Source organism: Martes martes (assembly GCF_963455335.1).
Source record: "Martes martes genome assembly, chromosome: 2".
In the NCBI taxonomy this organism is placed as follows: Eukaryota; Metazoa; Chordata; class Mammalia; order Carnivora; family Mustelidae; genus Martes; species Martes martes.
In genome coordinates, this window is record NC_137889.1 from 189,640,673 (window position 1) to 189,784,851 (window position 144,179).

Here is a 144,179-nt window from a genome sequence, read left to right on the forward strand (position 1 = left end):
TGAGATTAAGAGTCTCTTATGGTTTATCTCCCTCCTGATCCCATCTTGTTTCATTTTTTCCTTCCCTACCCCCTACAACTCCCTGCCCTGCCTATAAAATTCCTCATATCAGACAGATCATATGATAATTGTCTTTCTCTGATTGACTTATTTCCTTCAGCATAATACCCTCTAGTTCCATCCATGTCATTGTAAATAGCAAGCGTTCATTTCTTTTGATGGCTGCATAGTATTCCAGTGTGTGTGTGTGTGTGTGTGTGTGTGTGTGTGTGTGTATCACATACTCTTTATCCATTTATCTGTTAATGGACATCTAGATTCTTTCCATAGTTTGGCTATTGTGGACATTGCTGCTATAAACATTTGGGTGCATGTGCCCCTTTGGATCATTACATTTGTATCTTTAAGGTAAATACCCAGTAGTGCAATTGGTGGCTCATAGGGTAGCTCTATTTTCAACATTTTGAGGAACCTCCATACTGTTTTCCAGAGTGACTGCACCAATTTGCATTCCCACCAACAGTGTAGGAGGGTTCCCCTTTCTTTGCATCCTTGCCAACATCTGTGGTTTCCTGACTTGTTAAATTTAGCCATTCTGATGATGTGAGGTGGTATCTCATTGTGGTTTTGATTTGTATTTCCCTGATGCTGAGTGGTGCTGAGCAATTTTTCATGTGTCTGTTGGCCATCTGGATGTCTTCTTTGCAGAAATGTCTGTTCATGTCTTCTGTCCATTTCTTGATTGGATTATTTATTCTTTGGGTGTTGAGTTTGATAAGTTCTTTATAAATTTTGGGTATTAGTCCCTTATGGGATATGTCCTTTGGAAGTATCTTCTCCCATTCTATAGGTGGTCTTTTGGTTTTGTTGACTGTTTCCTTTGCTGTACAAAAGCTTTTGATCTTGATGAAGTCCCAGTAGATCACTGTTGCCCTTGCTTCCCTTGCCTTTGGCAATGTTTCTAGGAAGCAGTTGCTGCTGCTGAGGTAGAAGAGGTTGCTGCCTGTATTCTCCTCAACGATTTTGATGGATTCCTGTCTCACATTGAGGTGTTTCATCCATTTTGAGTCTATTTTTGTCTATAGTGTAAGGAAATGGTTCTTCTACATGTGGCTGTCCAATTTTCCCAACACCATTTGTTGAAGAGACTGTCTTTTTTCCATTGGACATTCTTTCCTGCTTTGTCAAAAATTAGTTGACCATAGAGTTGAGGGCCTATTTCTGGGCTCTCTATTCTGTTCCAATGATCTATGTGTCTGTTTTTGTGCTAGTACCATACTTTCTTGATGATTACAGCTTTGCAATAGAACTTGAAGTCTGGAATTGTGATGCCACCAACTTTGGCTTTCTTTTTCAACATTTCTTTGGCTATTTGGGGTCTTTCTGGTTCCATATAAATTTTAGAATTTTTTTTTCCATTTCTTTGAAAAAAATGATGACACTTTGATAGGGATTGCGTTAAATGTGTAGATTGCTTTAGGTAGCATAGACATTTTCACACTACTTTTTCTTCCAATCCATGAGCATGAAACGCTTTTTCATTTCTGTGTGCCTGCCTCAATTTCTTTCACAAGTACTTTATAGTTTTCAGAGTACAGATTCTTTGCCTCTTTGGTTAGGTTTATTCCTAGATATCTTATGGTTTTAGGTGCAATTGTAAATGGGATTTACTCCTTAGTTTCTCTTTCTTTTGTCTTGTTGTTGATGTATAGAACTGCAACTGATTTTTTTGCATTGATTTTATATCCTGACACCTTAGTGAGTTCCTATATGAGTTCTAGCAGCTTTGGGTGGAGTCTTTTGGGTTTTCCACATAAATTATCATATCATCTGCAAAGAGTAAGAATTTGATTCCTTCCTTGCCAATTCAGATGCCTTTTGTTTGTTTGTTGTTGTTGTTGTCTAATAGCTGAGGCTAGGACTTCTAATACTATGTTGAGTAGCAGTGGTAATAGTGGACATCCCTGCTGTGTTCCTGACCTTAGGGAAAAAAACTCTTAGTTTTTCTCAATTAAGAATGGTATTCACTGCTGGCTTTTCATAGATGGCTTTGATGGTATTGAGGTATGTACCTTCTATGCCTACACTGTGAAGAGTTTTGATCAAGAAAGGATGCTGTACTTTGTCAAATGGTTTTACAGCATCTACTGAGAGTATCATACGATTCTTGTTCTTTCTTTTATTAATGTATTGTGTCACATTGATTGATTTGTGGACGTTGAACCAAACTTGCAGCCCAGGAATAAATCCCACTTGGTCGTGGTGAATAATCCTTTTAATGTACTGTTGGATCCTATTGGCTGGTATTTTGGTGAGAATTTTTGCATCCATGTTCATCAAGTATGTTGTTCTATAAATCTCCTTTTTGATGGGGTCTTTTTCTGGTTTGGGGATCAATCTAATGTTGACCTCATAAAATGAGTTTGGGAGTTTTCCTTCCATTTCTATTTTTTGGAACAGTTTCAGGAGAATAGGTATTAATTCTTTAAATGTATGGTAGAATTCCCTTGGGAAGTCATCTGGCCCTGGGCTCTTGTTTGTTGGGAGATTTTTGAGGACTGCTTCAATCTCCTTACTGGTTATGGGTCTGTTCAGGTTTTCTATTTCTTCCTGGTTCAGTTTTGTGATCAAATTCTTTTTTAAAAATGAGAAAGAAAGCATATACACACAACATAAAAGTCAAGGGGAGAATAACTCTCAAAGCAAATAAAAATTTTGAAAACAGAGACTTATTTGCTCAATATTAGGGAAATAATTGTTAACCTCTATCAGGGTTAGAAAACTTTTTATAGGAAAGTCCACATAGTATTATGTTCAGCTACGTGAGTCAATTCTGTCTCAACTATTCAACACTGCACTTTTAGTGTGAAAGCAGGTACATAAAAGTCACAAAGAAATGAGTATCGCCAGATTTTTCCCTGAGAGGAGAAAAATATGTGTTTTGCTGATGCTATCCTAGATGATGTATAAAATTTCCAAAGAAAATATAATTTGTCAAAAATAAGTCTCACAAAGAAAAGAATTCTTGTTCAATGAATTTCCATTAAAGGCATAGAAAATATTTTATCTACCCTTACAACAGTGACGTAAACCTATATGTCTTCACAGATAAAATATCAAAATGTGAAAAGCCAGATCATAATGCCCCATGTACTTTGTGTGGAGCACATAAAAATAAGTATGATCAAAGTATTATTTCAATAAACATGTTGGACATTAAGTTATTGATTCAAATATTAACATATTAACAAAAATAATCTAAAAATAATTTAAAACTATATGTAAAAAAGTGGAGTTTAATCCCCAAATATGAGAATTATTAAATATAAGGACAGTCAGTAACATGTTTCACCATTAAATATATTTAAAGAAAAAAATCGTGTGGTTATCTTCAGTATGTTCAGCAAGAATTCAACAAATACTCTTGATTTTGTCACATCTACCTGCATACTTGTTTACCATCTACTTATATATCTAGCCACCTGTCATCTAGCATATTGTGCAGCTGTCTTGTAAGCCACCGCCTTCCTTGATAAGATAACGTTAACACCATTCTTGATAGAATAAAAAATAAGGCAAAAGTACTGTTCCTATTCAATACCATTGCAGCCATGCAACTAGAAAAGCAAAAGATAGCGTCACAAGAAATAGAAAAGAAGAAATAAAGACATTTTTATTTAAAAGTAATATACCTGGGCACCTGGGTGGCTCAGTTGGTTAAGCAACTGCCTTCAGCTCAGGTCATGATCCTGGAGTCCTGGGATTGAGTCCTGCATCAGGCTCCTGGCTCTGTGGGGGGTCTGCTTCTCCCTCTGACCTTCTCCCCTCTCATGCTCTTTCTCACTCTCTCTCTCTCAAATAAATAAATAAAATCTTAAAAAAATAAAAATAAAATACCTGAATTACCAAGAAACTTGGTGATAAAACTGTAATAAAGGGGATAAAATATTAAATAATCTAGCAGGATATAAAATTGGCATACAAAAATAGCCTTTTATATATAATTGAAATAATCATTTAAAAGGCATAATTGAGGAAAAAAAGTTACATTAGCAACAAAACAGAAAAAAAAAGTATTTAGAAATATACTTGGCACAAAGTATGAAAATCTATGTGGAAATCATTTCAAAATTATGGAAGTTATTGGTACAGATTTGCATAAAATTAAAGACATCTCTTCTAAGATATGGTCATTTGACATAGTGGGGATAGTTGAACAAGTAAAAATATGATTTTCTTGTTGCAGAAAAGAAATGTGGATTTTACTGGGAAGTGAAACAGCTTTACACAATGCTGATAAGAGGCTGATTTTGTAGGTGGTGACTGAGATGGGGTGAACCCGGTCATGAAAAATGAATTGTTTATTGTGGTAACAGGGCTAGGGAAGAGTCATCTGAAGGGACATCAAAGTCACTCTGAATGATATCAGGAATAGGAATGAAGAGAAATACAGTGAATCAGGTGTGCAAATCATCGGTACATGCAAGGGAGTATCACAGAATAAGGAGCTCTCCAGATGGGGATGACCCTGAGAGGGTGACATTATGCATTATAATTTGTGATCAGATTAGCTGCTCTTTCTTTAGTGTAAGACTTTATTTACTGCTTTAGGAAGGGACATATTTTTAATTACCATTGTTTGCTTTTATATTCTCCTTGTTGAAGGGAGTATGTTAAAATTTGTAGGCACTGATCTTTTTTATATTACCTAAAGAATAAAATTATATATTGAACCCAGAAGAACAATTTCCATAAGGATAGGAAGGAAGTCTTGTATGTAATTCAAAAATGGAAATAAGAAAATAAAAATTAGATGTTATATCCTTATCTGTTTTATGAAAAGATAAAAAAAGGATATTTTGGCTGTTTTTTAAAGAAGGAGCTGTTGTAATTTTAGGCCACAGGACTACAGGGGCCATCAAACCACAGAAGGATTTGCCTTTGAATTATGTACCTCAAGTTTTAATAGAGACATTGACATCATAATGTTTATCTTAAGAAGAACAATGGAAATTACGTTATGAAAAAAAATTAAGTAGTTGGACAAGTTCACTCTAAAAAACAAAAGCAAGAGGACTCTAGATATTTAGGGTGATGTTCTATTAAAAAAAAGGCATGATATCAACTCATTCAAAATAAATGGTTGGTACACAATGTTTAACCCTGGATAATAGCTCTTCAAGGAACAAGTGTTTTGTCTTTGGAGATAATTTTCCCTGGAAAAGATTGAGCTTCTCTTAATTTGATTGATGTAAGTGAAGACTCGAATTGCATTTCTTAAGAGACAGCATGGAATGTTCTCCTCTTTAAGAAAACAACTGTATTAGATGGTTTTTAGACTCTTTAAAACCCTAATAAATAATTCTACATATTATTTGATACAGTATAATGTGTTAGTATATCACTTGAATTAATAACTCACTTCATCTACTCAAAAAAGATTTTACTTACGATCTCATTAGTGTAATTAAAACAATAATTTCATTGATTTTTTTTGATGTTATCAATAGAAAAAATGTGAACTTTAAGTTTACTACCTAGAAATAATTCCAGCTAATCCTATTTAGCCAAAAAATATTAAAAAAATAAAAAGGCTTTACGTCTTGATGTCAAGGTTTAAAAATAAGCATTTGGTGCTCAGAAAATGAATTTCTTTGTCTTCAACTTCTGTGGGAGAAATTAGTCTGCTTTATAGGAAAACACATAAGTAGTGAATTTGAATTTCCATGAAGTTAACAAGAATGTTATAAGAAATAACTCTTAAAATAGGATTGGAGAGGAAGACATTACTTGTAGTACATATTTCAAAATCCATAAAATTATATGATACCATAAAAGCGGGAAAATAATTATGTGATAATCAGCCATCAAATTCAAGGTCACAATTTCCTGGGAAGGATGGATATTTATTAATATTCACACTCCTAATTTTAAAATGAATTATGCTTAAAGTTCACTTATATAAATAGTTTTAGCAAAAATATAGATTGTCAAATTTGCCTTGAATGAATTAGGAGATCACCTACATAAAGACAGACATAGATGATACATTTTTAAATAAACCACTACTAAAATTATGTCGAGGCATTATTCTATATACTTTAGAAGAATTTCCAAGTGAAGTATCAGTTTAAATTTTCTGAAAAGAAAGGATATGCAATAAATTACTTTACAAATGGATTTTAAAACAATGAACAAAACTACTTACATTGATGTTTTTCAAATGTTGTTTTATATCTATATTGCTTTCCAAGAGTACTTCATATTTATGCATGCATTATATTAGAATGAGGAAAGCTAAGGTCATTCTCAGGAACGATAGCTGAAATGTGAGAGGGAATAGCCTTACTCCTTGAAAATGAAAAAAAGACAAAGTATATAGACTAGCTATTTATAGTGATAGCAGCTTTATAATAAAAAATAGTATGTGTACATGTTGTGGTTTGATAATTTCTTAACAATTTATAGACTGAGTGAAAGTTTGTAAGTTGCAAATCAGTACCATCATTTTTTTTTTAATAAAGTAACAACTCTATGGTTAAGTTTGAGAAAAGTTTTGTTGTTTTTGATTGTTTCTTTTACTTTAGATAATATCTGAGATAGGCTGTTGAATTTGATGCAACAATGATATTTTTATAAGTTTTAGGACACCTGTCGGTTCGGTTCGTTATGCATCTGCCTCTGGCTCAGGTCAAGTTCCCAGGGTCCTGGGATCCAGTTTCGCATCGGGCTTCTTGCTCAGCCAGGAGCCTGCTTCTGCCCCTGCCTGCCACTCCCTCTGCTTGCTCTCTGTCTCTCTGTCTGTCACAACTCTGCAAAAAATCTTAAAATCTAAAAAAAAAAAAAAAAAGATATTTTTATAAGTTTTGTATGTTTTACATAGTGGTTTTGTTAATCTTATGTAATGAAGTTTTGTATGCTTTACATAGTGGTTTTGTTAATCTTATGTAATGAATTTTATAGTGGTTGTGGTAATATCCACATATTTTGGAAATAATTCTTTTCACTAGCAAATGAAGCACAAGAATGATGTGGGAACTAATTTCACAATTGAGTGAAAGTTACTTTAGTATTTTTGTGTATGTAATTTTATTCAAGATTTTTTTTTTTTATTTCATTGTTTAGAGAGAGAACATGCATATAAGTGGGGATGGGAGGGGCAAAGGGAGATAGAGAGAGAGAATCTTAAGCAGGCTCCACGCTGAGCATGGAGTTTGACTAGGGGCTAGATCTCACAGCCATGAGACCATGACCTGAACAGAAATCAAGAGTCAGACTCTTAACTGACTGAGCTAACCAAGCTTCCCTTAAGACTTTTAAATTAAATCCTATATGCTTTAAAAAAATGTATCCACATAGAGATGTACAAAAAGTTTCTTTGATCAAAAGGGAAGACAAATCAATTAATATTATTATTGATTTAACTTAAATTTTGTCAAACTTAAACACTAAATTTTGGTAAACCAAAATCTTTAGCTGAGATTAATATCATTCATGTTCTGAATATTACTAGTAATTGATTATTTCTGTTTTCTAAATGTCATTTTTGTTATATATGTAATGACAGTTATATGAATTTCTAAATCTATTCTCAGCATCTTATATGTCTAAAAGATATACAAACATCTTACAGTAATACATGCATAGATATTCATATAAGCTACTGAGAATAAATTTAGAATTTTATATAATATAGTACACTTTTTCTAGCATTTCTGATGCATTGCCTAAAAGTTATAAAATGGTATAATAGATTATATGTATTTTAAATTTTAAATTGAAAAACATAGTGTCATATTAACAAAAGAAAGACTGTGAGTGACATCAGCACAACGGTGGCATTTCCATGGGCTAGTCACCCCCTAGAAACATTAGTGTTAGCAACTATCTATTCACAAACATACCTTCACAAGAGCCAAGAATTCCAGGCTGTTCTTCACCCAGGTGCCTGCCGACCAGTGGCTTCAGGCAGCTCCTGTGTCATCAGGGTCCCAAAGGGTTCTCAGGAACCCTAGCCCCCATTATGCTTCCCAAGCATGTGCAGCCCCACCCTGATAAAGACACACTCCCCTTGGGAGAAGGACAGTAAAATAAAGGCCCAACATTACTGCAGACCCCAGAGTGTCCTGCCTTAGCACCAGATCCAATTATGCAGCTCTAGTTGGCTCCCGTTAACTCGGGCCCTTCCCATCCTAATCACCCAACACCTACCAGCTCCAGTGGCCCAAGATAACTCCAATGGCTTCACATAACATTCTTGGTGCCAAGTTCCTTGTGGGCTCTTGTGAAACCATACCCTGGTTAACCCCTGTGCCTGCCTACTATAGTGGCCCTGGTGATTTTCGTGGCAAGCAGCCTAAGGGCTCCTGGGAATTCAGGTCCATCCTACCCTGGCACTTGCCTACTCCAGTGATCTCAAGCACCTCCCACAGGCCCAGGTAGTTTCCACAGCCGAGCTCCCCGCGAGATCCTAGGACCCTTGTCCTCTGTCTCACGCAGGCATCTGCCTGCTCTAGCAGTTCCAGGCACCAGTCACAGCTCCAGGCAGCCGGCATGACAGGGCTCCCTGTCCGCTCCCAGGAACCAAGGACTCTGTCTCACCCTGGTGCCTGCCAACTCCAGCAGACTCAGGCACATGCTGTGACAGCAGGCTCTCGTCAGTCCCTGGAACCCAGGCCCCAGTTGCACTCAGGTGCCTGCCAACTCCAGCAACCCCAGTTTCCATAGCTGGAAAGTTTCCATAGCCGGGGTGGGGGGGGCGTTATCCGTTTGATGCTCTCAGAGGGCCTCTGCAAACCCAGTTTCTGGCCCACTTGTGTGCCAGCCAGCTCCATAGTTCCAGGTGACTCCACAGGCACAGGTGGCCCCTATAATTTCCGACAGCTTCGACAGCTCCGGACTCCCTGAGGAGTCCCATGGACTTAGGTCCACAATCCATTTCAGTGCCTGTCAGCACTGGATATCACCTCAGGCAGCTCTGACGAGCCCAGGCTTTTGTCCCCCAGCCCTCCCAGCGCTGGCCATCTCCCATGAAACCTGGTTTCTGGCAGATTCCCATGCACCCATGTTCCTGACTCATTTAACACCGGACAGCTCCCATTGGCCCAGGTGGCTCCCCAAGGCCTCTAGCAAACTCAGGCTCCTGGCACATCCCGGCACCAATTGGTCCCTGGAGCCCGGAGTGACTCTTATGATCGACCTCAGGTTCCCAATGAGTAGCCATAAACTAAGGCTCCAGCGGGGTCCAGTTTCAACCTCAGTACCACTGTCCCAGGCTTTTGACCCACTTCAGACTAGGCTGCCCAAGGATTCCAGGCAAGCCCATCCACAGACAAAACAGAATGGCCACCCACAAATGTCTGGACAGGCTGACTGGTGAAGGGTTTTGCCTGTTAAAGTCAGTATGTTAAGATTGGAAGAAATATCAATATCTTTAAGTGTGCAGATACAATGCAAGGCAACAAGAATAATAATAGGATTATTATATATACAAGATATATACATAAGAATATATATATATCATATATATGACATATATTATATATCATATATATGACATATAACATATTATAATTCTTGTATATATAGGAATACACACACACACACACACATATATACACACATACACACATACAGGAAATATGGCACCATCAAAGGAAACTAAAACTCTAATGACTGACCCAAAATAAATGGAGATCTATGAATTGTCTAACACAGATTTTAGAATAAGCTTCTAAAAGAAAATCAGTGAACTATAAGAACAACAGTGTTGGCAAACTGGAGAAAAAGGGTTTGTGGGGGTGCCTGGGTGGCTCAGTCATTAAGCATCTGCCTCCCTCTCAGGTCATGATCCCAGAGTCCTGGGATCGAGCCCTGCATCAGGCTCCCTGCTCATTGGAAGCCTGCTTCTCCCTCTCCCTCTCACCCTGCTTCTGTTCTCTCTGTTGCTGTGTCTTTCTCTGCTAAATAAATAAATAAAATCTTAAAAAGAAAAGAAAAAGTGTGCAAAATTATGGGGAATATTTTTTAAATCTTTTTAAATCTTAAATTTAAGTATTAAATGTCACCGCTGTACTCACACAAATTTTAATTATGTGAGTGGGTAGAAGTGTAAACTAACCTTACTTTAGCTATCATTTTGTTATATGTATATATATTTAATAATCACATTATACACCCAAACTTGTTATATGTTAATAATATTTTAGTGAAACCGAAAAAAAGACTGTCAAATTTAAAAGAAAACCTAATATCGTATATAATAATATTGTTTGAGGACAGACTACTTTTTAATGTATATCATGCATATGTATTATGTAATATGTAGTAACTTTAAATAACTGCATTTCTTTCTTTTGCTTTAGTTTAAAATCACAATAATGAAGATTATGAAAAGCTACATTTTATTATATGATTATAGTTAGTATAATGTTATAAGGTTTTGAATATATATTAATTCATTTAGTTTGTACAATATTTCTACTAGTTAGCCACTATTATTACTCACATTTTACAGATGAAGAAACTGACGTACAAAAAATAGGCATAATTTCCCTGTCACATACTTACTTAGTGGCAGAGCCAAGCTTAAAACTAGGCATTCTGGCTCCAAATCAGACATTTCGCCCCTTCGGTACAGTGTCTATTTGCTCATACAAGTTATGTTAGAATTTATAGTGATAGGATAATATGTTTAATTTTTTTTAATTTAAAACGTTTTTCTTTGTCTTCTAACAATGGAAGTAGTATCTGAAATAAATAATGCTTAAGTTCTAGTGCATTACTTCCGAGAATAGTTTATTTCAGATAATCCATATTATAACTGGCATCACCATAAACATAGAAATTTGAGCACAGTATTTTGCCAAATTCCTTTTCATTTAAAAAAAGTGAAAGTAAATTGAATTCAAAGTCATATGATATTAATCATATTAAATTTTAAACTAAATATCTGTCAACATATATTAAAGATTTTCTTTTAAAGAGTTTATTTATTTATTTGACAGATCACAAGTAGGCGGAGAGGCAGGCAGAGACAGAGAGAAGAGGAAGAAGCAAGCTCTCTGCGGAGCAGAGAGCCTGATGTGGGACTCGATCCCAGGACCCTGAGATCATGACCTGAGCCGAAGGCAGAGGCTTAATCCACTGAGCCACCCAGGTGCCCCCATATATTAAAGATTAAGAGGGGTGCCTGGGTGGCTCGGTTGGTTAAGTGTTCAGCTCCTGATTTCAGCTCCGGTCATGATCACAGGGTCCTGTGATGGAGACCTACATCAGGTCCTGCCCTGGGTGTGAAGTCTGCTTGTCTCTCTCCCTCCCTCCTGGTTGAGTGCTCTCTTTCTCTCTCAAATAAAAAAAAAATACTAATAAATTAATAAAAATATTTTTAAAAAGATGAACAATAAAATACATTTAGAATGCTTGTTCGTTAAGTATACATAATTTTCTATATGAATATTGCAGTAGATGATTTAAAGGAAATAGGAATTATTGACAAGTAACAATTAAACACATAATGTAGAGGGTTAAGCATAAATGGGTGATGGGTTAAATAATAACAGGAAATATATTGTATGTTCTGAGTAAGATGGAGGAGGAAAAAAATAGCAAATGCAGGATAAAATTTATAGAAGTAAAAAAATAATAATTTTGTTTCAGGTATCTGATTATTAAAAAATTAAAGATCTTTAGAGTTGTATAGGTTGTTAGAGGAAATTTACAGCATCTATATTTTGAATCAGCTAATTCCCAAAGATCCATAGCACCCAAAATATTCATAGCATCTTTCTCAAGTGGTGATTCCAAAAAAAGCTTTTACCAGCTGTATTTATGGGACATTCAGTGTATTTGAATGCAGCCTATTTCATCTTTGTTATTTCTAACTGCTAGATATTCTTCCTTGAATTGATATCTAAATAGCTTTCTTTAGTGATCAGGGATAAACGTATTCAGTACTAATCTTTCTTTTAAAGGACACTCTTAAACTGTCATAATAGATGTAGTTAAGAACAACATTGGATGTATTACAAAACATGTCTCCAAATAGCCTTGCCAAGGATATTTCTAACATGAAAGAACAAGAAGGGAAAAGTAGTTTCAACATGAAACTGTACACTTAATCGAGCTTAATGACAGAGAATGACAAATTGCAAAATGGCAGTGAGTAAAAGGTGAAATATCACCAGATTTCTGTATGTAGCATGTTTGGGTGCCACCCCACTTCAGTCCAACTGCAAGACTTTGAGAAAAGCAAATACAGACAGAAAATCTTTAGGAAAGACAGATGACAGAGACTAGTGAAGGGCCATGAACATGATTTGGAATAAGCACTGAGAAGATTAATCCACTATAAGACCAAACCACAGGAAATGTGTCCAGACAGATTGAGGTCTATAGTGAATGGAGTCAGAGGGTCAGCAACTTGAAAAGGCACAATTTTAAGCTACAGGTGTTACTTAAAGAGGCCAGTCAAATTTTAAAGGATTGTATGATTTAAAGACCAGTTGTTGCAACGCAGATTCTGTGGGACACAAATAAGCAAAAAGAAAGGGAAAAGTATTCTTTATCAACTAGTGGGAAGGAAAGGGGAAATTCTAAGGTGCTGAAGGACAAAAGTAGACTATCAGTTGGTGTTCTCACAACCTTCCACATTCCCATAACAAACTTAAAAAAAAAAAAATGCTGAAATAACAAGATTTTGCTATCCTGACAGAAGAGGGCACCATTCAACTAATAATCTTATGACATACCTCATTTAATGAAAATCAGTTAAGAGGAAAGTAAAACCCTCACATAGCTATTGTAGAAAATCTAGAAAAAAAATTCCAAATATGTCAACTGAGATGCAATACCTACTGAAAAACATCAATGAACAAGAAGAAAATGTAAGTCAACACTCCAAACAAAATTAAGTGTATTCATATTCAAATAAGCAGTGATTATATAGAAATGTGTTGAATAAAAAATTCAAAAACTAAAACCAAAAAATGACAAAAAATGAGTGACTCATGAAGAAAAGAGACTGAAATCAGAGAAATGTTAGAAAAACCCAAACTCTCAGAAATGAAAAATACATTTTAAAGGTCTCCAAGAGGATTCAATTCATAGGAAATTTAATAAAGGATTTTGAAGAAAGTAAGAAAAACAACCAAGAGAAGGAATGTGACAGAAAAATGTTAAAAAAAATAGAAATAAAAAGATCTAGAAAAAAATAAAATGGGTTTAAACTTCAGAATTCCTGAAGATAATAATTAAACAATGAAGAAATAAAACAAATTTTTAAAAAATGAAAAGCAAAACTACAATTGAAGAGACTTTCCAGAAACAGAAAGAAAAACAAAACAAAACAAAACACGAATCTAAGCATTTTAAAGTGGTTATTGAATATTTGAAAAATAATGAAGAAATATTAAATCCAAGTTTATCCTAGTGTAACTATTAGGTTTTAAAAACAAAACAAAATAAAATTATCAAGGCCTCCAGGAAAAAGTATCAAACAGCTTGCAAAAGCAATAGTTTCTGGGACGCCTGGGTGTCTCAATCAGTTAAGCCACTGCCTTCAGCTCAGGTCATGATCTCAGGGTCCTGGCATGGAGTCTGGCACTGAGCTGGGAGTCTGCTTCTTTCACTCCCTTTGCCTCTCCCCTGGCTTGTGGTTTCTCTCTCTTGCTCACTCTCTCTCTCAAATAAATAAATAACATATTAAAATCAAATCAAATCCAAAGCACTAATACCAATGTCAATGAGGCTACAAAGCAATAATAGCTCAGTCGTTGATGGCAGAAATGAAAACTAGTAGACACTTGGGAAGACAGTTTAGTATTTTCTTATAAAGCTAAATGTATTCTTTCCACATAATACAACTGAACTATAGTTGTTTGCCCAATTGGTTTAAAGATTAGTGTCTATACAGAAATCTACCTGTGAATGGGTATAGCCCCTTCATTAATATTCATCAAAAACTGAGAACAATGAAAATGTTCTTCAATAATAGTTACAGTTAGCATGTGAAAGTTTGAAATATGCTATATACATAGGTATAAAGTTTTGTCCCCAAGACATTAATTAGTATAAAGAGAGGAAAAAAAATAAAATGACAGTGGATAAATCCCAATAGACACAACTGTTAACTAGTTGGTTGAGGCTAACATTTTCTGTAATCAATAACAAGATATATTGACATCATTATGTGATGTACTGGGAAAGGCATAGCACTTCTGAGGTAGTCAAGGCAAAACTATGTAGCTTTATTCTAATCATGGGAAAATATCAGACCATCCCAAATCGAGGGACTTCAAAATAAAAACTGACCAATGATCATTAAAAGTATTAAGGTGATGAGGGGCGCCTGGGTGGCTCAGTCAATTAAACGTCTGCCTTCAGCTCAGGTCATGATCTCGAGGTCCTGGGATTGAGCCCTGAATCCAGCTCCTTGCTCAGCAGAGAGTCTGTTTCTCTTCCTCCCTGCGCCCTTCCCCCTCATTCCTCTCCCCAGTCCATGTTTGCTCTTTCTCTCCCAGGTCTCTCTCAAATAAATAAGTAAAATCTTTAAAGAAGAAAAAAAAAGTATTAAGATGATGAAAGATAAGGAAAGAATGCAGAAATATCACAAATGTAATATATAATCTTTGAGTCCTAGATCAGGAAATAAAAGATGATTATTGAGAAAATACTAATGGAGGTCAACAGTGTAAGTACAATATTGTGCCAATGTTAATTTCCAGGTTTTTGGTGATGTTATGGTTATGCACAATGACAATAGAGGAGTCTAGGTTAAGGGTATATGGAGATTCTGTGATATTTTTGAAACTTTTTGTAAGCCTAATATTAGTGCACAATTAAACGTTTGAAAATATATGATAGGTATATCTCCCTTCATTTTTCACTTCCACCAAGATAAAGAAATATCATCAGTCTCCACAGACATTTCCCATATTGCATGGGTTTATATTCCTTTCTTTCTCTGTTCAGTATCATATTAAAATGTCCCATTTGTTCCTATTTCTTTCAAACTGTGTTGAGAACACATTAACAGGCATTAAGAACATTTAAAAGACCAGTTTATAGTAGAGACACATTCAAAGCACCAGCTAAAAGCATGGTAATATTGTGTCAAAAACATCTCCCAAATCCCTTTCTATAGAAATAAAAATGTCATACAAACTAGCTTATAAAAACCACTTCTGTAAACTAATCAATAAAAACTAGGTAACAAGGTATTCTCATATGCAACAAACTAGAAATACTCACCAAGAGGGACAATATCTATATAATTGAAATCCACTTAGAAAGAAGCAATGGGGCACCTGGGTGGCTCAGTTGGTCAAGTGTCTGCGTTCACCTCAGGTCATGATCTCAGGGTCCTGGGATCAAGCCCCACATCAAGCTTCCTGCTCAGTGGAGAGCCTGCTTCCTCCTCTCTCTCTTTGCCTGAGTCTCTGCCTACTTGTGCTCTTTCTGTCAACTAAATAAAATGAAATCTTTATTTAAAAAAAAAAAAAAGAAACAATAGTATAATAAAGAAACATTAAATGACCTCTAGAACTACAAAAACAGAATCTATAACAAATCTTCATTATGCAAGTGAGTCTTAATTTAAAATGGAAATTTGGTAAGACTACCTAAGAACAAGGCAAACGGAGTTTTAAGTTCTGGTTTGTGCTGAGTAATAGATGTATGAGTTGTAGCAAGTAGGAAAATATCTGGGTATTGCTGTGCACCAGGCCCTAAAAATACTCAACCAGCTGGCCAAAACATCCTGCTGGACTCTAAAATGAGTAGACATTACTGAGAATATCAATAGATTTGAGCCAAATACAGTTAGTAGGTGGTAAAGGGAAAAGAATTTTCAGGTAGTAGAGAGGAGAACAGAGTGAAAAAACAAGAAAACAAAACAAACAAAACAACAACACTGAAGTCTAGCTCTAAAGACATGCCCATAATCAGAAAAGATGTGTAACCCATATATCAAAACAACTGAAAACGAAATTTTGAAAATAACAGAAGAAAATAAATCGAAATTAGCTTAAATGAGAAAAATTATTGAGCAAACACAAAAACTAAAAAAAGGATGATATCTGAACTTAGGAAAAAGAAAAACAAAAGAAAAATCACTTCATTAATAAGCATTAAAATTAAAATTGACACCAATATACAAATATATAAATGTATGCCATAGAAAGTGTTCCAAAGAAAACAAGATTTATGGTACAAAAGAAGAAACGAAACTCAAGAGAAATGAGAAAGGCATAAATTATGACATGTCAGATTGAGAAGTTTGGCAAAATCACACCGTGGAACTACAGAAACTACAAAATGGACACAATTCTGAAAAAGAGCCATTTTAAGAATCTGGAACTTGCTAAAAGGAATGCAACAAATTTGACGCTTCTTTTCTTGGAAAATTATTAAGCTTTGGTTAGGAAGAGTACAAGTCCGTGGCATTCCTGCTTGAGGCTTTTTTCATGTGCCCTTCTTGGCTTACTTCCAGTAGAAATTTTGTCAGGATGGAATAGGTCGTGAAGACTATCATCTCTGCCAAAGGAGGCTTACTTCATTTGGAGCAGAAAGCAATAAAAATGCCCAGCAGCTCCTGAAATTACCATCCTGGTTGGGAAAGCAATGAACTGGTAGACTGGTTACAGATTTAACATGTATTATAACACTTGGTAAACGTGATTGTGTTTCTCTGTATCAAGACAGGGAATACAATGAACAATGTGTGTTACATTTGAAAATCTAGACTCAGAAGTTTTAATGTCACTTACTCTCAATGTTCAATGGCTATAACTCAGTCACAAGGTTATCCTTGACTGCTTCAAACTTTGAGATATGTAGTGAAGCAAGATGCCCAGGAATGAAAAGCATTATTCAGCAATTTCTGACTTATTAAGATTATAATACTAAATTGGAATCCGTTTTTGGTTTTCGACTGCATACAACTTTCCAGTCCCAGCACTGCCACTTTCCTTCTGTCCCATATCTGAGAACAAATTCGTTAGAGAGCCAAGGGGCTCCCTGTTTTGCATTCTTAGAGAAACCAAGCCATGAAAGCACTCACCCGAGCTCTACACCTTAATCATCACAAAGTCAATCAAATTTCCTTTCCCTGTCTTGCAAGATAATCTTAGACAATCTTGTTCTTTCCCATAAGCCTCGTTATGTGAGCAATAAACTTTTTCATAACCTCTTGGTGCATGTATGGCTCTAACAGTCTCAACGAATCAAGTTTTGGGGGTGTGTCGGAGTACATTCCACCTCTGAGGGGTTACCACAGCACATGTGTGATGACTTACTATAAAGAACATGATAGGGAATTGGTAATAACTGGAAAAGAGGTAGTAAGGGAACGCTTGAAGCTTTAAAAATAGTTGTTTTTCCATTGAATAATAATTACGTGTTTGGAAATACTTTTACACCTTCAAATATACTTTCCCTGGAAGGAAAATCTTATTAACATAAAGTCTATCAATTAAGAGACAGTTGACTCTCTTTCAGGGCTGTCATATTTGCCTGGCAAATAGTGGGCCAGTCGTAACTAATATATGTAAAACATCTTCTTGCTAACTTTTCACACTTCGTTTTTAAGTATATTCCAATATGTTTGAGTTTGTCATTTGAAAACATTTAGCCTCAAGTCTCAGTATTTGTACAAAATTTTGAGTGTAAAATTTTAATAAAGAAGGCAGGCATCCAATGATGCAAACAAAGTGAAACACTAATAAACTCTGCGGATGATTAAATTGTTGAAAGAATCAATTTCACCGTCCTTCAGTTGTTTGAATCTGTGAGCTTATGTAGAAAAATAGCCTGTGTTTTTGTGCATATTGAAGTAATTACTTCTCTTGAATCAAAAGCTTCTTAAACAATTCTCCTAATCTTACTTCTTAAGTCACTCTTCAATAATGTGTGTTGCTTAGTTTTCACAGCTTCTGAGCACATAATATAATTAATTCAAATGAGTCTCCAAGCCAGCAAGATTTTTTTTTATTAATATGAAATTAAAGTCTGGAAATGATTGTTGCTGTGTGAATAATTGAGTCCCAGTTATTTTATTAAATCAGTATGCAGAATTTAAGGTATATAAGAAAATCTCTTCCTTTCCTTTTTTTCTTGTATTCCTTGCTATTTACCCATGTTTTATTTCTTCAATAAATGTGAATTGGTACTTACCATATACTTAAAAATATGCATAACAGGGGTACCTGGGTAGCACAGTCAGTTAAGCGTCTCACTCTTGATTTCAGTTCAGGTTGTGATCTCACGGTCATGAAATCAAGCCCTGCATGGGGTTCTGTGCTTAGTGTGGGGTCTGCTTGAGATTCTTCTCCCTTGCCCTCTGCTCCCCACCCACTAAAATAAATAAATAAATAAATAAACAAACAAACAAATAAATAAATACCTAAAACAAAGAAATCTTTAAAAAAAATAAATAATATATTCATAAAATAAATCTTTAAAACACTAAAATGTTTAAAAATTTAAAAAAAATATGCATAACATTTTATGATTGAATTTTCTAGTGTCTTCTAATACCAAAATGCATGTAGCTAAGAGAAATTATAGACCATTAATTTTAACCGTTGTGTTTACCTTACCAATGGTAGTTCTGTTCTTTCCCAGTATATTGAAAACAAAGATATAACTATGAATATGATTTTATGATTAAAATCATAAAAATAACCATACAAATGAAAATATATTGAATTAATGCTATATATTAATTAAATGTTAATTACTGAAAGAAATAGAAGATTTTAGGTTAAAACATGGAATATTGTCCCAAATCTATTTCTGCTTGGTCAGATGTTCCCATTGTAATGAGAAGTGTGAATGGAATTCAAATTTAAGAATGTTTGAAATATATCAAACATACAAAACCTATAAACATATAACAAAATATATATACAATTTATAAAGTAATACAGGCCAACAGACATCTAGGCCCATGGACTTCTCACTAGGATCACAATACTCTCTCTCTCCTCATTCCTTCACACCCAGAGGTTACACCAACCTTAAATTAGAAATTTATCATTTCCATGCATGACTGCATATTTTTATTACATATGTATATATAATTATAAACAATATGGTGGATTAATGGCCTAGTTAAAACTTATACATGGGGCACCTTCTACTGCATTATTTTATGAAGCTACTTTCTCTTGCTTACATTTGGATCCTCTTCAAATATTCATTCAAGGGCATGAATTTCTTTAATTGTGTAGTTCTGCTATCCTCAATATGTGTGTTTAAAGATAGCTGTGATAGTATAAGTCAGGTTAAAGGAAGGAGAGATTTGTGTACATATAAGATATTTCATTACACTTAAACAATGGAATATAACAGAAGTATTAAAACAGGTAAGGTGGATCTATATAGTGACATGGAATTTCCAAATACCATATTACACAAGAAAAGCAAGAATACTGAATATTCAGTATAATTTGCCATCATGTACAGAAGTGCCATTTATACTTAAAACATGTATGTATATATAGGATACATTGTATATATAGGATACACACACACACACACAAGTATATATAGGATTGTATATATAGGATACACACACACACGTATATATAGGATTGTATATACAGGATATACATATATACCTATATATACATGTATATATAGGATACATTGTCAATTTTGAACTTTATACAAATGATATTATCTGTGTGTTCTCTTAAAACATTTGATCAAAACTGTATTTGTTACATTTATCAATGTAGATATTAGAATGTCAGTGCATTTTTTATTGCAATTCAGTATTCCATTTGCACAAATCTGTCATGATTTATTTAGCCATTTTCTTATCAGTGGAAAATATTTTTCATTTGTTTTGCAGATTTTTTGTTGCTCTTCATTGTTGCAATGAGCTTTCTTTATATGTTTCCTCATGCACGTTTGTGAATTTCTCATATAGAAATGACATGAGGGGCACCTGGGTGGCTCAGTGAGTTAAAGCTTCTACCTTCAGCTCAGGTCATGATCCCAGGGTCCTGGGATCGAGACCCACATCAGGCTCTCTGCTCAACAGGGAGCCTGTTTCCCTGGCTCTCTCTCTGCCTGCCTCTCTGCCTACTTGTGATCTCTGTCTGTCAAATAAATAAATAAAATCTTAAAAAAAATGACATGAAATTGCTGAGTGTGTGCATCTTAAACTTTTTAAGTTATACTCAAATTACTCTCCCAGGAGTTGTATAAATGTTCATGTAGAAGAACTCACCTAAGTCACATTGTTAACATCATATCTCACTGAAATTTTATTTTTATTTCTTTCCTTGCTAGTCAGATTGAATACATTCATATGTTTATGGTACGCCAGGATTTCCTGTTCTTTTAATTGTCCTTAGGACAATTTAACTCTTAATTACAAGGTTTCAATAGGTGATGGATTGAGAAATAATATTTTCTAATGTTACAATACATACAATTTCAAGATGAAAAGGAGTAGAATGGCAGTAAAGTCAGCTAAATTTGTATTTACTATTTCAAAAGGTTAGCCGATACTCTTTTAAATTAATAAAATATCTGGTATGGTGAGAGCTGTGAATTGTGTAACAGTGACGAATCACAGACCTATACCCCTGAAACAAATAATACATTATGTGTTATTTTAAAAAATTAAAAAAAATAAAATAAGAGATCTGGTAATACTAATGTGTTATCTAAAGAAATGCAATTAACCATCACAAGTGGAAACTTATCAATTAAAAGAATTTTCCTCTTGAGAGTAGGACTGGTGTTTGATAAGGGAATTTTCTTTCAATAACTATACATATGCATACAAAACATATATGTACATATACAAACACTTGCAGAGTTATATATACATATTCAATATTTTCATAAGAATACACAGAAGATGGACAATTGCAACTAGTACTGGATCTAGAAAGAGGAAAGCTGAGGGAGTGGCAAGCAAGGCTATTTTTCGCAGTGTAACATTTTTTTTTCCTTTTCATTTTTTCCCTTGTAAATATATTATGCATTATAAAATAAATAAAATATAATTTAAAAAATCAAGCATACCAAACTATATTCAAATATCTTTTAAGTATTCCTGGAGGATAGTAGTTGTTAAAATAAATTTAACAAAATCTTTAGAGCAGAGAGAGAAAAAAGAAGTAATGCATAATATCTACATTTAATGAGTTATCAATTTCTGTATATTGAGAGTGCAGGGATTTGGTGACTTATAAAGAATATCCACACTGTTAATAGCTCTACAAAGACTCTCACATTTTCTAAAGAATATATTTTATATTTGTTGCATTGACAATGATGTCTTAAGGGAAAGAGCCCATTTATTAACTTCAAAACCCTATTTTGCAGGTTATAAAGTTTGAGGTCATTCATCTTTCTTAACATAGACTCTCCACTTATCACTGTATAGAACATGGTGACATTGGCAATTGAGGAATTACTACTAGTCTTTTTTATGTGTATTTTACATTTCATATTCATATCAGGAAAATCTAATTGTAGGATTTCATCTCCTTTCTTTCTTCCCTTCTGTCACCCTGTGATTTCCAGCCCTTCCTCAAATTTGCATACATTGACATTTTCAACATTTCAAAAATTAGACAGTTTTATTTTGCTAAGCTGGAATATGAAAGCATCTAGCAATTACATCTCATTGATATTCAATCCTAGTAAGTGTACTTCTCAAATAAGGGCTAGCATTTGTTATTTTCAGAACTGTCTCCTGGTGTGTTTTGTTGTGATATGTCCTTAATTTCCATATCTGTATCTAATATCTATATATTTTACAAAGTTGTGAAGTATTATGATACTGTGGGAACCATTTTTATGGCTTCCACACAATAGATGTAAAATTTAAATTAACAGATTTTTCTGACTTTCATATTGAATTCATTTAAGAAGGAAGACAATACTTTTTACATGTTGTTTAATAATAAGCTTTACATATTTGCAAGATTTTTGATATGTGTCTTATTACTTACTGGTTGCCACTTTAAAAAATGTCCAAATTTAGCAGCTTCCAACAATAGTCATTTGTTATCTCACAGTTTCTGTAGATCAGAAGTCCAGGAGCAGTTTAGTATTTCACAGGGCTAAAATCAGTTTGTCTGCCAGGCGGCTGTCTCATCCAGAAAATTGAGTAGGGAAGATCTTGGTTCAGGCTCTTTCAGGATCTTGGATGAATTAATTTCTCTGAGGTTGTATGAATGAAATCACCACTTTTATGCTGTTAGCTGATGAACCCTCTCAGCGGCTAGTAACCACCCTTAGGTCCTCACCACATGACCTCCCACCTCTCAAAGTATGGCAACTTGCTTTTATAAGGTCATCCAAAAGTTGCATATCATTGGATTAAATTTCTGATTTAAACAGAACTAGTAGTGAAATGATTAAAAGTAGATTTGTCATGAAATATTAGACAACAACATGATTGTACATGTTGAAATATTTTTAACACAGTAAAATGGCATGTATGTTGTGGATAGGGCAACTTTTTTATGTTTAAGCATCCGTCTAAAGGAAGGAATCACAACAATTTAAAAATCAAATCAAACTTAGATCTGAAAACCAGAGAGAAAGATGCTGATCTCTGTGGGAGATGGGTTGATTCCAAGTACTCACAACTGCCCATTGGGTAACCTTCACTTTGTTTTGACCAAACTCTACTCAGGCTCTGTCCTTCATCTTGGTCCCTGAACTCCATTCACCTCCAAGGATGTGCAAGAACTAAAAAAGTAGGCGGGCATCCTTATTAGCTTCTCCTGAGCATAGGCAGACCACAGGCATTCATTTTTCTTGTCAGAACCCCCTGATCATTTCAACAAATTTACTCAACCTCCTTTTGCTTACTATCTATCCCTTCCTATAAACGAAATGCCTCTTTCTGCTTGTTTTTGAGAAACCTGCTGATTTAACTTTGGATCATTTTCCCTACTGCAATAATCTTTCTAACCAACACATCCCTATCTAATTCCAGATTTGTTTTTATTTGGCCATGGATATTTTATTAAATGTGATCAGGGAAATATGTTCTGAAAAAGTAGTGATGATAAGCCTGTGAAACAACTTTCCACCAGAAGGAAAATGAGAGGCCATATACTGAACATTCTTCTTTTGGAGTCTAAGTTTTAGAAAAACCAAGAGAGTTTAGTAATTTGCTTAAACTGAGCAAATTAAGTAGTGTCATAGCTCTGTGAAACTCTCCTACCAATCTAGTGTACCTAGATTTGCCTAGAATTAACTGAAATTTGCCTAGAATCATTCTCACTAATTATTTATTTTCTTAAAGTTAGTACTAAAATATGAATATTTGTCATTTTATTTACTTTTGCTCATCCATATTTTCTATATAATATATTAATAATTCAAGGCTAAATTAAGTATGAATGGTAAAAAGAAGTAAAACTATATATGGGTGTATGTTTATATATTGAATGTATGTGTATATATGTATATGTCTACCTGTCTGTGCATCTATATTAAGAGAAAAATAAAGACATAATACATCCTACATCCTACATTTGGACCCCAAATCTCCCATCTAAAAATCTGAGAACAAAAAATGTCTCACAAAAAATTTTTATTTAATTACAGATTTATTAGGAAGTCTTATTTGACTCAAACTTAATGTATTTGTAGTCCATATTTAATGAATATTCACACACTTCCTTGAGGAAGCAGACAGTTGATGGAAGGAAGACATCCTAAATTCTGAAATGGTATCATACAATGTAAGATACATATACCTATTACTTTCATTTATAAAATCCAAAAACATTCTGGATTACAAATTATATGTACACTTAATGTTTTAGGCTTAGGCTTTGTAGATACAACATGTATATTGTACAGGCACATATAAAACTGTATTTATTTTCTTTTTAAAGAAGATAGAATACAGTGAGAGTACCTAATTGTTTCTATGATCTTGCTTCCCTAACGAGTAGGAACATTTTGTAGTTTGAAACAACTTTTGTATTTTGTAAAACTCATAGAATAAAATACCCTTAAAGAACTGAATGCCTAGAATTTTGTTTTTCCTTCTGAAAAATTCTGGTAGATGTTCATAGTAGTTAATGAGCTCTCAAAATATGAAGATTAAATAAAAGAAGCAATTCACCATAAGACTTGTTTGAAATTTTCACATTTTTTCCTTTTAATTTGTATAAGCGTTTAAACATCTGTTCATGTTCTACATTTTTTAGTGTTTCATTGTTTTTACTTGAATTTAATTGTTTTAAACATTATTTCTTGGTGCTGTCTCTCACTTGTTTTGAAAAACAGAACATGTTTCTGCAGATACATGCTCCTCAATAATATTCTTTTGTATTTTCTTTATCTATTAATATAATAATACTGATAAAACTATTTCAAAAATGTTCTTTATCTGTTCTCTTCCGAGAACTGTGGTCTCATAAAATCTCTAAATCCTTATTTTTTAATCATATGTAATTATTAGTCCGGTCACAGACACAGGTGACTGTGTCATCAGGCCTGTCTCACCAGAAATCTTATGTCTTCTCCAAGCATATCAGAGCACAACTTTTCCCAGAAGGATGACCCTTGAATCAGAATTTCCCATTTCTATTTTCTATCCCACATGTTCTTTTGCAATATAAACTTACCTAGTGAGTAGGTTTATTCCATCAAGAGGTGGCTATCTATGCCATTTTCTCATGAATCTGGCCATACCTCTGACTATAGTATGATAAAAATTAACATTTTATGACTGTCAAGATTAGGAAGTAAAAGGCCATGTAGCTTCAACCTGGTTATCTTTGGACATTCACTCTGGGAAAATCCATGTACTCAGTGATGCTTATGCTGGAAATGCCATGTACTAGGGTTCCAGTCAACGGGACTAGCTGAATTTCTAGACAACAGAAAGCCACATGAGCAAGCCATTATAATTGCCCAGCCTACTCAAGTGTTTAGATTATTTTAGTTCAAACTAACATCTAACTGAAACCATACCAGACATTCTAAATGAGAGCTGTGCAGCAGTGTCCTGCCCCAACTCCTAAACCACAGAGTTCAAGAGCATAATAGAACCGTCATTGCTTTATACCACGAAATTGGATTAATACAGTAGTCATAGCAATTTGGAAAAACATTTTAATACTAATAGTATTTATAATTATATGATTCATTAATAAGATTCAGTAAGCTTTTTAATTCAAGGAAAATCACAAATATGCATGATGATGAAAATATATGTATATGAGGTGGCAAGTAATTTTTATTTTTATGTATCAAAGTTTTCAGTGTACTTAATTTTACAAGTTTTTTTTTTCAATTGTTAACACTTATTGAAGTATCCTATTATACCAGTGCTTAATCAGTTTGTATTAATTTCCTTCAGATATCTACAAGAAATCTGTATTAAATGTTATTTTATGATGCAGAAATGCATATTTGAGAGGATAAATATCTTTTAGAAGTTAGGACACCTGGCAAATGACAGGTCTAACAAATCTTAACAACCTTTAATTCTCAAACTATGGTATATTCAGAAAAGAGAGACATCATAATGGTTTAATGTTGCAGTGGATATACTATATTGGATGTTTTACAAAATCACACAGCTTTCCCTTCTAAGTACGTTCTTTCATTTTTGCTCCTACTTCTCATTTGTGTATATATTTCATATTTTCTGCAAAGTGTATGCTTTCTTTATGTGCTTGTTTATTTTATACAAATGAATGGCTCTGGAATTTGTGCTGAACAGGTGGCATTAGCCAATCAGTTATGGTTGGAGATATTAAAGAGGTCCAGCTGTCAGACAGTGGGAGAAGTATGAAAATGTTGCCTGTGGTAAGATTACTTACTTATCTTTGCTGCATATTTAGAAACCAAGGGTTATTTAAATAATTTGTGTTCTGTGAGCCTTGACAAATGTGGCAATATATTGTGGTTCACATACTCAAGGGTACATTTGAAGACATTTGCAAAATGAAATTTATATCCTATTTTGAATATAATTTTCTTAGTATATATAATTTTGAAAAAAAATAAATGCAAGATATCTTGGTCGCATGAACGGAATAAACATCTCAGACGTAGACCATGTTAAATGTGAAAGGATATTACTTGTTATAAACATCCTAAAAGAACACTTTAGTAAGAATAATATTTCTATTTGCAGATCAGTCTGTGTAGTTGCAAACCACCTTAATATTGTCCTTACTGACTAGTTAAAAAAAATAAGCTGCTTAGAAAGTGGGTTGATTGGACACCTGGGTGGCTCAGTTGGTTAAGCGACTACCTTCGGCTCAGGTCCGTGATCCCAGGGTCCTGGGATGGAGCCTGACATTGGACTCCCTGCTCTGGTGGGGGGAGCCTGCTTCTCCCTCTCCCACTCCCCTTGCTTGTTTTCTCTCTCTGTGTCAAATAAATAAAATCTTAAAAAAAAAAAAAAAAAAAAAAGGAAAGAAAGGAAAAAAAAAAAAAAGAAAGAAAGAAAGAGGGTTGATTGTTTTGAAATGTGCCATAGAATCAGTTTTGCTTTGAGGTAGATTGTGATTTTGAAAATTTTCATTGTACTTGGTTCCTAGACAACAAAGCAAAAATCAAAATGCTTTATGCTGAAGACTTTTCTAACAGGTTCTCTTCTAGACACAACAGTAAAGTGCAACAGGAAATACATTTTAATGTATATTCCAAAAAGATGAAAATTTGCAATCAACAATTGCCCTATCTCCATTTTCTCTGGTGTTGCATAAAATTCTTAGAGGTTGATGCATTGACAAATCAAAAGGAGATTTTTTAACTCTATTTCACCTACTTATCACTTCTTTTGGTAATAGTTCCTTGATTCCACATTGCTGCAAAGACCACTTTTTTAACAAGTTTTTTTCTTTCTGATTTCCATTGTGCTTTTGTTCATGTAAGAAAGCATTATGCTATTCCAGTGCCACACTAGAGTGAGTAAAAATCTGGATCTATCTTGTGCTTTATATAGATGTGTCACATACTTAATTTGGGGGGGTAACCTAATCCTTCTTTACGATATTATTAGAGGAATGAAACACACATTCTCACTTGCTTTTATTTATTTCTTTTTTTATCTTTTATTTATTTTTTTCTTCTCTCTGTGTCCTCACATGATGAAATGGGCAAGCCAGCTCTCTGGGGCCTCTTTTATAAGGGCACTAATCCATTTTACGGAGATTCAGTTCTCACAAACCTATCACCACCCACAGACCCCACCTCCTAACACCATCACTTCAATGTATGAATTTGGTGAGGGATGCATGCATTTAGAAAATAGAAATGGAGATAGTCTATATCTTCATTGGAATGTCTCACCTGATTTTAAATATCATAAAATGGGAATTTGGTAACTCATCAGTAGACTTCTGATGTCCACGCTCTCAGTTTCCTTAAGTCCTACTCAACTCATAAGTCTGAATGAATTTTTTCCCCTATTACAGGCTAACCTTTTTCTATATATCAGCAATTAGCAATTAAGGTTTTACTTTTTTCTTTTCTTTTCTTTTAGAGGATTGAAAGTGAGATAAAGGGGAAGATGAAGAGGGAAAGAGAGGATCTTAAGCAGGCTCCATGCCCAATGCAGAGCTGGTTTGGGGCTCAATCTCACAACCCTGAGATCATGACCTGAGCTGAAATCAACGGTTGCACCCCTAGTTGACTGAGCCACCCAGGCACCCTAACAAGGTTTTAAATTAAACATACAACACTTTATAATAATACTATAAAATGAACTTTTAGGTACAAATCTAAGAAAACATATACTGATTCTATGTGTAGAAAACTATAAAATTCTGACACAAAAGACACCCAATGCCATCTAAAAAAATGAATGGTTATCTATGATTATGGAATGGAAAATACAATGTTGTGAAAATATCAATTCTTCCTAACTTGATCTACAAATTAAATATAATGTTATGGATATGTTATGTTATGGATATTGAAAAACTGATTTGAAGTTTATATTCAAAGGGAAAAGATCCAAAGGAACCAGCAAGACACTAGAGAGGAGCAAAGATAGAGGACTGGCACTACTGAAATTCAACATTTACCAATTAAAAATCTGCCACATTTCTTAACAGATTTCTCACCAAACAAGATAGACAGGTGGTAAATAAAGATGAATGATGTTCATCATCATTTGTCATCACGGAATTGCAAATTAAAACAATTGAGGCATCACTGCACACTACTTAGAATGGCTACAATGTCAAACACTGGTGAGAATGTAGAACAACAGGAATTCTCATTCATCGCCTGTGAAAACGAAAAATGCTGTGTGTACCTTGGAAGACAGTGTGTCGGTCCCTTAGAAGCTAAACAGTTTTACTATTTGATCCATCAATTGTACTCCTAGATATCTAGAACTATCTCAATTACTTATCCCAATTACTTATAATAAATCTGCTGGTTCTGTTCTTCTAGAAATTCTAATACAATGGGTTGTCACAAAAAATTTAACCACTTGCAGAATGTTATATCCTTACGTAGTATCTTCAGATCAAAGGGGAAAACATAAGTACTGTCTTATAAATCATGTCTTTCATTCACTTCTTCTTTTTTCATATTAGACATTTCTAAGTACTTCATGAGGCGTTAGTGATGCGTTTTTAACTCCCTCTAGTGAGTTTTCTTTATCTATTCCTTTTTAAAATTTAACTTACTATCACAGCAGTGATTTAAGAAGTATTTTTGATGCAAAGTATATTTTGATGCATTAAATATACCAGTTTATTCTTATCTGTTCTTTAAAAAATATGGACGTCGGTGTCCATGTTTAGAAAAACAAATATCATGTGTAATGTAATTTAGAGTGAGAATCTGATATTTTTATTGAAAATACGTGATCTCTTGACATTGATAAGATAATTTACATATCTAAAAAATGTTTTCATAAAATCATTCTGTAAAAATCTAAGTTAAACATATTATAAAAATAAATAGGAGTTATAATATTGTTCCACTTGGTACTGTGTAGCTTAAACCACTTAATTTAGATCAGGAGATTTACCACTAGCCTGAGAGGTTTTGAAATTGGCTTATTCATCAGCTTTATTTTCTGTCAAATTGCAATCATTACCTTTTCTTTCCCCCTGATGGTAATTCCAGAGGAATATTGACTGTCTTAGCTATTGAGTGTACAGAAAATTTCCCACTCTCTCACTGACTGGAAGATTTTTAAAGAATATGGATTCCTTGGGAAACATTCCATTACACACAGGATTTTATACAATTTCTTTATATACTCTCTGTCTCTGAGATCTTTTCACTTGTCATTTTATAGGCAGGTGAAGACTTTGTCCATTTTTCTCATTTATAGAGTGCTATATACCGCATTTGTTGGCAAGGTAGTCTTAACTTGAGAGCAGAGGGGATTAATATTTATTTATATTTCTTTTAAAAAAAAAAAGGTCTGATGCTAGCATCATCAGGACTCTAACTTAATCAAAAATGAAATTTTGGAAATCACAAGTAAAATAAACTAGGGAAGCCCAACTGGACCAAAGGTAAAGGGGAAAAAAAAAAGTTACAGCCAAAATTTTGATGCATGAATAGTCTGGTTAGAATATAGTAGGTATTGATAACTACTGAATGTGGCCTTTCCCTGGCACTGAGTCCTAGATACTTACTGTAGTACTTCCAGACTCTGTTGAGTCCAGAATCCTCCCAGATATCATATTGTGACTGAGTCATTCTGCTAATACTTAATGTTACAATTAGCAACTATTTATTAAAAATTTTTTTGATTAGTTAAAAAAGACAATTAGGATAATCCTTGCTCTGGGTCCCATTCAAAGCTTAGCAGGATTTAGAATTAGTTTAAAAATGTGTAAAAGCTAAATATCTCATTGTTGCACATGGTGCTTCTAGAATCCAGAAAGGTTTGTTTAACAAAGTGTAAAAACCAAATGGATAAAAATATATAGGACTTTCTGCCCTACATTTATTTGACATCTAACTTTTAATTCAACACACTAATGGTGTTTTATGATTAAGTGAAATATTGAACCAGTGGATATGGAAGAAGAATTGTACTAAATTATTTTATTTTTCTTTATTTTGGACACACTTTACAGCTGTGCAAGAATTTATCTATATCATAACATTATAATATTATAATAACACAACATTATAAAACTCTTGATTATAGAAAGTAGTTAATGTATATACACTGGTCATCAGAAATGTAACAAATTTTTTAAAACCTCTCTAACAAAGTGTGATGGTTAGTTTTATATATCAACTTGGCAAGGCTATAGTAGTATCCAATTACTCAGTCAAACATAAATCTAGGTTTGCTATAGAGGCATTTTGTAGATGTGGTTTACATTTACAATCAGTGGATTTTAAGTCAAGATTACCTTCAATAATGTGAGTGGACCTCATCCAAGTAGTTTAAAGGCCTTGAGGATAAAACACGAGGTTTCTATGGAGGACTCTATCTTTTATTGTTTTCTTTTGTCGTGTTCTTTCGTTAACAGATAGTTTGAAAATTTTTATAACAAAAGTGAGAAATGTGAAATTCTTCAATTCTGAACTATTGAGTTTTTAAAAAGTTTTTCAATATTTTAAATGTTATTATAGATACATAGTTGTGCACGTCTGTAAAATTAATTAAGAATTTCTTCAATGTGATAAAAATACATCAACTATTTTATGGTTGCTACAATAGAAATTCCATCTGCTTCAGCCGTGATCATTAATCCAAAAACTTCTGTGTGTATCTGCTTTAAAGTTTTATTTTTCTTTTATCTATTGTATCTGGCAAACCTGTTAAGAATGTGCCACTTTTTGAAGGACAAAGCATATTAGCCTATTACCCTTTGAGATGCACTGTTTTACACAAATATGGGAAGTGTGTTATAATGGTTATGAGCAATTTTTCTGGAGTGAGAACAAATTCAGTGTCCATCTAAAGCTTTTGGGAAATTTAATTAAGCTCTAACTAAACCTTGGTTGCCTCAAGTGTAATAGTGATAACAAGAGTGTTTACTACCCAGGTTAAACAGGTACCCTAGGGACTGAACAGGGTGAATTTACTGCCACCTAACGTTACTAAACTCTTAGTCCTGTTCAACCAATACATTAGCTGGAGTCATCTCAAAATATATGTCCAAATAAACACATCCAGGAAATCTTTCCATGCCACCATAGGATGCATTTATCTCCCAAATGTGAGAACTGATGAAGCTGAGAAGTTGGGGATGCTGAAATATCTTTACTAAATAACAAAGATGTTTGCTGGTCATCTCTAAAAATCTCATTTATTTGTACTTTCTTTGGATAGTATGTAAACAAAGCTTAACCTCACGGTAAAGGGTATGGATAATGAGTCTACAAATGAGACCCATGTATTTCATGTGTGTATTAGTCATATCAGGTTATTTTCATTATGTTTGTCATTCTTCATTGACCATGTAATCTCAGTTTATGGACATAAATATGATTTTTGTATTTCTGGGGCAAAATCAAAGGCCACAGCTTTCAATGGCCAAATAGAATAAGTAACTATGAAACTGTCTCAATTTTAATGTGCATAAAATGAAGTGCTTGTGGTCACTTTTGCATTTTCTATCTTCTACCCTTAAAATAATTAAAATGTATGAAAATAGAAAGGGCAATATTTTCTATGCATTTTATCTTAGATATATGCTAATTATTAAACACAAATCTAAATAATTAGAACTTAACCACAGAAAACTAACATATATAAATCTGAATGTTTAAAAAAAAGTCAATTCTGGGGCACCTGTGACATAATTCTGTGTCAGAGTCTTTTATTTAGATATCTTACATGAACATCCTCCCTCAACAATAGTTTGTGGTACTATCCAGTGATCCCAGGTAACTTGTCTACTTTCTATCATAGATTGAACTTTTCAGCTTTCCGTTTTCTAGTTGAGTACTTTGAGAAAGACTTCTATTATTTTATGGAAATTCGTGGAATGTAGAAAACTCAGAACTCCCTCAAAAATAGGTATCTTTAAAAAAGCACTTTTAGCACCTGATTTCTGACCTACTACAAAGTTATTGTAATTAAGTAGTGTGGCACTAGTTCATGGTTCAACACATAGCTTAATTGAACACTCCAGGATAGATCCATAGTTTTATTTATTTGATTTTTTATACTGGATAATATTTAATAAGATCTACCCTCTTAAAGAAATTTTGAGTGTACAGTATAGAATTGTTAACTCTAGGTATAATGTTGTACATCAGATCTCTAGAACTCATTTATCTTGCATAACTGAAACCTTATACCCATTGAATAGACATTCTCCACTTTCCTCTTTTCCTTAATACTCACTGGATTTTTGATAAAAGTACTAAATTAATTCAATTTGAAAGAGAATGTATTTTAAGCAAATCGTTTTGAGACCAATGGTTATCTATCAATAATAAAATGAACCTTGGGACTTTCTCATATTACACATAATATTTAATATGTGATGGATCAAAAACCTAAAGAGATAATATTATGAACCTCTTTAGGAGGCTATACTAGGAGAATATCTTCTTGACTTAATAATAGAAAAACTTTCTTAGAAATAATTCAGAAATTATAGCTCAATGGCAGGGAAGCTTTGTCAGTGACAGGCTAAAAAGTAAGGGAATTTCCTGCTCCACTGTGTTGAAGACAGAAGTGGCTTCCTATCTCCCTAGACCAGAAGGATTTTTTCTTTATTCTCTCAGCTGCCTATTGTTTTTTCCTAGGACAAGATTTTTTTTTTCTAGTTTGTTAACTTCTTTCTTCATTGGAAGTAGTTTTGCCTCTATCACAACAATGGGTCTTTGCCTGGACCCATTTTTTGCTGCTTTTCCCACAGTGGCTTGAAGCTTTTATTTCCTATAAAAGACAGATTTGGGGAGCGGACAGCCCTTTGCGTCCATGAGCCACACTGATCTCCATAACTACATAAAATCTTTATCAAGAGTATGGAGGCCTATGGAAGAGAGCTTGTCAGTGATTTCAGACTTTTCTTATTTGACGTTCCTATGGATACTAAACTAATTGACAGTTTACGTTCAGCAGCTGAAATATCTTAAAATTTTAAGCCGTTCCTACCTGCCTCTATGGTGGACTATGTTTTCTTTCAGTGATCTGCTAAAGGTGAAAGAAAGAGTTCAAGTCCTGTCTCACCTCTGTGGGGATTATCACCCTTTGGAATCCCATTGACTAGGTTAATTTACAAATTCACACCTGACTTACTCAAGGAATGTTATGATTTGCAGATTATGGAGCTTTTTCATATTGTTAGGGCTGGACCAACACTCCCTGTATCTTTACCTCATGATTAGAGTTGGAATTCTAATATTATTTAAAATTATGTTTTTGCAATGTTTTGTTTTGTTTCACTAAATGACTTTTGAAAAATTTACAGTGTAATATATATTATAAAATTCATGTTTTTTGTTGAAAGATTCTGTAAGTTTTAAAACACATAAAGTTGCACAACCACCAACATGAACAAAATAAAGAACAATTCAATTACCACCTCAAAATTTCCTCATGTCCATTTGTAACAAATCCTTCCATTTACTCTCAACCCTTAACAAGTATTTATCTGACTTTTGTCTTTAGATTTTTGACTTTTACAAAATGTCCTACAATGGTATCATATAGAATGTGGCCTTTTGAATCCATTTTTCACTCAGCATAATGCTCTGAAAAGTAACTCATCATATTTTTAGGCGCTTATTAGTCATTCATGTTAACCCATTTTAAGTTATATCATTTGTCTTACTAGTAATAAAAGGCAAGCTTATTCTTTACATAGTGTTAGATAAGCTATTTAAAAATGTTACTTGAAAATATTCAAAAAGTTGGGGCGCGTGGGTGGCTCAGTGGGTTAAGCCTCTACCTTAAGCTCAGAACATGATCTCAGGGTCCTGGGATCAAGCCCCGTATCGGGCTCTCTGCTCATCAGGGTGTCTGCTTCCCCATCTCCCTTCTCTCACCTGCCTCTCTGCCTACTCGTGATCTCTGTCTAGTAAATAAATAAAATCTTAAAAAATATATTCAAAAAGTTAAAAATAGAATCACCCTACAATCCAGAAGTTGCAGAAATGTACATTTACCCAAAAGATACAAAAATACTGATTCAAAGGCACTTGTACTCCAATGCTTACAGCAGCATTATCCACAGTGGCCAAATTATGGAAAGAGCTCAAACCCAAGTGTCCATCTACTGATGAATGGGTAAAGAAGATACATACATCTATAAACCACATAGAGAGAGGTAGATGATGGATAGATAGATAGATGATAGTTAGAATAAAATATTATTTAGACATCAAAAAATTGAAATCTTGACATTTGCTATGATGGGGCTAGAGCTAGAGTGTATTATGCTAAGTGATATAAGCCAGTCAGAGGAAAACAAATGCCACATGATTTCACTCATATATGGAATTTAAGAGACAAAACAGGTGAACATGAAGGAAGAAAAAGAAGAGAGAAAAAGATAGGCAAACTACAAAATAGACTCAAGGATAGAGAACAAACTGAGGGTTGCCAGAAAGGAGGTGGAAGGGAGATGGGTTGAATGGGTGACGGGGGTTAATGAGGACACTCATTGTGATGAGCCTTGGGTGTTCTATGTAAGTGATGAATTACTAAATTCTACTCCTGAAACTAATATTACACTATATTTTAACTAACTAGAATTTAAAGAAACACTTGAAACAAACAAACAAAAAAATTCTCCCAGTCTATGGCTTGTCTTTTAATTATTTTAATGATCATTTTAAAATTTCATTGTCTGTTGCCATTTGCAAATGCAATAATTTATTTAATTTCGAGTTCTGATTGTTTGTTGCTAGCATATAAAAATATAACTGTTATTTGTATAATGAACTTGTGTACTGTGACCTTGCTAAACGTGTTTCTTAAGGTAATTTTGCGGTGTTTGCTGTGATTTGTTACATGCGGGATCGTATCTTCTTGCCGTAAATACAGATTTACAATTTTCATTCCAAACTAGATGCCTTTAAATTATTTTGTTGTTCTTATTCTTCTTGCCTTAATGTGCTAGCTAATGTACTGTACACAGTACAATGTAGAATAGAATGGCAAAGTTAACATCCTTAACTTGTTCATTATATTTGAGAAAGCCTTCAGTCTTTCATCATTAAATACGATGTCAGCAGGGGAATTTGCATAGATGCACTTTATGAAGTGCAGAAATATCTCTTTTATTCCTAGTTCACTGGGGGTTTTTACAGTAAATAGATGTGTTATTTTCAAATGACTGATCAACATCTCTTTGTGTGATCATGTGGTTATTATTTATTCTGTTAATGCGGTATGTTACATTAATTATTTTCAGAAGTTAAACCAACCCAGCATTGGAGATCAATCTTAGTTGTTCAGAGTGTATAATACTACTGTCGTCAATGTAATTTGCCATATGTCATATTGTTGGCATAAACTACCTCATATTGCTTAATTCCTGTTATACAAAGGCTTTCTTTTCTTTTCTTATTTGAGTATAGTTGACTCACAGTATTAGATTAGTTTCAGGTGTACAACATAGTGATTGGACAACTCTATACATTATGTTGTACTCATGGTAAGAATAGCTCCCATCTGTCGCCATACAATACTATTAAAATACCATTGATTATATTCCCTTTGCTGTAACTTTATTCCCAGTGCTTATTTATTCCGTAACTGGAAGGCTGTATTTTCCAATCTCCTTCATCCATTTTGTCTATCCCTCCACTGTATTCCCTTCTGGCAACCATCAGTTTCTTCTCAGAATTTATAAGTCTGATTTTCCTTTTTATTTATTTATTAATTTGTTTTGTTCTTTAGGTTCCACATATAAGTGATCATATGGTATTTGTCATACACACACACACACACATATATGACATTTTCTGCAACCATTCATCTATGAATGGATATTTGAATTGCTTTCTTATCTTGGCTACTGAAAATAACATAGCAATAAACATAGATGTACATATCTTTTTGAATAGTGGTTTAATTTCCTTTAGGTAAATACCCAGTTGTGGGACTATTGGATCAGACGGTATTTCTATTTTTAATTTAATTTTTCAGAAACCCCCATATTGTTTTCCACAGTGGCTGTTCCATACAAAGATATTCTTATCAACCGGGGCATCCTGTGGGTTCAGAGGTTATCTCCCAGGAACTTGTCAAAACCCATTCCTGAAGAACTTTAGAATGTGCAGGGTTTAGGCAACCCAGAACTACTGAGCTAATGCTTTACTGCACAATTTTCAAGTAGTTCAGTAATAAAATATTTTTTAATAAAAAATAGTTACAACTCATGAGATTTAACTTAAAGCTCTGAAGGGGTATTAAATCAACTTTTTCAAAGCCAGTTTCTTACAAAATGTCAACTGTTGTTGCACTGTCATATAATAAAAGACCTAGTCATAAAATTCATATTCAGTGCCAGGAGAGAATAGTCTATAAACGATTTGAGCGATTTTAAAAAATATTTGACATACGTAAACATTTGTTTTTGTATTTATACATAAAACCAGTTTCTACATTCTAAAAAATTCAACATGCAGAATCTATACTTAATGTATTATTGGCAAGCTTTATCATCATATTATTTTCATTATAAAAAGAAGTAGCAAAAAACAAAACTATGTTCTTTGAAATTTATGTACCATGTACTGAATTGAATGGCATATTATAATTAAGAATGGGATCAAATATACATGTAATAAAGTGGTAAAAGAGTAACCATTCTTATATAAAGTTTTATAATGACATATTTATGATTTTTAGTAAATTAAGTCATAATATTAATAGTATATAAAGATGCATCATTTTTCATCATATAGTTCTTATCATTCACACATTTATGTCTCATAAAAATAACAGAAACATTGGTAATTTTGTCTACGTTGGATACTTACTCAAAATGAAGTTTATATTTATGTCATATGATAATTATTTTGTTAAATTTCTCATTTTTATAGTTAAATGAAATTCACTTACTTGAGAAAAATGTTTTCAATTTTTTAAAAGATTTTATTTATTTATTTGACAGAGAGAGATCATAAGTAGGCAGAGAGGCAGGCAGAGAGAGAGGGGGAAGCAGAGTCCCCACTGAGCAGAGATCCCAATGCAGCTTGATCCCAGGACCCTGAGACCATGACCTGAGCTGAAGGCAGAGGCTTAACCCAATAAGCCATCCAGGCACCCCAATGTTTTTCAATTTTATATGTTCAAGTAGCGGACAAGTTGAAATGCCATGACTTACTCAATAGTATAACATCAAACACTATGACAAAGTTATTTTCGGTATATATTCATGTATTTTAGTCTTTGTCCACAATAAAATTATGCATGCTTTCCTTTTAGCTATTCATGTTACATTCAATAGCTCTAATGCATAATAATTTATTTGCAATCTAAATGCCATCTTCTTCAAAGTAGGATTTTAGTTGACAATATGTAATTATTTAGAGCACTCTATTGAAGAACTAATATGTTTGAAGATTTCTAGGTGTGCAGACGAAATTTGTCTGTTTAGTTATGCCAATTTCACTAGTCTTCAAGGCTCTAGGATGGGAAAAAAGAAAAACAAAGCTTTTAGGTTACTCTTAATGATGGGACATTATATGGACACTCGAATATATTTCATGGTGGTCATTTTTTCAAATTGTATTATCAAGGACTGCGAAAGATTCAAAGTGTTTCCACATGGTTGGGGCATAGGATGTGACATGCTGTTGGGAAAAGTGGAAGTAAATGGAGCAAGGGAGATAAGAAGTAATGTATTTATGGAAGTCCTTATGAACTACATGACCTACTATGCTCTTTTTCCCCTGAGGGCATTGGGAATTCACAGAATATTATGATTGACAGGTAATATTTATGTATTGGTGGGAAGAGCTAATGTACTTTAAATAGGGGGTAACATATTTGCGTTGGATGAAAATGGTGGATATATATGGTGTTTGATAAATACGGACCTAAAAATTGGAGTGGGTAAATAGAAGATGATTTAATATTTTTTCCAACTGTAGACCCATGTAAACAAAACCCATTTGGCTGGTGACACACAATGTAAACTCCACGATAACTGGAATTTCATTTTCTATTGTTAAAGTAATTAAAGAGGCCATTAGACTGAGGTGGATTTAATGCTTTTGCCATCTATGTAAGCAAACAGAAATGTAAACCAGAATAAATTCCTCAAGGTTAAGAAATTAAAACTTAAGAACAACCAGTCACAAACAGCCAACTAGGCTTTTCCAAATTAAGCAATCAGTTAAGCTTTACTTCTGTCTGCTCTACAAGAATCTTTCCCTTAGATTCTGTTGGCTGAGTGCTCCTAACCATTTTCATTTTGGCACTGCCAGATTCAAGTTCATGTTTGCTCAAATAAATTCCTCAAAATTTTAATGTACGATTTATATTGTAATATTATTCTCTTTATTATCAGTCTCCATGGTACCTGACACACATGTGCACAATAAAATTTTGAATGAAGTAATGAAAATGGTGATCATTTGAAGTTGCAAGTTTTGGTTTTTAAGGAGATAGTGAGGAAAAGAGGTTAAAAGGAAGGTAGTCGATGTTAAAACACTTATTTAAATGTTAAATACACTTTAAAGAACACAAAGTAGAATATGCCAAATAAAGGAAAATGTTGATATGAATAGAAATAGCTTTGCAGGGGCACCTGGGTAGCTGAGTGGGATAAAGCCTCTGCCTTCAGCTCAGGTCATGATTTCAGGGTCCTGGGATCGAGCCCCACGTCGGGCTCTCTATTCTGCAGGGAGCCTGCTTCCCCTCTCTCTCTGCCTGCCTCTTTGCCTACTCGTGATCTCTGTCTCTCAAATAAATTAATAAAATCTTAAAAAAAAAAGAAATATCATTGCATCTTTAACATAGTGATTCTGATTTGCAAATGAACACATAACAAGTAATTGGAGAGCATAAAAATAAGGCCTGGAAAGCCATGGTCAGGTTAAGTAAATTAATTATGTTTAGAATATTTAACATAGAATGTTGGATTTGGTTATGAATATTTTTCAGAAATTCATAATTTCTGGTATACTATACTTAACACAGAATATCCCAAGGAAATCTTTTAAGTATTCATATCTTCTCTATTTCCATAGTTTATTTTTATCCATTTTCATTTTCAGTTACTTTTATTGCTAGTGCAGTAAATGTAACATCTGTAGAAATTTAAAATTGTTGGGAAGAACTGAACATTTCTCTCTGACCTAGAATGAGAGTCACATTTATAATTTTTAACATTTATTTCAGACCCTGAAGGAGTTATGTTAAAATATATAGAACTTATTTTTTTTATAAAAATGTTTAAAATATGACTATTTAATGGTAAGGTACTAATAGAAATTACATTTAAGGACATTAAAGTTCCAAAGATTAAGACAGGCTATGCTTTTGATACAATTGGACCACTTAGATGGATACTGCCATCAAAATTGATATCTTTATGATTTTTTTTTTTCATTTGTTCTCATTGGCAATTTTCCTCAAGATTCAAATCTCATGGTCATTTCATGTAAACTATTTGGTGATAGTCACATTTCTAGGTCATGTTTATCTTCAACTAAATTTACCATGTGCCAGTTTGTCTAGGGCAATCTCGGTTTATGCCTACCATCCAAAATTAATTGATTAACAGTGTCTCACTTTCATTTCCAAATCTCCTAATTTCAACTGTAACTTTATAAAATATATTGTCACCCAATCTTTTATTTTTATTATTTACTTAATTCTTTATTTATTTATTGTTATGTTCAGTTAGCTAACATATAGTATATCATTAGTTTTTGATGTTGTGTTCAACGATTCATTAGTTGTGTATAACATCCAATGCTTATCATACAGAGAATTTTCCCAAGATGCTCTAAGTCTGAGGTGGGGGATAGAGAGAGGAAGAGAGAAAGAGAGAAGAGAATGTGTAGATGAAGAAATTAATTTAAAATGGAGTAAGTTAGTAATGAAAGAGTACTTTACTGGATTACTGAATCAGAAATAATATCATTCCACTAAAATTAAATTAAAATACTGAGATTTTTATTATTATGAAATCACCAAGATAGCTACATAGTGACTGAGTTAGATCAACAAATCAGATATAAAATGGCAAATCCAATATTCTGCACAATGTCTCACTAAGCAATCTAGGTTCTACTGAAATTTAGATAATTGAAATTTTGATATAATGTTTTTATTCTATGTTTCTTTATTTATAAATGAGTTCCTGAACCACTGGATTCTGCACCCTGAAGTATCTTTTAATAAGAAAACACACACATATACAAACACATAAACAGTTATATAGCATAAACAGTTCATTTTCTTTAGTTATTATATATACTCTTTCTTCTTCTATGTCTTATTTATTGATCTTATTTATTACATTTTGTTTAACAAAGAATAAATAATAATATATAGCATATTATATATTATATATAATATATATATTATATATATAATATAAATAAATAATAAATAGCAATTAATGGTAATTACCATTAATTGCTATTATATGGTCTACTGGATATTTCTTTAGAAATGTATGATATGCTTTGTGTATTATGCATGGTTTATATCCCCAGCTAAGTTATGAGTTCCTGGAATTTGAGGTAATGTGGTTATTCAGATTTCTATCTCCTGAAATTTATGAGAACATACACTATTTAATAAGAATGCAAGAATGTGGGGTGCTTGGATGGGTCAGTTGGTTAAGCATCTGCCTTCGGCTCACTTCATGATCTCAGGGTCTTGGGATTGAGCCCTGAATCAGGCTGTCCACTCAGCAGTGAGTCTCTTTCTCCCTCTCATTCTGTGATCTCTCTTGCTTTATTTCTCTCTCTAATAAATAAATAAAATCTTTAAAAAATGCAAAAAAGTCCATTATCCTAGTAGCCATATTCACAGAAAGGTAATTATTTGATAAAGTAAGTCCAAGTACATGGACTTTTTATTTTTTTGGTTAAAAATTCTCTTTGTTCTTTAATAATTAATTATTTAAGATTTTTATAGTAGTCTTGTTTATTTGCAGGTGTTCCTAAGAAAGCTAATTCTTTCTTTTCCTGTTCCTGTAAAAACAGGGTCAATCTGTATGAAGAATTCTATAATTTTGTGTTTAAGGAGAATGATGTCTTATTTTGGATGTATTAAAATTCAATCACACACAAATATTTTAGCACATGATGTTTTTATTTGAGGTGTGAATATTTTAAAACCTGCCACATAGTAACATGGGACATTTGTAAGTTGGCTGGTATAGATCTAAGCTTTTTCATCTGTCAGATTTTTTATTCTTGCTAATTCTGGCACAGCTAAAGAAAATTAATAGGTTTATAATTCAGCCGAATGGAATCTAATGATCCAGAATTTACAATCAATAGTTTCATAAAAGTAATTCAGTCAAATTCATATATAATAAGAAATAAATGGTTTGGAGTTAATCAATTGAGTTCAAAATGAATTATTTCTACATTTATGTTCTTGTTACCTATTTAGACTTAGTGTTGCTTCTTGGTTACTTCCCACCCTAATGTACTATTAGTTATGCTGAAGGTCATGTATATTTTCCTACTGAAATAGGAAGAAGTTGGAAGGAAAGAAAGAGAAGAAAAAGAAGAGAGAAAAAAGTCTTTAAATTGATGAGAGGTCTAGTCATCAACGAGCTGGAAAAGAAAAAAAAAAAAACCACAGGGGGAAGAAAATTATTATTTATTTGTTATAATGGCTTTTATTATAATGACTGAAGAGGAGTAAAAGTAACTTCATAAAATCAGTGTGTTCCAAATGCCAACCATGAGGCATAAACATAAAATGTACAATGTGAGCCTCTCCAAGTCAGAGGCAAAGCATTCATTGCTCCTCCTCCTCCTCCTCCTCCTCCTCCTCCCTCCCTCCCCACTTTCCCCCTTCTCCTTCTTTTCCTAGTTCCTGATACTCAGAAATTATGTTACTAAGTGATCATCTCATTTAATTCCAAAAGCAATCTTACAAATTTGTAGCTGTTGCCTATCAAAAATAAAGTTGAGCTTAAAGAAAAAACAAAAACAAAAACAAAACTAATGTGTGTGATTTTTTTTTTTTTAAGATTGATTTATTTATTTTAGAGAGAGTGCGTATGTGTGAACAGGGACAGGTAGAAGGAGAGGCAGAGGAAGAGAATCTCAAGCAGATTCCCACCAGGTGCAGAGTTGGACAAGGGGCTCAGTCTCATAACTCTGAGATAATGACCTGAGCCGAAATCAAGAGTCACAGGCTTACTTGATGGCCACCCAGGCACCCCTCAGGACAGCTCTTTTTAAGCTATCCTAAAGAGGTCCTAACCATGGAAAAATCATTTTCTCTAACTCTTGATATGTCTTAGTTATTATTCAAAGCTTTTTCTACTTGCCTCATGCATCAACTTGATTTAAGGTTTTTGTTGTTGTTGTTTTTTATTTTTAATTTAGATTACTCTAGAGCTATATGGGAGAAGCAATCTTTCCAGGGATGTTTCGGCAATACCATATAGCACATCATTCTAGACAGTTGGCTAAAGCAACCTGGAACTTACCTTCCCCTTAAGAGACCTCTAAAGTCATCACATCCTGTGCACTTATTTTAAAGTCATGATGTATTTGAAATGTGTTTGTGCTTAGATTAATACAGTCCCTTTGCCATTTAGGCTAGTTTTAAATCAATTACTATGCAATTTGCTTATAGACTCTATTGCTCTGATAGCAATTTATATTATTTACCTAACTCTTAAAAGTTTTAGCAGTTCTATTCTCTAATTAACTTTCATTTTCCACCGACATCACTGGTTTCAAAATATAAATTTCATATTTTTTTTTTCTATTTCTCATTAGGGCCTACATAATAAGGCCACACTGTTTAACCCTTATCTATCACTATTAATACTTTTTAAAATTTCAATAGTAGTATGATAGTCAAAAAGGGTATAAGACTATTTCTAAAGAGTTAGAAAATGTCAGCAGCATATTGAATAAATAATGAAATCAAGAATATTTTAAAAAAATGAAAAAAAACAAAAAGAAAAGACAAATGAATGTCACTATATATTGAAAAGAAGAATATACGTAAATTTGTAAAGTAAATTTATTTCTAGATTGATATTCTTCAGAAATAATTGGAGTGTACAGAGATAGTCATGTGCAAATAAGGGAAGAAAGCATTGTTTGTAACAACTAAATCTTTGAAAGTAATCTAAGAGATTTACAACCAATAGGGAATTGAATTTGTATATTATAGAATACATATTCTATAGAGTAATATGCAATTTCAAAAAGAACAAGGCAGAGAAAAATGTACTGATAAGGGAAAGTTTTGGAAACATTGTTAATTGAAAAGTAAATTCGTGTGTGTGTGTGTGTGTGTATGTGTAGATAGATTGTAGATATTGATACAGATATGGATATAGATATAGATAGATATAGGTATAGATATAGTGTGTGTGTCTATCATATAATTAGCTACAGCTAAAGGTTTTATACATGGTTATTCAGGGAATTAGAATGAATTTTAACCTATTTTTTTCCCTAACTTGAAACTTTTTACAATAAAACGAAATGTGTAAACTAAGTATTACAATATTTAAATAATAATTACTAGTAATCTGGAAAATTAGGAAATACAAATGAATATAAAGCCGAAGTAATACTCACTCATAATCCCATTACCCAGAGATAAGACCTTGGTAACATTCTGGCATAATTCTTTATAGTATTCACTCGATAGATAGATGATAGGTACATATTTATATGTATGCATACGAATTTTACTATACAAACAGTCTCCAATTGAGGATGCTTCAACTATACAATGGTGTAACAAGTGATATCCTTTCAGTAAAGAGCGTGCTTTGAATTTGGAATTTCCATCTCTTCCTGGGCTAGCAATATGTAGCAGGATCCTCTCATGATTCTGGGCGGCAGCAGTGAGCTGAAGCAAGCTGAAGCTCCCAGTAGCCACTTGATCACCAAGGCAACCAACCAACACACTTGCAACCACTCTATACCCATACTGCCATTCTGGCTTTTACTTTCAGTACAGTATGCACTAAATTACATGAGACATTCAATGATTTTTTTTTTAAGATTTTATTTATTTATTTGACAGAGAGACAGCAAGAGAGGGAACACAAGCGGGGGGAGTGGAAGAGGGAGAGGCAGGCTTCCCAGCAGAGCAGGGAACAAGGTGTGGGTCTCCATTCCAGTACTCTGGGATCATGACCCGAGCTGAAGGCAAATGCTTTAACCACTGAGCCACCCAGGCGCCCCCATTCAATGATTTCTTATAAAATAGGTTTGTATTTGATGATTTCACCCAACTGTAGTCTGATGTAAGTGTTCTGAGCAAGTTTAAGGTAGGAAAGGTTGAACTATGATATTTAGCATTTTAGGTGTTTTAAATGCATTTTTTACATACCATATTTTAAACTTACAATGGGCTTAACAATGTAACCTCATCCTAACTTCAGGAAGACTTGTATCCAGATTTTGTTTTGTTGTTAGTTTGAATGCTATTGTTTTGTATATTTCCATAAGAATGATGCCAGGACAAGAACTTTTAATATTTATTTTTCCCTGATCTACTACAGAGTATGCGTGTCTAGTTCAAAGCCTATTTACTAACATTGTATAAATCTTAATTTGCTTAAACTTGTTATTGTTTTTATTATATTCATTTATTTGAAAAAGAGAGAGAGTGAGCACAAGCAAGAGAGCAGTAGACAGAGAAAGCAGCAGAGGGAGAGGGAGAAACACTGAGCAGAGAGCCCAACAGGGAACTTGATCCCAGGACACTGAGATCATGACCTGAGCTAAATACAGCCATTTAAACAGCTGGGCTACCCAGGTGTCCCTCAACTTGTTAATTCAGTGAAATTTATTTTCACTTTTTTTTTTTCTTTATTTATTTGACAGAGAGAGATCACAAGTAGGCAGAGAGGCAGGCAGAGTAATGAGGGGAAGCAGGCTCGTGGCTGAGCAGAGAACCCCATGTGGGGCTCGATCCCAGGACCCCGGGATCATGACCTGAGCTGAAGGCAGAGACTTTAACCCACTAAGCCACCCAGGCACCTCTATTTTCACTTTTAAAGAAAAATTTCATTTTAACTTTGAGTCATGTATCCAAATAACTGTTTTTCAGGGTATAACTTCTCCATCAAACTTCCCTCCTGATAACTGTCTTCTTTATTATTGAAATTATTGCTACTCTTACTTGGTCAGTTTTCATTTATTTTTCAACTGATACTGTTATATAATGAGTTTTTGTTGTTGTTGTTGTTCTGACAGAAAGGTGGAGAATAAAACCACTCTTATGAAACATAGTTGTAACTATAAAACAAAACCTTAACTTTTGATTTTATAAAACAGTGAAATTCAGAGATAACAAACAGATATTAGAATTTCTATACTCAAATCTTCTGGATAGAAAAGGCTGCAAAATTAAAAGTCCTATGAAAGATGATGTTTCATGAATAAAGGGTGGAGGTTTTGGGGGGTTGGGAGGAAATGAAACAAGATGGGATCTGGAGGGACACAAACCATAAGAGACTCAATCTCACAAAACAAACTGGGGGTTGCCGGGGGGTAGGGAGGTAGGGATAGGGTGGCTGGGTTATGGACATTGGGAGCGTATGTGCTATGATGAGTGTTGTGAAATGTGTAAGCCTGATGATTCACAGATACCTGTACCCCTGAGGCAAATAATATATTATATGTTAATTAAAAATTAAAAATAAAATAACATATTCAAAAAAATAAATAAATAAAAGATACTGAAAATATGCAGAAATACATGAGATCAAATGGGGATAAGGAATGATAAAAATTCTATCCTTGGTATATTTTAATTCAATGAAACCCCTTTTTCCTATTTCATTTTATCTTTTGTCTCACGCAAAACTAGAGAATCAAAAGAAATGTAGATGGAAGAAATTTAGAATACTCTTGAAGTCAAGTTAGACATGCAGACATCTGTTCATGTTTCTAAGCTCCTTAAACTTTATCAGCTGCTTGAAATATTGAAATGACTTTTTAAAACAGGAATGGATCCTTAAAGAATGCCATGTAAAAAGGAGAAAATTAAAATAAAAGGACACCATCATTTTATTAAGTATGTGCTTTACCTCATGTTACCTTTCTGAAATGAGTCCTTTGTTTAAAAGAACTTTATGCTTTGATCAGTGATACAGGGACAATGATTTAATTACTCAAGAGGACCAGGTCACTCTCTAGGGCTCTCATTAAGCACTAAGCACCTATTCAGGAGGGAATTCATTATGGTCCTTATCAGAATATTAGTGTAATTTTATATAGCAAGTCTATCACCTTTTAAATTATTTGTTAAGTACTTAAACTTGGTTTCCTCTTTTTAGGCTTTACCTTATTTTTTTTTCCATTTAGTATCCCTGAAAATGAATTTGAAAAATCTTTATGCTTATAATATGACATTTCAATATATAAAGATGCAATCATTAACAATACAGAATTTCTAAGTTATGTATTCTCTAAGTTATATCAAACCACACATATTCAGGGAATAGGTGAGATTCAACAATACTTCAAAAATATAGGGGCACCTGGGTGACTCAGAGGGTTAAGCCTCTGCCTTCAGCTCAGGTCATGATCTCAGGGTCCTGGGATCAAGCCCCGCATTGAGCCCTCTGCTCAGCAGGGAGCCTGCTTCCCCCTCTCTCTGCCTGCCTCTCTGTCTACTTGTGATCTCTGTCTGTCAAATAAATAAATCTTAAAAAAAAATACAGACTACTTAGCTAAGAAACTTAAATCTCTAGTCTTAAATAATCTGAAAATTTTAGTCTAAATAAAATAGGAAAATATATTGCCTCCATTGTCTATAATAAGTCAATTATAATTTTTGTTGTGTGAACCACTATCACAAATTTTACATACACAAATCTACATTATGCATATGGGCAACTATGACAAAAAATAACTTGTGTTCTACTTAAATAATCCAAAGAAAGATAATATATAGAGAGATAGATAATCAGATTTTATAGCTAAATAATCAGATGGATTGTTTAAAGTAGAACACAACACTTTCCTTTCTGTAGTTGCCCAAGTAATGGTTAAATCTTGATTTGAGCACATACACCCTACATTATTTCTTCTTCAAAAATACTTACATAAAAAAAAAAATCACACAAAAATCACAGTTTTAGTTGATGTCATTTTATAATTTTTAAGCTTTTCATTTAGGAAACATATTTATTCTGGAAGACAAGTGAATATTTGTATTTCATTAACTCTCTATGCAATATAACAATTTTTTTAATATACCAATTTTTAAATAATGAGAAAATCAAAACTCAGCTAAAAAGCAACACTATTATATGTTTTGAAAAAACTAGAATAGAAAAACAATTTTTAAATGAATAATTGCAGCATGCTTCTATTTTTGTTTAATACAGTTTACAAAAATGTGTTTTGTGGAACTCTGCTCTCTAAAATTCTTTAAAAGAGTGAATGAGAGAGGAACTTAAAAAGGAATAGAGGAAGGGAGGCAGACAGTGAGCTAATAAGAAAAGAAAGTTTTATTTTTTAAGTAATTTGAAAATGATGCATAATAGGTCTCTATTTTCAAACTCACAATAGACCTTTCCATTTTAAGAGCTCTAAATAATGTAAAACAACTGTGCTATTTTTAATACTACAATGGTTTTATATTGTTTAGCCATATTATTCCGAATTTACTTGGCTGAACTAAATCAAAATAAAAACGGATAATTCAACTTAAAAGCTGACCAAGAATGATGACTTGTATTAGATTTATGATTGTTTTCACTTCTGTTCATTTGAAGCCAGGAATAGCCATGCAAAACTTGGTTAACAAGGGAAGGTGAAATGGGAAGGCTGAGAACCTGAGATATGTAGCAGTGATTCTGAGACCAACTATGGGTGATGAGAAGACAGGTATAGAAGGGTGACTCACTGTATAGGTAGTGAGGAAACATTAGCTCAATTGTATTGTGCAATAACATGTGAAGTAGAAAGTACACTTAAATGATCTATGGGTTTGGGTAAAATGGCCTCAAAACAGAATGCTGATTGTTGAAATCTGTTGTTCCTGGGGGGGGGGGAAACAAAACAAAACCTGGTTATTTTGCAAGAGAATTTACACACACACACACACACACACACACATACACACACACACACACATCAGAAAATCTAGGTCAGATGAATTTGGAAAATGAAATGTTTTCTCAACAATCCAGAGATGTAGGGGTACCTGGGTGGTGCAGTCTTTTAAGCATCTGCCTTTGGGTTGATAATTTCAACATGGCTGTAATTAAGTCTAGCTGTAGGCATACAGGTCATAAAGAATTATTCTATCATAAATTTGGAGGGGGAAAAAACCCACTATATCTTCCTTACAGTATTACTGAATATTAGATGGATGTCAGTCTAATTCTTCCTTGTAGGTGATCGTCTTATTTTCTTATTTTTTATATATTTTTTTAATTTCTTTTCAGTGTAACAGTATTCATTGTTTTTGCACCACACCCAGTGCTCCATGCAATACTTGCCCTCCTTAATACCCACCACCTTGCTCCCCCAACCTCCCAACCCCTGCCCCTTCAAAACCCTCAGGTTGTTTTTCAGAGTCCATAGTCTCTCATGGTTCACCTCCCCTTCCAATTTCCCTCAACTCCCTTCTCCTCTCCATCTACCCTTGTCCTCCATGTTATTTGTTATGCTCCACAAATAAGTGAAACCATATGATAATTGACTCTCTCTGCTTGACTTATTTCACTCAGCATAATCTCTTCCAGTCCCATCCATGTTGCTACAAAAGTTGGGTGTTCATACTTTCTGATGGAGGCATAATACTCCATAGTTTATATGGACCACATCTTCCTTATCCATTCGTCCATTGAAGGGCATCTTGGTTCTTTCCACAGTTTGGCAACCGTGGCCATTGCTGCTATAAACATTGGGGTACAGATGGCCCTTCTTTTCACACATCTGTATCTTTGGGGTAAATACCCAGTAGTGCAATTGTAGGGTCATAGGGAAGCTCTATTTTTAATTTCTTGAGGAATCTCCACATTGTTCTCCAAAGTGGCTGCACCAACTTGCATTCCCACCAACAGTGTAAGAGGATTCCCCTTTCTCCACATCCTCTCCAACACACATTGTTTCCTGTCTTGCTAATTTTGGCCATTCTAACTGGTGTAAGGTGGTATCTCAATGTGGTTTTAATTTGAATCTCCCTGATGGCTAGTGATGATGAACATTTTTTCATGTGTCTGATAGCCATTTGTATGTCTTCATTGGAGAAGTGTCTGTTCATATCTTCTGCCAAGACAGCATGGTACTGGCATAAAAACAGACACATAGATCAGTGGAACAGAGTAGAGAGCCCAGATATGGACCCTCAACTCTATGGTCAAATAATCTTCGACAAAGCAGGAAAAAATATACAGTGGAAAAAAGACAGTATCTTCAATAAATGGTGCTGGGAAAATTGGACAGCTATATGTAGAAGAAAGAAACTCGACCATTCTCTTACACCATACACAAAAATAAACTTGAAATGGATAAAAGACATCAATGTGAGACAGGAATCCATCAGAATCCTAGAGGAGAACATAGGCAGTAACCTCTTTGACATTGGCCACAGCAACTTATTTCAAGACATGTCTCCAAAGGCAAAGGAAACAAAAGCGAAAATGAACTTTTGGGACTTCATCAAGATCAAAAGCTTCTGCACAGCAAAGGAAACAGTCAATAAAACAAAGAGGCAACCCACGGAATGGGAGAAGATATTTGCAAATGACAGTACAGACAAAAGGTTGATATCCAGGATCTATAAAGAACTTCTCAAACTCAACACACACAAAACAGATAATCAGATCATCTTATTTTCTAATATACGATAGTCATTTCTGTCTTACACCCTGAAGTTTCACTAACAGATTTAGATAGATGTGTAAGTTATGTTATTTGTATATTACCTCCCCACTTTTAAATCATGATCTGCATTTCTCATCTCTTTTTACCTGAAGACAATACTGTTTCTTCAGTTTTGAAAATAGTCAGGCTTTTTTTCCCCTATGTTGTCCTTCATCTTTTTCCCTCTATGGTCTCCTTGATGCTCCAATTAGAAAGGATTTGGGAAATTCTGGATATATCTTTACTTTCTTCCTATCTACCTCTTTTCCTATTCTATGTTCTCTGAGAATCATTCAACTGAACCTTCCATTTCACTAATATTGCTTCAGCTCTATAGAAACTACTATTAGAGACTATTGTATGCATTTTATTTTAATAATTAAATTTCATCTCATTTTTCAAGCTTCCGTTTTGTGATATAAATGTGTCTAAATATTGCTTTATAACAAATCACATGTGAACAATAAAAATTAGGATTTCAAACCTGGAAAAATCATTTAATGTATTAATGCTTTATTTTATTTTGCACATATAGATTCAGAAATCATTGGCACATTTAATTATAAGTTAATTATTTAATATTCATAATGTTTGCTTTTGGTAATTTTAATGACTAACACATTTAACTAGATCATTCATCTTAATGTTTTATTCAAAAAAGTTGCAATTAAGTTTTCCATTTTTGACAGGCTTCAGCAATTTAAATATCAGATTCATGTTAATTCCTAAGACTCACTAGATTTTTATGTAATTTCTTTCTATGACATTCATTACTACTTATAATAGAATGAAAACAACAATAACAATTATGCACAAATATACAAACACTTTAAGGTAGTCAAGAAACTATTGGTCAAGATTTGGCAGAATCAATCCCTGATTCTCAGTTCCCATAATGTTAAAATGGGAAGGTAGTATGCTAGAATTTTGTTATAGACAACATCTGGGAGTATGCTAGAAAGGAGTATTTTTAGGTCTCACCTCTCATAAAGTTTGAAAGGCCTTGTATTAGAGAACTTCTAAAACATTTTTCACTTTTGATCAAAGTGATCCTGAGATGAACACTTTGGTGTGTGGGCTTTATTTATTTTTCAGCAACATAATGATTTTTTTTTAACATAATGATTTTTTTAATGCCACATGGGGAAACACTCCAAAATTCAATGACAACATATTTATAATTTATAAATTTATATAACTTAAAATATAAACTTTTATACAGATTTTATCATTTATAAATAAAACATTTATAGTACTTTAATCATTTAATCATTGTCATCTTATGATGATGAGCAGCTCTGATCTGGCTGAACCACTCATGCTTTCCAGTAGGCTGCTGGTTTGACTGGACTTAGCTGTTTTGCCATGGCCTTGACTAATACAGTCAGGATGAATTGGAATTTCTTTATACAGTCTCTCATCCACCCGCACACTACCAAGGCTTCTTCACATGTTGTTAGTTATAGTGTCCCCAAGTGCAACAGAAGATGTAAAGCCTAAACATGCAACATTCAAGTCTCCACTTGAACCACATATACCATCATTCCATTGACCAAGCTTCGATTCACAGTGGGAGGGGATACAGAGAGGTATGGTGGGCACAGGAAGGCATGAAATAATTGGGGACAGATTCTATAACAATCTACCTCATTAATAGAATATGAAATAAAAACAGTATTCCAATAATGTAATGGTGGAAAGAAAATGTTTCCTAACTAATCCTCCCTTGTAATGTCTGTCATTATCTACCTTGTAGTCTCTTTGTTGTTCAGAAAATTAAGGGAAAGCTAAGTTACCTCAATATACTTACATCTAAAGCTGTTGTGTATCTCACCTTAATGGTGTGGAATTCATGGGATGATATGGTCCCAAGTGTAGAATCCAGTACAAGTGTAATGTCCTTTCTATTTACTCTCACACCTGTTTATAGACTGTCAACAGAAGTCTGTGCTGCTCTCTGAATAAAGATGTCATTGTTCACACAGGGTCTTATCATAGACTTTCTTTGAGTTGCTTGTCATCAACTTTCATATGTGGAAAAAAATTATGAAAATGATAAATATCACAGCTTTCGGTTCCGTAAGTTAACCACACAGCTAGTGGTCAACAAATAAAAATTCAGTCTGTGTCTGAATAGGAAGGAATATCAAGAGACACAACAAGTTCAAACTCTGTAGGCACAGAGTGAACCACTGTTATTTATAAATGGCCAAATTCTATTGCTTTTACTCTGGCTGCTATTTATTACATTAGATTTAAAACACATAAACACACACACACACCCCTCTATTGTTCTCTTATGACCATATCAGCAACAACATCAATGGGAAAGAAGAGAGGTAATAGAGGAAAATATAGATCTATTTAGTTCCAGCTCTAAGGTGGACACAAGTGGTCCCCCAGGCCTACCAGGTCATAATTGTGAGCTGGCACAATGCTGGCCCATACTAGCTACTGTTTTCCAAGGTTGCTGTTTTTATCTATGGCAGAACATCTCATAAGCAGACTAGACTCAGTATCGTCTCCTTTGTGTACAGAAGACTTCTCAGTCTAGGAACAGGTCGAAGAGACATACACTAACGTCAGCTAAAAGCTACCTGCTATAGAGAGAACTGATGCATATGATAAAAAAAAGAAAAGAAAGAAAGAAAGACAGAGAGAAGGTAGTGATTATTTTCACATTATCAGTGTTTTTCAAGGTTTTTTAAGACATCTGATGTCATAGTAGTCACTTTTTCATGCTGCTGGTCTGTCTCTCTCATTTAAATGAAGGCATTAGACTTTTGAGCAGCAGTTCCAAGTTCATTATCTTTCTCTATCAAAAACACACACATACACACACAACTACATTTGATAAGATTTTATAATGTTATTTAATTAATACAATGAAACTAATTTATCTAACCAGGACTGCAGGAAAAAAAAAATCTTAATTTTGTATAATCTTCCATTTTTTTCTCTCATTTTTCTGTAATGCATTAATAGATTTCTGTTGGTGTGTATGCATGGGTTGTCACTTCCCCTTAACTATAGGGATTTGGAAAGTAATCTTACAAAAGCAGGTGGAGTAAACCAGATGTAGCCTATTTGTTTTGTTTTTTTTTTTTTAGTCTTTGGTCCAAATAGCTTCTCTCCAAATATTTAAATATGAAGATGTAAGTAAATGAGTTAGGATACAATAAGATACCATCATGTAGGTTAAATTTTTATTAATATTTAATTTTATTTTCCACTTTTTAAATTTTTAGGTAAGTTGCTTTTAGCTGATAGCTGGTTAAAGTGGCATGCACTATTTTTGTTGTTTGGTATGTCCCAAAGACAAAGCTCTTTTTGTCATGAGAGTTTATGCTAATGAACCAGACAACCTTGTTCCTTACCAAAGAGGTAAAAGATCTATACTCTGAAAACTGTAGAGCACTGATGAAAGAAATTGAAAATGACACAAAGAAATGGAAAAACATTCCATCCTCATGGATTGGAAAAACAAATATTGTTAAAATATCTATATTACCTAAAGCAATCTACACAGTTAGAATAATCCCTATCAAGCAAAATACTAACAGCATTTTTTCAGAGAGCTGAACAAACAATCCTAAAATTTGTATGGAACCACAAAAGACCCCAAATAGCCAAAGCAACCTTGAAAAAGAAAAGCAAATGTGGAGCATCACAATTATGAACTTAAAGTTACATTACAAAGTGGTAATAATCAAGACAGTGTGGTACTGGCATACAAATAGACACATAGATGAACAGAACAGAATAGAAAACCCAAAAAATGAACCCACAACTACATGGTTAGTTAATCTTCAACAAAAAAGGAAAGAATATCCAATGGAAAAAAGAAAGGCACTTCAACATGGTGTTGGGAAAACTGGACATCAACATGCAAATGAGTGGAACTGGACCACTTTCTTACACTGTACATAAAAATAAATTCAAAATAGATGAAATATCTAAATGTGAGACAGGAAACCACTAAAATACAATAGGAGAGCACAGGCAGTGACCTCTTCGACATCAACCATAGCAACTTCTTTCTAGTTATGTCTCCTGAAGCAAGGGAAACAAAAGTGAAAATAGGCTATTAGGATTCATCAAGATAAAAACAAAACAAAAGTGTACAATGAAAGGTGAAGAAAAAAATCATCAAAACTAAAAGGCAACCTATAAAATGGGAGAAGGTATTTGTAAATGACATATCTGATAAAGAGTTGGTATCCAAAATATATAAAGACATTATCAAACTCAATGCACAAAAGACAAATAATCCAGTTAAGAAATGGGCAAAAGACATGAATAGACAATTTTCCAGGAATACATCCAGATGGCCAATATGTACATGAAAAGATGCTCAATATCAGGGAAATAAAAATCAAAATTGTAGTGATATATCACCTCACACCAGTCAAAATGGCTAAAATTAAGAACACAAGAAACAACAGATGTTGGTAAGAATTCAGAGAAAGGGAACTTCTAACATTGTTGGTTGGAATGAAAACTGATAAAGCCACCCTGCAAAACAGTATGGAAGTTCATCAAAAAGTTAAAAATAGAACTACCCTATGACCCAGCAATCATGCTACTAGGTATTTAGACCAGGGGTACAAAAATACAGATTTGAAGTGGCACATGTATCCCAATGTCTATAGCAGCGTTATTAAAAATAACCAAATTAACCTGGGTGTTGTACATAAACAATGAATCTTGGAACACTGCATCAAAAACTAATGATGTATTTTATGGTGACTAACATAACACAATTTAAAAAAAAGAAAAAAGCGGATGAAATAATTAGATTTTTGTACATCAAGACTGTGTTTGTCAATATCATTCTTTCAAAAACAATAAGTTTATGGTCAATTTCTTCCTCGTCAGTTCATGTGCAAGCAAACCACAAGGTTGGTTCCATTTAATCATTTTTTTGAAAGGCCTGGAGATTTTGATCTTTTACTTTTTTGGCCACTGTGCCCCACCTATATCCATCCCTTCCTGCAAATTGATGCTGAATTCCTTGGTACTATGCAAAATAGGAAACTTGAATTGAGCAGGGAAGGAAATATCTTAATTCTAAGTTTTGTCACTGAATAACTCATTTGTCAGAGCACTTCAGAAGAAATCCACTGCTTCATTATAAACCTCATGCCAGTGTCAGGGTGGCATACTGAAGTTGCTGGTATTCAATCTCAAAATGAACAAGTCTCCTACTATTCATCAAATTAGGTATACGCACAGTCTAACCACCTCCCTGATCAGATCTCTTTTTCTTTCCATGTTTTCTGAGTCACTGACAAATTACAGCATGAGTTCATTTCTCCTACAGAAATTTGCTAAAAGTGGCTAGAAGCAGTCTACATAAATCAAAACCCAAAATTGTCTATAAATAATTTCACCTAATTTCTAGCATTGGGTGATCAGTTTTCAAAAGCAAGAAGAGCAGTTTAACCAAGTCTTACATCACCATATAATTTGGTCTTATAATGACAAGTGTATCTTATCAATGGGTAACAGCTATAGATGTAGTTTTGTAGAGTATGCAAAGCAGCTAGGCTTTAAATGCCTAAAAATCTTCATTTTTGAGCTTTTTTTAAAGTAATTGATGTGTAAAAATTTGAATTTGGTTTCTGAGGACTTTTGTACTAATGAACATTAGCCTGTAGAGAAGAAATAGGGATCAATATACAGAGATAATCTTTGGCACGTTTGTTTAACAATAAAAAATTGCACCCAGCATTAAAGAAAAGATAAAAAGATATTCTTCTCCAGCATATGGAGGGCATTTTTGCAAACTGACCTTCAAACTGCAAAAGATCAGTAGTAATAAGTAGAATACATTTTCTCAACAAAATCATGCAGTCTGATGTGTGCTGTAAAAGTATCACTATCTCCAAGCATTTTACAATTTGGAAACATCTTTAAAAAAATTTTACATCAAAAAGAAAACTTTTAAATATTAGGAATTGAATGATTTAATTTTATATTTTAGAACACTTGGGATATTTCACTTGGTGGTAAATTTGTAGACTCAAAAACTCAGAAAATATGAAAGACTGGATGAACAAATTATGAAAGTGAAAAAATTACAACATCAGGATTAATACATATAAAGATGAGAGATCATGAGGGTAAAAGCAGAAATTAGTGAAATTTGAATAAGGTGATTAAAAGAATACAATATACACAAATAGGTGACTTCTTTGGGCAACTGCTCATAAATATCACTGTGGATCTCTGAGCAATGGTATAGGACATGCCTTAGACTTGAGTTTCAGTAAGTCAGAAAGCTGAATTATTTATCCTCCAACTCCCATCAGTTGGTTGAGGGCTTTTCCCAGGGGTATTAATTCCCTGACATTTCTGCACTACCCTTTGTAGGCTAGACAAATACATACATGGAATAAAAAATCACCGATACTTATATGTAAAGAAAAGTGCTTTCCTGCTGCTGCCACTTAAAATACTGAAATATATCACTAAACACAGGCAAAATAGAGTGAAGAAAGGTTTATATAAAAACATGGTTAAAAAACAAAATCAGCAAATCTGGTGCTGGCCGAAATCAGTTTGTTAGATTTCAGTTGCAGATCCAATATTATTTTTTATTATGTTATGTTAGTCAACATACAGTACATCGTTAATTTTAGATGTAGTGCTCCAAAATTCATCGTTTGCATATAACACCCAGTGCTCCGTGCAATTATCTTAACTAAAACTGGTGCTATAACCATTAAAGTGACACCAACACAAGGATGACTATTTCAAATGAAAGTAATTTTTCCCCTCCAAATTGGTGCTTCCAATATATTGTAACTGAAATTCTTGCAATGCCCAACTACAAATGATATCCTGTTGAGCTAATCCACTGCTGTCCATCTGTTCTATCTCATCATATATCATCCTCATATTTATATTAAGGAATTCCAGTTTATTTTTAAATTAATGGTTCATGCTTATATATAACCAATTACAAATCTGAATTGAGTACTTTATCATTTGAGAATTCACAATATAATATAAATGCAAGTTATACATATATAGAGGTAAAATAAATAACTCAAGAAACACATGATTAAATACAAAGACCAATACTTATAGGCAATCAATAGTGGTTTTTTTTTGAATAAAATAAATACAGTCTCTGAGTGTTATGTATTTGTTCCATATTTATTCTTTACATATATATTGATAACTTAATATGTAATGCAATATTGATTTAAAGAGTATAAATTTGATTTTATTATATTATAATCGACTATGATCTACATATGTGTGTGTTGCAATTAATTTACATTACTTTTTTTTTTTTTTTTTTTTTTTTACTGCCTCCCCTAAACTATAAGATCTGCAATCCTAAAATGCTAGAAACTTGATATAGGAACTTCACTTCCCAGGGTCTCTTGCTAAAAGGGTTTCGATTTAATGAGTATTCCTTTAAACTAGGATTAGAAATTTGGATTTTGTTCTCATTTCATTTTATTCTCAGTGAAATGGAAAATAATTGTTTAGTTTTAATCAAAGATGATGTAACTGAACTTACATTTGAAAAGATATTTCTGGCTGTGAAGAAGATAAATTATTTTGAATCAAGAAATTCAAAGCAGGGGGAGCTATTAAGAAGCTTTGATATTAAAGTTTTAATATGGACTACAGTGGTGGAAGTTAATATAAAAAGAAATGAGGGTCTTTTGCATGTACTTTGGGCTAACTCAACTAGTGTGGAAACCCATAATATCACTGGCTTAATATGAGAAACATTTGTTTTCCACATCACAGTCTCACAGGCATAAATGTAAGCTAACATAATCACTAAGGGATTAAAGTTCTGCTTTGAATGAGACACCATAGTCTTTCAAGATCTTGTCCTTTTTGTTGTTTTTGTTTTGTTTTTAATATTTTATTTATTTATTTGACAGAGAGAGACACAGCGAGAGAGGGAACAGAAGCAGAAGGACTGGGAGAGGGAGAAGCAAGCTTCCCATGGAGCAGGGAGCCTGATGTAGGGCTCAAACTTGGGACCCTGGGATCACAACCTGAGCCAAAGCAGATGCTTAATGACTGACACACGCAGGCACCTAAACTTGTCCTCTTTTTAATTAAATAGAACATTGTGAAAGAAAACATGAATAATTTTATTGTAGGTTGTCTTTTTTACTAATGGACTTTTCTGAGAAGTAGTTTATTTTCATTTATGCTCACTTTACATTGCCTAGAACTTCGTCACTTTATTCCATATACTTGTAAAATTGACTGGGAGAGATAATTAATCTGAATTCCCAGGATGAAATGGAAATTGTCTCATAAACAATTATATGATTTCTGCCATAAGTAGTGAATAAATACATTCACCTTTGAAGATATTGAATTATTGGCATCAATAAAGCCAATAGATCATGACTGGAGAGTCATTTTTAATCCATAGAGAAACTTGGATTAGATTTAGAGTTTGGAGAAATTTAGAAAAGAGTTCATGAGGGAGATAAAAATCAAAGTGGATTTATTTAAAGCTAGGAAGACATTAAAGACACATTTTTGAAGGTCAAGATATTCCACATTATATGAACATTATAAAAAACAAATATAAAATGGCAAGAGAGTATAAGACATATTTAAGGAATAATGACTTTCTATAATTTGGTTAAACAATAATATATGAGTTGAGTTTGAAAAGTCAGACTTTAAAAATATATGTATCGGGGCGCCTGGGTGGCTCAGTGGTTTAGGCCTCTGCCTTCGGTTCAGGTCATGGTCTCAGGGTCCTGGGATCGAGCCCTGCATCGGGCTCTCTGCTCAGCAGGAGCCTGCTTCCCCCTCTCTCTGTCTGCCTCTCTGCCTAGCTCTGATTTCTCTCTGTCAAATAAATAAAATTAAAAAAAAAAATATATATATATATGTATCACATAGAGTTCCTCAAATGTCAAATTGAGGTGTATGAACTTTCTCTCATCAACAATTGGGATATATCAAAAGCTTTAGTAAAGCAGTATGACGAGATAACAGTGATGTTTTGAGTAGGTTACTATGGAAACACAGGACAAATTTCATTGAAGTTAATAGTCTGCTTTCAGAGAGTCATTCAAACACAATGGAAGTAAATGACAATGTGTATCTTAAGATAGTAAAGAATATTTACAAGAAATATGAAGGAAATACAAGAGGAAAAACTGGTAGAAGGAAATGACCCAAAGTAGAACTAGGGTAAGAAAAAACACAAATTAATTAATTAATTAATTAATCACCTAAGTAACTAATACCAATGTCAGAAAATGGGAAGTTATGAGGCAAACCATATGGAAATATAGAAGTTAAAATAATAGTAGATCCACAAAGTACATTGTTTTAAAAAACATGGGGGTAGGTATACAGAATACACATGTACAAATATAATTTCCAAATTGATCAGAAATTCAATAAATTAAAAGTTTACATCTTTTGGTCATAATAAATAATATATAGATGCTGTGGTACCCTATTATGGAAAAGTTACCTTCAAGTCTTTGCAAAATGTCTTCCTAGTTTCTTAATTGCTCTGTCTGTGTAGGATGTGATGCACACTTTTCCTCATTATTAGATTTTGACACTAGCCAGGAGGTAGAAATTTTCCACATTACATGAAGAAGTGAATGGGGCTATTTGATTAAAAATAGAGAACAGTGGTTTCTCTCTTTCATTGTGAATTCCTTTACTAAATGTGAGACACACTTTTTCCTTGCTTTCCTCTGTGATATAATGCGCTCCCTGGGATGAAACTTAACCTTTCTGTGTTGTGGGAAAAGACTACTTCATTCCCCAATTGCTCCTTCTAAAACCATGTACTTAGGTTCCATTCACAGAGAAGAGAGAAGAAATCCCCATTTTTTATTTTGGTCCAACTTCATACCTTAAACTCAGTTTTGTCAAGTAAATGATGATTTTTAATTTCTATTTGGCTAATTGTACCTAGCATAAATTTGTCTCAGAACACGTAGGGTCTGTGGATGGTTAACTGGCAACATACTTTCTTCATCCATTCCATATATACTACGCAGAGACCCACAGTGTCCTCAAGCACATGAAGAAGTGGCTTGGAAACCTTGAAAGTTAGTGACTTTTGAGATATATGGCCTGAGATATATATTTTGAGATATATGAAAAAAGTGATTTTTGAGATATATGGACTTTTTATCTACGCAGTTTACAATGGCTATTATCCCCAAATGTGTCTCTAGGTTTAACCAGAATAGGTAGTTCTAACTATGGGGATAAGGGATAAGTATAAATAGTCTTTTTAACCATTAGACTATGGCTATGTTAAGCAAGAGAAGAGATGAAATTTAGTAGTTAAGACAAGCTTGACTGTGATTTCAAGTTAAAGAAGTTGAAATGGGTATTATTTAGAGTAGAGAAAGGTTTGCTTCAAATCTGTCTACTTGGAGTAGAAAAATGACTTCCTATGTTCAGGAAAATTGAGTCATACATGGAGACTTTGTAAGGATCAGTAAAAATTCATGTGAAAACAGCCAAAATGTCAATATACTGATGAGGTTCAGGACGCAATACCTTAAACTATGGTACCTTATCCTGTTAAATATCTTAAGCTGAAAATATTTGTTACAAACTGGTAGAAGCAGGAAGGGCACTCTGACCTTGCTCCTTTGTCCTTTTTCCCTGAAATCAATTATGAAAGTCCTATGTGAATAATACCTTCCCTGAACCAGAAGGAAGAAAAACATTCTTGTCACTAGCGATACTAAATTTGAGACCAAGAAATCTGTACAATCTTTTTTTAAATTAACTATTACCTTCCTAGTTACTTCACCATTTACTATCCCTGGTACAAATCTCTTAGTTTTGTCAATTCTTTACAAACTTCTTATTTCTTTATCAAAAACGTATAAAATATTCTTGCTCTGGTCAGCTCTTCAGGTCTTCATTCCCTTGAGAAGGCTCTCATGTACACATAAAAAATTCAATAGAATTTGTTTGCTTTTCTCTTGTTAATCCCTCTTTGTCAGTTTAATTCTCAGACCCAGATAAAGACCCTAAAAGGTCAGAACAAACTTTTTCCTCTGTTAAAGTACAAGTTTTGTGAACATAGGTAAGTGGATCTTTCTTAGTGTGTCTCAGTGTATATACTACAAAGGCACGAGAGGAAACATCATAGGGAATAGATCAATCATTTAAAAAAAAATAAATAAAAGGAGGAAGAGGAGAAAAATAACCCAATAGGACCATTCCAAAAACAAATGTTTTGGAGAGTCAAGTTTGTAGAGACACAATGAGGGAAGGGATGAAAAAAACATGAAAGTCATTCTGACCTTACTCTAAATGTAAGAAGAATGAAATAAGGGGGTGTGGGTGAAGACAGCAGACTAAAGGAGTTGTAGAGAGGGCAATGTTCAAGGAAAGATCCACGAAAGTGCAGAGCCCATACCTGACTTGTCTTATTGGAATGAACTAGGAAAAGAGGTTAGAATTTTATTGTTACTTGATTGGAAAAAGTAATTAGAATCCAAAGAGTCTTAAAAAGCTATGAGAGGGAAACCTGGGAGGCTCAATGGGTTAAAGCCTCTGCCTTTGGCTCAGGTCATGATCTCAGGGTCCTGGAATCAAGCTCTGTATTGGGATCCCTATTTGATGGGAATCCTACTTCTCCCTCTTTTCTCTGTCATTCCCCTGATTGTGCATGCTCCCTCTCTCGGACAAATAAACTATTAAAAAAGAAAAAGAAAGCTATGAGAAAGATCTTAAGAGAACAAATTGAAATGAAGATTGCAGAGGAACCTCGGATCCAAGAGTATTGAAAGAATGTCTTAAAAGAGGAGATAATTAATCCAAAATTAGAAAAAAAAAAAGTGGCTCTATCTCTTGAAAGCATTATCAATAAGAATTGGCAGTATCCTTAGCCAGTTGAAAAGTAAACATTGGTAGGTCAGCCGTTCTGTAGTATTGTTATTATCTCCTAAATAATTTTTGGAAGGAAATGCTGTGGGATTCAGTCAGAATATTCCATGCATTTCAAGTAGACACAGTTGTTGAAGGTTAAGGCAGGTAACACTGATCAAAACAAAGTGCTGAAACATTGTAATTTTTCCCCACTGGGCAAAAAATATGGTTGGAGTAGAGAAGCTATTTTTGAAAATTTCTTCTTTTTCTAGGCTGCCCCTTCTTTTGTATTTTGGTTAGAAAAGCAGTGTTTTCTTTCTTTCTTTCTTTCTTTCTTTCTTTCTTTCTTTCTTTCTTTTTCGTTTTTTTTCTTTCATCTGTTCATCTGGATACTTCTGGCTTCTCCAGCCCTTGGTCTGAGATAATCAAATATAAACAAGGAAACTCAATCTTGTATCAATCCTGGATATAAAGTCCTTAGGCAGCTAACCTTCTTTTCTTCATTTTTAAATCTTCTTGTGTTAGTTATTTGTATAATGTCCAGGATTTTTAACTGCACTTTCAAGAGAGATAGGGAAAAGCATGTATTCTCTATCTTCCAAGAAGTAGAAATCCTCTGCCAAATTGTGTATATTAAAACAACAACAACAACAACAAAAACAGAATTTTAATAAATTACTGAGGCTCTATTTCTTGAATCAAGAAATGGAATAATAAACTTGAATGAGGTTGAAGATAAGGTTTTATAAAAACCATAGTGGAGTTAATGAAATATAAATATGAAACTGTAGAGTTAATGAAACTATAATTTAAATTCCAGGTTTATAAGATCAAAATATTTAAAAAAGAGAGAATTTATAAATTTAAAAAAAGTCTATAAAAGAGATGAAAGAGAAAAATATATGCTCTATATTTGAATATATAACTAATATATAAATTTTCTAGAAAAATATAATTTACCAACTTATCCTAGATATTTAAACTGATAACCGGAAAAAAAAAAAAAAGTCAAGGTTCAACTACCATTCTTTCCCCACAAATAAGAAAAGTCCCAAATAGGGAGCCAGGATGGTTCAGGCAGTTGAGCATCCGACTCTTAATTTCAGCTCAGGTCATGATGTCAGGGTCCTGGGACTGAACTCAATGTGGTGCTCTCTGCTCAGTGTGGAGTCGGCTTGAACCTCTCTGTCTTCTTCTCCCCCTTCTCAAGCTCTCTCTCTCTCTCTCTCTCTAATAAATGTGGGGCGCCTGGGTGGCTCAGTGGGTTAGGCTCTGCCTTCGGCTCAGGTCATGATCTCGGGATACTGGGATTGGAACCCCACATGGGGCCCTCTGCTCAGCAGGGAGCCAGCTTCTCCCTCCCCCACTGCCTGCCTCTCTACCTACTTGTGATCTCTCTCACTCTCTGTCAAATAATAAATAAATAAATAAATAAATAATAAAATCTTAAACAAAATCACAAGGGTCAGATGGTCATTAGGTCAAATCTATTGATTACTTGTGCAGAAGATAATTTCTACCTTATAAAACACTTCACCAGATATTATAAAAATATGCCAAATCATACCAATTATTTTTTGAAGCTAATTCAAGTTTGATTGCAACATCAGGAAAAAAGAAAGACTATTAGCTTTTTGCCAAATATGACAAAGCTTAATTGAAACATTAGTATATTGTTTTCTTGTTTTTTAAACCATTCTCCCTGATCCAATAGTATTTAATCCATAAATATAACTAATATTTAAAGTAGGTAAACTGGTAGTTGTATTTTATCATATTAATAAATTAAGGGAGGGGTGCCTGGGTGGCTCAGTGGATTAAAACCTCTGCCTTCGGTCAGGTCATGATCTCAGGGTCCTGGGATCGAGCCCCACATCGGGCTCTCTGCTCAGCGGAGCCTGCTTCCTCCTCTCTCTCTGCCTGCCTCTCTGCCTATTTGTGATCTCTGTCTGTCAAATAAATAAATAAAATTTTTAAAAATAAATAAATGAATCAAGGGAGAAATTCAATATGATTACTTCAATAGCTGATCTAAAATAATTTGAATAAACTCAACAGAATATTCATAAGAGAATAGATACCCAATTATTAATAAAATAATATTTCCTTAACTCATAATCTACATATTACCAAAACATTGAACGACTATTAAACATAGATAGTGAAATTAACTTTAAAATATGAATCTATGGGAACCTGGGTGGCTCAGTGGGTTAAATCCTCTGCTTTCGGCTCAGGTCATGATCCCAGAGTCCTGGGATCGAGTCCCGCATCGGGCTCTCTGCTCAGCAGGGAGCCTGCTTCCTCCTCTCTCTCTCTCAGCCTGCCTCTCTGCCTACTTGTGATCTCTGTCTGTCAAATAAATAAATAAAATCTTTAAAAAAAAATATGAATCTATAAGTTTGTTTTTTCACAAAATCTTTTCCATACATTGAGGGAATAAAGCAAAATGAGTGAGAAATACAAGAAAGAGGAAAATAAAATAATATCTATTGAAAAATGAATCTAACCAAGAAATGCAATGAAGGAAAGTTCGTAGAAGGTATAGCTGTAAGACAGGCCAAGGCAAAGATCAGAAAAGGAAGCACATTTACAGACTTCCGGCATAAATATCCAAGGTTCTTTTTAAGAGTCTTATGTATATAAATGCTAGTGTGACTGCCAATATTGAAAACATTTGAGTATATCTGATTTGTACTATGCTGTTACTATTAAAATGAACAAAATTTCAAAATCTGGAAGGAAAAACAACAAAAAATATAGTCAAAGTTATTCAGGGAAAAATATGGTCTAAATACCAAACAAAATGAAATGGTAAATGAGATATGAATCAATTGCATGTAAGAAGAAATACACAAGTTTGCCTGAATGGGAACACAATCCATCAAAGGAACTTTGCATTATATCACTGGGGATTTCAGTGGAGATGCACTATTTAAAGCACATTCTCCAGTACAGCAGTGAAAAAAAATTATGTGATTTTAATATCATAAATGTTACTGCTCTTTAAATTTTAAATCAGGGACGCCTGGGTGGCTCAGTTGGTTAAGCGGCTGCCTTCGGCTCAGGTCACGATCCCAGCGTCCTAGGATCGAGTCCCACATCGGGCTCCTTGCTCAGCGGGGAGCCTGCTTCTCCGTCTGCCTCTGCCTACCACTCTCTGCCTGTGCTCGCTCGCTCTCTCTCTCTAACAAATAAATAAATTAAAAAAAAATTTAAATTTTAAATCATTATAGATAAAATCTGAAAAGTCTAAACAAGGTTAGAAGAAACTATATGTAAATACATATTTGTATTTTTTAGATGGTGGAAATGGGAGAAACAACAAGGGGAATAGATAAATAATGATATCTTCTTCTTAGAGGGATTTAGCTATTAAGAAAAGTTGATAAAAATTGTTTTATAAACTTTAAAATACATTGATAGTTCCAGTAATAAAATTAAAATTCATACTTCATTACCAAATATTTTCAGAAGAGGAAGGGTAATTAGAACTGGTGGGGTTGGATAAATTCTCATTTTTTTCAGAAAAGACCCTTAGATATAGAGGAACAGGTAAATCAAGAAATGGAGACAAGAACATATTTTTTAATTAATGGGATGAAATATTAGAATACCAAATATAAAGGGTTGAAGAGTCTGCTTTTGGAAATGTAATTAAGGGTATGTTACACTGTGAGTTTTAAATCTTGTTCTTCTATTTCATTTACTATACTATGGAATAAATATAGAGTAAAATGAAATAAAAGAAAACATATTGTACATAAACAATGAATCTTGGAACACTGCATCATAAAATAATGATGTATTTTTTGGTGACTAATATAACACAATAAAAATTAAAAAAAAAAAGAAAGAAAACATTGAGTGTACATTTAGCCAGGTTGTGTGCATATATGTGATGTGTGGGCATGTGCGCATGTGCGCGCACAGATGTGTGCGTGCACACACACACACACACACACACACAAAACATTCTAATTCGTCTCATAAACATGGTCAATGCGTGTTAATTGCTGATTTCTTCCCACTGGAACACAATAAGTTAAACCAACATAGAATATTATACCTATTTACTAATAAAACTTTGAAATACCGATATAGAGGAGGAAAAATAATTTTCCTTTCCTGGAATGTAAACATGATCTGACCGTAGCCTTTTCTCTTTGTGGGCCTCTCTCTCTCTCTCTCACACACACACAAAAACACACACCATACATGCAGACACACAAGCTTGCACACACACACCAGCTATTTTTGGCTACAGGATAAAATAGTTGCTTATACCACTATTCAAGATGATCTCTTATATGCTCTAAACAATTATTTTTTTTAATTTTATCCCAGATAATATGTGCCTGAAATTTTCTTACCACAATGCAATAGTTGTGGTTTTCCCTTTGTCAGCATAGCCTTTAATTTTCATATTTTAAAATTACACAAATATCACCTCACTCATGAAAACTCTGATCACCTAACTATACATAATATTTTTCCACTATCTTTAGTGATTTTGTGAAGTCTGTTTCCTTCTATTTATATGTTATTTAATGGAGAATATTGGATGTGTTGCACACAGTGCTGTTCTTCCTACAATAGTAATTGTTGATTGACATTTGTTCAAAATTTGATTAATTGTTTTCTGTATAAGTATTTAAAAACACATAAAACAAAAATGGAATATTGGAATATTTCAATAATTGAAATTAGATTTAGAATAGAAATATTTATTTCTTTTACCAAAAAATCTTTAAGTCACTGGAATAAGTAATTGCAATAATTTAATTTTTGTTTTGTTTTGCTTTACTATTTTAAAGGAGTATGCAGTGTTTCTAGTCAGAAGTATAAGAACACAGTTGTACAAAACATGCTTATTTTCTATTAAAGGTTTACATTAGAATAACATACCTTAGCTAGATTATTACTACAATGAACTAAAATATATTAAAATTTTTATAATTTTTATCAGAGTTGCACTTTAAGATTCTCTTTAGATCAAATATCTTGATGTAAATATCTAGTATGTGACTTCCATAATGTTGAACTTTTATTCAAGATACTATTTCTGTAGCATCTTTTATGTTTGATTATTATGGGTGTTTTCTTTCAGAAAGAATTTGTAATTTGACTTCATCTTTTTTGGATAGAAATGTTAAAATTATCCCCTGTTCTGGAATTAACATTTGTGTTTCTTCAAAATTCATATGTTGAAGTTGTAACCTTCAATGTAATGATATTTATAAGGGGTTCTTTGGGAGGTAATTAGGATTAGATGAAGTCATGAGGGTGGAGTTCCCATGATGGGATTAGTGACCTTATTTGAAAGGGGAGTGACACCAGAACTTGATCTCTCCACCATGTGAGGGAACATTTAGGAGGCAATTTTCTGCAAGCCAGGAAAAGGGTCTCATAAGGAACTGAATCAGCTAGCACTTTGATCTCAGACCTCCCAGCCTCCAGAAATGTTAGAAATAACGTGGGCTAAGGAAATGGCATAACTTGGGAGTTGATTTGTCAAAATTGTCAAAATGTATTTTAAGAATTACAATGACTTGATTCCTTTATACAAATTCTTCATTGAGAACTTCCTCCACTCCCCAAATCTTGTATAACTAAAGAAAATATTGTTTTTACGTGTGTGTGTGTGTAATATTGGTGATTTTTTTTAAAAGGTGTTGAGTGTCTACTTGATTCAATGTGATGAGCATAAATGGTATTATGTGTAGAATATCAAGATATTCTGTAAACTAAATTATTAAAGAGAAACAGAAATCATTAGCTAGAGGAGACTAAGGAAAATCATAAGTTATCACCTGCCATCTTTTCCTTAGAATCTTCAGAAAGATTGGTATTCAGATGCAATTTCCAGTGGATACGCCAGGAATAGAGACAAATTCCTAGATACTTCAAAGGAGAGGGTGCATCAGGTCACATATTCTGTCATACTATCTTAAATTAATAAAATAAAAAAAGACAGTCTCTATTAATGAAACACATATGTTAGTTTTCTAGTTTCCTTGGTAAAAGCAAATAGACAATAGACAAATAAAAGTGTTACAAAGTAATGTTGACTGGGCTGACTGACTGGTTCCAACTCTATGTTCTGGGTCATGTATTTAAAAGAATGAAAGTGGAAAAAAGAGTGAAACTGAGTGATATTGATAAGTATTCTAGGATAATTGTGTTTCCTAGGATTTTCACAAGCAACTCAGGACACATTATGATTCTACCATCACAGGATACATCAAAATACTCATTCTGGTTTCTGCATTGCAACTGATGCAGGACTAGCACCATAACTTGAGTTAGCTTTCAAGTCTTTTGAAAAATTACCAAGGTTGCCAAACAAAAAAATTCCCACTACTGTAGGTAAGCAAGAGCAATGTGGACTAATAGAATTATTTCTATAATTTCTAACAGACAAAGTGCCTAGCATGCTTATTTTGCAATCTAAATTTGTATGAAATTTTGTCAATCACATTATGGTTTCTTAAGTGATTACAAATTTATTTTGTCTGTCTAAAGTATCCCAACTGTTGTCGGTGATATATACAGATTTAAGTAGATGCAAGACTTAAGTTTAGTTTTGCTTGACATTTAGAGAATCCATTTTAATATCTAAACTCTTAGATCGCTTTTTCCTCTTCTCTTTTTCCTCTTCTCCAAAAGATAAAATTTTATTGCCACCAAAATCTGTGATTCTTAAAGAATTGTGTTTGTTACCTTTTAAAACCTTCAAACTGTATTCATGTTCAGAACATGCGTTTTTTTTTTTTTTTAAAGATTTTATTTATTTATTTGACAGATAGAGATCGCAAGTAGGCAGAGAGGCAGGCAGAGAGAGAGGAGGAAGCAGGCTCCCCGCTGAGCAGAGAGCCCAACGTGGGGCTCGATCCCAGAACTCCAGGATCATGACCCGAGCCGGAGGCAGAGGCTTTAACCCACTGAGCCACCCAGGCACCCCGGAACATGTGGTTTTTATAAAAATAAGTTTCTTAATTTTTATAAGAAATTGGCAATTACTTTGTGATTACAGAATGTTAACAAGGAATTGCCACAAAGGAATATCCAGATGGCCATAAGAAGTAACTGGTGATAGATGAAGTTTGAAAAGTATGGTTCTTCATCTGTTCTTGATGGAGGTGTGACTCCAAATTAGTTTGGTGATGTAATTTTCTAATTTTCATGCAGAAATATGTTGTGGGTACGAATGGGTTACAAATTTTGTCATGCATGAAATGTGACTATTTTTATATAATAACACAATTTTTACATTTAGATAAAAATTTCTCTGGGTGACTAAAAATAAAACTCAATCATTGAGGGTTCCTCTGGTAGTAGAAACTATGAGTTGTGCTATAATTAGTTGTCTCATCTCTTTTTTGTATAATATTATAACCTAGGAACATGGCTGCAGAGTCAAAGATTACATTTTCTCCGTGCCTCTTTTACAGTCAGGTATGGTCTCATAATTTAAATCTGACAAGAGGATGTAAGAAAAAGTGGTTTGAGCAGAATTGGAGAAGGTTTTTATATTTACATAGAGAGGCATCAATTTCTCTCTTCTTTTTCTTCTTTCCTATAGTTTTAAATTCAAACGTGATGTTTAGACCTGGAGTTGCCATCTTGGACCGTTAGCTGACTCCAGGACCATCACTGTGGATGTAGAGCAACAAGACAGCAAGACAGAAGAAGCCTGACTTCCCAGCACTATACATCAGAGTATCACATAGCCCTAGAAAACCTTGGGTTATCTAACCTGGATAACCTGGATGAGGCTAACATGAAAGAGATACATTTTCCATCTTGATGAATCTGTCGCTATTTGAAGGAAGACTTCACTAGCAGTTAATCAAATCTTAACACAGATGAAACTGGAGGGGATTATGTGAAATGAAATAAGTCAAGCAGAGAAAGACAATTATCATGTGTTTCACTCATATGTGGAACCTAAGGAGTAGCATGGAGGACGAGAGGGGAAGGGAGGGAGGACGATAGGAATAAATCAGAGAGGGAGACAAACCATGAGAGACTCTGGACTCTGGGAACCAAACTGAGGGTTACAGAAGGGAGGAGGTTGAGGGGTGGGGTAACCCAGTGATGGGTATTAAGAAGGGCATGTGTGGTGATGAGCACTGGGTGTTATACACAGCTAATGAATCATTGAACACTACATCAAAAACTAATGAGGTACTATATGCTGGCTAATTGAACATAATAATAACAAAAATTTAAAAAAAATCTTAATAACAAAAAGAAAAAATCTTAACTAGTTGAATCCTAGCCATTTTTGTTTTCCCTGTCCTGGGGCTTCCATCATGTCCTTATACTGGGAGGAAATATACAGTCCTTGCTTATGGCTGCTGCTCACAGTCCTCTACTGCAAGGGATTTCTTCTTCTCTGGTCCCAATTGCATCAGGAGGTATGTTATCAGTTTTACAAAAAAATATATAAACTTTTCTCAAGATTGGTTTTTCTCTTCCTTACTAACCAATGAATAATTATTTTTCTCTAGGACAGGAAAAGATATCATTTTAAAAATTCAGGCTTCCGGGGCGCCTGAGTGGCTCAGTGGGTGAAAGCCTCTGCCTTCGGCTCGGGTCATGATCCCAGGGTCCTGGGATCGAGCCCCACATCGGGCTCTCTACTCAGCGGGGAGCCTACTTCCCCCTCCCTCTCTGCCTGCCTCTCTGCCTACTTGTGATCTCTGTCTGTCAAATAAATAAATAAATAATTTAAAAAAAATTCAGGCTTCCACATTTATGGTCATACACATTTTAGGGCTTAAGATTTTGCAGCTCAAAACCACAGAATCTTATAAGCCTAAAGGTTTGGCTTCTAAATGCAAAGTATTTTCTGTTTTTCTGCTATATCATAAGAGCCTCTCTCTGAATGTGAAATGACAATAGCATAAGGAGTGTGGACAGAGGAAAGAAAACTCCCATTTTTATCTCAAAATACTATTCTACCACACATATAATGAGTATTCTGGAAATGTGGTGCTTGTAGGTTGATGTATTTGTGTGCTATCTCTAAGTACATTTTATCCTCTTCTCCCCTGGAAATTAATTATTAAGGGTTTCACTTTTTAAGAAAACTCCATAGTTTTTCTTTAGCTCTAAAGATCTCTAAAGGATTAGTATTACAAAAACATTCTTCCATAACATGCAGGTATTAAATCTGGATGAGTAGTAGTTTTACTAATTGTATACCTAATTGAATTTTGTAGAATTCACATTTCTTGTCATGTAAAATATGTTATGGCTTAGTATATACCACTAATGGTCAATTTAGTTTCTATATACATTGAAGTCTTGTGAAGGAAGTACCTTTTGGACTTAGGAAAACCTGATTTTAAAATTTAAATTAGAAATTTGCTACATATTAACAATATGTCCTTGGCAAAACTGTTTAGCTTATTAGCACCATGTTTACCTCATGTATATAGTAAGAACAATTAATATAAGTACTATATGGATGAGGTCAAAGATTTTATATAAATTAAATAGAAGTGCCTGTATAAATTGTGCTCCCAATAAATGTTATATTCTTTCTCTTTTCACTTTTATTATAGCCATAATATATCATTATATGGATAGGTTTGAGTATAATTTATTCAAAAGTGATGGGTGTTTAATTAAAGATTAAAGGAAGGTATACTTGCCAGTGAGACTTGGTCTGGAGTGGGAGGGAAGTCATGTTTCAATATGGTATGTCAATTCTATTTAAAAGTACATTAATTTGAGAATAAAAACTGAAAATCCAATATCCATCTTCTTTGTGGATTTCTGTGCCTTCCACTATGACTAGGAATTATTGGATTGCTCATTTGGTATATTGAATTTAAGAATTATTATAATACAACTGAAAAAAAATATATATATAAATTATTTATTTGAGAGAGAGAGGGAGAGAGAGAGAGAGAGAGAGAGCACGAGCACGCGCTAGCAGACAGAAGGACAGAAGGAGAGGGAGGAGACTCAGTGAGCAAGGAGCCTGATCCCAAGAGCCTGGGATCATGACTTGAGTGGAAGGGAGACCCTTAACTGACTGAGCCACCTAGATGCTCCAATGATTTCTTTATAATAGTTAAGATTTACTACTTCCTATATAGCAGACACTGTGAGGAATACTTCATATGCATTATTCTGTTCCACATACTTTGGACCATGTTTTTAGTGCAGCTATTACTGGGCCAACCAGATGTGTACCAGTTACAGTATTTTAGGGGCTAACCCAGAAGTGTAAGGGAGTTGATGCTGAGATACTGTGGTTTATAATTTAAAAAGATTCCCGCACAAATCTCCTAGTAATTTCTTAAGTGATCTCCTAAGAGCAATCAAAGTATCTTTTGTTAAGTTAATGAGGTGACTGTAAGAAAGCTCCTAGGTTGGGGGCTAGTTGCCATGAAACCAACCAAAATCAGAGGATTGAAACTTTTATGCAAGTTGAGGAGAGGCGGCACCAGAGGCTGAATCAATTACCAATGGCTAATGGATGTAAGCAATCACACCTAAGTAATGGAACCTCCATTAACATCCAAAAAGGAGAGGACTTAGAGAGCTTCAAAACTGGTGAACACATGGAGATTCTGGAAGAGGAGCCTACCCAGAAGAGAGCAAGGAAGCTACTCATCCTTTCCCCATAGTGTCCTCTGCATCTTTTCCATCTGGCTATTCTTAAATTCTATTTTTTTAATTTAATAAACAGGTAAACTTAAGTACATGTTTCCTCTCAGTTCTGTGCACTGCTTTAGCAAATTAACAAACCCCAAGGGAGGGTCCTGAGAACCTCTGATTTATAGCCGGTTGATCAAAAGCATAGGAAACTGGACTTGTGATTAGCATCTGAAGTGTGGAGAGGGAAGTCATGGAAACTGACCTCTTATCTATGGGATCTGATGTTATCTCCAGGCAGACTGTGTCAAAATTGAGTTATATTGTAGGGTTCTGTATTAGGGCCCACCAAGAAATGGTGAATTCCTTTGTAGTCTGGAAAAATAAACATACACTGGACTCTCAAATAGGAAACAGAAAATTGTGAATTAGTACACCCCTCTTTCATTTCTCAGTTTCTCTAAAACTCATTCTACAAGAGTTGTTGGAATGGCCTCAGAGAACTAAATCCCAGTGTTGGGTCCCCAAAAAACAGGGTACCCCAATAACGGGTCCGTGATTAAAGGAGCGAGACTGATACAAAGTGAAGGTCAAGCAAACCTTTATTTCACGCCAAACATCAGGAATCAAACCGACTGTCAAACAGACCGGTCGGTGCCGCCCCTACAGAGAGGACGATCCCTCCCTGCTTTCCAGACTAACTTTTATAGAAGAAAGGCCATGTGGTTGGGCCTGGCCATGCACAGGTGGCCAATGAGATTGTAACACATACAGGAAACTCCACAGTGATGCTAGGCGACCAATTGAATTACAATTTACCCTAGTAGATATTTGAATCAGCCTATCACCTAGTTCAGAATTGGCACCCAAAAGGTGCTCAAAGGGCAGGGCCCATGCTCCTTGGTAGCTAGGAGACAGTATGCGCCCCCACTGATTGAATACCTCCACCCGGCCTGATCCATCCTTGTATTTGGACTTTGTTTACTGGGGACTGGTTTCCCGGATTTGCTTTTAAGTAAGTTCCCCCGGGGGGGGGGGCAAGGTCAATTTAAGTTTTGCAACAAAATGGCAGTTCAACTGGGATGGGGCGGCTCTGGCTGAATAGACCCTTACACCAGTTGTCCACAACTATAGCAAACGCAGTCACAAATCTTCAGATTGCATTTACTGTATACCTTGTTTCCTTATTTTTGGTCCCACTTCTTTTCCTTTGCTTCATTTCCCATATTGAACTACCTACACTCAAGTACTTGAGCTTGGCTCTGCTTTTGGGGAAAACTAGGTTTCCATCACCGATAAGAGAAGTGGATTTGTGGACAAAATTCTGGGACAGAGCAAGTCTGTAGGCAGAGGCAAGGACATTTACTCCATTTTTGGCACATCAATGCATGATGAAAACCTTGGGCATACAGTAGGATAGCATAGTAGAGACCTCAGAAGTAGGATTGGAATGAGTTTCAGGTGTATGGCGAAGCATTAACTTACGTCAGGCATGGGTCATGAAAGGTATAAGACAATCAATGTTTGTTTTAAAGACTATAGCAATCACTGGCTTGTGGCAATAGTTTTAGAAGCCCAGAAAAAAAGTAGCAGTCTCAATCTAGCTAATATTGTCAAGACATATTGTCACAGTAAAATTACCTTCATGACAGTATGTAAAGAGACCCATAGCTTCTATAAGCATAGGGAAAAACATTCTTAGAAATCAGATTCAGGATGTAATCATAAAGATAACAAAAAGATACAAAGGGGACAGAATAATTAAAGGAGTAGGGGAAAATGAATACCTAGACCATCCAGGGATATTGGTGTTAAGTAGGTTCTGAGCTCAAAATAGTTCGAGGGGACCCCACACACCATAACAGTCCTCTGTGTAGTGGGGAAACTTAAGGAACTCAAATCAGAAGAGGAATCATGTCCATGTATATCTCCAGTGGCTTCAGTGTGTCTGTGGTCCCATCCTTGTTCATGTCCTCATCCCAGCACCTCATTTCACTTAAAATATATTGTACATATTTCTCATTTTCTGCCCTGAGGCTTCACAGTGGTCAATGAATGATTTCCCTGCAGGAAGCTATTCTGAGGCATATCATATAACACATGGAGGCTATTGTTATTTGTTATACTGTATTAACTGATTACTATACAGTTCCAACAAAAACAAAAAATTCTCCCTCACAGTGGATGTTACATGACAAAAAATGTGGATATATTTTTCTATTTCACAGTAGTAAGTAATTAAGAAAATATCTCACTTCTACCAAACTTTATTTTTATCAGAAGTTGTAGTTCAAAGTAAATACATTTTATTTAAAGTTTATCCTGAGTATTGAATACTATGTTAAAAAATATTTTTATAAGATAAAATTCTTTAAATTTAATTATGATGGAAATAAAAAATTTCTGAACAGCAAAGAAAAAGATCAACACAACTGAAAGTCAACCTATGGAATGGGAGAAGATATTTGCAAATGCCATATCTGATAATGGGTTAGTATCCAAAATATACAAAGAACTTACAAAACTCAACACCCTAAAAATGAATAACCCAATTGAAAAATGGGAAAAATATCTTTCCAAAGAAGACATCCAGGTGGCCAAGAGACACATGAAAATATCCTCAACATCACTGATCATCAGGGAAATATACATCAAAACTACAATGAAATATCACCTCACACCTGTCACAGTGGATAAAATCAACAACACAAGTTAAACTTATTTTGATCAACAGACTTTGTTATTTATTAATATCTCTTTCATCAATATTATTTAAATTAAAATCATACAATATTTCTAATTTTATAAAGAAATGCATTAAAATAGTTCTCATTGATACATTCATTTAGGACATATAAATGACATGAATGTATGTGCCAAGTTGTACTGAAGTGACAGATGACTTGATAACACAGGAATAGAATGCGTGGAGACAGAAAGCTTTTTGTTCCTCAGTGCAGATATTAGGAGTGCTGCAATAAAAGATTATGAGATACTTTTAACTGCCTGAGTGGACAGAGTTGAACTCCCAAGAGGAGACCTAGGGTGGAGTTATAGATTTTTAGGCTTCATTATGAGCTCTAGATTTTGACCTGTGGAGAACTGTATTAATTATCTGTCTAGGGTTCCTTAAACACATGACATAATAGTGTTTGGGATTCTTACTCTAACTTGCCGTGTCGTTTTAAAGACAGTAGATGAGGCAATTAGCCATAAGCAGAGAGCAGAGTGATGTCAGCCAAACATGAGTCAAAGTGTTAGTCTAAGCACGTTAGCCAATGATATGCTAAAAACTCTCTGGAAGGCAAAGCATGCTGACTTTATATTACCAAAATATGATTTAAGTTCTACTTAAAAACTTCACTTGGTATTTAAAACTTATTTTATTTTTCTTTGCATTAAAATTTAGGATGAGAGTTACTAATTATTTCTATTTTTTTTTCTTTAAAACAAACAAAAAAAGAAGAACGAGCTTTAGGACAGGAAATTACACTATTTTAAAGATGATTAAAGTAAAGCTAAAATGGTTGCTAAGCTTGCAACTATTACCTTTTTTTAAGTGGTATTCCCAGTGATTTTTATGATAAGGCAAAACTCAATTGCTGATGTAAATCCATGGTTGACGTTATGTACTTGGTTAGAGCAGGAGTCATCAAATTTAGTTCCTTTTGATTTTAAATCAGTGATCAATCCACTAAATCTTCTTGCCTTTTGTGGGGCATAGAAAACTGAAAAATACCACAAATGAAATACTCTACCAATAGGTATCAGTCTCTCTCTTTCAAGTAAATCATTTTTTTTTTTTTTGCTTATATTCCATGTTCTTATTAGTGTAAAGTGAAAGAATTTTGATTGTGTCACAAGGAGTGGCAAGATATTTATAAGAATGAAAGAGAAGGGCATCTGGGTGGTTCAGTTGGTTAAGCCTCTGCCTTTAGCTTAGGTCAAGATCCCTGTGTCATGGGATCTAGTCCCACATCAGATTCCCTGCTCAAGTGGAGAATCAGTTTTTCTCTCCCTCTTCGGCTGTCCTTCCCCCATCCTGCTCATGTTCTTTCCCTCTTTTCCAAATAAATAAATAAAAAATCTTAAAAAAAAAAAAAAAGAAGGAGAATGAACCTTGAGATAAAGACTGAAAATTTTGATGTTAGATATTACCAAGTAAATTTAGAAGTGTATCATATATGAGCCTTTACTCTTAACCTAAGATTATAGTACTAATGAACTCTCCCCATAATTTCAATAGTTTGGGAAAATAACCTATATAATTCTCTACATTGCCACACTGTTAAACTATGTTAGTACTACATGTATTTAAAACACACAATCATTCATTTATAGTGTATTCTTAATACAGAGATTCTATGATGAATATTTATGGGATTTGCTGTCTGTGATCATATTTCTGGTAAAAATAATTCACACAATTACAGCAAGGTAATTTTTTTTTTTTTTTTTTTTTTTTTTTAAGAATTTAAGTAAGGATGTTCTCAAGGAACTTAGCAGTTTGGGGAAGCCAATACTAAAACCCATGAGACACTTGGCGAATTCTCAGGCTCTATGGTTCAATCCCACTCAGCTTAGAATTTAGCTTTCTTTTTTTTTTTTAAGATTTTATTTATTTATTTGATGGACAGAGATCACAAGTAGGCAGAGAGGTAGGCAGAGAGGGAGGAGGAAGCAGGCTCCCTGCTGAGCAGAGAGCCCGATGTGGGGCTCCATGCGGGGCTCGATCCCAGGACCCTGAGACCATAACCCGAGCCAAAGGCAGAGGCTTTAACCCACTGAGCCACCCAGGTGCCCCAACAGCAAGATAAATTTGAGAGAGACAACGTCATGTGATTGTGGAGGTAGTGGTGGTTGTACATATATGTGTGCAAGTCTGCCTGTATTGTATAGATATAAATATGCATTGTTTTATTATATTTATGATAAGGAAGAGAATATATTAAGGACCTAACCAAATTATTTAATGAGAAAAAAAAAAACAATTTGTGGAAATACTACAGTTTAGTAACTGTCACATGTGGATATTACTTCAGTTGGTCACGTAAACAGCGGTAACACTGAGTTCTTTTCCCTTGATTGACTCTTCCTTGTGTCATATCAATTTTTCTGAGCATTATTTCAGAGTATCTGCTTTTTGCTGCCTTAATCATCATTCTGTTTATCACTCTTCAACATTAACAGCATAAAAACATAACCTACATTTCATAAAGCTGACTTGACTAATAGTTAAAAGACAATAAGGAGGGAACACTAGTCCTTAATCTAGTAATGTATGTCTAAAGTAAATCTTTGTTGACACAGTGAATATTTTATCCACTTCATTCAGCAGGAAACCAACAAGTGATTGGTCTATTTTAGCATGATAGGAATGGATGAAGTGTAAAAATAGTTGCTTAAGTTTAATACATTATTAGACCTGATTTACTCTGCTTTCTCTCTTCCACTAGTGAGTGTTATATATGTGGGTGTGGGAGAGGTAGTGTATGATGGTAATTCACATTCTAAAGCAAAACTCACTAGCAATTTATTTTTTTATTCAACGCTGATTTTCTCTGCCCTTCTTCCCCTCCACAACTTGATTCTGCCTTTACAGTCTGTTTTGTGTGATAGACTTTAGCATTTGAAATAGACTTTTAAGCTTCTTTATAGGTTTTCTTGTTTCTTATATTTAATCTTTGTATAATATGTGCTACTGGTCATGAATGCTTGGCTTTCAAAGATCTAGCTCTAAGTTTCAACTAAATAAAACTGAGTTTATTGAAGCCCAAAAATAGAAACAAGGTTGATAGTGTCTGTACTATATATTATTCAGAAAACAAAAATGCACTGTACTTACCCAGCTGAAAAGTCATATTTACTTTTTCTAGTAATAACAAAAAACACTTCTCATTGTAACATGAAACAGTAGTTCCTTGAATGTTTAATGGAGCAATTACATGCAGTTTATTTTAATCAGATTACACTAGAACAATTTATCTTTATTAAAAAAAATAATGTCATGCTAACCATTCTACTTAATTTTATAACCAAAACCAAATAGTGATAGCTAGGGTATTCTAAAGTTGTAGACATTGAGACTTCCTAGAAGAATCAAATATAGCAGAAAGAAGGACACAAATTTTGATATTCTTTGCAAAATTAATTTTACAAGTATTGGAAATATTTTCTTTAAAAAATACTTGAGCATGTTTGTATACATTTTCCTACTTGAATTTGACATTATAAACTTCCATCATATTCATAAAGTATTATGAAAAGGCTATTGATGAAGCAAGACCTATGCATCTAGAAATTTTCAAAATATGTATAGATGTAGAAATAGGTAAAATAATATATTTTAAAAGATGAATAAAATTTAATATTTTTTAAAAAGATATGTATAGATATAAAAAGATATGGATGACTTCAAATTGGGCGGGGCGGGGGGTGGATACAATTTTCCAAAATGAAAAATGTTTATTAGGTACTTCTTTTTAGTAAAAAAGGATTTGTACAAAAAAATGTCAAGCATGTTAAACAGACCAATATTCTAAATGTACCAAATAAATTTCTTACAAAAATAAATGTTAGGTGGAAACTCAGTGGCATTTTCTTTTGTACAAAAGATTAAACCATGTATATTACATTGACTCGACATTTTAAATCCTGACCTGCTATGCTTTACTATTTACATAAGTTCAATTCAGTAAAAGTGATTCCTCTTTGTAGCTTTGTCATGAATTGTAATGCAGTTGAGTATGTCCTTGAAGCAATGCTAGATTAGTATCAGAATTGGTTAGAACCATTCACAATTGGGAGACCTTTATCTTCTGGATACCCAGGAATTTCTAATTAAAAAAAAAAATGTAGTTCTCTCATTTGAAAAGAATTTTAAAGCTTTGGCTCAGAATGGAGGTGGCCAAACCTTTAAATTACCAATCTTTATTTACTTTAATGATCAGAATTTCTAGAATTTCAAAGTCCAAATGCTTTCCAAGGTGTAGATTCCACCTAAAACATTGCTGGCATATATTCCTATCGTCCAATGAACTAGTGCATCGAAGTAAATACGGTCATACTATACAAAATATTAATTTGGCCACTTTAGTTAGAAATTGGGACATATTCAAGGATTAGACCAGCACTCTGTTGATAGGTCTTGAGAAAACAGACCCAGTTCTGCATTTAAAGGCCTTCATTTGCATTTAAAGGAATAAAATGATACAATACCTATGGACACCGAACTTGGTGTTACCTGACGTATGTGGTTCTATTTACATAATATATAAATATTTGTGTGTGTGTGTATATATATATAGTGTATATATGCATATTTATATAAATATAATTGCATACATATCAAACATTCTGTATACATAGTGTATATAATAAATATATTGTGTGTATAATATTTATATACTTAGATATTATAATTGTTATTTGACTTTAAACTTCAGGGAATGAATTATAAATAAAACAACAGGACTCCTGCATGACTCAGTTGATTGAGCAGCCAATTCTTGATTTTGGCTCAGGTCATGAACTTAGGATTGTGAGAACAAGCCTCTCATTGGCTCCATGCTCAGCACAAGAGTCTGTTTGTCCCTCTGCTTCCCCCTCTGCCCTCTCTCTCTCTATAAAATAATTAAACGAGTAAAATCTTTAAAAAGTTAATAAACTATAAATAAAACAACTACATATATGTAGTACTATTTATATTGGTAAAACACTGGAAACAACTAAAATAACTATTAATAGGAAACTGACTTAATATACTACTGAATGAGGAATTATACAACTGAAAAAGAACATAGGCATGTTAATTCTATAAATAGTCATAAACTGTTCACTTAGAGCTCAGACCTCAGGTTTATATTACTATTGCCTATGTCCAATAACAATTAAAAAGACCCAAGAATGTTCTTAGATAAAACATTTTTATTCCAACTCTGGTGTAGAGAAAAAACAAGGTAGGGCATGTTGTTTCAAGAAGTGCCTTTGAACATCCTCCTTGCAAATGGATAGAGGAACTAACAATAAAGGGTCACTCAGTGGAGAAATTTAATATGTAAACAACACAAATAATGATCCTACTGGATTATGAAACAGTGAATTAAAAAATCCTTGAGAAGAATTTGAAGAGTGAAAGAGAATTAATAAGACTCTTCTTTACACAATAACACCAAGTAATTAATGAGAAAATAAGAGTAATGTAATTAGAAAAACCACTATTTTGTAAGCCCCAATATAATAAATGATTTGCACAAGGAGTATCAGTATGAACTGAAACCACTGAATGATTGACTTGGAAATTAAGATGTTACTGATATTAGAGCACCTCCCCACAGATTATTTAACTAATCACAAAAGAAAATGTATACCTGTATACTGGAAAGATTTGGCAGTTACCACTTTGATCAAATGTTCAAAGAAATTTTTCTCAAAACCAGCACAATAATCATCATTGCCTCCTAATGGAAAAGATTCATAATCATCTATGATTAATCTGAATCTATTCATCTTCTGACAATTTTATATAGAATACAGATGGTATTATTATAAATCAAATGACATGAGGAAACAATGAGATATAATCTGTAGGTAAACTTTTTGAAAGTCAATGTCAAGAAAAATAAAATGGGGTTATTGTCTCTGATTTTAATGGCCAAAAAATATCTAACAAATAAATACAATTCATAAGTCTTGATTAAATCTTCCCAAAAGCATTTTGGTTGAGAAAGAGAAATTTGAATTTGTACAGAAGAGTAGATGGTAAGATGTGACGATTATCAGTTTCTTTTGGTAGATATTATGATAGCATGCTATGTATGCCAGTGTATTTACCCTTACAAATTTCATGATAAGTTATTCAAGTGTGAAGTGTCATTGATGCCTGCAAATACTTTTCAAGTCACTCAGTTACATATATATATATAATATCTATCTATCTATCTACCATCTATCTATCTATATGAATGAAACTGAATGAGACAGAGAAAGACAGAAAAAGATGCACAAAATAGCAAAATATTAAAAAGTAATGAATCTAAAGGAATATTTAAGTGCTCTTTATATTGCCTTGCAGGCTTTTTCCAAGTGTTTATTTTTTAAATTATATTTTGAAAAAAGTAGGAAAGTTGAAACCATTCTAACTTTACAAGCATTCAAAATTGTATCTTAAATTAACATACAGTATTTCTCTATTGGACTTTGAAATTATGTGTCATTTATGATCAACATCATTTCTTCATTCAAATCAAAGAATCCATTCTTTGCAAATATCTTACACAAACACACAAACAGGCACACACCTCAGATATGAAGTAATATATATATGATATGTATTATATATATAATATACATGATATGCATATAACAGAAATACATTGTTTGTGAGTCAATTATTAATTTGCCTTTTTTTTTTTTTTTGGTGCTTGTAGACATTCAAAATGATACACCCAGTATGCAGTTGGTTCCTGACTGCCTAGGTAAAAATCCCCTTGAATACTATGTTTGATACCTAAAACTTATCTTTGGACATGCTACCCAATATATATATGGCCTCTGCTATCTGATATGTAGTTAATATTAATACTGACACTGTTAAGTAAAATGTATATAAGAATGTCTGACACATATATGTACTAAAAAAGTTACATAGTATCATATAAGCATAATTAATATCATTATTACTACTGTCTTCTGGAGCTTAAACATGAGTGCTATAATTGATCTAAGATTTGAGAGACATCAGTATAGTAAAGTTTAAGATTTGAGAGACATAAGTATTTGAAACAGTTGAAATATATGGTATTTTCAAGGAAGACCAGTTAGACTAAGAAGAGTGGAAGGAAAAGTTAAAAATCAGAATTTCCAAAAAGTTATTGAAGATCACAAGACAATGAATTCAGGAGGATTCAGAGTAAAACAAAATGAATTGCTATAGAAGGGATCAATGAGTCAGCATTCTAAAATCAGTTAATATAATCCATCATATCAACAGACTGAAGAAGACAGACTAAAAAACACACACTGAAAAAAGAAAAAAAGCAGGAAAAATCATAGAAAAAACATTTTATAAAATGTAACACCCATACTGAAAAAAATAAAGAGAGAGAGAGAAAGAAGAGAAGGAAGAAAAGGAAGGAAGGAAGGAGAAAGGAGAGGAAAGCTAAGGAAAGGGGGGGGATGGGAAGGGAGCGTAGGGGAAGGGAAGGGAAGGGAAAGGAAAGGAAGGGAAAGGAGGGGAAGGGAAAGGAGGGGAAGGGAAGGGAGGGGAAGAGAAGGGAAGAAAAGGAAAGGGAAGGAAAAGTAGAAGGGGAGGAGGGAGGGAGGGAGGAAAGAAAGGAGAAAGAAAGAAAATACTTCAAGTACACTAGGAATAGAGGGGGACTTCTCAACTTGGTAAAGACTACCTAAAATACTTAATGATGAGAAACTAATCAATAAACTGGCCTAATATTTCATGGTAAAAAACTTGAACCTTTTCTACTAAACTCAGGAAGAAGTCAAAGATGTCTTCTCTTACCACTCCTTTTGAACATTATCTTGAATATCCTAGCTAATGCAGTAAGATAAGGAAAAGAAATGAAAGGTATAGAGATACAGGGAAGAAATGTCTTTGTTCATAGTTGAAATGATTATCCTGTAGAAAATTCAAAAGAATTGGCAAAACAAAAACAAAACCAAATAAAACAAACTCTTATAACTAATAAGCAATTACGTTAAAATTGCAAGAGAGAAGGTTAATGTATTAAAGTCAATTTCCTATGTATCTGCAATGAGTAAGCCCCCAAAAAGGCAATATTTAGATATACATCTACTAAAATTAGGTAAAAATAAAACCATACAAGAAAAACTAAAAAATTCTGATGAAAGATTTCAAGGAAAAATTAAATAAATGGAGAGATACTTTATGTCAATAGATAGGAAGACCAAATATTGTCAAGGTATTAGTTCTACCCATCTGGATATAAATTCAGCACAATTCCAATCAAAATTCCAGCAAGCTATTTTATGTATCTATACAATTGATTCTAACATTAAACGGAAAATCAAAAGACCCACGATAGTTCACACAATATTGAAGAAAAAGATCAAAGTCACAGAACAGATCCTTCCTTACTTCAAAATTTCTATAGAGCTACCATAATAAAAAATGTGTGGTATTGACAAAATAACAGGTGAATAGATTAATGGAAAAGAATACAGAGCCCAGAAATAGGCCCACACAAGTAAAGTCAAGTGATTTTTTAACAACGGAGTAAATACAATACAAGGGAGCAAAAATAGTCTTTTTAACAAATAGTGCTGGAACATTGAGACATCCACATGTAAAAAAAAAAAAAAAAAAGAAAGAAAGAAAAAAAAGAATTTAAGCACAGATTTATAACCTTCACAAAAATTATTTATTATACCTAAATGTAAGATTACAATAAATAAATAAATAAATAAATAAATAAATAAATAAAACTTCTAGAAAATAACACAGGAGAAAATCTTGGTGACTATGGTATGTTCAAAATTTTTACAAATAGTGGATAACAGGACACCTGGGTGTTTCAGCAGTTAAGCATTAGCCTTTGGCTCAGGTCTTGATCCCAGATTCCTGGGATTGAGCCCTGTATTGGGCTCTTTGCTTGGTTAGGAGCCTGCTTCTCCCTCTCCCTCTGCCTACTACTCTGCCTACTTGTACTCTCTCTGTCTCTCTTCTTGTCAAATAAATAAAATCTTAAAAAAAAAAAATAGAAATAATGGATAAGCTGGACTTCATTAAAGTTAAAAACTTCTGTCCTGCAAAAAAAACACTCTCAAGAGAATGAGAAGACAAACCACAGACGGGGGCGGGGGGGGGTGTGGAATATATATATATGCAAGGACATGTGATAAAAGACTTTTATCCAAAATATATAAAGAACTATCAAAACTCTAAACAGATACATTACTAAAGAATATATACTGATTGGGGCACCTGTGTGGCTCAGTGGGTTGAGCCTCTGCCTTCGGCTCAGGTCATGATCTCAGAGTCCTGGGATCAAGCCCCGCATCAGGCTCTCTGCTCGGTGGGGCGCCTGCTTCCCACTCTATCTCTGCCTGCTGCTCTGCCTGCTTGTGATCTCTCTCTCTCTGTCAAATGAATGGATAAAATCTTAAAAAAAAAATATATATATATATATATATACTGATAGCAAATAAACACGTGCAAAGACACTCCATATGATATGTCATCAAGAAAGCACAAATTAAAAGAAAGAAAGAAACAAACAAACATGAAATTCCCCTACACATCTTTTGGAATGGCCAAAATCTGGTACACTTACAAAAACGAATGCTAGCAAGGATGTGGAACAGTAGACGTCTCATTGCTGGTGGGAATGCAAAATGTTATATCCACTTTAGGAGATAATTTGTCAATTTCTTACACAACTAAACATTCTCTTACCATACAATTCAGCAATTGCACTGCTTGATATTTACTTAAATTAACTGAAAACTCATGTACATACAAAACCTGCATATGGGTGTTTATAGTTGCTTTATTCATAACTGCCAAAACTTTGAAACAACCAAGATGTTCTTCAGTGGGTGAATGGATAAACTGGTATATTCATAAAATGGAGTATTATTCAATGCTTAAAAAAATGAGATATCAAGGCATGAAAAGACTTGGGGAGGCACCAACTGGAGGGGACCATGGTCAACAATGAATGCATCTTCATTGCCATCAAGCCTCATGGGGTGCAGTGCAACTTCGTGGGAGAGATCTTCAAGCCTTTTGAGCAAAAGGGATTCTGCCTCATTGCTATGAAATAAATTCAGGTGTTGGGGCTAGGTTAATGTTAAAACCTGTTTACCCACCAGGGCCCGCTTGGCCAAAGCGACTCCATATTACCTGGGTAGGCATATTGTTGTTTACATCTACGGACTTCATTCCAGGAATAAACGCCCCAGCAGTTCTAAACGCCCCAGCATGCCCCAGCCGTTCCAAACATCCCAGCAGTTCCTAGTATTGGTTCCGGCTGACTATTCCAAGAATACACACCGTAACAAGCCAAGACAGGTGAAAACATCCAATCAGCTAAAGCCACATATGTTGAGGTCTGTGGTTATGCCCTATAAAAACTAGCCTGTAAGATCGAGGTTGGTCACCCTCTTCGGAGGCAGCCCTGACCGGTCAGTGTGGTTCCTGATGCTGGCATGAAAATAAAGCTTTGCCTAACTTTCAACTTGCATCATTCTCGCTCCTTTGATCACGGACCCCATCTCAGGCTTCCAAAGACCTTCTCAAGGAGCACTACATTGACCTGAAGGACCGTCCACTCTTTGCTAGCTTGGTGAAGTCCATGCAATCAGGGCCTGGGGTTTCCATGGTCTGGGAGGGCCTAAAGGTGATGAAGACAGGCCGAGTGATGCTCAGGGGGACCAAACCTATGGACTCTAAGCCTGGGACCATCCATGGGGACTTTTGCATCCAGGTTGGCAGAACATTATCCATGGCAGCAACTCTTTGGAGAGTGCAGAGAAGGAGATTGGCTTGTAGTTCCAGCCTGAAGAGCTGGTGGATTACAAGAGCTGTGCTCAGAGCTGGATCTATGAGTGAGGAGAAAGCAGACCTCAGTGTTTTGTTCATTCCATTCCCTCTCCCTCGCCTGAGCATGGGGCCAGGCTCTTGCAAATCCACTTATTTCTGAGAACTTCCTTATAACTTGGAGGGGAACTCTTGGAGCTGGGAGTGCTCCTCATACAGTATTATGTGCTATCACCATATTAAAATGTTTCATCCCAAAAGAAAATTAAAAAAAAAAGAAAAGAGGAAAACTTAAATTCACATTATTAAGTGAAAGAAGCTAATCTGAAAAGTCTACATACTACATAATTGCAACTCTATGTCATATTATGAAAGGCAAAACTATGGCAATAGTAGAAATACCAATGGTTGCCAGAGCTTAGGGAGAAGGGTTGGATGAATCAGTAGAATGCAGAGATTTTTAGGGTAGTGAAACCGTTCTGCATGATACTGTACTGATGATACACATCATTTTAAGTGTGTCTGGACCCATAAGATGTACAAAATCAAGAGTAAAACCTCATGTAAACTCTAAACTTTAGCTGAGAATGACCTGTCATGCAGATTCATCAATTTTGTAACAATTGTACCACTCTGGTACAGGATATTAATAATGGGGTAGACTGTGTGTGTGTCAGGGTAAAGCATATATGGGAACTCTGGACTGTATCTCAATTTTGGTATAACCTAAAAGTGCAGTTAGGAAATAAAACCTGTTTAGAGAAAAACAAACAAACAAACAGAAATCAGGAATAATGTTCTAAAGATTATGTAAAAAAGAATATTTAAACATAGCTAACTTTATTTTTGAAATGGCTACTTTCTAACAGGCTCTGTTTTCAACACTTAGTGAACATTGTTTCTATACTTCTAATGGCCAAGAGATTCAAAGAACTCTTCAAAAAGAATGTGGTAGTTAGCATCTTTATTTACTCAGGTACTTTGCACCACATGGTGATTTAGTGTCTCACTTTCCTTCTGTATTTTGACTATAACACATGTGGGATCTTGCTAATTTTGCAGGTAAGGGGAATATGACAAAAAGTTTCATTAACTATTTAAATGTCTTAAGCCAGAGAGTGACATTCTCTCCTGCTGGTTATATTTCGTTAGCAGGTAAAAGTCACATGGCAACCCTAGAATCAAGGAATACTGAGAAATACAGTATTTGGCTTTTCAGTCTATTCCTAGTGACAACTATATAGTGAGTAAGAGAACCTACTTTTCTTGTGTGTGTGTGTGTGTGTGTGTGTGTGTGTGTGTATATGGTTATCTGATATACCTCATAGATTCTGGAAAGCTGTCATTGAACCTATGCTTGCTTTCTTTGCCAATATTATTCCAATCTACCCAAGTTATGGAAGCGCAGAGCCTCTTGTGAGTGTTCCAGAGAATGCCTGCTAATATATCCATCTTTCGGGAAGATTTGGAGAGCCAAAATTGGAATGAGTCCTCATTAACTCTGAGCTTATTCATAAAGCCCACACAACTCAGAGGGTTCTTCTTTAAGAGAAAATACATATATACAAATCAGTTTTTAAAATATAAACATGTACCTAAACATATACCTAAATAGAGAATTACAATGGCAATTTCAATTTAAAAAATCCAATAATCACAAACATAATTTTAAATAAGTCAGTTGGAGAAAGACAAATATCTATGATTTCACTTATATGTGGAATTTAAGATGTAAAACAAATGAACAAAAGGGAAAAAAGAAGTCAGATAGGGGAAAACCAAGAAACAGACTCTTCTTTTAAATAAAAAATTATTTATTTGACAGAGAAATCACAAAGTAGGCAGAGAGGCAGGCAGAGAGAGAGTGGGGGGAGCAGGCCCCCTGCTGAGCAGAGAGCCCGATGTGGGGCTCACTTCCAGGACCCTGAGATCATGACCTGAGCCAAAGGCAGAGGCTTAACCCACTGAGCCACCCAGACACCCCAGGAAACAGACTCTTAACCATAGAGAACAAACTGATGGTTACCAGAGAGTAGGTAGGTGGGACGATGGGTTAAATAGGTGATGGGGATTAAGGAGGACACTTGTGATGAGCACTGGTTGTTTCATAAAGTATTGAATCATAATATTGTACAGTTGAAACTAATATTACATTGTATGTTAAATGACTGGAATTGAAATAAAAACTTAAAGAAAGAAAAGAAACATTTAACATTTTACAGTGCATAGAAATATCAAATCATTATAAAAATATAAATAAATCAATTAACTAATATACAGCATAACTCTGTAAGTCTTTCTTCCTATACTTGTTTTTATTCTTATGGAATATAAGATGGAAATGAACCAAGGAATAGTCCAAATATAGATATATTTGGAACTACAATCATCATTGATGATGGATTAATTGGAGTTGAGAATTACTCAGAGGGAGGTTTCAAGGACAATGGACAACACAGTGAATTATCGTGCTATTTATGGAAATGGAACACCATGGAGAAAGACCAGAGTTGGTAGTGCTGGTGGTATTAGAATTAAATCAAACTTTTAGTTTGGGAAATTTTAATGTTGAATTCCTTTAAAGATTTCCAGTAGGTACTTAAATATAAGAATTGAGAGCTTTGCAAAGAGGCCAAGGCTGAAGAGAAAATGTCACAACTTATTTAAATATACTTAGTGTTCCCATCAACCATTTCTACAAAAATGTGAGTGGATTCAATATTTGTTTCCAATTTTGAATGACAGCATTTGGAATGTGTCACAGTAACTTTTTCTTGTCAAATCACTTTCGAGTACAATGATGACAATATTGTAATCTTCACCTTTCAGAATCTCTGTCATTTATTACACATTCAGTACCTAAAACCTACTGATGCTATAGGATATAATAGAAAGAATTAAAAAATTATCTCCCCTTCTTTGATTTCATTTCCATCATATGAAAAAATAAATATACTGGAGCATCTTGAGCATCTTCACTGAAAACAGATAATAGTTAGCCTTTCTAACACTTCATGGAGGATTTAACAATGTCTAGAAGATTTTTCTAAGTTATATATTACAATGGTTGATATATTATGGAGCAATACTCTCATTATTCAAGAGTCTTCATTATCTATTAAAACTATGAATCACAGCTATTTTGTTCCTTTATCAATTCATCCTTATTAAAATATTCATTTTCATCACAATGATTATAAACTATAATTAAAATATTCTCTCTGAGTTAAATTCTGCTGTCCTCTAAAAGATCAGATCATATATTACTTAGAATATAAATCACTGGTCATGGAGTCATAATGCATTTTTTTCTACACTCAGTAGATAGGGTAAATATTTGACATTTCATTAATCAAGTAATTAAACCTCCTTATTCCTCTATTCCTTAGAAAAACATAACCTGTCCAAATTTGAAATTTCTTAAGATATTAAAATCGGATATATTATTTACTTTCTTTCTGCAAATCATTCCAAGATATTAAGCCAAATGAAAGCAAGACATGCAAACCATCAATCATTATTAAAATCATTTTTAAAGTCATCTAAAAATCTCTCTATTTTAATTGTTATGTAGAATGAAAATCCCCAGGGCTAAGGTATTTACTTTGACTCATTTTGATGACCTTGTGATATGACAACTTGGTCAAGTTAAACTACCTTTTCAAGAATTCCCATCCTTTCATGTCTCTGTTTTGGGTGAGTCATGAGAATAGTTCTTCTGAAAGATTTGAAAGGTGGTAGTGAAATTGCAACCATTTAATGGCTCATACCCGTTGTCCCCGACTTAAGGACTCACTTGGTATCACACAGTAGCTGTGCCTTGACTCCTTTTCCTTCCATGAGACCCTCCTTTGTTTTCTCTATTGGGCCAGGTTTGTGTGTGATTAGTTCAGAACTAAGATTCTAGCTTCTGAAGGATACCTACATCACAAAGTCTAGAAGCAACAAACAGATGGATTTCACTCTATCCTGTGGCTTACATTTGTGTTTATGGTTCCCAGCTTGTTCTTGCTCTCTCCAACCTTGCTGCGTGCCTTCTCTATTCAGGCTTGGCATCAAATATGAAAAACAGCCTCATGGCTACTTAACAATCCCTGTGTAAGGTCAAATGCGTGTAACAAATAACTTTATCACCTATAGAAGAGAACATAATTAACAGCTCTAATTTTAATAAAGACTAGACATCATTCCTGAAATTTAACACTTTTTATAATTAGTGAGATGATAGAAAATATTTCAATTAATCTGAAAAATTAATTAAATAAGATTCACAAGGGCATCTCTTTTATAACTAAATGGTAATCAATAAATCTTGATCTAAAGAGAACCTCCAGCACCAATTTACACATACAGGAAGGAGGACAACTTATTACTCCATTCTTGTACAATTGAGGGAAGAGGGAATGGAGTCAAACAATGAGGGAGTGAGGGCAAAATAATAATGGAGAGAGATATCCTAAGTGAATAGATGTCTTATTCAGAGCACATTAAGAAAGGGTGATTTCACATAAACAATCCTTTACCACAGAAGAGAATGAGAAAATAGAGCGAAGGAAAATGTAATCATACTTGGAATTCAAAGTCTGACTCATTTTAGCAAAATCCATGAAAGGCATAGAGATGTCAGTCATAGAGATGAAATCAGTTCTACATGTCTCATCCCTGAGGTGGTGGGGAAAAAGTAATTTTATTACTTGAAAATTGTATATTAATGTAAAAATGTTTCAACATGGTTTTTACATCCAAAAAAATTACACATCAGTAAAACAAAACTGGATTTTTTAAACCACAGCTGGAAAAATACATTAAAAATGCAAATATAAGGCAATAATTTAGAATTTAGAAATAAATTATAGTGAAAGATTAATATAAATTTAGATAATTATAATAAAACAAAACATATATGTTGAAAATTAAACCAGACTATATTTTTCTAAAAGAAAATTAAAAGAATTGAATTACAATTAATAAACATAAAAGCCCACCTAGGTACATACTATAAAGACAATTTACTTCTAAAATTCAGTGTCTATTAAGGTCAAATGTAAAAGCATTTGTAAAAATATATGACAAATGCTTAATGGAAAGGGAGTTGTGTCAGGACTAATATAGGTTAAAGAAGACATTAGGATAAAGAGCCTTAAATGAAACATATTTAATCATGATAAAATAATAATCGTAGGGAAATAATAAAACTGTAGACATTTCCTGAGATATTTAGTGAGTAGGACAGTTAACTCAGAAAATATTTTATACCCCATAAATTTGGCTAAAATCCCTCACCCTGCCAACAACTTGTTGGCATATTTCTCCTAGGAAGGTCCTAGTTAACTCAACATTCAACAGTATGACCAGTAACAAAGACAGAATGGCAAATATAGTATACAGTAATAGGAGGAGCACATTTATATAAAGGTGAAAAATGAAAGAAGTACAATATGAAAGGGAGACAAAAGCAAATTTTAAAAAAATAACAATTTTTTTTTCTAATATAATTGCTATGTCTTAAAATATACTTTGTTTAAATAATCCAATGCTATTCATTTTTGGTCCTAACCCTCTTTACAGGCCTATGAAAATTAGGCCATTTAATCATTAGAAACATCATAAAGCAGAGCTTGTCTAATTAACATCAAATCTCTTATTATTATATTTTTTAAAAGACTTTATTTATTTAGAGAAAGAGCGTGAGTGTGTAGTGGGGCAGAGGCAGAAAGAGAGAGAGACAGAGAAGCAGACACCCTGTTGAGTGCAAAGCCTGATGCAGAGCTCAATCTAATGACCCTGAGATCATGACCTAAGCCAAAATCAGGAAGTCAGACACTTAACTGACTAAGCCACCCAGGCGTCTCCCCCAATCTCCTATTATTTTTGAAAAGAATCATACCATAAGAATATGAGGAAATAACACTAATGTCAGACATATTTAAAGTTGGATTTTAATTTTATTTGATCAGGTATGCACTTTTATATGTCTATATATTACTGATATGTTTCAGTGCCCTTACATTCATATTTTACTTTTTTTAAAGTTGATTTTTTTATTCTAATTTTACTAGAGGAGCAATGGGTTCTATGTAAGATCTATACTTCTTATATAGTATTTTAATCATGGAAATCTGTTGTTATGCACTCTAGAAATGGTTACCAAAGTATTAGAACTCTTCTGAGTATAATGTATCTTTTTTTTTTTTTTAGATTTTATTTATTTATTTGACAGACAGAGATCACTAGTAGGCAGAGAGGCAGGCAGAGAGAGAGGAGGAAGCAGGCTCCCTGCTGAGCAGAAAGCCCGATGCGGGGCTCCATCCCAGGACCCTGAGATCATGACCTGAGACGAAGGCAGCGGCTTTAACCCACTGAGCCAACCAGGTGCCCCGAGTATAATGTATCTTTATAGTTATAAGAATGTTCAAGAATATTATGAGTGGGCTTTATACAGATATTTTTCCTCAAACCACTTGAAATTATTGATTTCATATATTTCATGAAATATATGTAAATTCTTTCATGAAATTGAATATGAAGTATTACAGCCAAATGAGGTGCTCAGTTAAAATGGAGACTATAAATTGTAGAGCAGAGAAAGGACACAATAAATAGCAATCATGGCTACGTGGCCAATGGTTACCATTAGGAAAGGCAAGAAATACGGAAACGAGGTATATTTTCTTCTGTAATATTATGTATATATTTGTATAGACTAACCAGTTTCCTCCTTTCCTATTCCTAGATATATTAAACCTATAATTCAAGTTTTATATAATGTGATAGGGACAAAGATAGCGTGACATTGATTGTCCCTCACAAGTTACTGTTTTATGAGATTTATATCCTCTTTTAGGAGAAAGCATAAGTCTGGGATAGCTGGGTGGCTCAGTTGGTTAAGCATCTGCCTTCAGCTCAGGTCATTGATCTCAGGGTCCTGGGATCCAGCCTTGCCTTGTGCTCCCTGCTCAGCAGGAGGTCTGCTTCTCCCTCTCCTTCGGCCCACCAGCCCCCACCTCCTGGCTCATGCTCTCTCTCAAATAAATTTTTTTTTTTTAAAGGAGAAAACACTAATCTATTTTCTATTGCATGAGAGATAACTGAATTATGTACAGTGGAAGCATTGGGCATTCTGTAGTGTTGTTTCTTCAGAGGTGTAGGGGCAGCTTAAAGGGTGTGTAGGGATTCTGCATTGACTAGCGAGCACAGCCTCGCCACTCTACAGTTGCATATATCATAGATGGAAGCTGGAGACTTGCTCAGCATCCATTTCTCCATGTGGATTACACTTAACAAGTTCTCAGTAGAATTGGAAGACAGAAGAGAAAACTTTTTCCATGGAGGGTGTTTCAGGTAAAACTTAAGCAGTGAGAAATCTTTCAAAATCAGCAGCACTGGTATAGTAGACAGCTAAAATACAATTCAATTGCTGAGATTTACTGAAGATCCGAAGAAAGTTGCTGAAAAAAATCTCTTGGGTGGCAGCTTCTAATAAAACTGCCAAGATTCACTGTGGCATCCAAATGATCTTCTGTGAATCGCCATTTCTGACATATTTTTATGATTTTAAGTTCTGCTTGACTTACCAACAGTTATGTTACCATTAGCTTCTTGTGATAAATCTCTTTCTAGGTTGTACTCAGAGCATCTTCTGGTTTTCTGACCATATCCTCATTGATTAAATAACTCATTCATATTACATTCTAAAGTATTGTTTTTAAATGAATTTAGTTTCTCATTTTGAAATATATATATCGAGGAAATACAAGTTCAATCACAACAAGATACCAATAAACTTAAGTCTGGCATTACTAAGTGTCAGGGAGTATTCTAAAGAAAGAGAATCTCATACACTGATAATTGGAGCATAAACTGATAAAAATGCATCTGAAAACTTAGAGTAATTAGGAAATTTGAAAGGATGTATAATTCTGATCCAGCAAATTTATTTCTGATTAAATTCACTAGAAAATGTGTGCACCTATTCTCAGACATGTTCAAAACAATTCATAACAATTTTCCATTGTATTAAAATATTACTTGCAATCAAAATATCTACTGGAAAAAGGATGGATGAGCAAGTAACTATGGTATATTAACACTTAAGCTATACAATAATGAAAATAACAAATGATAGATACCAGTAAAAAGAGGGGTGAATGAAAAATAAACTAATATTAAGCAAAATATGCAAGACAAAAAGAAACACTGACATCATGAGTACACTTATATAAAATTTTAAAATATAAAATGAAATGCTCTGCTTTAAGAGATGCTTATGTGGGGGAAAACTATAAAGAAAATAAAGGAGGGGCGCCTGGGTGGCTCAGTGGGTTAAAGCCTCTGCCTTCGGCTCGGGTCATGATCCCGGGGTCCTGGGATCGAGCCCCACATCGGGCTCTTTGCTCGGCAGGGAGCCTGCTTCCTCCTCTCTCTGTCTGCCTCTACTTGTGATCTCTGTCAAATAAATAAATAAAAATTAAAAAAAAAAAAGAAAATAAAGGAAATTATAATCATAAAACTTCAATAATAAATGCAACAAAGATAGAAGGATAATATTTTGATCAGTTAAGGTAAATGTAGCTTTTTGGGGTTGTGTAAATACACTATTCCTTGGCATATGTATGATTACACTGGTTTGTGATTTATGATATTTTTCTTCCTGTGGTGTGCATTATGTGTGTGTGCACTTGTATGTGCATGTTTGTGTTTCTGGTAACCTTCTGTCCATACAAAGTATCACACTGTTAAGAGAAATTTCTTGTAAACAAAAACAAACAAATAAATAAAAACAACTCAGAACAAACGCAAAGAAACTGACAAAACAAAATAAACAGTTAAAAAAAAAAAAAAAAAAGCCACATCCAGGAGGAGAAGGATTGCTCATCCAGCTGGAGCTAAGTTACTTTCAGTAACTTAAAAGCCATAATAAGTCTTGCATTTTAAGTATTTTATTTATTATTTATTTGTCAGAGAGAGGAAAAATGCAGGCAGGGCGAACAGCATGCAGAGGCAGAAACAGCCCCTGAGCAGGAAGCCAAACATGGGGCTCGATCCCAAGACCCTGGGATCATGACCTGAGCCCAAGACAAACACTTAACTGACCAAGCCACCCAGGCATCCCAGCCATAAGTCTTTATTTATTATGATTCTATGGATCAATTCTCAGAATATATTTATTGTCAAAATGTGATAACAAATTAAACAATAGAATGATTTAGTCATACAAACTCATAATAATATCAGTTGTTCATTTTGGAAATTTTGAGTAATTTTTTAAAGCCAAAGATACACTTGATTTTTACCATTTTAATATATTTATATGTGGAGGGTGTGAAACTAGTCATATCAAATCTCAAATTGTTGTGAAATTCTCCATTCACAACATTCATTCTAGTGTACTAGGCTTGCTAGGTTACATGTACCAGAGAGCTATGCTTTGGTTGGGTTGAGAATTATGTTTTCTTAAAACATAGCAGCTCATTATTCTCATATTAGGCAAATTTGACCTTAATTTGCAGTCATCAAATGTGTATTTATTTTGTAACTTGCATTATAATAAAAATTCTGTCTTAGTGATAATGATATTTTAATTACAAAGTTACTCTCTCTCCCTCTTTTAATCTTTCTCACTCTCTTTCCAAATATAGTTGGAATGCTGGCAAAAAAAAAAATCTTAAGATCACTTTAAAAAGAAAAGAAAACGCAAAGGAATATATCGATGTCATACTTACATTCTCTTTTATAACGGAGCCTAAATTGCTTTACCTGTTGAGCTCAGTAATCACCACTTAACTTTTTTTTTTTTAAAGACTCACATTTATTCTTTTTTTTATCTTAGTAGAATTATCTACAGAAATAATATTGAATGCTTTTCTGGATTGAAAAAAAAAAGCCTAAATATAATTGATTTTCTTTTGCTCTCAATAATATTAGAAGCAATTGAAGGCTTTTAAGAAAAGTATTGACAAAAATCTAACTTAAACTTAAAAAAAAATCTAACTTGATGTATTGTGATGTGTTAAAACACATCATGTGTTATGTGTAAAAACATAAAATCCATATATTTCACATCTATCTATTCTTTTTTTTTAATTAACATATAATGTATTATTTGTTTCTGGGCTACAGGTCTGTGATTCATCAGTCTTACACAGTTCACAGTGCTCACCATAGCAAGTAGCCTCCCCAATGTCCATCACCCAGCCAACACAACCCACCCCACCCGCCTCCTCTCAAACAACCCTCAGATTTTTTTCTTGAGATTCAGAGTCTCTTATGAATTATCTCCCTCTCTGGTTTCATCTTGTTTCATTTTTCCTTCCCTTCCCCCATGATCCTCTGTCTTTTTTCTCAAATTACTCATATAAGCAAGATCACATGATAATTCTTTCTCTGACTGACATTTTGTTTAGGATAATACATCTAGTTCCATCCATGTCTTTACAAATGGCAAGATTTTATTGTGTTTTTTGTTGTTTTGTTTTGTTTTTGTTTTTGTTTGTTTGTTTGGTTTTTGCATAATATCCCAGCTAGGTTCTTTCCATAGTTTGGCTATTGTGGACATTGCTGCTATAAACATTGGGGTACATGTGCCCCTTTGGGTCCCTACGTTTGTACCTCTGGAGTAAATACCCAGTATTGCAATTGCTGGGTCATAGGGTAGCTCTATTTTCAACTTTTTGAGGAACCTCCATGCTGTCTTCCAGAGTGGTTGCACCAGCTTGCATTCCCACCAACAGTGTACAACTGTCCCACTTCCTCCACATCCTTGCCAATACCAGTCATTCCCTGACTTGTTACTTTTAGCCATTCTGATGGTGTGAGGTTGTATCTCATTGTGGTTTTGATTTGTATTTCCCTGATCATGAGTGATGTTGAGCACTTTTTCATGTGTCTGTTGGCCATCTGGATGTCTTCTTTGCAGAAATGTCTGTTCATGTCTTCTGCCCATTTCTTGACTGGATTATCTATTCTTTGGGTGTTGAGTTTGATAAGTTCTTTATAAATTTTGGATATTAGTCCTTTATGGGATATGCCATTTGGAAGTATCTTCTCACATTCTATAGGTGGTTTTTGGTTTGTTGACTCTTTCCTTTGCTGTGAAAAAGCTTTTGATCTTGATGATGTCCCAATAGTTAATTTTTGTCCCTGCTTCCCTTGACTTTAGTGATGTTTCAAGGAAGAACTTTCTGCAGCTGAGGTCAAGAAGGTTGCTGCCTATGTTCCTCTCAAGGATTTTGATGGATTTTGTCTCACATTGAAAACTTTCATCCATTTTCAGTTTATTTTCATGTGTGGTGTAAGGCAATTGTTCAATTTCATTCTTCTGCATGTGGCTGTCCATTTTTCCTAACACCATTTGTTGAAGAGACTGTCTTTTTTCCATTGGACATTCTTTCCTGCTTTGTCAAAGATTAGTTGACCATAAAGTTGAGGGTCCATTTCTGGGCTCTCTCTTTTGTTCCATTGATCAGTGTGTCTGTTTTTTTTGCCAATATCATACTGTCTTGAAGATAACTGCTTTATAATAGAGCTTGAAGTCTGGAATTGTGATGCCATGAACTTGGTTTTATTTTTCAACATTCCTCAGGCTATTCAGGGTCTCTTCTGTTTTAAAACAAATTTTAGGATTACTTGTTCCATTTCTTTGAAAAAGTTGATGGTATTTTGATAGAGATTGCATTAAATGTATAATCTGCTCTGGGTAGCATAGACATTTTCACAATACTTGTCCTTCTGAACCATGGGCATCAAACTTTTTGCATTTCTCTGTGTCTGCCTCAATTTCTTTCATGAGTACTCTGTAGTTTTCTGAGTATAGATTTTTTCCTCTTCAGTTAGATTTATTCCTAGATATCTTGTGGTTTTAGGTGAAATTGTAAATGGGATTGACTCTTTAATTTCTCTTTCATCTTCTTGTTGATGTACAGTAATGCAACTGATTTCTGTGCATTGATTTTATATACTGACACTGAATTCCTATATGAGTTCTAGCAGCTTTAGGTGGAGTCTTTTGGGTTTTCCACATAAAGTATCATATCATCTGCAAAAAGTGAGAGTTTGACTTCTTCTTTGCTGATTCAGATGCTTTTTACTTCCTTTTTTTGTCAGATTGCTGAGGCTAGGACTTCTAGTACTACATTGAGTAGCAGTGGTGATAGTAGACATCCCTGCTGTGTTCCTGACCTTAGGGGAAAAGCTCTCAGTTTTTCCCGATTGAGAATGATATTTGCTGTGTGTTTTTCATGGATGGCTTTAATGATATTAAGGCATGTACCCTTCATGCTTACACTGTGAAGAGTTTTGATCAAGAAATCAGGATTTCTTGATCAAGGATGCTGTACTTTGTCAAATGCTTTTTCAGCACCTATTGAGAGTATTATATGGTTCTTGTTCTTTATTTTATTAATGTACTGTATCACATTGATTGATTTGAGGATGTGGAACCAACCTTGCAGCCCAGGAATAAATCCCACTTGGTCGTGGTAAATAATCCTTTTAATGTACTGTTGGATCCTATTGGCTAGTATATTGGTGAGAATTTTCACATCCATGTTCATCAAGGATATTGGTTTGTGATTCTCTTTTTTGATATGGTCTTTGTCTGGTTTTGGGATCAAGGTCATGCTGGTCTCATAAAATGAGTTGGAAGCTTTTCTTCCATTTCTAATTTTTGAACAGTTTCAGAATAGGTATTAATTCTTCTCTAAATGTTTGGTAGAATTCCCCTAGGAAGCCCTCTGGCCCTGGACTCTTGTTTGTTGGGAGATTTTTTGATGACTGCTTCAATCTCCTTACTGGTTATGGGTCTGTTCAGGTTTTCCATTTCTTCCTGGGTCAGTTTTGGTAGTTTGTATGTCTCTAGGAATGCATCCATTTCTTCCAGATTGTCAAATTTGCTGGTGTTAGTTGCTCATAATATGTTCTTCTAATTGCTTGTATTTCATTGGTGTTGGTTTCTTCAGAAAGGCTTGTATCACTATATACATTCCTCTTAGGACCACCTTTGCTGTGTCCCAAAGATTTTGAACAAATGTGTTTTCATTTTCATTTGTTTCCTTGACTTTTTTTTTTCAATTCTTCTTTAATTTTCTGATTGACCCATTCATTCTTTAGTAGGATGCTCTTTAGCCTCCATGTATTTGAGTTCCTTCCAACTCTCCTCTTGTGATTGAGCTTTAGCTGCAGAACACTGTGTTCTGAAAACATGCAGGGAATGATCCCAATCTTTTGGTACCAGTTGAGACTTGATTTTTGACCCAGGATGGGATTTATTCTGGAGAATGTTCCATGAGCACTCGAGAAGAATATGTATCTTGTTGCTTTGGGATAGAATGTTCTGAATATATCTTGGAAGTCCATCTGGTCCAGTGTGTCATTTAAGGCCTTTATTTCCTTGCTGATCCTTTGCTTGGATGATCTGCCCATTTCAGTGAGGGGGTGTCAAAGTTCCCTACTATTATTGTATTATTGTCGATGTGTTTCTTTGATTTTGTTATTAATTGGTTTATATAATTGGCTGCTCCCATGTTGGGGGCATAGATATTTAAAATTGTTAGAGCTTCTTGTTGGCAGACCCTTTAAGTATGATATAGTGTCCTTCCTCATCTCTGAATCTAGTCTTCGGCTTCAAATCTAATTGATCTGATGTAAGGATGGCCACCCCAGCTTTCTTTTAATGTCCTTTAGCATGGTAAATTGTTTTCCACCCCCTCACTTTAAATCTGGAGATGTCTGGGTCTAAAATGAGTTTCTGGTAGGTAGCATATTGATGAGTCTTTTTTTTTTTTTTTTTTTAAGATCTTATTTATCTGACAGAGTGAGAGATCACAAGTAGGCAGAGAAGCAGAGAGAGAGGGGAAAGCAGGCTCCCTACTGTGCAGAGAGCCCGTTGCAGGGCTCAATCCCAGGACTCTGAGATCATGACCTAAGCTGAAGGCAGAGGCTTAACCCACTGAGCCACCCGGGTGCCCCAGTCTTTTTTTTTTTTTTAATCCATTCTGATACCCTGTGTCTTTTGACTGGGGCATTTAGCCCATTTACATTCAGGGTAACTACTGAAAAAATATGAATTTAGTGCCATTGTATTGCCTGTAAGGTGACTGTTCCTGTGTATTTTCTCTGTTCCTTTCTGGTCTACTTCTTTTAAGCTCTCTCTTTGCTTTGGTGTTTGCAAATTCCTTTAAATTTTGTTTGTCCTGGAAGCTTTTTATCTCTCCTTCTATTTTAAGTGACAACCTAGCTGGACAATAGTATTCTTGGGTGCATATTTTTCTCATTTTGTGCTCTGAATATATCATGCCAGTCCTTTCTGGACTGCCAGGTCTCTGTGGATAAGTCTTCTGCCAATCTAATATTTCTACCATTGTTTTCTACAGACCTCTTGACCCAAACTGCTTGTAGGATTTTCTCTTTGTCACTAAGACTTGTAAATTTTACTATAGATGATGGGGTGTGGACCTATTTTTAATGATTTTGAGGGGGATTCTCTGAGCCTCCTGGATTTTGATACTTGTTCCCTTTACCATATTAGGGAAATTCTTTACTATAATTTGCTCCAAAATACCGTCTGCCCCCCCCCTCCACTTTCTTCTTCTTCTGGGATCCCAATTATTCTAATATTGTTTCATGTTATAGTACCACTTATCTCTCGAATTCTACCCTCATGGTCCAGGAGTTATTTGTCTCTCTTTTGCTCAACTTCTTTATTCTCTGGCCCTGGGCTCTTGTTTGTTGTGAGATTTTTGACTAGTGTTTCAATTTACTTACTGGTTATGGGTCTGTTCAGATTTTCCATTTCTTCCTGCTTCAGTTTTGGTAGTTTATATGTCTCTAGGAATGCATCCATTTCTTCCAGACTGTCAAATTTGCTGATGTTAGTTGCTCATAGTATGTTCTTATAATTGTTTGTATTTCTTTGTTGTTAGTTGTGATCTGTCTTCTCTCATTCATGATTTTATTAATTGGGGTCCTTTCTCTTTTCTTTTTATAAGTCTGGTCAGGGGTTTATCAATCTTATTAATTCTTTCAAAGAACCAGCTCCTAGTTTTGTTGATTTGTTCTACTGTTCTTTTGGTTTCTATTTCATTTATTTCTGCTCAGATCTTTATGATTTCTCTTCTCTTGCTGGGTTTAGGTCTTCTTTGCTGTTCTTTCTCCAGCTCCTTTAGTTGTAAGATTAGATTGTGTATTTGAGACCTTTTTTTGTTTCTTGAGAAAGGCTTATATTGCTACATACTTTTCTCTTAAGACCGCCTTTGCTGTATCACAAATATTTTGAACAGTTGATTTTCATTTTAATTTGTTTCCATGATTTTTTTTTTCAATTCTTCTTTAATTTCCTGGTTGACCCATTCATTCTTTAGTAAGATGCTCTTTAGCCTCCTTTTATTTGAGTTCTTTCTAAATTTCCTTTCTGACCGAGTTCTAGTTTCAGAGCATTATGACCTGAAAATATGCAGGGAAGGATCCCAATCTTTTGGTACCAATTGAAACCTGATTTGTGTCCCAGAATGTGATTTATTCTGCAGAATGTTCCATGTGCAGTAGAGAAGAATATGTATTCTGTTGCTTTGGGATGGGATGTTCTGGATATATCTGTGATGTCCATCTAGTCCAGTGTATCATTTAAAGCCTTTTATTTCCTTGTTATCTTTTGTTTAGATGATCTATCCATTTCAGTGAGGGGGAGGTGTTAAAATCCCCTACTACTGTGTTTCTGTCAACATGTTTCATTGATTTTGTTATTGGCTTATGTAATTCCCTGCTCCCATGTTAGGGGCATAGATATTTAAAATTGTTGGATCTTCTTGTTGGACATACACTTTAAGTATGATATAGTGTCTTTCCTCATCTCTTATTATAGTCTTTTGTTTAAAAACTAATTTATTTGATATAAGGATTGCCACCCCAGCTTTCTTTTGATGTCCATTAACATGGTAAATTGTTTTCCACTTCCTCATTTTAAATCTAAAGGTGTCTTTGGATCTAAAATGAGTCTCTTGCAGACAGTATATCAATGGGTCTTGGGTTTTTGTTGTTGTTATTGTTGTTTGTTTGTTTTTGTTTTATTTTGGTTTTTATCCATTCTAATATCTGTGTCTTTTGATTTGGACATTAAGCTCATTTACATTGAGGTAACTATTGAAACACATGAATTTAATGCCATTGCATATTGTCTCTATTTTTTTCTGATCTTTGTTACTTTTAGGCTATGTATTTCCCTAGAGGACCACTTTCACAATTTCCTGTAGGGCTGGTTTGGTGTTCCTGTAGGGCTGGTTTGGTGTTCTCAAATTCCTTTAGTTTTTGTTTGTCCTGGAAGCTTTCTTTCTTTTCTTTTCTTCTTTTTTTTTTTTCTTTCTTTCTTTTTTTTTTTTTTTGATATTTATTTGACAGAGAGAGAGAAAGAGAGAGAGAACAAGTCCAAGTAGGCAAGTAGGCAGAGTGGAATACAGTGGGAGAAGGAGAAACAGGCTCTTCCCTGAACAGGGAGCCCGATGCAGAGCTCGATCCCAGAACTCATGGCTCATGACCCAACTTGAAGGCAGCTGATTATCCACTGATCCCAGGGACCCCTGTCCTGGAAGCCTTTTATCTCTCCTTCTATTTTCAATGGCAGTCTAGCTGGATATAGTATTCTTGGCTACATGTTTTTCTTGTTTAGTGTTCTGAATATACCATGCTTGTCCTTTCTGTCCTTCCAGGTCTCTCTGAATAGGTCTGCTGTCAACCTAATATTTCTACCATTGTAGGTTACATACCTCTTGTCCTGAGGTATGTAAAGCATAGGTATGAGGTATGTAAAGCAGAAAATCCTGCTTTCAGGATTTTCTTTTTGTCTCTGAGACTTATAAATTTTACTATTAGATGATGGGTGTTGATATATTTTATTGATTTCGAGTGGGGTTCTCTGTGCCTCCTGAATTTTGATGCCTGTTTCCTTCCCCAAATTAGGGAAGTTCTCCACTATAGCTGCTTCAATATACCTTCTGCCTCTCTCTATCTGTCTTCTTTTTCTGGGATCCCAATTATTATAATATTGTTTCATTTTATGGTATCACTTATCTTTCAAATTCTCCCCTTGTGATCCAGTAGTTGTTTATCTCTCTTTTACTCCACTTTTTATTTTTCATCATTTGGTCTTCTATATCACTAATTCTCTTTCCTGCCTCATTTTTCCTGGCAGTTAGAGCCTCAATTTTCAGTTATACCATATTAATAGACTTTTTGGTTTTGACTTGGTTAGATTTTAGTTGTTTTACTTCTAGTATTGTCCATGCTTTTTTTTCAACCCCAGCTAGTATCTTTATAAACACCATTCTGAACTCTAGTTCTGACAATTTATTAATGTTCATATTGATTAGGTCCTTGACCATCTGTTCTCCCTATTTTTTTTTTTTTTTGAGGCGAGTTTTTCCATTTTGTTCAGAGAAAGAATAGATGAATGGGAGAAGAAAATGTTAAAAGGGTAAGAATGACCCCAGGAAAAAAAAAATATACACTAAATAAATCAGAAGAGACCCAAAACCAGAAGGAAAAAAAAAAAGGGGGGGGATAAGATCAGCCTGGTGAATAGATCAGAGCCACATGCAAGATTTTGGGTGTATTTTGGTCTGTTTGAGGAAAATGCCTCCCAAATTTTTAAAGAAAGGAAAATTTATATACAAAAATAAGGGTAAATACGATGAAGGGGTGGAATATGACTGTAAAGATGAAAATTAAAAAAATATATATTTTAAAAGGAATTGATAAGGGGCACCTGGGTGGCTCAGTGGGTTAAATCCCTTGCCTTTAGCTCAGGTCATGAATCCAGGGTCCTGGCATTGAGCCCCACATTGGACTCTCTGCTTAGTAGGGAGCCTGCTTCCTCCTTTCTCTCTCGGCCTGCCTCTCTGCCTATTTGTGATCTCTGTCTGTCAAATAAATAAATAAAATCTTTAAGAAAATAAAATAAAAAGGAATTGATAAGATAAGAAGTTGGTTGAAGGAAGAATGGGAAAAAAAAAAAAAGAGAGAGATAGAGAGAATGTGGTCATGTGGGACACTAGGCCAAAGCCACACACTAGATTTAGGTTATATTTTGGTCTGTTACAAGAAACTATATTCTGGATTTTAAAGAAAATTATGTATAGGATAGAATATGACTAAAAATGAAATTTTAAAAATATATTTAAAAAATGAGTTGATAAGATGGTTAAAATAGGGAAAAAAAAGAAAAATTCAAAAAAAAGAAAAGAAAAAAATAAGTTAAAAAAAATAACTTTGGGGGCATCTGGGTGACTGAGTGGATTAAGCCTCTGCCTTCAGCCCAGGTCTTGATCTCAGGGTCCTGGGATTGAGCCCCACATCAGGCTCTCTGCTGGGTGGGGAGCCTGCTTCCCCCTCTCTCTCTGCCTGGCTCTCTGCCTACTTGTGATCTCTCTCCCTCTGGCAAATAAATAAATAAAATCATTTTTTAAAAAATTAACTTTGAAAGACTAAAGAATAATGGGGAAAAAATCATGAATTCTATGTGTTGTGTTGCCCTAGTGTTGGTGTTTTGCAGTTCTCATTGATCAGTAAACTTGGTCTTGGCTGGATGTTCTTGCCCATCTTCTGGGGGAGGGACCCCTTGCTGTGATTTTCAAATATCTTTGCTCAAGGTGGAATTACACCACCCTTGTCAGGAGTCAGGCTAAGTAATCTGCTCAGATTTGTTCTCAGTAGATTTGCTCCCTGATAGCTTTGCATACAGTTCAGATGATAAGACCGAAAATGGCAGCCTCCCCATCTCTGGCCTAGAACTCAGATTTCTACTCCTCAAAGAGCCCTCAGAGGAAGGCATTCAATCACTCTTGTCTCCCTGGTCTCCAACTGCACTCTGTGCTCACCTGGCCTGTGATTGAACATTGCTGTATCTGGCACATGACCCTGTTTGGAGTTTCCAAAACCAGCAGATGCTGACAATGCACTCCTGTGCCACTCCTCCTGGGGGAGGAAAGGGCATCTCCCCAGATCTGCTGTTTGTTGGGCCCCTGCTTGAAGAATAGTGGTCCAACTGTGCTGCGGATCAGAGTTTATGGAATCCCCAAGCTGAGAGCCAACTCCTTGGGCTTTGTATTTGGAGCTGGTTTCCCTGCTCCAGTACCTGGTAGCTCTGCCACACTCAGGCACCCCTGCTCTTTCTGTGACCCCAAGGGGCCTGAGACCACTGTCCCAGTGAGGGTTCTACCCCTCACTTGGCCACTGGAGTGACAATCCTCAGTGGAGCAGACATCTAAAAGTTCTGATTTTGTGCTCTGTTGCTTTATCATTTTCTGGGAGCTTGCTCATGGAGGATCCCTCCCCCTGCAGTCTGTCTTCCCAAATATTGCCTTGTATTCCTGTCTTCAGATGTCCTACCTTCCAGAAAGTGGTTGCTTTTCTGTTCACAGAGTTGCTGCTATTGTTTTCTTCCATCTCCTGTTGAGTTTGAAGGTGTTCAGAATGGTTTGATAACTATCTAGCTTAATTCCTGGGACCATATACAATTTAGGTATCCCACTCCTCCACCATCTTGCTCCTAAGGGGATGGATCTCTCTATTCTTAATTCAACTAAAACTTTACCCTATGGATGATGCAGTTAAAAGACATCAGAAATCAATTAAGAAAAATTTCCTGTGCAAATGCAAAATTAGCAACTAAAATATTAAGAAATCAGGCCATCAGTTTTAAGTAATTGTAATAGAAACATGTTGTCAACCTTCAGGTAGATGACCAACAAAACAAGCAATCAAATCTGAACAGTCATATTTGACAATTTCTGTTTTCTAAATACTCTCATCTTTATCCATTTTCAGCTAATGATGAGACATCACTTTAATACAGAGTTCAGAAGAAATATGCCTGTGGTTGTATAGCATTTCTACTCTATAGGGGCAATTGACACAAATAAACTTCTGAGCACAGATAAGGGTAAAATTTAGTAAAACACGAAAGTTTATGTTTTGAGTATCTGTTACCATTGCTTTCGTTTTTAATATAATTTACTTTATATAATTATATATAATTTATTTAATATAATTTTACTTCTACAAACAACTGTACTTAATAGCCAGTGCAAAATATTACTGAGTATTTAACAATAAGCTCTTGCAAGACTGCACAAGTCAGGTCCTGACTTTTGCTATATCGCTACATTCATTCATATTATCCCTTCACATATTTTTCTATCCATTTGTGTATGTCTTTGTTCAAACCAACATCTAACAGCATGGAAAGGGCCTACTTTATACTCAGACCTGCTTGCTCGCTTGCATGATTTACTTATTTATTTGTTTGTCTACTTATTTATTTTTAAATTTCTGTGTGTTTTCCCCCTCTGTAGCCCCTCAATGATAGTATGTAGTAAATTTCCTGTAAATATTTATAAGGGATTCCTACATGTCACAGTTGGTTAAACGTCTGACTTTAGGTCAGGTCATGATCCCAGCGTCCTGGGATCCAGTGCAGGATTCAGTTCCTTGTTCAGTGGGGAACCCTCTTCTCCCTCTGCCTATTGCTCCCCCTGCTTGTTCTCTCTTTCTCTCTGACAAATAAATAAATGAAGTCTTAAAAAAATTTAAAAAAATATTGGATAGATACATGTATCTTCCATAATAATAATTCAAATAGAAATAATATAGCCTGCATTTTATAACATTTTTTATTAATCAAGAAAAAAATAAAACTTCATGTATTAATCTACTTTCATACACCTGCCAGTGATATCTCTAGTATTTTAACATGTATCAGATACTGTGGATTTTAATCAGTCTCATAGCCATGTTACTCAATACAGGACTTAATTCTTGACCAATGCTTTCAAAAGAAATTTTCTAGTCATTTTTTTTATAAATTTCAACTTACTTTAAATCACTTAAAAATGATTTAATGCAAACAACATAGAGCCAGAATAAATTGTCATTGATTTTTTTTCCATCTTGTATGATAAAGCACTTTTTCATATTACAAATGAAAAAAAGTTATATGTACTCTTATTTAAATTAAAGTTTTTGCTCCTATTTGAGATTACATAGTGATAATAATTAAATATGTACCTAAAGATGAAGTCATTTCCTAGAGATTTCATTGTCTTGCTCTTAGATTTTATGAGAAAACACGTTAATATATTCTAAGCTCTTTGGAAGCAGATATAGTTACTTTGTTTGGGAGTTAATTATAATCCTTTGTTCCTCGAGACGGTTAATTTTGTGGTATTAACTAATAGCTTGAATTATATGTATGTTGAGATAGGGAGAAAGAGATTTTCTGATATTTATCTGTTCTTCATAGAGACATCCTTGCTCAATCTCTCTCTCTCTCTCTCTCTCTCTCCATATATATATATATAAAATATATAATATTATATATATTATATATTATATATATAATATATAATATATCTCTCCATATATATATAAAAATTATATATATATATAATTTTTTAATCATGACAAGAAAACAAGAAATGCATATATAAAACCCCCATTTCTAACGAAGTTCTCTCTCTCTCTCTCTATATATATATATATGTATACATACATATATATATATATATATATATGGTAGGTGATCAGGACTTATTTGATGCATGAATATATGAATGAAGACATGCTCAGTATTTTCTATTTAGTATACTGACTTTCTCTTCTTATATTTTAAAAGAATAAACAGAAAATTATGTGCTAAATATGTGCATAGCATATGTAATTCCACTAATTTACATGATTGCAGCTGAATAAAATTTCTTATTTAGCAGCTTACCAGTTGAGGTATAATTCAGTTTTATAGTCAAAGTGTTTGAAGGAAATATCAAGGGTATACATATGCAGTATTTAACATATTTAAATTTGATAATATTACATACTCACTTTTTAAAAAACTACTAAGTTTGATAATGGCATCAAAATATTAGTGAACTTTGAAAGTCTCCAGAAAAATTTTCCCAAAATTTCAAATAAGAAAAAAACAAATAAAACAACAATAAAGCTGAAGTCCTCAAAAATTCATTAAAAATGACAAATACTTTACCAACAAAACTGGTTAAAAATAGAAAGCCAAAGATGTATATTAAAAGAAGGAACCATCAATTTGAAAGCACCAGGTACAGATTTTAAAAGGCAGTGCAGTTCCCAATTCCTCTCTGGGTCCTTCCGTGTATCTCTTAGCCAGAAAAAATAAAAACAAACAAACAAACAAATAAATAAAAATAAAAAGTATAATGTTTTTTCACATAAGTGAAAAACTATAATCTTCATAAATTGAGATCATAGTGGTAGAATGTTGAATGGAGGTTAAATTTCAGGAACTCAAAGGAATGTAAATGGTTAGAATTATTTTTATTATATTATTCTACCACTTTCATCAATGGAACAAAATCCTTTATTCAATTACTGTATTCACATCTTGCTTCAAAATATCTTTCTCCAATCAAGATCCCAGATTAATATATCTTATCAAATTTGTAAAACTAGTATTTCATTTGAAACATACCAGATTTTAAAAGACCTTAAGCAACCTGTTTACTATGATCTAAATCTGCGACTAACACAGGAGATAAAAGATGAATTACAAGCTTCCAGTTATGGAATGAGTAAGTCACTGGAATAAAAAGAAGGGCACATGGAATACAGCCAATGATGTCGTAGCAATGTAAAGGGATGGACAGTAGCTATACTGTGGCAAATATAGCATAATGCATCAACTTGTCAAATCACTAAGTTGTACACCTGAACTTCATGTAAAATTGTATCAACTAGGCTCAAATTAAATAAATAAATAAATAAATAAACAAATAAATAAATTTTTATCACAGACATGAAAAGTATAGCATAGGGAATTCAGTCAATAATATTACAATAATGTAATGTGACAGATAGTGAATACACTTATTTTTGTGAGTAATTCATAGCACATGGAATTGTTGAATCACTATGCTGTTCCTTTGAAACTAATATAACACTGTCAACTATACTTCAATAATAAAATTTTTAAAAAATTGTGTTCTGTACTCTAAGCTATTACAGGTCAATTGGGCTTAAACACAGCAACGTGTGGTCTAGCATATGAAATGATAGTGTTAAATTTAAGTTGTTATTGGAACAGAGAAACTGGCATGGTCATTTCCCTTGTCTCATATAACAAGAAGCACTTTTTTTCTTTGAATTTTTCTATATTGAATACACTGATATTTGAAATAGTACAATATAGTAAGTGAAATAGAATCTCATATTATCATCCAATAGAGTTTTATGTGTGTATTTATTTATATTTTTTGAGAGAATAAATGAGCTGGAAGTGGGGGGAGAGCAGGAGAGAATCTTAAGCAGACTTTGTGCCCAGCATGGAACCTAATGTGGAGCTCGATGCCAGGACCCTGAGATCATGACCTGAGCTGGAATCAAGAGTCAGATGCTCAATCAACTGTGCCACCCAGGCACCCATCCTATCAGAGTTTCAATTAACAAATAATTTGGTTCTACAACTGTAATAATCCAACAAAACTAAAAATACTATCATTCAATGCATTTTGGTATGTTGTATAAACCAAACAATTTGAAGAAGCAAAGGTTATATAATAGATCACTTCTGACTTGGTTCTTTTTTTTTTTTTTAAGATTTTATTTATTTAGTTGACAGAGAAAGAAAGATCACAAGTAGGCAGAGAGGCAGGCAGAGAAGGGTGTGTGTGGGGGGGAGCAGACTCCCTGCTGAGCAGAGAGCCAGATGTGGGGCTGGATCCCAGGGCCCTAAGACCATGACCTCTGCCAAAGACAGAGGCTTTAGCCCACTGAGCCACCCAGGTGCCCCCTGACTTGGTTCTTTCAAGGTAATTCAAGGGGAAAAGGAAGTGATATGTGAGAAATTACAAGTTCACATTCTGGATGGTAAAATGTGAGCCTTTAGTTGTCCAAAGTGGAGAATGAAAATGTAGGCAGAGACAGTTATTACAGATTCTTCATAAATCATGCTCAGAAACAGACAATGATCACCAGATGCATAGTAAGTTAAATAGCATACTTAAATTTATAATTAGGAAAATCTATTTGCTTGAAGAGAGGAAGTGGATTTTAGCGGGTAGGAGAAGAGAGGACACATTAAAACCATGGTATTATTTTAATAATACCTACAAACTATGGCAAGAGTCTATTTGTGGTTGATCAAAAAGGGCATACAGAAGAGGGGTATATATTAAGGTGTAACTTAATATATGTAACTTAATATATGTAAGCTTGTTTGGTTAAATGATTAGCCATGGACTACATTTCTTGGACCTCACTGGATCCAGGTAGAATCTGAGGACAGTGAAATGCAAATGGAATTTTTTTTTTTTTTTTTTTTTTTAGCACTTTTGCTGGTTGTCAGATGGCTATAGAAGACTTCAGGATCCAAGAGTTTCATTAAAAGTGATCAGGTTGGAAAGAGACTGAAGATCTGATCCAGTATATGTTGAGTGTCATTGGTTAAGCAGGTATTTTTGATTATACAGTTTTTCTTTTTACATAAAATAGCCCACTATAAAAATACAATGTGTAAAAGCAGCAGAAGTTGAGTACTGACAAGATATGGATGTGTGTGTATGTGTGTGTGTGTGTGAGAGAGAGAGAGAGAGAGAGAAACAGAGAGAGCGAGGAGGTATCAGGGATTCTTCTTAGGTTAAGTTGGGAAGAAAATTCCCTATTCATTTCTGTAGCCAGAGTTAGGCATATAAAAATCAATACTGCAATTAATAAAGGTATTTTCTTTTATCTGTAAATTTTAAAATAATTCTTTCAAATATAATGTTAAGGTTTTTTGTTTATTTGTTTTAGTTTTATTACACTGCTTGAAGAAGATTGGTGTTAAGTCCAAAACTATGACTGTGAAGGATCTGATCTTTCACCTTTCTTCAAAGCTAACAAGTCAGTCTGCCTCCGTTGCATGTAGCTATGCTAACAGAAGACCCTAGAACCTGAATCAGAGACACGGATGGTTTAATAGGCACAGGAAGAGCCATATCCAGTTAGTACTGGTTCCTGAGGTGCCCATTCCCATGGTGATACATGACAAGGTAGGATGTTTACCTGCACATGAAGTGGCTTTGCATCACACAGGAGGAACTCCAAATTAAGACATCCTAAGTTTTCATGAGTAGCTGGCTCATTTGCTCACACGGCTATTCAGACCAAGTGATTACTCATGACCATGGAGTGTAAGCAGCTGTCCCCATGACGGGATGGAGAAGGCTTTATCTTTATTAGTCTTGGGATATTTCTGGGGTCTCTCTCTTTGGGAGAACATGTTCTCTAACTTCCAAGGCATGTTTACTGTTCACACATGTCCTTTTTTCAGAAAACCCAGATGGTGCAAGGACAAGGAAAATACAGGAAAAACTGTCTTCAACACATTCATACACATTCATAAATAAATAAATATATATATGAAATATCTACATTATACTTCATATATAGAGAGATATATAGATAAACTAACTGTTGTTCTCACTGTTAGTGTATACTATAAATTTTCAAATTCACCTACTCATTAAAATTTATCTGCAACCCCAAATCAGTAATCAATACAAGTTGCACTTTTGCCTCAGGATGAAGATGGTAGGGGCCAGCATAATAGGGTGCAAGAAGCTCTGGCTCTGAGATCAGTTGGATGAGTTTAAATCCCAACTTTGGCACCTGTAAGTAGTATGTTCCCAGGCAAGTCAGTTAACAATTTTGAACCTCATTTTCTCTTCAGTAAATATATAATATAGAATTTACTAGAATAAATTGCTTTAGTATTTAAGATTATAATCTATGTGATTTATAAAAATATAATTCTGTATATACATGTATACTTTTATATATTTATATATTATATATAATACATATTTTATATATACATTATATATTTTAAGATGCATATATAGCATATATACAAATATTTTGCTCACATATTTTAATGCCTGTACATTATATAGGTATATACAAATATATATTTTTACATATAAAATACAGTGTATTAATAAACATTGTATACATATACAATCACTATATATTTTATATATACATATTGTATGTGTATATATAGAGAGAGAGAAAGATCATGCTAAATCTCTTTATTCTTGGGTCATTTAACCTGCAAGTCATTAGAAGAGATTGACTAAGACTGAGCAAGGTAGGGGTTTGGGCAAGTGGGGCAATGACAGCATTAAGCTGGTTGAGTGTCAGAACCCAATTGAGTGATAAGAACATCTATGAATTCCAGTGTAGGGCTCAGAGCCTGGGCTTTATGGAGAAGATATTAATGTGGAGATTGAGCTACGATGACAGCAGTCCAGGTTGAGCTGCCTGGTCTAGAATATCAAAACACAAATGATGTGAAAAGTGCAACCATGGAGAGCATCATTGACTTCCATGGTAAAAGGGACTGTTTACTCACAGGATGATTGATCCTATTGGTAAATATACTAAAGATAATGGAACCCAGTTTTCTCATAGTCAAAAGATTCTAGCATCCCTCGTATGGCCAACTATTCAACTATGATGAACCTTGTGCTATTAGATTGAATTTGGTTTTGTTACTGTGCACTTGATTGTTTTCAACAGACGAAAAGAAATATAGAAAAATACAGATGTATATATCTGTTTATATTCTGTAACCGCGGCTCTACCCACACATGAGACCTGAGAGCAACAATCTCCAATGGCATCATTGTGTATTTAACACTCAAATCTTAGTTCCAAATACCATTATTAGATTCAGGTTGCACATTCTTTGCAAGAAAATCACAAAAGAATATCTTGTTCTTCTTATTGCATCTTATAGGGAAGTTCACATTATGGATTAAAGCATTTCAAGTGTTTCTTGAGGAAACAGCTGATTCCAGGGCTGGTGAAGAGGTATCATTTTTGTTTCATAAAGTTATAAGTTGCTTAAAAATAATGGTGATGTGTCAAAAAGGCAAAGAAGGGACTCCTGTTGGCCCAAATTGGGATAATGGAAACATCAGTGTAGATAATAATAGTAAAAGATTATTACCTCTTGAACAAACTAGGAATTCTTGTGTTCTTACTGATACAAATAAACTAAATGAAGACATGAATAGATGGGAGACTAGAGAGGTATTTTCAACGGGATAATGCCAACTAATCATTTTGAAGGAATGAAGGAATTAGAAAGTTACTTTGCCACCGTCATCTTATTTCAGGCCAGAAGAGCAACAGCTGCTAATAATACGATACAGGATTTAGATGAGGAATGATAATTACATAGTCTCAAAGTATGGTCGCATAAAATATTGATGACAAAGGTGAAAAGAGTAACTACAGTGGCAAGACAAAACCTTATTCAAGTGACCAAAGTTAATATCACATGTAGTGGGACAAATAAGTACTCGGTACAGTTCATGGGATGCAGTGAGAAGAATGGGATTTTCTTCTGTGATATTCTGGTCAAGACTGCATAACATGAATCTAATTGTATAAAAATATCAGATACACCAAATAGAGGGGTAAATTTCAAAATACCTGGCCTATACTCATTAAAAGTGTCAGGGACACTGAAGTCAAAGTAAGAATAGGAACATGTTCCAGACTGAAGGAGACTAAATAGATGAACTTCTAAATGAAATGAGTGATCCAGGGTTAGATCTTTTTCTATAAACAATATTATTGAGGTAACTGTCGAAATTTGAATGGGGATGGAGAATTACATGGTATCAGTGTATCATTATTGATTTTCTGATTTTCCTGGTTACTTGATAGTAATATGGGAACATGTCTTTATTTGTAGTCAGTACATACTATAGTATGATTGCTGGGTGTCCATTGAGTTAAATAATCTAGAATATTTCAAAATACATTAACTTTTACACTTAGCATTATACTATTTTACATAATGATTTCCAAAAATCTAAAACAACAGAGCATTTTCAAGTTAATAGGTTCTTATCATTTTTATTATGTTGAAGTTTTATAGTTAAGACTGAGCCAATTTTCTTTACTACGCCATTTTTTAATATTTTTAACACAATGATAATATATATCAATGTACACTTTAGTCAGCTAGAAGAAAATTGTTTTTAAGCAATCCTAAGGAGGGTATAATTTGTCTTGTATGACTGCATTTTCAAAAACAACTACTGTACAGAGCAAAGAGGCTTTTATATATGATTACTTGTGAGTTTCCATGAGCCAAGGAAGAGTCACGAAAAGCAAGCTCCTGAACTTGATAATGCTGATTGAACAACTTTAGTGCATTCCCTGGATTTTTTTTAAGATCTGTTTCATCTGTGGATTTTGCATTTGAAGCCATTTAAAAGCAATAAATGTGTTTCTTTTTATATTTGGAATCAATTCTGCTAAGCGTCAGTGTTCTATCTACATCCACCTCCTGCACTCCATTTCCTAAATATCCTCCCTATTCATTAGCAATGCTTTGCAAATGCTGAAGCCAATGAAGTGCACTCATATAATTTGTGTTCAAATGGTAAAAATGACCTCAAAGGTACAGAGTTATTTTGTGGTTCTTCCACCTTTGAAGTCATTATTGCTTAATTTTTCACTGCTGCATGAATGCCACAGAAACATTAGTAGTGGATTCATGAATTACTAATGTGGTGCTTAGAGGTGAAATGTAAAGACCTCATCAAACTCTGAGTATTTGCATATACATTGAAGATAATTAAGTGGCTGATAGGCAATATCCCCCCCCCCACTATTAGGATATTCAAAGATGACAAGATGTTTAATATAATATGTTTCTCAGCATTGACCCTACTTTAAGAATGTCCAGGTGCACATATTTCAGAGTGCATGGAACTTAATTTCCAGTGCTATTATTTTGTTGATTACATTAAGGGTAATATAAAATAGTTACATTTCATATAAGACATATAAACTGTCAGTATAAATGTATTCTTTGTTTTGCTCTGCTGTAGTAAGTTTAACAGTCATTTTTGATCAATTGATAACATTTGCTTAAGAATTAGAATACACACACCATCTGCAATATTTATTTTATAAAATAAGTAGCAATCTGTGAAAATAAAGTGTAATAAGCAGGTGGGAACACTTTTATCTTTTTTTTCTAAAGCAGGCATGTGTCTTTTCTTAATTAGACAAGTTTGCTTGCTGTAGGTCATTTGCTTTATCTTTGAAAACAGTAATGTTGAATATTCATTTTAATGTTTCAAAGTTTACAATGTATTTGCAAATGCATTATCTTGTTTGATACAACAAACCTGTAAGATTAATAACTGATGACTAGATTTTCAGCTACAAAACATTGTTATTTAGAATCAAACGAGACAAGAAGAATTGATCTTTGTTTCTAATTTACATATATTAAACATGTTTATGTAATTCCACCTCAAACAAAAATTAAATCATGTATGGGATCTGAAATAACAGGTAATAATTTTCCTATACTTGATCCTACTTTATTAATTGGAAGTCTATAGATAGCAAATATACTTCTTTTTATGATAAATAAGAAAATGGTAATGGAGACTTGTTCTATACTTCTGTCATTTCATAACAATTCCAGTTATTATTTGCTTAAGTCTCTTTTGAAATGTCAGATTTTACTTGACAGATGTTTACAGAGCTGTTATTTAAAATTAGCTGACGAGAATGCAAACATAGTCTGAGAGTATATTTTTTTTTTCTATTTTATTAGAAGACACTCTTTGAGAACACAGTAACTTGAAGACATGAGAAGCAGGACTGTAGGATCTTACAGGAAACTACAGTTTTAAGGATTGTAGAAGCATAGAATTACATGTATTTTTCATACTTTTCTAGAGTATGCTATGAAACTCATGATCTCAATGAAAATTTTAGGAGGGATTGTGGCAATAGTACTATATTTGAAGGTTAATAATGAGGTTCGGAATAAAGCTTCATGTTAAATAAGACATAACATACAACTTGGACAAAGACAGATACATATTATTTTGCCTAGAAAAAGTAAGAGGAAAGCTATTGTCATAGTACTCACTAGGATAGTGTTTCAACATAACTTGTTACTTCCTAACAATAAGGCTGAATTATTTATATTGCGACATAAACCTATACCCTGTTTCAGTGGAGTGAAAACAAAATACATGAAAGCTGAACCAATCAAATGTACATATACGACCATTACCACCACCAGTAACACAATCCCAACCATAAAACACAAGACTATGCTTCGTCTTCTTCTTCTTTTTTTATAGCTAGTTGTATTTAAAACAGAAACTTTTACTTTGATTTCTTTTTTTTTTTTAAGAATTTATTTATTTATTTGACAGACAGAGATCACAAGTAGGCAGAGAGGCAGGCAGAGAGAGAGGAAGAAGCAGGCTCCCTGCCGAGCAGAGAGCCCGACGTGGGGCTCGATCCCAGGACCCTGAGATCATGACCTGAGCCGAAGGCAGAGGCTTAACCCACTGAGCCACCCAGGTGCCCCTACTTTGATTTCTTTTGCTAGATTTGAATGTTTTGAATTTTAGAGGAATTTACTCAGTTGGACTGCGAAAATGCTTCATATAGCCCACATACTTATTTTCCAACCCTTCCCACAGGAGTAAAGAAACATATGGTCAAGGATATGCCATCCAGAAGAACTTGGACCATAGTTTGACTCAGGTGTTGGTGATAACTAAGGGAGAGGCAGGAAGCAAGTAGAGTCACAAGAAGTTCTCTCTAAGTCTTAGACTAATAAGGATAACTGTGGAGGAAAGATACATGGCTAAATAACTGGCCCAAAAGAGGAAGTGGTGTAGGAGGCAATAGTGCTTCAAGCAAATTCAAGTTCCTGGCACAGAAAAGCCAATTATACAAATTGTGGAGTATAGTTCACAGTTACTGTGGAAGTGTCTTGTTTCTTTCTTTCTTTCTTTCTTTCTTTCTTTCTTTCTTTCTCTTTCTTTCTTTCTTCTTTCTTTTCTCCTTTTGGCAAGATTTAGACATTATATCTAGTAGCTTATCCTTGAGTGTAGTTCATCAGCCCGGCCTGTGATGTTTTGAGCTACCCAAAGTTCATATCTCAAAACAAAGACAAAAAACATATTCATATAATCTTTGACCACAGAATAAAATTATAAAGCTTATTATTGGTTCACTTTTTTCTCCTGTAAATTTTGTTAATCTTCTCTATAGTTTATTTCACACAAAAGGCTCAAATTATCTTTAACAATAAACAGGAGCTAGTAGCTCCTTATGTTAATTTGGTAGCTTCTATATGATCATAGTACCATATTATCTAAGCTCTGAAGTCCTAAAATTGAATATAGGGAAAAGTAGAATTAAAGCAGAATAAAAGACAATATTAAGACTTTGAAATCATGTTAACTCTTCCCAGACTAATTTTTGGTTATTGTAATTCCCCAAACTTAAAAATTTATTTTAAGATAACCAAGGAATTAATTTAAGTTCTAAGTAAGAATTTTGTGTATTTTGGACATATACAGGGATATTGACTTTTGTTTGTCTGTTTTCTGAACTTATAAAAGGGATAATTATTTTGAGTGCCTTTTTTCCTTTGTCACTTAAACATTTTCCACCAGGTCAGAAGATCATGGTGTCCCTTTTCATCTTGTGATTGTCATGTATTTTTCAAGTTGCCAAAACCAATAAGAAAATAGTGATTATTTCACACTGCCAACAACCTTGAATGACAACAGGTTCTACAGCCATTAAATATCAGTTTGGAAAGAAATTGCTATGAGAAGATATTTTTGACAGCCCTTGATGACCACTGAATGCTGTCTTTAAAGTACCAAATTCATGGATTTTTAGGTGAATTCCCTACTGCCACAAAACCTATGAGGAGGTATAGAATTAGAAAGACCTTGTACTTTTACAAGAATATGAATGGTTATGAGTGGAAAATATGTTAATAATGATCTGGAGCTTAACACCATGTCACTAGGTACTTACATGTTAATATAATTTTCTGTATATAGGGAAATACTATTCTAATTTTTACCTGACATTCAACCACTCATGTACCTACCTATCTACCTACCTTTATCAGTCCTTTGTAGTTTTGATTGGAAGATTACTGTTTGATACAGTGACTTCATATGATGACATTCTCATTTGGACCAATTAATTTCAATATTTTATTATAGATGTCACCCTTTTTGAATATTGGAAACTCTCCTATCTCCTCATATGAGAAGGAGAAATACTGTGCCATAAATTCTTCAATTTTCAAGAAGTGGGTCCAGGAAGAGTATGGAAATAATAAAGACCTTCCAGGACAAGAGGTAAAATTTGTTATGTCATTATTATCCCCCCACCACCCTATCCTTGCATGGTTGTTAACAAGTCACTACTTTGTGCTACTCTCCTGTCATCATTTGCAATAAAACATTCACAAGACATTGAACGTTTTATAACTGTTCCTCAACCGCCTAAGTAGAAACACTTCAGTATAACCTAGAAAATTAATTGTGTCTTGCTGCTGTAGATACCCTACTATGAGCCAGACAATGGTCTAACATGTATTTCTTCACTAGTTCTCAAAATTGAGTTAGGTTGAATCCTAAGAAGTCTGTGATATCACTGGCACAGTTCTCCATCTCTGAATACACTTAAAAAAAAAAAAAAAAAAAAAAAAAGAAAGAAAGAAAAAGAAAAAAAATCACAGAAATATTTCCAAGCAACAGAAACTTTAAATTGGCTTTCTGATTTAGTTCTGAATTAGACGTGCCTTATGGCCCTATGGCAAGTACCCTCAATCCGTGCCCTCAATATTTCAGCCAACATCACCAACTGTAGACTTCCAGCTTGTCTTGTTCAATGCCATGAGATTCCATAGAATGTTGCTTCTAAACAAAGAACTCATTTTACAAGTGAAATGCACCATTGACTCGTGCTCATAGAACTAGATAGTTGTAACAAATTCTCCATCACTCTGAAGCAGCCTGCCTGATAGACCTATAGGATGATTTTTAAAAGATTTATTTACAGTAGGAGTTAAGCTACTCTAAATCATCAAAACAATTAGCATAACAATTCCATCATTTACATGAGGATTATAGTATATTTATGGAAAATATCAATTACCAAATAAGCCAAAATGATTGTGATAGAAAGAACTAAGCTGAAGGATTAAAATGATAACCTTTGCAATTTATTTTAAAGTTGCCACAATTAAGACAGTAGAATATTGGTTAGACTATCAGAATAAAAGCCAAAAACAGACTCATACACATACATAGTGAATCTGATTTATGGCAAAGGATACTGTGTATTGTAATGAATAATAACAGTAGGTCAATTGGATATATTTATTAAAAATAAACTTAATTATACTTTGTGTAATGCAGATCTAGGTGACTGAGGGTCTAAATATTAAAATTAAAACAACAAAGATTCTAGAGTTCAAGAAAAGATTCAGCTCTGCCATTTTAAACTTGGAAGTTGTCACTTTCATCCCTATAAGAAAAAAGCTGAGCAAAAAGAAAACAACTCTTTCTTGGACTCATCAGAGAACTAAGGTTGCAGAGCAATCCACCACCAACCAATCTGGAGAGGCAGGAGAATCCCACTGATCCCATCTGAGGCCTGATTATCAAGAGCCCACGCTACTGGAGCCACAAACTGGTAGAAATTCTCAAAGGGTAATTTTGAAAAATTCCTGGAGGCAGAGTATAGACTATAATAAGAGTGGGAAACTCCTCAGATATGCATAATTAGGGGATCCAAAACTTTGTTTTTTATTCTGGTTTTTATTTTCAGGACCTTCACCAGGTCCTCATGGTGAGGAGTGAGAAAGATCTTCTTGAGGCTCTAGTAGGTGGAGGAGAAGTGGGATCATTATGACACGCATGCAGAGCCCTCTCCATAAAAATGCCTTCTGTGCATTGGAAGATGATTGTACCACAGCTTTACCCCACCTTGCGGAAGGGCATTTCTCCCACTCCAGCCTCCTCTAACTTTCTTGTCTCTCCTAATTGAATTGACTAAATCATTTTACACTAAAGTTCCATTTAATACATGGTCTAGTACCTAGTATTTCCCGTCTGGACTTTGACAAAGGGTTCTAAGGCATGATAAAAATAAAAATAAAACAAAAAACAAAAAACAAAAAAAAACAAAAAACAAAAACAAACCAAAAAAAGCACAGTCCAAAGAGACAAAGTAAACATCCAAATCAGACACAGATATGACACAAGTGCTAGAATTTGCAGACAGGGAATATAACATAATACGTTAAAAGATCTAGTAAAAAAGTAAGTACCTTGAAAGAATAGATGAATAATATAAGCATAGAGACAGAAACTCTAAGAAATAACCAAATGGAATTATTAAAAAAGAAACACTGTCACAGAAATGAAGAATGCCTTTTGATGGACTCAGTAGACTAGACACAGCTCAGGAAAAAAATCAGTGAGCCTAAAGATTGGTCAGTACAGACTTCCCGAGCTGAAATTTAAAGAGAAAAAAAAAAAAAAAAAGACAGAACATAATACTGATATTCTGAGAACTGAGAGATAATTTCAAAATGTAATATAAGCATAACTGGAATACCAGGAAGATAAGGATTGGAACAGAAGAAATATTTAAAATAATAATGACCTAGAAATTCCCAAAATTAATGCCAGCCACCAAACCACAGATATGGGTAACTCAGAGAATACCAAGAAGGATCCGTGTCAGGAAATATGCACTGAGTCATCCCATATCCAAACTTTAGAAAACTGAAGAGAAAGGAAAAAAAAAAAAAAAAAACCTGAATAAAAAAGCTGGGGTCAAGTGAAAGCATCTTATTAATATATGTTCCTTACTTGTATATTATTACCTAAGGAACTTACTATAAGTTTCTTACTTACAGAGGAACAACACTAGAAATTACAGCAGACTTAGATGGACTCAAGAGGGTATAATGTTAAGTGAAGTAAGTCAGACAGAAAACGACAAATACCATATGATTTCCCTCATATATGGAATTTAAGAAACACAACAAAAGAACAAACAAAGAAAAAAAAGATAAAGAAACACACTTTTTTTTTTTACACACTTTTAAATACAGAGAACAAACTGGTGGTTACTAGAGGAGAGATGGATGGGGGATGAGTGAAATAGATTAAGGGAATTAAGGGGTACAAACTTCCAGTTACTAAATTAATTAACTAATTAATTAAATTATAGAAAGAAAGGTTATATACAGTAAGATTATATATAGTAATTTATATATAACTATATAGCAAAGAAGAAGGAAAAAAAAGAAATTACCGCAGATTTATCATGAGAAGCCACGCAAGTAAAAAGAGAATAAAGTGAAATATTTTAAGTATAAGAGGAATGGAAATTACCATTACTGTTGTCATTACTAAAATTCTATACCCAGAGAAATTTTCTTCTAAAGTGGAGGGGAAAGAAAGACTTTTGCAGACAAAAACTGGGTGAATTCACGTCAGCAGACCTGCTCCGTAAGAAATACTTTTAAAAGCTCTTCAGGATGGAGGAAAAATTGATATGAGCCAGAAACACCAGTCTACAGAAAGAAAAGAGCAACTTATCTAAAATATAACTTTAAAAAATAATCATAATTATAATTATAGGCACCATGCATGGGGTGATTAGAGCAATGTGGGTTAAGTGAAATGAATAAAGCAATAACGTTAATGGGCAGGAGAGAGGAATCAAGCATCCTCGGTTATAAGGTATCTGCACTGCATTAGAAGTGCTATAAGGTTATTAAAAATAGACTAGGATTAGTTATACATATGTATTGTAAATTCTAGGGAAACCACTAAAACAATTGCATAACAGGCAAAAGGGAAGGAGGGAAGAAACAGCAACAACAAAAAATACACAATAGAAAACAGTATCTATTAATCTACTTCTATAGTAATTTTAAATGTAAATGGTCTAAATACATCAATTATAAAACAGATGAATGCACTATGTAAAAATAAGAACAAACTATTTTCTTTCTATAAGAAACTCACTTTATTTTTATTTGTTTTCAAAAGTTTATTAGTATTGTTGACATACAAAATTATCTTAGTTTCAGGTGCACAACATACTGATTTGACAATTCTATGCCTTACACAATGCTCACTATAATAACTGTAGTACCATATGCTGCCATACAACATTATTATAAATTATTGACTATATTCCCTGTGCTTATTTTTTTATCTTCTTGACTTTGTATTTTAAAACTAGGTAAAAAACTCACTTTAAATATAAAAATTCAGAGATATTACATACAATACAGGGAAGAAGAATGATATACTCTTAAACACTAATTAAAAGAAAGCTAGAGTACTTAATGTTAGTTTCAAAGAAAGTAGACTGAAGAACAAGGAAAATTATTAGGGATAAAGAAGAGCACAAAATGAATTTAACAAAGGTGCATCAAAATTGGTGAAGTAAAACAGAGAACCACATGCAGAAATAAAAAAAAATCCACGTTGCGATTGGAAACTACAACTTTTTTTTCAATTATGGATGGATCACACAGATAGAATATCAGTAAGGATAAAATTTACCCAAACAGGCCTATTTATCAATTTAGTATAATTGACATTTGTAGAATACTTCATTCAACAAAGACAGAAAATACATTCTCTCAAGGTATCATAGAACGTTCTTTGTCTTAAAATACAAGTTAGTGGCACCTGGGTGGCTCAGTGGGTTAAGCCTCTGCCTTTAGCTCGGGTCATGATCTCAGGGTCCGGGCATCAAGCCCCACATCAGGCTCTCTGCTCAGCGGGGAGCCTGATTCTCCCTCACTCTCTGCCTTCCTCTCTGCCTACTTGTGAAATAAATTAATTAATTAATTAATCTTAAAAAAAAAAAACACAAGTTAGACACATTCTCTACCTTAAGACATAAATTTAAAATAAAAGAAATCATACAAAGTATATTCTCAGACCATATTGAAATTAAAGTAGAATCAATAAAAAAGTAACTGTAAAATCCTAAATATTTTTTTATTAAATTCACTTCTGAATAATGCATATGTCAAAAAAGTCTCAATAGAATATCTTTAAAAGACAATACTTAAAGTAAGTGGAAATAAAAACACAACTTATCAAATTTAGTGGGATATAATGAAAGTAGGACTTAGAGGGAAATGAGCAGCTTTAAGCTTTAAATATATATATCAGAAAGGTCAAACTTTCTAAAGGAAGCTTAAAGCAAACAGGAAAAAAAAAGTAGAAAAATTAGAGCAAAAATTAATGAAGTTGATAGCAGTAATATAACTGAAAAAAAAAAAAAAAAAAAAAAAAAAAAAGCCCCCAAACTGGTCTTTGAAAAAGATATGTATGATAAATGAATGGTAAATATCTACTCATGCGAACCAATGAAAAACTGAGAGAAGTCACACCATACTGAGGTTTTAAGCCCGGAAAAAAAAAATAATAATAATATTTTTCCTGTTTTAAAATTTTCACTCTATTGCAGAGAGTGGGTTAAAAAAGGCAGTGGACTTAAGCGGGGGGGGGGAAGCCATTACAATAGTTCATATAAGTGGTTTACACCAGGACTGTTGAAGTCATAGAAGGATTGGATAGATTTAGTAGATACCTTGGATATTCCACATCCAAGTGGAAAAAGCAATTGGTTCAGTGGTTATAAGTTTATTGGTGAAGTGAGGCTGTAGGTATAAATTTAATATAGGAATGACATTTAATCTATGGTACAAGGTGTACTGGGAGAGATACAAAGAGAAAGAAATTAAGCAACAGTGACAATAAAAGAGGTTTCCAAGACCAAGCCCTTAATGTTCTAGAATATGTAGCATGAACAAAGGAGCATGAGTCAGCAAAAAGCTATATACCTGACATACTAAAATCCAGCAAAATGGATTCCTTAGGGCACTCAGAATATACTCTGAAGTGTCCTAATTTTATAAATTTACTATTAAAACTCTTCCCACATAAAATGACCTTCCCTCAGTTAAAAAAAAAAAAAAATATATATATATCTCTCTCTCTCATATATATCAACATATATCTCAATATATATGATGATCAACATATATTGATATATGATGATCTGTATATTGATATATATGATGATATATATGCTATATAAATATATAATATAAAATTTAAATAAAAACAAAAATAAAAATGATATAGATCATTCAATTATATATACATATGTGTGTATATATATATATCATTCAATGCTCATATTGGTCAAAATTTTTTTTCTGAATTTTCCGTCTCCTCACTAAAGAATATTTGATTATACATTTTTTCTTGTATTACAGTTTAAAAGCTTTATCACATTTATTTTCTTTTGTAACTAGAAACCCATTGAACATTTTGTTTTTTCTTCTAGTACCATGTACCTTATACTGGATTATACCATGTACGATCACTGTAACATACAAAATTTATACTTTATAAATATCAATAGTAGAATTGGTGGTTATCCTCTTATTTCTCTCAAATAAGAAGCATACCTAACCTAAGACAGAATTAGATATAAAATATTTTAAAATGTATTTCCATAAAATGACTATTTTTCTCTGAAGCAAAGCTTAAATGTTGGTTTTGAATATAGTTTGTGCTAGTTAAGTTAGACATGCCTTGAAATCATTTGTTTGTGACCCAAATTTGTCTTACTGAATAAGTTATCAGTGTTCTCAGAAGAAAAAAGCACACTCTTTTATCAACACCTTAATTTGACGTTCTTCTTTAAAATTATTTTAATTTTTGTCATTATGACTCATATCAGTACTTGTTCTCCTTCTACTTCTTCCTCTTCTTCCTCTTTTCTCAGAAGGGATTTTGCTCTCTCATATTAAAGGAGACACATTACTGGTAAAGAGGGACAGGGGGGATATCAAATACTGATTTAATTCCAAGATAAATTAAGCCTAGTTTTGCTGTCAAGAATGAGCTCTGGTTTTCATTCTGATCATCAATTATCTCTTTCCAAAAGTAAAGCCTTTTTTTGTTTGTTTGTTTTTCTTTTTTAAATCAGAAGGTGAAGTCTCTACTGAAGCTAATCTTATGACCTGGGAAATGTGATTGACCCAAAACTTGGGGTAATACAATACACTCTTTCTTAACCCACAGGTTATGGCTCTTTGGCCTAAATAACTTCTCAACTGACTTTTTTTTATTTTTTTTTGGATCGTTTAATGAATTTAGATTTCTCACTGAGTCTGTGTATATATACATCACAGAGAAAACAAAATGAACTGAGATTGGTGGCATCGTGCCATGTAGTTTTTAACTTTACTATCAAGCTTAATCTAAATTCTTAAACTTCTTTAATTTATGAAAAGAAGTAAGCCGCCTAGGGAATTACTGTATAACCATTAAATGAACTCAGTAAGGCACAAAAGCAAAGATTTCCTTGGAAAAAGAAGAAAAAAATTAAAAAGAGAATAAAGTCCACAAGATTAAAAAACAAATATGAAGAAAAACATCAGCTAAAATAATTCCTGCATGAAAACAGTCAAACAATCTTCAAAATAATACTATTTCTGAGACTTGATGTCCTTTTTTATTTTATTTATTTATTTATTTTGTATAATTTATTCTCAAGGAGAGAAATCATTCTGTGATTATGTGAGTTTAAATGCACCCATCCCCAGAGGCACCTGGGTGGCTCATTAGGTTAAGCATCAGACTCCATCTCAGCTCAGGTCTTGATCTCAGAGTTGTGAATTCAAGCCCCATGTTGGGAGCCCATACTGGGCACAGAGCCTACTTAAAAAAATAGAAATAAAAATAAAATGAAATAAATGCATCCTCATTGAAAGTCATCACAAATAACCTCAATTAAAATACAAAACTTTGGAGTGCCTGGGTGGCTTGAATGGGTTAAGCATCTGTCCTTGGCTCAGGTCATGATCTCAGGGTCCTGGGATTGAGCCCCATGTGGGGTTCCCTGGAGCAGGGAGTCTGCTGCTGCCTCTTCCCCTCCCCTTGTTCTTTTCTCTCAAGTAAATATAAAAAAAAACAAAAACAAAAACAAAAAAACCCTCTAAAAAAAACCAAAATACAAAAGATCAAAGGATTATCATTTTAAGAAAAAAAATAACTATTGTCCAAAAATATGGGCTGTATACACATAATAGTGGTTTCAGAATTAAATATCCTAGGCCCATGTCTACATGCTCTTGAGGTATTAACTTACTTAGTCAAGACGTTGTATATTATTAGCTTCATTTTATGGATGAATACATTCACATCAATAGAGAGTAAATAACTTGCCTGAGCAAAATCTAGAAAGTAAACCTAGATTCAAACCCAACCAATTTATCCACAACTTTCAACCACCTAACTATTAGAAAATACAAAAAAACGTATATAGGGAATCAGTATGGTACATATGGGAAGAATGGTTGTATTTAAACCAGGTATACGGAAATGCCAAAAAGGGATTTTTTTTTTTTTATGATTTTATTTATTTATTTGACAGACAGAGATCACAAGTAGGCAGAGAGGCAGGCAGAGAGAGAGGAGGAAGCAGGCTCCCCACTGAGCAGAGAGCCCGATGCGGGGCTCGATCCCAGGACCCTGGGATCATGACCTGAGCTGAAGGCTGAGGCTTTAACCCACTGAGCCACCCAGGTGTCCCCCAAAAGGGAATTTTAACCTATTCTCAAGAAACAGAGGATCCAGAGAGGGAGACAAACCATGATAGACTGTGGACTCTGAAAAACAAACTGAGGGTTTTGGAGGGAGGCAGTGGGGGGTGGGGTGAGCCTTGTGATGGGTAACATGGAGGGCACGTATCGCATGGAGCACTGAGTGTGGTGCATAAACAATGAATTTTGGAACACTGAAAAAAATAAAATTAAATTAAAAAAAAGAAATAGAGGATCCTTGCACTTTTAAATCTGAAGCATACTGTGCTACTATATACAAATAGTAGTTAAGGAAGTCCAATTTGACAAGATTGTAGTGAAGAATATACAGACAAAAACAATTTTAAGAGGTGTTGCATAGCTAAGATATTACTTGAAGATATCTAATCATGAAACTGCAAGAAGTAAACATTTTTTTTTTATGTATTAAGATCTAATATAGATAACTCCCTAATATTAAAGACCTGCTATGGGAGACAGGTATCCAAGAATTCTTTATGCTTTCCACTAATTTCTCTTAAACCTAAAACTACAAAATAAGATCTATTAGGGGCACCTCTGTGGCTCATTGGGTTAAGCATCTGCCCTCAGCTCTGGTCATGATCCCGGGGTCCTGGAATTGAACCCCATATCCAGCTTTCCGCTCAACAGAAGCCTGCTTCTCCCTCTCCCTGCTGCTCCCCGTGCTTGTACTCTCTCTCTGTCAAATAAATAAATAAAATCTTTTTAAAAATCTACTAATAGTTTTTAAAGATTACAAAAATTTGCATTGTCTTATGTTGAATAGTACTTAGACAAATGGTCCTTCACTTATTGCTGTGCAGTCTCCCTAACTTGGAGTTCATATCATTATTGTTTATTGTAATTATATATTTTTAAAATTCATCCTATTTCAAATACGTTGTTAAATCTTATTAGCAATTCAGTTTATTACTTTTTAAATTATTAAAACAAATATAGGAAAGATGTGATTTTATTTTTCCTTGAGTATCCAATGCTCTCACTTTTTATTCACATTTAAGTAAGATTAAGCTTTTCTATTAAGATTCTTTTCTTTTAATTGATTTATTTGACAGACAGAGATCACAAGTACGCAGAGAGGCAGGCAGAGAGAGAGAGGGAAGCAGGCTCTTTGCTGAACTGAGAGCCCTATGCAGGACTCCATCCCAGGATTTCAAGACTATGACTTGAGCCTAAGTCAAATACTTAACTGGCTGAGGCACCCAGGCACCCCAAAGTAAGATTAAGCTTTTAAAGCATCCTCAGAAATAGATATGTATGTATTATATATAATATATACACACATTATACAGTTACATCATATATATGAATATTATATATGATATAAATAACATATATAATGGTTTTATGTAAGTATATAGATAAATGTTATATGTATATTTAACAAAGTTAAATAAATTCCCTAGTTAAGATTGCAAGGGAAATAGAGAAGAGGATTCACATTATGAACGAAAGAGGAGCTTAAAACAATTTCTTGTTCAAAGTTTTATATTTCCAACAATATGTCTCCCCCTTTCTTTCCTCTTTCTCTTAGAAAAGATACAAAATGCTTTTTATTAACCAAAACATTTAAGTTCAACTCATCCTTTATTCAAATTGAAAACCCTACAGGTGGTTAAGCATACCATCTGAAAACCAATTTTATTTTATTTACAAATTCATTCCTCACCCCCTCTACTTTCCAACTAGCTCAAAAATTATGTAGCAAAGAGGTTAGGATCTGGAAGGAATTCTAAAGTTAAAAGAGTGATATGTCTGCTTTTCTACATGCTACATAAATTCAACAAATATCTGTTGAATATTTACCATATGACACAGTTCTAAGTATTGAATATACAATGGTAAAAGCTATAAAGCATTGAGCTCTGAAAGAATAGAAGACACGTAACCAAAGTGGAAATATATTTCTGCTATAAAATTAGATCAATACTAGTAATTCACAAAACACTACTTTCACAGCATTCAAAGAAAAATGAACCATGGTAAATTATATCTCATGTTAGCTTATACAAGGAAATATTTGGCTCCCTACTCTTTATAGAAGATGAAAGGTTATCTTTGCAAAAAAAATAATGAATTAGGTAAAAGAAACACATTTCATGAGATACATAAGTGAAGTTTTTCCCTTATTGATAAATATGATGGAAGGACACAAAGCTGTTCTTACAAGAGCAGAAACAAAGAAGTCCTAAGAAAATGGTATCTGAGAAGAGTGCAGAAAGGTTTCTATTGTGTTATAAAGGAAACAAATTCTAATTATCAGAGAAGTATTTTGATGAAAGTTTCCTCTTTCCTTTCTGAAAACAATTCAACAATGTAGGAAGCTGTCACAGTAAGATGCTAAGAAAAATCTGCATGAAACACAGGACTTGACATTTAGATACTTTCATTTTCATAGACTTTTTTTTCTTAAGGAACTCAAAGTAATTTGTTGGTTACTGGATAAATGGCTCTTGTACAAGATACCTTATTAATCCTTCTAGATTTTCTCTGCTAGTAGTGCTTCTAATGGTTATTTAAATAATTTATGCCAACCAGTATATTTCTTTTATTTCCTTTTCTAGTCCAGTCTTATTTTAGTCTATTAATATTTAAATGTAGAAGGAGATTCTTTTGAGATCAATGACTAATTTAAATTCTATAAATTACAAATATTTTATTTAACAAAGGTAAAAATACAGAATTAGTTACAGAAAACTACAAATGTGAGAACTATTCTGAGATGAATGGATTTTTTATGCATCTAAATGCTGTCTGTCAAGAAATATAGTTCCATATTAATACTTGATGTTGATCATTGCAACTTACACAATGAAATTACCAGAGAGAAGAACAGATATCCTGTGAAAATGAGCAAGGCAAAAATAGTTCCTATCAGATGCTCAGAATTTTTTTGTTAAAAAACACCTTAAGGTTATGAATTCTAATCTATTAAATAAAAATACAAATTAAATAATTTGTTTTGGAAATTTTGGGGGATTATAATAAATAAACAAGAAAATCTTCCTTATATTGATGATACTATGAACTAAAATAATTCATTTAACAACTTTCTTTTATGTTTCCAAAAATATTAAATTTAAGAATACACTTCAAGGGAATTGAATGTATTTGTTCATTTTATGTAACATTTCTCTTTGAAAGATTGCAGATTTTCTTTCTTTTTAATCTACTTTTAAGTTCTGGAATAGTTTTAAATTTACAGAATAAATTGCAACTAGAATACAGTGTCTCACATAGCACACATCCCGTTTCTCTTATTGCTAACATATTACATTTGTATGGAATTTGTCTCATTAATGAGAAAATACTGATACATTATTATTGACTAAATCTATACGGTATTCAGACTTTCATATTTTCTTGCCTAATATCCTTGTTTCTTGTCCAGGATCCCATCCACAACATGACATTACATGTGGTCAGTATTTCTCTTTAGTTTCCTATTGGCTGTGATGAAAAGCTTTCTAGTTATAGTAATTGATTTGAGGAAGTTTCTAATGGAGAAACTTAGAAAGTAATTGATTTGTATACACACATACTGGGAATTTTTAAAAAGATTAATGGGTAAGTAACACAAAATTTTTACCTGAATAACAATGAAAAAAACCTTCTCATTAGTCAGTGTTTCTGCCACCTACATCTTACAAGCCAAACAATTTTGCTTGTGTTTAATCTAAATATAGAATAAACATAAATAATAGTGCCAGAAATTGTTATCTATCTACTAGAAATCTGTATTCACATCTTTCTGGCACGGCCAAAGGAAATGTTTATCATGTCTTAAAGCATCTATCCCCATGAAGTTGGGATCATACACCCTCCCAGCACGTGCATGTGGTCACTAACCTAGAAGTCCTCCACACCCAGGATTTTTATAGAGGCTTTATCATGGAGGATTTTTATAGAGGCTTTATCATGGAGACATGACTGGTTATTAGCTCAATTTCCAGCCCCACTCACTTCTCCAGAGGATGAGGGGTGGAGCTGAAAGTTTGAAGCTTTTCATCATGGCTTGGTCTTTCTGGTGACTGGTCCCCCTTCCTGAAGCTATCCAGGTGTCTACCAGGAGTTGCCTTCTTAGAACAAATGACACTATTGTGACCAGGAATTACCAAAGGACTTAGGAATTCTGTGTTAGAAACTAGGATAAAGGACCAAAAATTAGAACAAAAGATATTCTTAGCAACCCTATCACTCAGGAAGGTACAAGTGTTTAAGAAGCTCTGTGACTGGAACCAGGGTCAAAGACTAAATATTAAACAAAATATGGTCCTAGAACCCCATCAACTGGGAAATAACAAGGGTTTTAGGAGCTCTGTGTCAGGACGCAGGGTCAGAAACCACATACCTATTTCTTATTATGCCAGAGTCCAACCCCTGGTCTCTGACTATGGACTCCTTACAGCCGAATGATCGTAACAGTCAAAAGATACTGGCACATTACTGGAATCTCAGTCAATAATTCGTCCAGTTCAATATTATATTGTACAAAAAGACTCTCAGGACAAGGCTACTGAAGCTTCCATTTAATCTCATCAGGTTCTAAAAGCAGAAATAGTTTCAGCAATACATGGCTTTACCCTTTGAGGTATCTGATATAATTAATCTCAGAGATAATACTATCTCTCGCTCTGAGCCTCTTTGGAGATATTAATGTAATATTGGAGTTCCCTCACTGCATAACCTATTTATTCATTCCTTTATCCACAACTATTATTTCTCCTCTCCATCCCTGCCCAAACTTTCTCATCTTTTTTAAGGGGCATTTCGTTCACCCACTGTGCTGTTCTGGATTGTAGGTAGTGATACTAACCTACTCAGTGCCCCTCCCCACCTCAGTCCACTCTCATTCACATAAAGTAAGATTACAGAGATACAGAACTAGTGGTTTGTCTTCACTACTAGGTGATAATGCTGAACTCACTGTTAACTCCATTTTTGTTAGATGGGGTAAAGTCACTCCACAAGGCCTTTAGGAACACTGGCATAAAGTTAAAAATATACAGTTAGTTTCTTGCTTAGAAATTATCGCTGCTGGGGCGCCTGGGTGGCTCAGTGGGTTAAGCCACTGCCTTCAGCTCAGGTCATGATCTCAGGGTCCTGGGATCGAGTCCCGCAACGGGCTTTCTGCTCAGCAGGGAGCCTGCTTCCCTCTCTCTCTCTCTGCCTGCCTCTCTGCCTACCTGTGATCTCTCTCTGTCAAATAAATAAATAAAATCTTTAAAAAAAAAAAAAAAAGAAAGAAAAAGAAATTATCGCTGGTTCCAGCACTAGTAGTTGCAGCCCTAGTCCTATGACTTCTGTAACAAGTAAGAAAACAACAACAACAACAAAATGTTGAGGCAATGTGGGAAAAAAAAAAAAAAGTATAGTCTTTATACCAGCATCCACCTATCCTTGGCAAACATCACTAAGAGAGTGAAAGTACCAGCTCCTCCTCTACTCCCTCTTCAGATCCATCACAAAAACTGAAAAATCTATCCAGTAGTGACCACGCCTCTGACTGCTCCTCTTATTGAGGGTAAGTACACCCTCATGAAAGCATGATTTAGACAAACAATATTTCAATTGCACGTTCCAATTCTCTATCCAACTATTACTCTGAGGAGGAGCTATCCCTGCCTGCGGATGGACATTATGGGCTGTGAAGTGCATTCCTTGGTTTGAATGAATGATGGCTTGTTATCCAAATTGGTGCAATATGTTCTCTTCCAGTTCTTTTGTAGTACTCCGAACATTTGCATCTACTACCAAGTAAGCAAAGCCCTGTTTAGAATCAGTCAGCTCCAGTCACTAGGAATTCCCCAGGGCCACCAACATCAATCTCACTTGCCAGTTACGATCAACACCTTCCATGAAGGAATCTGTCACATAGCCACCTGCAGTCTGTGTCTTTTCTTCTAGAAAGACAGAACAGTTCCTCCCCTTCTTCTCCTTCTCTGTCTCCATCTTCATCTTTGTCTTCTTCTTCTTCTTCTTTCATTACTAAAAATTGTATTCATTTATTGATTTGAGAGAGACAGAGGGAGAGTAGGAAGGAGGGAGCGTGGGAAGCAGACTCTCTACTGACCAGAGAGCCCTCCATGGGGCTCAATCGCAGGACCCTGGGATCATGACCTGAGCCGAAGGCAGACACTTTACCAACTGAGCCACCCAGGCACCCCCAGAACAGTTCTTGGCATTTTTGCCTCAGAAAATGCAAGACCAGTATGTCTAGTCTCAGCTGTTTTCTGCATTGCTGCAGTATCCCCATGCCCAGGCATTTCATGGAGCCAGGTGGCTACTTTAAGTGAGCACATGAAGATACTGGTTTCTCAATTGCAATCCCTTTCTGGACCTGGAACGGAGTTCTTTCAGGAAGTATCAACATACCCCCTTAAATTTCCTTACGACTATGCCCCATACGGTCATCCCTTTAACATGCCAGGTTCCCATTTCCCTCTGCCTGACCATACGGACAGGCTATTGGCCACTGCCCATAAGTCAGTAAAACCCCCAACATAGGGGATTTTATTACTGTTCATTTCATCCATCACTGCTAGGATAACAGCGTGCAATTCAGCCCACCACGCTGATTTCCTTTTCCTTCTTTGATCGGAGTGACACCCTTCCAAACAGGATGTTGTCCATTTACCTTGTAACTGCCATCCACAAACCAAGCAGCTCTTTGCCGGTCAGTTTGAGAGCTGATCACAGGGCACTAAGTTATGAGAGAATTCGGCAGCTCCTCAGGCAGCTCCGATGTCAGTTCCAGGGAAAAAAAACAAGGCTCCCTGCTTGTGAGTACCTTCTTGCAATTCTCAGGCAATATGAACCTGTATAAACCATTTTCATTTTATTATGGAATTCTTTTGGGCATTGCCATCTCATACAGTGTTCTTTTTTTTTTTTTTTTCCTAAATTACCCAGGATATCACAGTTATTTTAGATTTTAAGATTATCTGATGCCCTTCAGTTATGAAGGTAGTTTCAATTAATGTCCAACAGCAAGCTAGCATTTCCCCTCAAATGGAAATCCTCTAGTCCAGAATCCCAGTAGCTGTTAATGGGAAGCACTCACAGGCTTTTGTCATAGGCTTCCCTCTACACATACGACTATTGCACAGTCCATACCAGCACTTCTCCTTCTGTTCTACACTGTGTGGACTCAGGCAGTTTTATTTGTTGAGATTTAGCACGTCCAACTGATACTGCTTGATAGGTGAATTCACATGCTCTCTGTCTTACAGTACTAGGTAGAGGAAATGTTACCCAATCAGATACAATGGCCACCCCCATAATGTACTCAGCCAAAAGAGATACAACCACTTCATACAAAGTCTGTTCAAACATAAAAATTATCCTACAGATTTTCACCTTAATCCCATTAATACTTATGCACCAAACTGTAGCCTCCACTAGAACTCTATCAACAAGTTTTGGTTTTGCAATGCTGGGTAGGGGGAGTGTTCCCTAGTATGACAAATATTCATCTCTGCAAAACATTTAAGTAAAGAAGAAGCAACTTCTTTACATAAAGCCTGTTTAAATATCCCAATTTTCACCACAATCCTATCAATCCTTGCATTTTTTTTTACATTCTTCTAATTGTACCCTGCATTAGTGCTTTATGAAAGGGTTTTGGTACAACAACATCCGGGGCTCCCATATCACTTTATAATGAAGACCACCTTTCCTTCCGTTTCAAGTCACTTTTTTCTCATTTCCATTTGAAATCCCAGTGAAAGCCCCTTTAACATGCATATTTCTTGCAACATTCTGTTCATTACCACATATGTATTCTCTGAGACGGTAGGTTGCTCTACAGCTCTCTTTTTTCTGAGGTCCCACCAGAATCTCCTTTAATCTCCACCTGAATTTCTATCAACAGTCTCTTCAAAGCAATCTGGGCCTTTTCTGTCATGTACCTCGAAGATCCTCCAGTCTCTATTCTTAGCCAGTTCCAAAGCCACATCCCTCAACGGCACTGCACTTCCCAGTACCAACATCTATTATTAGTTTGATAGAACTGCCATGTACCATGAACTGGGTGGCTCAACAAACAGAAATGTATTTTCTCACAGTTCTAGAGGTTGGAAGTCCAAAACCAGGGTGTCCTCAGATTGGTTCCTTCTGAGGGCAGTGAGGAAAAGATCTCTCCCACATCTCTCTCCTGAGTTTACAGACAATGATTATTTTTCTGTATTGCTTCACTTCGTGTCCCTTCTATGCATGTCTATATACCTGTCCAAATTTACCATTTTTATAAAGATAAAGTCATTTGGGATTAGGGCCTACTGTAATGAACTCATTTCAATTTATTGACTCTGTAAAGACTCACTTTCCAAATAAGGTCACATTTGGGCATTTGGACTCCAGCGTACCTTTTTCGGGGGCACATAATTCAACCCATAATAATAGCTCACTGAAAAAGTAGTTTGCCATATTTAGCAACAATTTTGCGGAAACAGTAAATTTACTTTTTTTCCCTAAGTCATAATGAAAAAGGATGACTATTATACAATCATCATCAATATACTTCCTAAAGTACCAGATATTTTATTCAAATATTTCACAACTATGACTTCTAATTCACATGTAGTAACTATGAAATCTTTTAAACGCTGAGATATTTTCTGCCCAACTCAATATTCTCATCTGCTCAGCCACTTTGGACCTGCTACATGGCTCTACTGCCTGCAACCATTGATAGGACTTTAGAAGATGTTTGCCAATATTATTCCTCTGGTTTTATTTCTCCTACATGTAGTTTACTTACATCCATCTGGGAGCAAAAAGATCCAGTTAATTGTGAGTTTATATAGGAGCAAGATGTGACTGTTCTCTGAAGCTAATAAACAATTAGGTTCATATTTTAATTGACTTAAAAAATGTTACTTTTCATAGAGAATTTTCTAGGTGCTTTGACCATCACATTCTTTGTCCATGAGTCCCACATTTGCAGATCTTTAAGGAAACTATTCAGACCAATCCTATGGTAGTTTGGGAGGCTATTTGTGCATGGTTATAATTAGCATTCCTTTCACCTTTTGTGTCTGCTTTATAGTCAGACTGCAACGGCATCTAAACCCCTTGAGAAGGTTTATTATAAATGTGGTGGTAAGAACAATGAGAAGGTGAAGTGTTATCAAACTCTGAAAGGCAATCTGAAAGAAACACTGGAATTTCCTAAATCCAGTCAAGAAGATAATCCCATCTACCACCAGACAATGAAGATCCAGACAATAGAGTATTGATCAAATTTCCAGCTTTGGTTTCTCTGCAGTATCTTTTACTTTTGTGGTGGAGTTACAGACTTCTCTTAAATCTACAGGAACAGAAGTGTACCAACCTCCTCATAATATTGTGTAACTATTTCCTTGAGATGCTATCAGATGCACTATTTCGAACAACTGCTTTCCTCATTTCAAATACCTCCCATGTTAGCTTTTTTTTTTTCAAGGTTTATAAAATTATTACTTTCCTTTGTGCTAAAGTTTGAGGCATTTTTTCAAACCATAAAATCTACTTTTTCTGCCTCCAGTGTGGCATATAATTTGAGGCAAACTGACCTCAGAAGAATGCTGCTGAAAGTCCTCCTTTATTTTGCTAATGTACGATTATTTGAGATGATAATGATGGATCCCTGTGATTAGTAACTTGTCATTTTACTGTAGTGTAGTGTTAGTTGCTAGCAGCACCCAACATGGCCCATCTTTGGTAGTTTGTTGTTCTATTGAGGTTAGATTCAAGGATCACAAACCTGGTTCCTAATCTCATGAGTGTCCCACTAACAAACTAAGAACATTTGAGGGATTAACAGCCCTCAGGGTTAAGAGTAATATTTTCTTTTTCTTTCTTTCCTTCTTTCTTTCTCTATTTCTTTCTTTCTTTCTTTGTCAGAGAGAGAGAGGGAGAGAGAGGGAGAGAGAGTGAGCGAGCACAGGCAGAGGCAGAGGGAGAAGCAGGCTCCCCGCCAAGCAAGGAGCCCGATGTGGGACTCCATCCCAGGACAATGGGATCATGACCTGAGCCAAAGGCAGCTGCTTAACCAACTGAGCCACCCAGGCGTCCCAAGAGTAATATTTTCATTCTTGAATTCAGATATAAATTTATGTCTAAGATAATAAGCTTACAATCACTGTACATATTTAAATCTCTGGATGGACAAAATTGAATTTTTAAAAAATTGAATGATAACCAAATGCAAAATCGCAAACTTTGAGGTTCAGTTTCCTGTTTCCAAAAAAAGTGTTACCTTTATGGATTTCCTTCAGGATTATATTTTCACCTTTGGAGAAACTACTAGGAATATCCTCAGATATTCATGTGATATGTTCCCACCATTGTTGATTTAGGTTAGTTTTCAAGAAATGTTTGCCATAATGGCATGTAATATTTTTGCCAAATTCTAATTCAGGTGTCTTGGTCTCTTTAGACATTATCAAATTTTGTGGTTCTGATGTCTTAGAAATTATCATGATTTTCAGAACATTCTGAATGTCACCAGTAAACTGATTCATCTGTTGAGAATATTATGAGATATCAATTAAAGCTTGGGCAAGATCAATGGGGTAAATGGGTTTGGATTTCTTTATGGAGTGTGGAAGTCTTTTGATTACTGTACCTTATTTAGCATAGTAGCCAGCCAAAATTATTTCCTCCGGCTTCAAAAGTCTGTGCTTGGTATGTAAAAATATCTTAATCATAACCATCCCATTAGTAAGGGTTATATTCTGAAGCAATTCCTAAATCCAAATGTCATTTTTAGGGGTTTGGAATTTCCATTAGCAGTTAAAAACCTTTTTTTCTATGACTCAAAAATCATGCACCACTCCAAAAGTAAGTCTATTTTTACTACAGATGTTGCCCCTTTCCAAATTTGACATGTTCCTGTAAGATCTCTTAGGAGGGCCATTTATGTTGATTTAACATCTGGGAGACAATTGAATTTTCTAATCTGTCAGAAGTCAGTAATAATTATTTAGCTTCCACTGTTTGAGGTAAGAATCATTTACAGAGAGAATCAAAACAGATTATCAAATGTTTGTAAAATAGCAGACTGAATCAAGTGAGCTCATAAATAAGCCAACTGACATGAATAGCCAACTGACTGACACCAGGTATTATTTAATCAGGAATCTCCATTAATGTGGCAAGATTTAAACTGTTGCATGAGTGCAGAATTATATAAGAAGAGAGTAGTTTTCTATATTATATTAGATTAACAAGCTGACAGGAAAATGTTGTATGTTATCAGTTAGAAGTAAAGTTTAAAGATGATAAGACAGTAATAAATTTAAGTCATTTCCCAGAATAAAATTAGCAGACTAAAATTCTATGTGGAAAAGGCTACTGCCCATAGAGAGATTAGTCATAGCTCTCACATCCAAAATTACATGGTAATATGTTATAGTTTATGATGTCATTTGTATTGGAGTGGACAATACTAAAGCATGTTCAAATATTTCACTTACTAAAGTCAAGATTTATGATAATAAGGAAGCCACAGAGTGATGGATAACAGAAGAAACCTTAAGGGCACAGACAAAAAGCACACTGTGAGTGAAACTCTGGAGTTCTAGTGCTTCGACTTTGGAGAAAATATTTTAGAGAAATTGGTACTGATAACTATATTGTAGGAGAGGAAAAACCCTTTCCCTCTACCCTTCTAGTGTGTATGTGTGTATTTGTTTTTGTTTTTGCTTTTGGTGGGGCCCTGTAAATTACACTGACAAGAGACAGATTCGCAAAAGAAAAGTTTATTAGCATATACATCACATATACCCATGGAAGCACTCAGGAATGAGTAACTCGAAAGGGTGATTAAAACTTGGGCTTATATAGCATCACAGCAAAAGAACAATAAATTTTTAAAGAAGTGAAAAGACAAAGAAAAACAATTTATGGTTTCAGTCATGGTAACTTGTGGAAAGATAATATATGGGAGAAACAAATGTACTGGCCTTTGTCTAGTTAGCAAGATTTCTTATACACATTCTTCTTGTGCTCTCTCTGGGATGAAAAGGTTCTACAGTTGCCTGTAGTTGTTTGTTCTTCCTGGTAGAGAGGGGAGGAAAAGTATCTTTATACATTATGTCCTGCTTTTACACCGATGGGGGAAGGCAAAGAGCTTTTCTTTTATCTGATTTTTCTCAATTGTCTGTAGCTTGAAGTATTCAATATGCCAGAGTGGCATATTTGGATGTGGTATATTCTACTTCATTTCAATTCCCTACCATTCTCAAAACTTCCTAAGCTCTCTCTTGGTGGCTGGTTCAAGAAAGTTTTTAGTAACTCAACTGCCTGCTGCTTGCTTTGCTGATGTCATGCAGTAGTTGACTGACTGGAGATTAGCAAATTTACAATTTGTCTTTAGAAACACAATGAGTCTTTTCCCCTAGTTGTGTTCTTTTTGTTTTTGTTTTTGTTTTTTTTTTTTTAAGAAAATAGATTCTTCAACTAAAAGTTCCTTAGTGATGAACAAAGCATTAAATCTGTATTTAAAAAAAAAAAAAGGTGCCTCCCTCAAATGAAAGATAATTCAAGTATTTATATTGATACTGAAAAAAAGCATGAAGGTGCTTTAATACACCCCTTTGACACAACCGTCCAAATATATCATTGATTTTCTCAAAAATGTGCAGCTCTAATAAAGAGAAACAGAGTTCTAAAACTCTGTAAAACAAATAACATCTGAAATAACACAGACAAGACCAATAGATTGATCAGAGCTAGAAAACTAGATATAATAATCATATATATTGCCCCAAGATCCTAGATAAAATCATAGCCTTGCCCATGAGATTTCTTAACTAGAAAAAAATGCTTAAAAATTATGATCTAATTTCTGTGTACTGAGTTCTTTTGTTGTTGTTGTTGGTTTAGAGCATAGTAAGAGAGTTTAGACAGAGGATTTTCTGGGGTTATTATTAATTGTTAAGGGTTTAACATTGAATAGAAAATATGTCGTTATTCCTGTATTCCACAAGATGGAGAACTGTTCTGATACTTCACCTAAAATCAGTTGAAACCATCTAGAGTCTGGGTGATCAAACCCAAAAAGCATTCTAATATGAAAATAGACTCAGATCTTCAAGAAAGGGAGATGTGAGGAATCTCTGGCGTACTCTAACTTCACTGAGGAGCCTAATCCAGGCATGAAGGTAGTCTGACTCTCAATCCAAGTCTTAGAACCACAGTCTACAAAGGAACATTTACTGTAAGGTTGCAACATGTGTTAGACTTTGTTTACAGGGTGCTACAGCTTAGAAGGCAGTGTGGGGAATACATTTCTCTACTGCCTGCTAAAATGAAGGGCTTATACAGGATCATGAAGAACTTGGGGGTCATGGAAAGTCAGAACCGAGGTCAGAGAGTGTGTGTAGTTGTGCATGTCCAGCGGAGGGAGAATTCGCATATTCAATAGGAGCCGATGCAGTCTCTGGGCTAAACATCAATCATTCTCAAGTTTAATTAAGTTACTACATGTGGGGAATTCTACAGGGAGTTACACAGCAGACATAAAAATTACATATCTTAATTTAATAACAAAAAATACACCTTTTTTGTTATTCACATTAAGACTCAGTCATGAGAAATACCGTTTAGCTGGGAACATAGGGATTATAGTTTGACTTTTTTCTGCTATCTAGAAATGTGATCCACCTCTTTGGATGATACATTTAAAAATTCAATGAATTTCATAAAGTATGGTAAGTCCATACCAAAGAGGACTGAAACATAAAGTTTTCCCTTTCAAATATAACAAATTTACCTTACACTCAATGAATCAATTTGAGTATTGCTATAAGCCATTTGCTAGCAATTCTGAAAATAATCTGCCACCTGTTATGTAGTATGTTAGATTAAAGTATTTTTCTTAAATTTCATGCAGCATACTATCAAAATTATAAATGATGTGCTATAACTTAGAACATTTCTAAGCCTACACATTAATGTGCAATAGTGCACATAATATAACAATAAAACTTGGCTTAGCAGATCACTGCCTCACAACAATTTAATTTTATTTCTACTGAAGTAAATTCTTAGTTCCTAAGTTTCTGTATCAATTGTATTTTAACTATTAAATGTATGTAGTATCCTAAATAATTCCAATTTGCATTTACATTTTGCACCATTTATGTATAAATTACAAATTTATCTCAATACCAAATCTCTCTTTTCAGTGTCATTTCCAGCTCTTTTTTGTATAACTGAATGATGTTTGCATTCCATTACTCCAAAGTCAACATCTTCAGAATCGCCTCAAAATTAAAAACAAAACAAAACAAAATACTTGAAGTTTGAAAGGGTTCTGAAGCATTTGCTCCCTACTGAAGATAAGAAAGTAACTATCACGTTATTGACTTCCAAGTCCCTAATTTACCTCTTTATATTATTGGATATTTCATAATTCACAACTAAATTTGGATTGCCAGTGTACCATATATTGTATATTACTTTATGGTTTGCTTTATTTCACCAAAATCAGTTACAATATTTGGCTGAATATTTATGCTCATTGGCAGTACATCCTGAACAATAAGTAACTGACATTATATAGAGGAAAAGGCATGAATTCCAAAAACAAAGTGAATAGAAAAGGTAAAACATCAGAAACAAAGATCCCTGAATGATGGATATCGTACAAAGTAGCAGACAGGCACAAGCTGGAAGACTGTAGTCTGCATATTTAGAAACCAAGAAGCAACTCAAACTGCACCAGAGAATTACAAAATTAAAATCCTAGGTTCCCTAAACATGAGAGTTTTGGTGGGGATTTGTTAATTAAAAGTCATGATAGGGAACAGTTTAAACCTAGGTGCACTTCCATACCCTGAACAGAGAGAGAGGACTACCTTTCACACTCTCAGGAAAAGATAGTAAATATATTTTCTGGAAAATGTACACAGGGGAATAGTTAGGTCCAGGTGCCGCCTGCTGAGCTAAAGTTTAGGATGTCATGTTGAAAACTGAAGAATGATGTAAAAACATATTACCGCACAAGTCCTCCAACTCCACTTAGCACGGAGGGTGCTGCCTAGAATGCTAATGGCTTCTGCCTTACCACACTTCTCAGTGGAGGCTTCTTTCTTGAAGCAACAGGCTAGCTCAAAATCAAGACCTATAAATACTAATATTAAAGAATTCCCCAATGAAATGATTGGAACTTGCCAGATCATAGTTGCCTAATATACCAAAAAGCACCTTTCATGAGCATAGAATTTATGATCAGCTTTTAAGTGCTTCACTCTTGAATATGAATGGGCAGCCAAAGATTATCAGATATTTATGGAAAGAGTCTATAATGATGATTTATGAAGGAAAATCATTAGCTGATTTAGGATGAAAGAGGATGTTTGAAAAGTGGATGAGGCGTTAAATAATTCCTTAGTGAGTGTACAAATGTATTTACTAGAAGAATTTACTAATATTCCAAATCTTGTTAACAGTCATTTTAGATTACTGATCAAGATTTTGCAATAATATCCAAGTTGAGTGATTTTTTCTGTAGCCAAACCCAGCTACTTTGCAGCAAGTTCTATTAGTTTCCATATGGTTGACATTGAAATATTCTAAGTATAATTAATGAATAAGTCTCCCAGGTCATTATAGTTTAATTATTAACTCCATCTCATTGTCAGTAACTGTGGGCTCTGGCCAGAGTGTAACTTTAGCTCTAAGGTATATACTTTAGGCCCACCATGGCTAAATTAGCTTACTGTCTTATTAATACACTTTATTTGGCTATTATACTGCCTTCCAACCACATCCTTTAAGATTTTTTTTTTTCCATCAGTGTGAAGGATTAGAGATTTTTGTTTGGGTCAGAATAATGTATTATCATATTATATTAATAAACAATGTATAATTAATAATTATTATTAATTTATTATTAATAAATAAGGTATTAATAAATACTGTATTTAACACATTATTCCTATTCAATTTTAAGAACATTTGTTTTGAATAATTTAAAGAGGTTTTGAAAGGCAGTATAGCATTGTCTTTAAAACTGCAGATTTGGTAATGGTAGTACCTTGATGTATATTACAGCCGTGCCAATTTCTACTTGAGCGATTTACCTAGTTCTCCTAGTCTCAGTTTCATCATCTGTAAAATGAAGATAAGAAGAGTAACTAATAGGGTTGTAAGAATTTAATGAATTAGTAATCCAGGTGAAGAGCTTCAAAGAGCTCCAAGATACAGAAGTCAACAAAATCTAGCTGTTATTCCTTTTTTTTTTTTTTTAAGGAGGTACTTCTATTTCCTCTGGATGTCTTTTTTACATTGAATAACATACAACCATGTCTGTCATAAAATCTGTTAGCCTTTCATAATGTAAGAAATGATTTATAGATAAGTTTTATAACAAAAACCTTTTAAGAGTTGCAATAATGTAAGTTTAATGGGATTTCCAGAGTTAGGGTAGCATGTAAATGTACACCATTTTAGCACTTGGAATTTTTTTTTTTAATGTATTGTATTTTCAAATAGAGGTCTTAATATATCTGCTATGGTGACTTGATGAATAATTGATAATTTAGAAAATATTTAATGACCTGTGGTGGATTAAACCATCAACTTGAACGGGTTCACTGTTCCAATAATAAACTGAACCCAGCTATATCTTATACAACATTTTATGTCATCAGAAGAACAAAAATACTGTGAAATATTTGAGAAAGTTCATTTCTGTTGCATGTCATGTGCTCATACAAAGAATAAAGATATTAATCTGCTTTTATATTTTATCAATTTTGTACTTTTTCCACTGAGCCACAATGTTTCTGAAACATTAGTGGTTATGAATTACATATTAAATTTCTCAAATGGGCTATATCAAATGTGACTAGGCACCTTGATACTAATTACAAATTCAAATTTACAAGATTAAATTGGTACTTTCTTCAAGTAGGAGAAATCTGAGTACAATATATTAATAGGATTTTTTAAAGGCAGGAATATTAAAGTGAATTAAATTTAATTTAGACAAATAGACTCAGCGATACAGAAGTACTCCCAAGAAGAAAAGTAAGTTAAGTGTTTTAAATAGCAAAGAAGCTAGGATTAATAGCACAAATTATATTTCCTAACACTATTGAGACTTTTTACTGTCATTTGATCATGAAAAACATCACATATGTAATTAATGGAAAAATAAAATTTGAAGTGTTCAGTCCTTTTCAATCGGAAAGATAATTGACAAAACAATGCATGTTTTTATGTCCCAAACCTTGATCCCACAGTAAATTTGTGGGACTACTTTGTTATACTTTGTAAGAATAGTTTCTATTTCACTTAAATCATTACTTCATTCAGTATAATTCTGAATGTCTATTAAGTGCCTGACAGAAATAATCAAGTATAATGTGTTCACAATGGAATCTTTTCAAAATATTTAAAAATTTTAGGACTTTGAAAGACATATAATCTTTGTTAAGTGTGTTAAGCAAGAGGGTCAATAATGCAAAACTGTAGATTTGACTATAATAAATCTGATTTAATAACAAGCAAGTTATGAATGAAAAAGTAAGTACCTTCACATATGTATACATATATGTTATTTTTTACATATATGTTATTACATGAGAAAATAAGTTGGCTAAAACAGCAGTTGAATACTATCCTTTTTTTGAATAAAAGATAATGACCTTAATCTAGAACAATAATGTGAGTTAAAATAAATATTTAATGTCTTATCTCCATCTCCCTTTAATGACA

The 144,179-nt window shown here is 34.1% G+C and overlaps 1 pseudogene across 1 annotated transcript; it reads left to right on the top strand.

Annotated features, from left to right (window-relative positions):
- The first annotated feature begins 85,080 nt into the window (after positions 1-85,080).
- On the top strand, positions 85,081-85,987 carry LOC308359714 (nucleoside diphosphate kinase A-like; annotated as a pseudogene). Its single transcript has 2 exons — positions 85,081-85,206; positions 85,656-85,987. The product of its transcript is annotated as a nucleoside diphosphate kinase A-like (transcript).
- Positions 85,988-144,179: the final 58,192 nt, after the last annotated feature.